The sequence below is a fragment of the Protomyctophum parallelum genome (assembly GCF_964188405.1).
Source record: "Protomyctophum parallelum genome assembly, chromosome: 14".
NCBI classification, from domain to species: domain Eukaryota; kingdom Metazoa; phylum Chordata; class Actinopteri; order Myctophiformes; family Myctophidae; genus Protomyctophum; species Protomyctophum parallelum.
Window position 1 is genome coordinate 33,867,972 of NC_139709.1, and position 130,207 is coordinate 33,998,178.

At 41.4% G+C, this 130,207-nt stretch overlaps 4 protein-coding genes and 3 pseudogenes across 8 annotated transcripts; 2 read left to right on the plus strand and 5 right to left on the minus strand.

The window, feature by feature from the left end:
- Positions 1-10,168: 10,168 nt before the first annotated feature.
- On the minus strand, positions 10,169-20,282 carry LOC310871267 (heat shock 70 kDa protein 12B-like; the record flags this gene model as incomplete). Its single annotated transcript, XM_083782755.1, has 4 exons — positions 10,169-10,258; positions 17,570-17,664; positions 17,854-18,034; positions 20,178-20,282. The coding sequence occupies 4 exons, from the start codon at positions 20,280-20,282 to the stop codon at positions 10,169-10,171; spliced, it is 471 nt and encodes a 156-aa protein (XP_083638881.1).
- A 30,487-nt stretch (positions 20,283-50,769) lies between these two features.
- Positions 50,770-54,959, minus strand: LOC310871268 (mitochondrial ubiquitin ligase activator of nfkb 1-A-like; annotated as a pseudogene). The gene is made up of 5 exons: positions 54,896-54,959; positions 54,058-54,108; positions 53,799-53,919; positions 52,721-52,950; positions 50,770-51,274 (listed from the first exon to the last, which is right to left on the minus strand). The product of its transcript is annotated as a mitochondrial ubiquitin ligase activator of nfkb 1-A-like (transcript).
- A 1,235-nt stretch (positions 54,960-56,194) lies between these two features.
- On the minus strand, positions 56,195-59,801 carry LOC310870321 (uncharacterized protein). Its single transcript, XM_083781498.1, has 4 exons — positions 59,682-59,801; positions 59,425-59,557; positions 57,472-57,718; positions 56,195-56,777 (listed from the first exon to the last, which is right to left on the minus strand). The coding sequence occupies exons 2-4, from the start codon at positions 59,454-59,456 to the stop codon at positions 56,262-56,264; spliced, it is 795 nt and encodes a 264-aa protein (XP_083637624.1). The 5' UTR covers positions 59,457-59,557; positions 59,682-59,801; the 3' UTR covers positions 56,195-56,261.
- On the plus strand, positions 59,594-63,267 carry LOC310871270 (semaphorin-4E-like; the record flags this gene model as incomplete). The annotated part of the gene is made up of 3 exons (XM_083782757.1): positions 59,594-59,602; positions 59,805-59,995; positions 61,275-63,267. The coding sequence occupies 3 exons, from the start codon at positions 59,594-59,596 to the stop codon at positions 63,265-63,267; spliced, it is 2,193 nt and encodes a 730-aa protein (XP_083638883.1).
- A 15,850-nt stretch (positions 63,268-79,117) lies between these two features.
- Positions 79,118-80,989, minus strand: LOC310871271 (putative oxidoreductase ZK1290.5; annotated as a pseudogene). The gene is made up of 5 exons (XR_014571083.1): positions 80,851-80,989; positions 80,645-80,746; positions 79,793-79,884; positions 79,343-79,525; positions 79,118-79,179 (listed from the first exon to the last, which is right to left on the minus strand). The product of XR_014571083.1 is annotated as a putative oxidoreductase ZK1290.5 (transcript).
- A 2,543-nt stretch (positions 80,990-83,532) lies between these two features.
- LOC310871451 (exostosin-like 2) lies at positions 83,533-88,107 on the plus strand (annotated as a pseudogene). Its single transcript, XR_014571084.1, has 4 exons — positions 83,533-83,675; positions 84,374-84,808; positions 84,872-85,075; positions 87,716-88,107. The product of XR_014571084.1 is annotated as an exostosin-like 2 (transcript).
- Positions 88,108-90,219: 2,112 nt separating this feature from the next.
- On the minus strand, positions 90,220-98,891 carry LOC310871437 (presenilin-associated rhomboid-like protein A, mitochondrial). Of its 2 annotated transcripts, XM_083782966.1 has the most exons (10): positions 98,790-98,891; positions 95,198-95,417; positions 94,910-95,014; positions 94,647-94,779; positions 94,042-94,137; positions 92,856-93,005; positions 92,362-92,432; positions 92,147-92,248; positions 91,683-91,780; positions 90,220-91,464 (listed from the first exon to the last, which is right to left on the minus strand). In XM_083782966.1, the coding sequence occupies exons 1-10, from the start codon at positions 98,873-98,875 to the stop codon at positions 91,314-91,316; spliced, it is 1,212 nt and encodes a 403-aa protein (XP_083639092.1). In that variant the 5' UTR covers positions 98,876-98,891; the 3' UTR covers positions 90,220-91,313. The 2 variants fall into 2 exon arrangements, with proteins under 2 accessions (XP_083639092.1, XP_083639093.1); XM_083782967.1 differs by lacking the exons at positions 90,220-91,464; positions 91,683-91,780 and adding an exon at positions 91,905-91,970.
- Between the last annotated feature and the right edge of the window lie 31,316 nt (positions 98,892-130,207).

The following is a 130,207-nucleotide window of genomic DNA, read 5'->3' on the forward strand; positions in this document are numbered from 1 at the left end:
TTCAGCTGTTGTGATCTAACGTACGGCCCCTGATATGCTTCTGTGTTCCTGGAAGTAGGTCAATACTGGTGGTGTCGCTTCAATTACGGACAGTAGGTCAATACTGGTGGTGAAATACGATCAATTACGAACAGTGCAGGCTGAAAAGCGTGGCAGTGCCAAGTTGGCACTGCCAACTAGGCCTTTAAGCAACTAGTCGACTATTCAACTAGTCGACTAGTAAATCCACTAGTCGACCTTGTTGGTACTAGTTGACTAGTTGATAAGAAAATATATATTTTATTTTTCCCCGTTTTTTTAGGCCTCAAGATCAGCTAGATTATAGTTATAGTCACCAATGTACACCGTTTTTAAATGTACAACTATTATGTAAAACTATATGTAAAAAAGAATATATATTTTTTACATAATAGGTAGGCCTAGTTAAACCACTAGTCGACTATAGTAAACCAGGCAACTAGTCAACTAGTAAAAATCACTAGAAGTGACAGCCCTAGCGCCAACCACTAGATGGTGCTGTTGGCTTGGAAAAAGTTAAGGTCTTTGAATGGCCTTCTTTGCATTTGCACTTTTTGGTCACTGACTAAGTTATGCTCCGTTGTACAATGTAATGTAATGTGGCACACTGAAAACATTAATACTCCAGCTTTGCGTCCGCCATGTGTCACAAGCCAGTAGAACAGCTATTTTAGGCAAGTGAAAAAGGTGTCAATGACTTTTTCCTTTTGTTTGTTTGTGCTGTTGTAACCCTCCACCACCAGGCTCCTGACAGGGCAGGGTACCGAGCAGGGTTGGAAGGTTCTGAAGCTGTGTTGCCTTCCAAAGGAGAGAGCATGAAGAGGGACTGACTCATGTCCGTTAGTAAGATTGCCGTTACACTTGTCTTGGAAAGTACACGCTCTTGTTTGATTTTTGTTGGTTTTGTGATGTTTATACTTACTGAACTCGGAAACTTGCAAGTTCCCATCGAGCCACTCTACCGGCCACTCTGTCCCTGAGCCACTGCTGCCCCGGCACCATTTTTGTCTACTCGGTCTGTGTCCCAGAGGGAGAAGGCCACTACATTTATTTGAAAGCTTTAGTTACTAGTTACTTTGTAGATATTGATTATTATTACACAACATACATTACCCACTTCAGCCCTACAGTAGATACATTTCCCCTGACTATTAGCTTATGTGCTACTTGTGTTTAAGCCTTGAACATCAGACTCTCGATCCTGCTCTTAAAGCAGTATTGAATGAATAGGACAGAAAGTGTATTTTATCCCCTTTTTTCTCTCATGTTCATGATATAAAAATAAAACACATTTCAGACATGAAAATACCTTGTAGATGTGTTTATTGTATAGCAGTCGACATTTCTAACACATTAAGAACATGGTTTATGTACAGTATGCACCTGAAATGATCAATGCTATTCACACTGGGAAAACTTAAATGCCTAATTTGACATATTAATATTATGAATACAGTTCAAGACCTGCAGTAGAATACTATGTTGCATTGTATTTTGTATAGCATGTATATTTTGTGAACATTCTACGTGTATGTACCATTATTAATCACATTATATTTAACCTTTTCATTCATATTGTGTCACATTTCCTGACTAAATTGACTACTGACAGCATTGCAAAGAAATACTGTACAGTGGAGCTGTGACTAGGTTGGTGAAACACCAAATACAGAAAGGGATATTGCTGTTGTTAGTTTGGACTCTCTCCTGTGACCAATCCGGTGCTGGTTAAACCACAGGTCAACCGCCACCACGATAGGTTCCAGGGTCACTGAATCACTAAGCCACTCCACCACGGCAAGGTCACAGCAAAAGGAGTGGATGGGCCCTTAAAAGGGCCGGGGGGGGGGGGGGTACAGGGTCTTGAGCTCTCACAGTGACATGAGGGAAAAGTAGTTTGCCACAGCAGACAACTGTTCCTCCATGATCTCCTCCTTCTCCTCCAGAATTGCCTGCCATTCATCCTCATTGATCCTCAACTGCTCCTCACTGCACTCTGACAGAGTCTCCTCCACCTTACTGAGAGAAAAGAAGTCCTCCACATGAGACTCCCATTCCTCCATCCTCTCCTCAAACTCTTCCACAATGGCCTGCCACTCATCCTCCTTGATCCTCCATCTCTCCTCCCTGCACTCCTCAGTCTCCGCCAGGTCTGAGTGGTCGACCACAGCATTGAAACTACCAGAGTAATAACTTTGTGTCACCGCCATCATAATGGATTGGATAGGTCTTCTCCTGCTAAGGTTCTGAGCTGCACTGTCTCCAAAAGAAAGAAGTGATGTATAACAGCGTGTGCAGCCAGGCTTTATTCTGTTGGTTGCCCGTTGCTCATTGGCTGATGCCTAGCAACGGTTTGTGCACAGAACGCTCTGACGTCACCCATATCAACAAACAGCTGCAGGTGGATCACGTGAGAGATATCAACACTAGGTTTGTGTATTTGTGTTGTCATGGCAACATCTCCACACGACCAAAGGACAGTGCCAGGTAAATAATCATGGTGACGTGTGTCAATATTCTTCTTTTGTCTTTTGTTTTCAAACGTTGCTGTTAGCTTGCAAGCTAACTGTTAGCTTGCAAGCTAACTCGGCTGTTTACATTTTGTTTATGAGGGCGTTAACGTCATCAAACAAATTGCTTTGTTTATTATGGTAATGACTCGAGGAATTTATATATATTTCAGACATTATGTCATAGCCTACTATAGTTATTGTGATTTGGGTAGGTGCCTTTCACGATGTGTTTTCCACAGTAGGCCTAATGGATGTTTAGCATTTCAGTCAGCAGAGACTTTGTTATAGTACTACTTATTGATGAGCTCATTTAGTTGCTTAGGGCTTGTGAGCGAAAAAGATTATTTTTCTCAAATCAGCTTGAATAGACCTGTGCCAACAAATAGGCTAACTAGCTGCTAAACATTCTTGTCCTATGATGTGCATTAGATAACGGTCATATAAAGTCATTTAAATGTGCTATTTTGTGTATATATAATCAACTCCATGGACAAACAACAGCCATCACACAATCACAAGTGCTTGTCATGCCTTGATGTATCATGGGTTAGATAGCCAAGAAAATAGACAAGATAAAAGCCAGTAATCTTTCAGAGTTCTCAAACATTTTGCCAGCTCCAGTCTGTGTCTTCCAGAATGTTTGTGGGAGTTACTGATTTTGACTTTGGGCCAGGTGTAACTGTCATACCACAATATTACGTGTATAATGTGCCGTAAATGAGAAAATAGTGTCCCCACTTTACCTGTATTCACATTAACCATGCATATTATGTACAAATGTATTTATTAATATTAACTAAGTTGATTTTCACAAACATGTACTGTATTGAAAAGTTTGGCGAGTCAATTCAAGAAAAGCTAAGGTGTGGCAAGGACTCCTGATAGCATCAACATCAATGGCCATTCAGACATAGGCTATAAAGGTACTTAAAAGTACAACAGTCATGCTGCTTCATCATGTAAACATATTCAACTACAATTCTCTACGACACATGCAACAATTTGATGGTGGCCAAACCATCTTGTAAATAACACACCAAACAATATGTGGAACTACATTTAACATATCAATATTAAATGTACCTAAAAGGCCTTGAGTTAAAAACACTAGAGGTGTAAATAAACTAAGCTTTTTTTATGCAGTCTCTGTTCTGAGATGAGAGATTCAGCACCATGGACAGTGTCATGGACAGAGCAGCATTGTGTTCACTGTGAGAACTTTATTTTTCAGTTCATGATCACAGCAAGGTCTGTTCCATGTTGAAAAGCTCATTCAAGTTGAACTTATTTAAACATTCTATGCAACAATATGAATAATTCAGACCACAGAATCTACTGATGACTTTAAAACACATCAACCTGGATCAAAGCACACGGCAACACAGGTCTACAGTTTTTCAAGTAGTCCTCTCAGGGTCTTACATTTTCAGAGCATTCCTTCCCAGAAGTGTGTGCATAGTTTAGAGATCAAAGTCAAAGTCGTACGATTTGTTACACACCTCAGTGAAATTTGTTCTCCGCATTTGACCCATCTCTTGGAGTGGTGAGCCGCAGCCAAGGAGCGGTGAGCTGCAGCCAAGCTGGGGAATCATTTGATTAGATTTAACCCCCCAATCCAACCCTTTGATGCTGAATGCCAAGCAGGGAGGCGTTGGGTCCCATTTCTACAGTCTTTGGTATGAGACAGCCGGGGATCGCACCCCGACCTCCCAGTTTCAGGCCAGGGCACACACTCTAGCCACAAGGCCACTATCTGGTCAAAGACAGAAATGGATTCATAAAAAGTCAAATCATGATTATCCGAAGACATTCAGTCTTTCCTGACTTCCATCTGGCTGGCACTGCCCTTAGTGTGTGCAGTGAGATCACTTATTTGGGCCATATTATCTCTGATGGTCTTTCAGATGACAAGGATGTCTATAGACAGCGACGCAAGCTGTATGCCCAAATTTAGCATGTGCTCGGTAGGCCTACCAGTGAAGATATCGCTCTTTAGATCCGTCTGTACGCTGCTGTATAGCCTACTGCACACCTTTGGTGCCGCTACAGAGAAAGCAGCATCAGACGACTCACAATGGCCTATAATGACTGTATGAGGCTGCTGCTGAAAGTGCCAAGAAGCTCCAGTGCTAGCCAGATGTTTGTTAGTGTCCGGGCACCTACTGTACCTGCTCTGCTGTGCTAGTATATACTGTACGTAACCTTATGTACAGGTTCATGTGTAGGGCATCTGAGTCAATAAATGACATCATCGCTGTAATAACGGACCCTATACACGCAGTTCGGTTAGGTTCTCATCTATATGTGCATTTTATTTATTTATTTTATTATCTTTATTATTATCTTTTTTGTGATATGGATCTCCCTGGGTCTGAAATAAAGATTAGATTGATTGATTGAACTCGGAAACTTGCAAGTTCCCATCCAGCCACTCTACCGGCCACTCTGTCCCTGAGCCACTGCTGCCCCGGCACCATTTGTGTCTACTCGGTCTGTGTCCCAGAGGGAGAATATTATTGTACTTTTACTCCACTACATTTATTTGAAAGCTTTAGTTACTAGTTACTTTGTAGATATTGATTATTACTACACAACATACATTACCCACTTCAGCCCTACAGTAGATACATTTCGGCCATTTGAAAATAGCCGATCTATAAGCTCACAATGCTTTGCGATGTTATTTTTAAAATATTTTTAGACATTTCTACATAATGAAAACGTTTGAAACGGGACAGGCATAATGACTACTTTCTACTTTAAGTACATTTTGATACCAAATACTTTTGAACTTTCACTCAAGTATAATTATGAACCTTTTTGTTTTTGACTTTTCAGCTTCACCCAGTTGAGTGCTACCCACAGAGGAGCGTGGAGGATGGAGCAGTGCCTTGCTCAGGGACACGTTGAACCATATGGGACCTTCGGCTTCCCAGGCGGGCTCTCGAACCATTCAGCTATGGCCGCCGAACGTGCTTCGAGGAATGACCAACAGACCCAGGTCAGTGAAGGGTCCTGGACATCACTATATGCTTCAAAGTGAGGCTCTACGAAGTACTCAACCCAGTACTTTAGTCAAAGTATAGATAGGCCTACTCCCGTTGAAACATTAAACTATATGAATGTTGCTCAGTCAAATTTGAAGTAGGTGCTTTTAAAAATGCTATTATTGTTTTTATTTTTTTCCCCATCAAACATAAGAATAGTCTATTGTTTGTCTTTAAATGTCTTGATGAATTAAATACACAACAACAAGCCCTGGGGGATTATTTGGTTTATCCTTTTAGCAATAAAGTATTCAATCAATCAAAACAAGTCACACCAGGGGCCACATATCAGGGCTCACAGAGCAGGAGTGATGTCTGTCATGTGACTTGTGTATTGATCTAAAGGTTAAATCACCAGTTCTAGCACTGCATGTTCTAAGACAATGGTAACGGTCTCATCAGCTTCTTATCCGTTAATCACACGTTTTACCATTAACTATGTGTAGTGTGAATTACTCAGGTGGCTTCAGACCTGTGCAACTCAGGAGGCCACGAAGGCCATGGCTGTCATTGCCCCTCAGTTTGACCTTGTGCCCATCCATCAAACAGAATGGCATGCCCTGAGGCCACAGTATCCATACTGCCCCAGCTGACTGCACCACTTTCTCCTCTATGTAGGCACCAGTGTCTCTTTCTTGTCAATATATATTTCTTGTCGATTCTTATACCCATCTTTAAACCAATCCAGCAACTGTGACTGGTGCAGGGCTGAGCATTGATCAGACTGTAAATACATAATTTTGTCGCTGTCGAGGATACCTCACAACTCCAATTTTAAGGTTTTAGATTTTTTTTCTCCATAAATCGATGATACTGAACACCCTTTACGTCTCTGTGTTGTTGTGAATATATTTAACCATTAGAAAGTATTAAAAAGCGGTTCTGAAAGAAGCTCGCAACTCCATTTGATCCTCAAACTGTCGGTAGAAACACTTAACTCCACTGCTCTGGAGTAGCAGTTTCTGTGTGTGTGTGTGTATCATGAGGACATATCCAATCCATGAGTTTGTGAATGTAACCAAAAATATGTGTGTGTGCGTGCGTAGTGTTCCTCTGTCCAGACGAAGCCCACGGGGTCCTGGTCAGAACCAGGAGGAATATCCGGGTCCGGGACTTGTTCGAGCGTCGGGCAGAAAATCTGGAGGCAGAGTGTCAGGAGGAGAGGTGCTCCAATGAGCAGGTCCAGGAGGTGAATGAATCTATGGTACAATGCTGTACAACTAATTAACACTACATAAATATGTAAATCTTGACCCCCAAAGATGCAGCATGTCAATATTTGTTTCCATTATAGGACGAGATGAGATGAGATGATATATACTTTATTAATCCCCAAAGGGAAATTGAAGTACAACTGAAGGACAGACCGATTTATTTTTTAATAATCATGTACGACAATGTTTATGAAGTATTATAAGTTGTTATGCATGATTATAAACGTTTAAAACGGGCGTTATGAAACCTTATGTAAGTGCATTGTAAATGTAATGCATTAGACTAGAGTCCCAATCTTCTATTATATAAAGTGTCACCAGACTAATGTTTAATCTGTGTCCTATTTCAGAATGTCAGGAGACGAGGATTTTCCTCCAGACATACAGTCGTAGGTAGGAACACACAACACAACACACCTTCAAACAGCATTAATATTATTGTACCATTATTGTTACCTTACTATTATGATGCAGGAAAATAACTAACTTCTGGGGGGATGTGCGTGGTGTGTGCGTGCGTGTGTGACCGTGACCACACACGCACGCACACACGCACATGCGCGCACGCGCGCACACACACACACACAACAATTATTTGAGATAATCACAATGATTTTGCATAATCGTCAATATTTCCATCCATCTTCAACCGCTTATCTGTAGTTTGGTCGTGGGGGCAACAGCTCCACCAGAGTGTTCCAGACTTCCCTCTCCAGAGCAACATTAGTGACTTCCTCCTGGGGGATCCCGAGACTTTCCAAGGCCAATGAGTCGATGTGTTTCCTCCAACTGCGCCTTGGTCTGCCCCGGGGTCTCCCCCCAGTGGGACGTGCCTCGAGGACCTCCCTAGGGAGACACCCGACAGGCATTCGAACCAGATTAATTTAGATTCATATCAAAGTTCCAATGTGCAATGCCAAAAACACAATTCAATCGTTAAATGCAATTATTTGTGCGACAATTATTCGTCAACCTAAATTAGTCATCGTGACAGCCCTATAACTACAAGTAAGCACAAGAGTCGTAACCTAAAAGGGGACTTCAACTTTGAACTCCAGCAACCTTCTATTCTGTCCCTATAGATTCATCATGCCTCTGACGATACTGGACCTCATGACACTGGCCCTGCTGTTCTTAGTGGCCCTGACCCTGCTGGACATAGTGACCCTAGTGACCCTGCTGGTGAAGGGTCTGTGTAATGTGCCAAAATGTGCTGACCTCATCACATTTGTGCTGACCTCATCACATTTGTGATGACGGCTATAGCCGTTTAAAGCCCAATGAGTGTTTGTTGTGCAAAACTAATGCTTGGAATGGATTCAGAATCATGTAATCCCCCTAGTTTGGCCATAGACCCCCTTGTTTGGCGATATAGCCACTTGCCCAAGGCTATGGCCATTTTTACCCAAGGAGTGTTTTTCGTGAAAAACTAATGCTTGGAATGGATTCAGAATCATGAAAACATACTAGTTTGACACGTCACATGCTACTTAAAAGCATAATGAAATGTAGAACATTTTGCCTGTTGTATGGTACCCCAACTTTCAGCAGCTGTCAAAAATTCCCCTAGGGTGGTTGAGTAGAAACCAATGTGGGATATGTTAGTAGATACCTTTACAAACACATTGGTGAAGAAAATTCTTGGTACGAAATGTATTCCCAGATTTTATTAATATCCCCTGACTATTAGCTTATGTGCTACTTGTGTTTAAGCCTTGAACATCAGACTCTCGACCCTGCTCTTAAAGCAGTATTGAATAAATAGGACAGAATGTGTATTTTATCCCCTTTTTTCTCTCAGGTAATTTTAACACATTTCAGACATGAAAATACCTTGTAGATGTGTTTATTGTATAGCAGTCGACATTTCTACCACATTAAGAACATGGTTTATGTACAGTATGCACCTGAAATGATCAATGCTATTTTCTAAGTCAGACTGGGAAAACTTAAATGCCTAATTTGACATATTAATATTATGAATCCAGTTCAAGACCTGCAGTAGAATACTATGTTGCATTGTATTTTGTATAGCATGTATATTTTGTGAACATTCTACGTACGTGTATGTACCATTATTAATCACATTATATTTCACCTTTTCATTCATATTGTGTCACATTTCCTGACTAAATTGACTACTGACAGCATTGCAAAGAAATACTGTACAGTGGAGCTGTGACTTGGTTGGTGAAACACCAAATACAGAAAGGGATATTGCTGTTGTTAGTTTGGACTCTCTCCTGTGACCAATCCGGTGCTGGTTAAACCACAGGTCAACCGCCACCACGATAGGTTCCAGGGTCACTGAATCACTAAGCCACTCCACCACGGCAAGGTCACAGCAAAAGGAGTGGAAGTGGCCCTTAAAAGGGCCGGGGCGGGGAGGGGGGGGTTACAGGGTCTTGAGCTCTCAGTTTAAATGGGCTAGCCAATGGTCTAGCATCTTCCTCCCTGTCTCAGCTGTCCAGTGGATGTTGTCTCTCCCGGTTTTGAAGTCCCGCTCTTGGAGTTTGGGGAGGTGGTTCTGGGCTGTAATGGTGGCGTTCAGGTCCCACATGATCCTCTTCTCACTCTGCTCCAGGCGCTCAGAGAAGGTGACCAGGGGGACAATGATTTTTGCTGCCGGGAAAGCTGTTTGGGCCGTTGCCACTGCCAATTCCATGGCCTTTTGTGCTGTGGTCATTGTACGCCGGGAACGCTCGTTGATCCCGAACGATAGAACAACTGTTTGGACCTGGGTGTTGGGTTTCACTTTCTTGAGTAGCTCCACAGCATGCTGGAACTTTGCTCCTGGATAACTTTCGATCTGCAAGTCGGTCTTTGTGAAAGGTGGGATGTTACTCAAGTTCGAGTCCCCAATGATGAGAGTCTTTTTCTTTGCGTCCAGGTTCCACTTCTCGTTCTTTTGGTTGGTGTTGGGGTGTCTGGTGGGCTTCCATGTACGAGGTGGGATCGGAGTCAGGCACAACCATGGGACTGTTGTTCGGCTCCCATCGCCTCCCTCACTCGGTGTGATCTGTGGGGTGGTCCGCTCTGGGTCCCCCTGGTGCCGTCTCCGTCGAGGGGCCCTTTGCGGTAGTGGCAGTAGTCCTGTGATGTTCTGCGTCAAAGCCGTGGGCCTCTGCGGTGAAGGGGTTTGCAGGTGAGGCCCGCCACAGTATCTCTGAACGGTTTTGGCCAGCCACTCATCCTCCTTGATCCTCCATCTCTCCTCCCTGCACTCCTCCGAGTGGTCGACCACAGCATTGAAACTACCAGAGTAATAACTTTGTGTCACCGCCATCATAATGGATAGGTCTTCTCCTGCTAAGTTTCTGAGCTGTACTGTCTCCAAAAGAAAGAAGTGATGTGTAACAGTGTGTACAGCCAGGCTTTATTCTGTTGGTCGCCCGTTGCCCATTGGCTGATGCCTAGCAACGGTTTGTGCACAGAACGCTCTGACGTCACCCATATCAACAAACAGCTGCAGGTGGACCACGAGAGATATCAACACTAGGTTTGTGTATTTGTGTTGTCATGGTAACATCTCCACACGACCAAAGGACAGTGCCAGGTAAATAATCATGGTGACGTGTGTAAATATTTTTCTTTTGCCTTATGTTTTTAAACGTTGCTGTTAGCTTGCAAGCTAACCGTTAGCTTCCAAGCTAACTCTGCTGTTTACATTTGGTTTATGAGTGCGTTAACGTCCAAATTGCTTTGTTTATTATGGTAATGAGGAATTTATATATATTTCAGACATTATGTCATAGCCTACTAGTTATTGTGATTTGGGTAAGTGCCTTTCACGATGTGGTTTCCACAGTAATGGATGTTTAGCATTTCAGTCAGCAGAGATTTGTTTATAGTAGGCTACTACTTATTGTATACTACTTAATAATGTTTTTCGCTCACAAGCCCTAAAGCAACAAAATATGCTCATATTTTGTTGCTTTAGGGCTTGTGAGCGAAAAACATTATTTTTCTCAAATCAGCTTGAATAGACCTGTGCCAAAAAATAGGCTAATTAGCTGCTAAACATTCTTGTCCTATGGTGTGCATTAGATAACGATCATATAAAGTAATTGAAATGTCAGTGCTAATTTGTATATAATATAATCAACTGCATGGACAAACAACAGCCATGTCCAGGTAATCACAAGTGCTTGTCATGCCTTGATGTATCATGGGTTAGATAGCCAAGGAAATAGACCAGTAAAAGCCAGTAATCTTTCAGAGTTCCCAAACATTTTGCCAGCTCCAGTCTGTGTCTTGCAGAATGTTTGTGGGAGTTACTGATTTTGACTTTGGGCCAGGTGTAACTGTAATACCACAATATTACATGTGCCGTAAATGAGAAAATATAAGTGTCTCCACTTTACCTGTATTCACATTCACCATGCATATTATGTACAAATAAATATATTTATTAATATTAACTACCAGCAAGTTGATTTTCACAAACATGTACTGTATTGACAAGTCAATTCAAGAAAAGCTAAGGTGTGGCAAGGACTCCTGATTGCGTCAACATCAATGGCCATTCAGACATAGGCTATAAAGGTACTTAAAAGTACAACAGTCATGCTGCTTCATCATGTAAACATATTCAACTACAATTCTCTTCGACACATATGCAACAATTTGATGGTGGCCAAACCATCTTGTAAATAACACAACAAACAATGTGTGGAACTGAAATTAACATCTCAATATTAAATGTACTTAAAAGCCATAAGTCATAAACACTAGAGGTGTAGATAAACTAAGCTTTCAAATGCAGTCTCTGTTCTGAGATGAGAGATTCAGCACCATGGACAGTGTTATGGACAGAGCAGAATTGTGTTCACTGTGAGGATTTCACAGAACTTTATTTTTCAGTTCATCATTACAGCAAGGTCTGTTACTCTGTTCCATGTTGAAAAGCTCATTCCAGTTGAACTTATTTAAACATTCTATGCAACAATATGAATAAGTCAGACCACAGAGTCTACTGATGACTTTAAAACACATCAAACTGGATCAAATAGCACACGGCAACACAGGTCTTATAGTTTTTCAGCTAGTCCTCTCAGGGTCTTACATTTTCAGAGCATTTCTTGCCAGAGGTGTGTGCATAGTTTAGAGATCAAAGTCAAAGTCGTACGATTTGTCACACACCTAAGTGAAATTTGTTCCCCGCATTTGACCCATCTCTTGGAGCGGTGAGCCGCAGCCAAGGAGCGGTGAGCTGCAGCCAAGCTGGGGAATCATTTAATTAGTTGATTTAACCCCCCTGACTTCCATTTTTGTCTACTCGGTCTGTGTCCCAGAGGGAGAATATTATTGTACTTTTACTCCACTACATTTATTTGAAAGCTTTAGTTACTAGTTACTTTGTAGATATTGATTATTACTACACAACATACATTACCCACTTCAGCCCTACAGTAGATACATTTCGGCCATTTGAAAATAGCCGATCTATAAGCTCACAATGCTTTGCGATGTTATTTTCAAAATATTTTTAGACATTTCTACATAATGAAAACGTGTGAAACGGGACAGGCATAATGACTACTTTCTACTTTAAGTACATTTTTATACCAAATACTTTTGAACTTTCACTCAAGTATAATTATGAACCTTTTTGTTTTTGACTTTTCAGCTTCACCCAGTTGAGTGCTACCCACAGAGGAGCGTGGAGGATGGAGCAGTGCCTTGCTCAGGGACACGTTGAACCATATGGGACCTTCGGCTTCCCAGGCAGGCTCTCGAACCATTCAGCTATGGCCGCCGAACGTGCTTCGAGGAATGACCAACAGACCCAGGTCAGTGAAGGGTCCTGGACATCACTATATGCTTCAAAGTGAGGCTCTACTAAGTTCTCAACCCAGTACTTTAGTCAAAGTATAGATAGGCCTACTCCCGTTGAAACATTAAACTATATGTATGTTGCTCAGTCAAATTTGAAGTAGGTGCTTTTAAAAATGCTATTATTGTTTTTATTTCTTTCCCCATCAAACATAAGAATAGTCTATTTTTTATTGTTTGTCTTTAAATGTCTTGATGAATTGAATACACAGGACCTTGATGGGAACAAGCCCTGGGGGATTATTTGGGTTATCCTTTTGGCAATAAAGTATTCAATCAATCAAAACAAGTCACACCAGAGGCCACATATCAGGGCTCACAGAGCAGGAGTGATGTCTGTCATGTGACTTGTGTATTGATCTAAGGTTAAATCACCAGTTCTAGCACTGCATGTTCTAAGACAATGGTAACGGTCTCATCAGCTTCTTATCCGAGTTAATCACACGTTTTACCATTAACTATATGTTGTGTGAATTACTCAGGTGGCTTCAGACCTGTGCAACTCAGAGCTGTAGTATGCAGGGCAGGAATTTCAAGGAGGCCACGAAGGCCATGGCTGTCGTTGCCCCTCAGTTTGACCTTGTGCCCATCCATCAAACAGAATGGCATGCCCTGAGGCCACAGTATCCATACTGCGCCAGCTGACTGCACCACTTTCTCCTCTATGTAGGTACCAGTGTCTCTTTCTTGTCAATATGTATTTCTTGTCAATTCTTATACCCATCTTTAAACCAATCAAGTAACTGTGATTGGTGCAGGGCTGAACATGGATCAGACTGTAAATACATATATTTTCCTTAACCCTTAAATTATTTAAATTATATCAATAGGCCTAGACTCAAATCTAGTTGTATTTTTGAATGGCCTTTCTGCCCTGGCATTTGGCCTTTGTGCCCTAAAAAGAAAAATAATTATGAAATTCCAAGCTCGGCTGTAATGTGTACAGTATATGACGCGTATTCTCCAATTCTCAGTTGGCCCAAATACGATCCAGGGGTCTGCCATGAATATAAAAAATCACACACACAAAAAAATACACACATATGGGGCACTATATATTATTGTTTAACACTTCAAATGGCCATAACACCGCTCAGGGCTGGTTTTGAAGGCTATCTGTCAAGCGGCCTGAAAAGAGACCAACTCTTTACATTGTAACAAGGCCCAGATTATGCAATATAGTAAAAAGAGGTGAATATATATTAACCGCTGTATAATGGGGAAATGGTGATTTTGGCCTCGAAAGTTTGTGGGAGGGACCTGGTTTACAAAAAAATGACAAAGATCCAAAATGCATGCTTCCGATCTATACCCCAAATTTTAATCATATTGGGGGGCCTCTGAACAACGAAGAACCGAAGGCCATTTCACTTTCACTGATAGAAGCACCACAAATGCTAGAAAAGGAACTGTTTGTTGCAGAAATTTGATTTGATAATTTGATACAAAGGGTAAACGTCATCAAGTCTTGATACTCCTTACGTTTGCTTATAACTGCCTTCAAAATTCTATCTGTGGGGCCGATGTCTTACAAAAATTAGACATAAACCATAAACATGTTGTCGTACTCAAATTGAACTTTATAGTTAAATTAAATTGATGCCAATATAAGTGCACCTCCAAAAGCACTTTCACTTCACATGTAATATAATAGGGGGCACCACAAACATGAAGAATTAGTCTATAGAAAGAGGGGTCAACCAATATTGCGGATTTTATTACACCACCTAGCTCTGGTCCATAGCCCTAATGCCCTTTGCTGCCATTGCATTAAGGCTCTGGTCCATAGCCCTAATGCCCTTTGCTGCCGTTGCATTAAGGCTCTGCCACTCTTTGCTTCTAGCCCTCGCATGAAATGCAGACCAGCCTCTCCTCTGTAGTGGAAATATTAAAAACTTTTTACCTACTCACCAATACAAAGGCGGCTTGTTTAATTAGAAAGCCTACTTTCCTTAGTGGACGCACTCTGAGCTCCCCACCACACGTATAACATGCACTTTTTGGCCGGAAAGGGATTGTTTTTCCACCGGAAGCGCCCTCTACCGATATTGCCAAGAGAAAAATCTCATATACAAGATTTTCCATACAATTCGGATCCAAGGAATTCATCAAAAATAATTATTATAAATATTCGAACACATCTTGACTATTTCTAAATCTACCTTTTTACTCTAATTGTCATTGGTGGTTTGAGGGCCATCTATAATCCTATAATTTCCACGAGGTGTCAGTGTTGCACAATACAGCAGGTTTCCCCAGGCGACTGAAGAAAAGGGTAAACATGCAGGTGGGTCACCAATTTAATCCAGATTCAGGGAAGAGAACACATTTATCAGCTTATACACTTTATAGTATTCCATTTCTGCTCCCCCCATCTCTTCCGATTTTTTTTTTTTATCCTGTATGATTTCTAACAACCAATAGATGACGAAAATGTTAGCCGTTAAAGGAGCATTCAGTGATTTGGGTGATTTGGAAAAGAAACCCGGTCCGCCCCGGTAACAATACACATGCACACGCTCTACAGTGGGGGGGACGTGCAACAGGCCAACAGCATGCACACCAAGGCCTGCCTCCACTCGATCATGATTGGAGGAACTTAAGGCCTCTCTCTATCCTGATTGGATGAAGAATGGGCCCTCTAGCCAAAAAATGAAACCTAAGCTTTTTTGACCCCCAGGGGTGAACTGGGGACAGGGAGGAACTCCTTATATGGTCAGCACACTATAGCAGGGAAGATTATCACAAAAAAGAAAAAGAAAAGTGATATTTGAAAACTTAGTGAAATCACTGAAGATACCTTTAAGTTAACTATTTTAGTTGTATCTCAGTTAGCATTTGAAATGTTACTGTACATAGCACCTAACTTGTATTTGTCACTTTTACGTCACAGGTCCGCTGTGTTGATTTGGAGTGGTTATGTAAGGGATAATGTATGGCTGAGTGGTCATTGTTCATAGATGAATCACCGCCTGAAGGTGATTTATTTATCTATCTGGCATTTATCTAGCTGGCAATGGTTCTTGAAAGTAAAGTAAAATATAATGTTGACCATTTTGGGGAACACAACGTATGTGTTGATATTGTGGTAAGAAAATAACATAATCACACTCCACTAGTTATCATTTTTATATGATTATTATGGATTTCTCCTCTTGCTAGAGTTGTACATTAACACTTATGAAAGATGGCAAAGTGCCATGCCAAAACAAAGTTTGTATTACAAATACGTATTGGCCCAAAGTATTGTACAAACAATTCACATTGTGGTTGTAATATTTGACTGATTGATTGCTTGATTGATTGAATACTTTATTAACAGTTTGCAAAAACAAAGCACAGGAAAGTACAGTTCAAGACAAAATCTGCTAAGAGGATCTATAAGTCAAGATATCCATGGCTTGTTTCCATTGAGGTCCTTCATATTCAATTCCTAGATGTTACATTACCATTTAGAGTTACATGATATTCACTCATAGAAACAGCGACTCATTTTCAAAGCCAACCACATGTGTTCATGTGTCAGTTACAGAAGACTACAAGTCAAATACAAAAAAGATAAAACAAAGGAAATCAAAATCAAGACAAAAGAAAATTCTACATCATTTTTTGGACGAAATTTAAATACATAATTTGGTCATTGATATATTGTAATAATAAATAATGAATAATAATACAATTTAACAAATTAACTTGATTTAGAACATTGTCTACAACATTTGTATTATTGCTCTTTAACATCAAATACAAAGTTACATCACATGATGTCAGAATTAAGTATTCATATACAACTCAACCTAATAAACCAAATCCAGCCCTAGTATAAAGTATCACACAAATAAAACATATTTACCGGTAAACCAAAACCACCATTTCCCCCGTATACCACATAGCTAATACTTGCCTAGTATATTAATCTCATAAATGAAGAAAGTATAAATAAGTTGGTATTAAATACTTTTTCTTTGCACTCTGCATTTATCCTGTCAGGTTTTATGCCAATTACATTGCAAGTCGCTCTGCTTAAGACTATCTGCAACAGTCTTACCCTTATCTTCTTATTTGCCCAAAAAGTCAAGTTTGACTGAGTTGGACTCCACATCAGTACCTGTGGCAGTAGCTGTTATTTCTGTGAAGCCAAATTTGATTTGAAGCTTGAATCTACGATCCAGCCCATGTTTAGTATTTGGCATCTCAACGTTAAATGAGTTAAGTTTTTCTATTCCCCAATCATCTACATATAGCGGATTTATCCTTTCTGTGCGGTAAAACGTGATACACACTGATGTCGTTTCTCTACGCGGTGGCATTAAGACGTGGTCTCTGGTTTCATCCCAACCCACATCTTCATTAATTGTCACCAGTGTTTTGAAAAGATCACGACAGCGGTCACCCCTCTCAGTTGTGTATTTCTTCTCAGGCTTATGCTTTGACGCATCAAACGGTCCTGAGAGATCAATGCCATAAGTAAAAGCACTTTTTCGTGATGTCACTACTGCAGGGTTTCTTCCAAACATGACAGCTCCCTTCAAAATTGCCTGCTGGGGCGACGCAGGGCACAGCACTTTGCACTTAAGGCATAACCCCCCACTAGCAGAAGGTAGTCAATGCTGAGATCCTTTTTAAAGATTTTTTCCAGACTTTTAGTGATGCCACTCAGGCTTTCATCAAAAAAAGATCTAATCTTTTCTTTTGAGAGTACGATCGACCCTTCGTCCCAGCTGACACCTTGCATATTCTTGAAGTTCTCTATTGGTTGCTCTTTCTGAGCCAACATTGCTAAGTTAAAAGGACAGGAGATCGTTGCAGCCTCATCCACACTCTTAAGGACAATGAAGTTATACATCAGCGTTTGAAGGTCACTGGGATGCCTTTTTTCAAAGTCATTCCAGAGATTTTCAGAGAATATTTCTTTCAGGCAACCTTTAAAGTTTTTGGTAACCTGCTCCCCTCCCATATTATTACCAGAGGCCTTGTCCAGCTCTTTCAGGACACCTCCAGCCAATACTTCATGCACCGTGATGTCAACGGTACCGCCTGTAACACAACAATGTTAGGCTTTAAAATATGAACGGATAAAAAGTGGACAACAGGAAGAATGTAGAGTGAAGTTGCATACATTTAAAGATAAGGATTTTTGCTGTATATTTTAACTGTAAATAAAACGAATGTACAGATGAGTATTACTTTGTCTTGCACACACTATAATTACACAGCACAACATACCTCCACAATCAGCAACAATGTATTTTGTTCCAGGTTTTTGTTGTAGGGTGTACTTAGCATTTGATGAGTTCCCATCAACAAAACCAGTTGAACACAGCTGTTTACACCAGATGGAGGCTGCTTCTGGCTCCAATGCGATTAACAATTTGTTGTCCATTTGGCTTTCTCCCACAATGCCAGCCTGAAAAGAAAGATAGAAAGAATTAATATGCCATATATGGAGTGTGTCTTGAGTGTACAGGGTTTGATGAGGTCAGATCAACATATGGAATGTCGGAACAGGTGAGCTCCATATATGGAGATCTAAGGGTGGCAGAGGTGGCAGTGGCTTGAGTATACAGGGTTTAATGAGGGCCCAGGTAGGGCCGGGCCTTAATTTCCAGGCCTGTTGAGAACTCTAGTTTTCACCGGCTGCCAGGCGTGGCTGCACAAATAACTTTGGGGCGGCCCGTCTAGAGTTTAAATGTATCAGACAAAAGAGAGACATCGAAAAGGAAGGATGGATGGGGAAGGATCAACATAATGGAATGACAGAACAGGTTCCACATATATCCATATACTAATATTGATGACATCACTGATCTCCATATATGGGCTTAATTGCGACATCAGGTCGCATATACTATGATATGATCCCTGATTTACTATGTCATAGTGATGTCACAAGACCTGGGCACAATATATGGGGCTTTCCCCATGTATGGATGGATTTTGAGTGACAAAAATGTATGTGTATTAAGTAGTTAATTTAAACTGTTTCCATTGGTTAAAAGGGGAGATCATGTGGAGGTTGCCAACATATTTTTGCAGCTGTGCTTCCTACCAACCAGAAACTTAAAGTTACTGAATCATCGTCATTAAGAAGCATCAATTTTGGACAACAGGGGATATGAGTTTGTAAAACTTAATAAATAATATTTGTAACCTGTGTCCAAAAGGATTAACTGTAGTATATTCCCACATCTGCAGTTATATGCATAAAAGTTACATTTAATGAACAAAGTAAACAAGTTTAATTTCATAACGTTTCTGGGGAGTTATGTATGTTTAGGTATGTTTTATGAATGAATCAGCTGATGATTTGGGTTTCGAGATGACCATAATGATTTTTCCAGATAATAGTTTTGATCATCATCTATGTAATAACAACATGGAACTAGACAAAGTGCCAATCGGCACAGGTCTCCACCAGGGCAGGTCAGGTTGTGGCCTCATGGTGGCGCTATAACAGGCTGTTGAGGAAGATTTGGGCCAGAGGTTCGTGTTGGAGGGATGCAGGTACAATGTTTTTCCATGTGTGCATACATAAGTTGTATACAGATCGATGCAGTTATAGCTAAAAACAGGAATTGGCCTGTTATAGCGCCACCGTGAGGCTGATTTTGAGGAAAGAATTGTGGCATGTCGTCCTCGGCCTAGTGAAAATGTGCGTGTATAATTTAACGGAAATTGCACACTGTGTTTGTGATTTGTGGCCTTTTTTTTAAATGGACGAATCGTGTGAGCTTTGGAAGCCAATCTTAGCCAATCAGGATGGAAGATGGGAAATGGTGCCGCTCCGTGTTGATCACATGACTATGGAGATAGTGTATACCGATTTGCGTGAAATTTGGATAAAATCTGAAGGAGTAATAATAGAAAATGTGTTTTACATATGTCGGCCTCCTGGTGGCGCTATAAAGAGCAGATGTGAAAAATTCCAGGCAAAGGTTTTTCCTTGGCCTCTAGGGAGTTGGCATACAAAGTTATCCACAGATCCATGCAGTTAGAGGTAAAAACACTTTTCGGCCAGTTATAGCGCCACCTTGAGTCTGAGTTGAAATTGTTCATGTGGCATTTCGTCCTCGGCCTAGTGGGAATGTGGGTGCACAATTTCACGGAAATCACGCGATGTGCTCATGATTTGCAGCATTTTGTTTGAAACTGAGCACTCCTGTGAATTTTGGAAGCCAATCTTAACCAATCAGGATGGAGTGTGAGAAATCTGAAAGACCGGTTTCGTTGAATGGCTCTAGAGAGACTGTGTACCAATTTGCGTGATGTTTGGACAAAATCTGTAGGTGTACTGTGCAAAAACTTGTTTTGCACAAAGCGGCCTCCTGGTGGCGCTATAACAGGCCGTTGTGGAAAGTTTGGGGCAGAGGTTCATCGTTGGCATCCAGGGAGTGTGTGTGCAAAATTTGGCATCGATCGGGTTAACGGTGGCCGAGATTAGCTGCTCACGGACGGACGGACGGACAGACGGACGGACACACGGACACACGGACGGACGGAGTGCAAAACATACTCTCCCCACATGCCTTCGGCCTGGTGGAGACAATTACCTCAGTTGCTGCTTTTCTCATGAACTGTTTTGCGGAAGCATCCCAAATAGCAGGAACAGTCAGAACCCAGGTGAAGTCAGAAGCAGTGAAGGTTTGCGTGTCCATTAATGTATCTCAGTGCATGGTCCTTCAGGTAGCGTATACTTTCTGTGAAGACTTTCAGGGCTCTCATTGTTTTGCCATTTACGGCTGTAATCATTAACTCCTCGCTGAGTTCCAGATCCTGTTATCAACAAATGCATGTTGTTGATAAATACATGTATACGTACACACACACACACACACACACACACACACACACACACACACACACACACACACACACACACACTGTATAATGTTTGGCGTCTTTGAGGTTGTCAGCCCTCTCCTTGTCCCCATTGTGGAAGCATCACCCATATTAGAAATCTGAGTAAAGCTAGCCCAAGACAACACGACTGAAATAAACACACCAAATACTGTCCCAGTTTTTATAGCATGAGCATCCTTCAGTATGTCCTAAGCCCCACCCTTTGGTATTGCAAAGTTGCAATTGTCCAACCTTTAGAACAAGTACTGTGTCTGTGGCACAGCGTTGCTCCAATCAATTGCAGCCCCTGATGTGACCCCTGGTGTGACTTTTTTTTTTTTAAGATATTTTTTGCGGCTTACGCCTTTTATTGGTTTTTTGAAGGGACAGACAGGAAACGGGAGAGAGATGAGGGAAGACATGCAGTAAAGGCCACTGCGACTGGATTACCAGTCGGGTGCCCAGACGGTTACGCCACCGCCTGGGCCTGGTGTGACTTTTTTTGATCAAGTAATTTAACAGATTGCAAAAAAGCACAATGGAATAGATTTATTCAAAATAATGCTAAAAGGATAACCCGAATAAGCCCTCAGGGCTAGTTTCCACTTGTTCATTAAGGTCCTGTGTATTTAATTCAGTGAGACATTTAAAGACAAACAATCCTATAGGTTCAAAATGTGTGATATGAAAAATAAATGTACCTTTAAATTCTTAAACACCTACTTCAAATTTGACTGAGCAACTTTCATTTGTAATTAAGTAATGCATCACCAGGAGTATACCTCTTCCCCTCACTGTTTGTTTTTTCCCAGTTCACCTCATTTTATGATGATTTCCTGTTTTTTGTTATCTATAAGTGTATATTTGTACGTCTGTAACTAACGAGCCAGCAATGGGCCCCTGTGCACCCACAGCCCCCCAAAAAGAGGACAGTGGGCATACTGTACCCGATTTGCGATTTATCTTTTAAGAGTAACTGGCACACGAATAAATGTGATTAATTGGCTTTGCAAATGAGTCGCTGTTTAGGTGAGTGAATTTCATGTAACACTAAATGTAATGTAATGTAAGGTAATGTAACATCTGACAGGTCGCATGCACGGCTGCACGCATCCGCCTGGGTGACAGCAGACTGCTGGGCGAGTGCTGGCGCTTTGGCATGGGGGGGGGTCAGATCAACATATGGAATAAATTATGTACTGGCCATATACTGTATGGAGCGTGTTTTAAGTACAGGGTTTTTATAAATGCTTAAGTATTTAAAAATACATTTATTTTTCATATCACACATTTCGAACATGAGATTGTTTGTCTTTAAATGTCTTGATGAATTTAATACACAGGACCTTACTGAACAAGTGGAAACTAGAGGGCTTATTCAGGACTAAATCTGTTCCATTGTACTTTTCTTTGGTCAATCTGTCAAATTATTCAATCAATCAAAAAAAGTCACACCAGGCCCCACAACAGGGGCTGCAATTGATTGGAGCAACGGTGTTCTAAAGGTTGGATCATGAGTTCTAGAACTGTACTAAGACAATGGTAACTGTCTCATCAGCTTCTCATCTGACTTAATCACTCATGTGACATGTGAATTCCTCTGATGACTTCAGAGTTGTACAGTATGTGTGTATGCCTATTTTTTAATGTTTTGCAATATGAAAATGATGCCACTAATACTACTGGTCTGTTACCACTGAAACACCTCAGCCTCGGGCTAAGCGGTCTCCTACTCTTTGTTGCCTTTACGTCTGTCTTAACATGGTAGTTTGCAGGTTTCACTTTGGTTCCTGCAGCATCATTACACTGGCCTCCAAGTTGGGGAATGACCTCTGCCCTCACCAGTGTTGTTTTTGGCAGCACATTTTGATTTTAGTTTTAGTCATAGTCTCTTGAATAGTTTTCATTTATTTTTTGTCACATTTTAGTCACCTGGAATGTTTTAGTGTTAGTCTAGTTTTAGTCGACTAAATATCAGAAGATTTTCTCGACTAAATCTACAGTTGATTTAGTCGAACAAAATGTATTTAGGCGAGCCTTGATGCCGTCGTAATGGCAGATTTTTTCACTTGCTGAAAATAGCACACAACGCGTCGCAGCGTGACACGTTGTTTTCAGCATGCAACTATTGTAAAATGACTTATACTGGATCTCTTGTCCACTATAGTCCCTTCCTAACATTTTAGTTTAGTTTTTATTTGATGACGAAATTGTCAGTATATTTATTCTTAGTTTTAGTCACCATAGTTTTAATTTAGTTTCCATTTAGTTTTCGTCAGTGGAAAAACGATGAACATTTTTTGTCTTAGTTTTAGTCGAAGAAAACAACACTGATCATTACTGGGAGAATGACCTCTGACCTCACTCTGGATGGATTATTACAGCTCCGTTCCGCTGCACTCAAAAATGCTTTACATACAAATACAAATTAAAACAGGGTAATAACAGAGGTAATGGGTTTAAATCTGGTCCGTAGTAAAAGTAAGACAATTAATTAAAATTTAAAATGATTAGTAGTAATAGTAGTTGTTGTTTACAACTACTTGTTTACTTTACACTACTGTCTATTTATGGCTTCTTCAGTGATAGATATTTTATAAACGAACTAATGTTAACCCAAGGCCACAAGAGGGCAGCATTGTTTCTTTTTCTCCTCATTCCTTGGTGGTGATCATAGACTGTAAAAAATATGGACAAAGCGTTCCCCGGGTCTAACATGGACGTAAAATGAAGCCTGTTATTCCTGCACTGTAAGTCGCCATCTTTCTAGATCCGTTTGGGCCCAGCTGGCCATTGGCTGCCCAGACAACGAGGCGGGACTTCCCCCCTTCTTCTCCGTTGGTTTTTATTTTGACTCGAGTGGGTGGGGACTCCCGATCATAGACTGTAACGGTAGCGGCTGCCACGCCCCTCAGAACATACGCGACTTTATGGTCATTTATTTTATAAATGGGACCATAATTTTCCAAAAAGAATATTATGACATTAGAAATGAGACTTTAAACTAGTGACTGGAAGCAGAAAGTATTCATGTTCATGACCATGTTTATTAAGGTAATACAGTCTAGGTGAAGTTAGGCCCAAATACATGGACTTCTATGGGGCTATGGCCACAACAGGCCATTATATGAACTTTCAGGAGTTTCAGGCTTCACAAAATATCTGTCTGACTGCCCCCCTGGTGGTGATCTGTGAATTATAAGAAACCAATATCAAATATGACATGTACAGTACAGTAGGCTACACCATTTTAGAGAATCCACCTTAAGTAATTTTTTATAGCCCATTTCATACCAGGAAACAAAACTAAATCTGCTTTACATTAAATACAAAGACTTCCACAAACATAGAATAGATGTTCTATATAGATGTTGGTATACCCTGCCTGATTGATTGATTGATTGATTGATTCATTCATTCATTCAATCATTCATTGATATTCCTATTCAGTTTGTAGAGTGGGTACAGTATGGTCAATACAAAAACTGTTACGAGGATAAACCAGAAAAAGCACTAAGACTTTTACATCAGGGTCCTCCATTTTCAATTCATCAGAACATTTAAAGACATACAAGTTATATACCAGTAAGACGCCCTGAGGCGTCCATGCATCTGCCTGCAGGGTGATGGCAGACTGCTGGGCGAGCCCTGGCAATTTGGGATGGGGGGTCAGATCAACATATGGAATGAATTCTGTACTGGCCATATATGAAGCTGTCTTGAGTCTACAGGGTTTGATGAGGTCAGATCAACATGGAATGTCTACAGCCTACAGGTCAGCTCCATATATGGAGATATAAGGGTGGCAGTGGGGGCAGTGTCTTGAGTGTACTGTACAGGGTTCCTGGTTTGATTTGCATGTCACGAGGCGTGACGGACGGATGGACGGTCGACAGGTTTTCATAGTAAACAATAGGGGTGGTCTCATGTAAAGTGTGTGTGTGTGTGTGTGTGTGTGTGTGTGTGTGTGTGTGTGTGTGTGTGTGTGTGTGTGTGTGTGTGTGTGTGTGTGTGTGTGTGTGTGTGTGTTTGTGTGTGCGTGCGTGCGTGCGTGCGTGCGTGCGTGCGTGTGTGCGTGTGTGTGTGTGTGTGTGTGTGTGTGTGTGTGTGTGTGTGTGATATAATCAAACTTGCATGTGTGTGTTTCTTTGTGTGTGTGTGTGTGTGTGTGTGCGTGTGTGTGTGTGTGTGTGTGTGTGTGTGTGTGTGTGTGTGTCCATGTGTGATAATCAAACTTGGAGATTCATTGTCAGCCAATAGGGTACTGACTGAACACAAATAACGACAGTTTCTGTGTGTGTGTGTGTGTGTGTGTGTGTGTGTGTGTGTGTGTGTGTGTGTGTGTGTGTGTGTGTGTGTGTGTGTGTGTGTGTGTGTGTGTGTGATATAATCAAACTTGCATGTGTGTGTTTGTTGTGTGTGTGTGTGTGTGTGTGTGTGTGTGTGTGTGTGTGTGTGTGTGTGTGTGTGTGTGTGTGTGTGTGTGTGTGTGTGTGTGTGTGTGTGTGTGTGTCCATGTGTGATAATCAAACTTGGAGATTCATTGTCAGTGGAGTTAAGATGTTTTTTCTGTCATTGATAAGAACTATCTTCAGTATCTTGACAGAGAAAACCACCTAACTCCACTTGAGCTGAATTCGGGTAAATTGGTGATAATATAATGACACAAGATAAATATATAAATATACAAAGTCACAATAACATAATAAATAACATAGATAACATAAATAAATACTGAAACCAGATATAATCATTAAGAAAGGTTTATGCATGTACTATGTGTACTATGTCAACTTCATTTCCATTTTACAGCCATTCAGCCATTCAAATAATTTGGGGGCCCCCCAAAATAATTTGGCGACCCCCCCAGAGGGGTCGCGACCCACGGGTTGAGAACCCCTGCTCTACATTATAGATTAACACATTTTAAGACCACATCATGTTCAGGTCAATGTTTTCACATTAGGGCACAGGTTAGAAATATAGGCTCAGTTTAAGGTCTGGGCTCATCAAAAGGATCGTATGAACATGTTTTTGTCAATATGTGCCACATTGCTTGTTTGTTTGTGAACATAGAAGGGTCTATATATGAGTAGATGTTGGTATCATTGCTGTAAGACACTCTTGATGAAGGTTTTATTTGAATAAAACTGATGCTGCTGAACAGTTGCGGGATTTGTGTTCATGAAATATTCTTTTCATCATGGCTTCATATCCAAAACAGAAATGATTAAGCAGAAGTTACTTTTGGAAATATCAATAGTGGATGTCTGCTGGGCGAAGTACAACAATGTGCAAACACAGCAGCAAGATTTGTGAGTTGCTGTGATAGGAGAAGGATATGAAATGGAACACAACCACCCTAAAGACTAATCATTGTGTATATTCCTGCAATATACCTGCATTGAGTGACCTTGGTACATAGAATTTGATCTATAGAAGATTCTGACCTTCAAATGTACATCATTTTTGTTTTGATTGTATTGCTGTATTGTTGTATTGTTCTTTCTGCTTTGGCAATGTAAACGTATGTTTTCTCATGCCAATAAACCCCTTTGAATTGAATTGGATGTCTGACCGTTTTTTTGTCTCCTCCTCTTTGTGTTTGCAGCGCAGCGATGCGATTGGTCGGCATGGCGGGGGAGCGGCTCCCCAGGGCAGCGGAGGATGAAAGGGAGCCCCCCTCCTCCTCCCACATGAACCACCACCAGTACAATCACATGAACCACCACCAGTACAACCACATGAAGAACAAGTTCTTCAATGAGCTCACACACCTGCCAAGTGAGTGCACATACACACACAAACACTCACACGGCACACTCACACACACAGTCACACACTCATGCCTTTATTACTTGTGAAGACATGATCATCAAGTACAGTGATTTTACATTGTTTTGCATTTTTGAGTGGTGCAACCACTCCTACAACCAGGAATGTCCGTGTGTATCAGTCAAGAGCACGAGTGGTGTGCGCATGCGTGAAATTGGAACACGGGGTAATGCTGCGTGCGTGCATTTATTAATACCAGTAGGGGGTGCCAGAAACAGAGAGGGGTAGTGCTGAGAAAGAGAGAGAGAGAGGGGAATTGCACCACTCGGTTCACACAGGTGTGATTTTTTGTCTATGTCTATAGCTATAGCCGAAAATATCAGATCTAAAAGTTTTCAATGCATTGTACTGCAACACTTAATTGTGAGCGTGTAGATCGGCTATTTACAGTGTGTGACCCCCACGCGTAAATATGCATAAATCAGGCATAATAACTAATATCTAATCCTATATGACCCCAACTTCAATCTTCTTGAATGTAAAACAACTATTTCTCTTGTGAGGAATTTCTATTCCATATAGTAATACTTGTACACAAACACGCATGCATGCACGCGCGCACACACTTACTTGCTTATTATGGCAGTCCATCGATGTCGATGATGACGTTGCTCCAAATAAAGTTCATGGGATGAATTATTGTTGTGTCTGTCGTCTGTGCATAGGTGGCTGCTCAGACCAATGCGTGATCCGCATATTTTGTCACAGGAGGGGCAGGGGAAGGCAGCAGCGGTGGTCGGTAGACCCCTAGCACGCTGGTGCCGCTGTTCACGCCGCTGTGCTCTCCTCTCTGTGAACTTCTCCTGAAGGTGAGCGATTCCCTGGTGGCAGGTAGAGCTCCAGGTGTGGCGATCAACAGCCAGGGACTCCAGCGCTGGTGGTCTGATGTCACACTTCTTCAGGAGGGTTTTGATGTGGTCCTTGTACCTCTTTTTTGGACCTCCGGCAGCCCTTTGACCGGCTTGAAGCTGGCCATACAGGATCTGTCGGGGTAGGCGATGGGCTGGCATACGGATCACATGCCCGACCCATCTGAGGTGTTTTTGGCCAAGGAGTGCTGTAATGCTGGGTGTGTTGGTCCGGTCATATATTTCAGTGTATGGCACCCTGTCGGCCCATGTCAGACCCAGGATCCTTTGGAGGCAGAATATGTTGAAAGCCTCTAGACAGTTTATGTGCCTCTGGTAGGGTGTCCAGGTTTCAGAGCTGTAGAGCAGTGTGGAGAGGCAGACTGCCTTGTACACATCCATATAGTAATACTTGTACACAAACACGCATGCATGCACGCACGCACACACACACACACACACACACACACACACACACGTCCATGTGCATTCGTGCAACATACTGACGGCACCCTTGTCATTAAATATCCATCTTCTACCAATACCATAATGTTGTAATTTCATTCTCTTATTTGTTTTATCATTACCATACCAACTTCCGTTGTCTCATTTCTTCATCTTGCCACCTGGCTTGTGCACTCATGAAGATCATAAAGGCAGAAGTAAGCTCTTCTCCCAAAACCTTCACTTAAACCCTATAGTATACTTTATTGTCGTACGATAGTGTCGCTTCACCATTTGAGCTTGTATAGATCTGTTGTTTTCTAGTACAATGCAATAGCATCGCACAACAACAAGTCAGTGATTTTCAACCCTTTTCATTATCCATTATTTTTTTGGCATTTGAGCCACGGGGCCACCATTTGATGAGATTCAGCCTCTCAGACCCAAGAATATTTTGTTGTTGTTGCATGTGATTTTGTCCACATTTCCATGCTGCATTGATGTGGCACCATAGGAGAGATAACAGGCAAAATAACACTTCTTCTATCTTCTCTACTTGTGTAGACTTAACTAAATTAACTAATACACATATTTAACAATAATGTAACTCTTGAGAGACCTTACGGGTCCATCACGGGTCTCGACTTAAAGATTTAATAAGGGGTTAATTTGGTTATACCAAGTCGCCATCATTTAGCTGGGGACCACTGGTTGAAAACCGCAGATTTAAGTGGTTAAAAATCTGGTTCTTTAACTTACCATATTGTTTGTGCGTCCCCCTCTTAGTGCCCATGTGGGCCATAGGGGCCATGGTGGTGGTGGTCCTAGCCCTGGTGGGCTGCATGGAATCTACAAGAAGTGCATCAAGAAACCAAGAAACCGCCCAGGCCGTAGCGTAACGGTCTGGGCACCGGACTGGTGATCCAGTCGCGGTGTGCCGCGGGTTCGACTCCCGAACCCGACACGGCCTTTACCGCATGTCATCCCCCCATCTCTCTCCCGTTTCCTGTCAGCCTACTATCTGTCCCTTAAAAAATCAATAAAAGGCGTAAGCCGCAAAAAAATATCTTAAAAAAAAAAAAAAAAAGAAACCAAGAAACCCAAGAAGGTCCGCGAGAGGAAGGGCGGCTGAGGGCGCCGGAAGAAGGACAAGGAGGGAGAAGGCGAGGGTGAAGGACAGGTGAACAAAAAGAGGGCCAAGCAGTGTTGATTTCGTCGGCTAAAACTACGGCGAAATAAATGTTCTTCGACTATACCTTTTTTCACAGAGGAAAACTATGTAAAAACGACATAAAAACTAAGCTATGATGACTAAACCTAAGACTGCTGACAATTTCGTCAAATAAAAACTAGACTAAAATGTCAGGGGGGGACTGGTGAAGAAGACATCCGGTAGAACTAAAAGACAAGTCATTTTGTGTTTGGTTGTGCTCGGGTATTGTCCCGATCAGATCTGCTATTTTCAGCATGCAACCAAGTCTAACATCAGGCGTTACAACACCACCAAGGCCTGCCAAAATCCATTTTAATCGACTAAGACAACTGTAGATTTAGTCTACTAAAATCTTCTGATATTTACTCGACTGAAACTAGACTGACACTAAAACATTTCAGATGACTTCAATCTGAACTGTCAAAATAAACACTAGGGCCAAGGAGAGTGAATTAGAACATGGGTCGGTTAGAGATGTCTCGCGTTATGTCATTTATTTGTATTTTAATTTTGTTTCGTTATATCAATCATCTGGAGTACACCCTGGATTATAACTTCACTGACAATCAGGCACGCACGCACGCACGCACGCACAGGCACACACACACACACCTCAAGTCACCAGGCTTTCCACCTCGGAGGAAAGCCTGGTCTGTGTTACAAAATTCCCATGTCACCCGGTCGGGAGCGGAGTCATCATGCAGGCCGGAACCCTCAATCTGGAACCTTTCCCTCAAAACCTCTCTCTCTCTCTCTCTCTCTCTCTCTCTTCACCTTTAAGGTCTGTTCAGCTCAGTGTTATTGCCAGATGCATGATAATTAGTGTATTTGTACGATCATTTTACCCTCTGTACGATGTATGATACAAATTACAAACATTGTAATGCCCAATTTTTGTGAATTTTCTAAATTCCCTCCCTACTGATTCGAGACCTGGTTTGGTTTTTCCGTAAATATGACCCTATAGTTCTGTACTTTAAGGCATTAAAAACACTGGTCGCATCTTTCAAGTCCAGTTTCTGGCTTTTATTTGTGGAAGTGTCCAATTGCCTGCTTCCACACATCTGATGCGTCTTTTGTCACATTCTTGTCTCAAACAAGGTCTTTTTTGGTTGTATATGGTAGTTTTCATTCAAATACGATCATTTTAAGCCTCCAGTATACAATCATTTAACATTTCCTATCTGGCAACACTGGTACAGTTGTATATAAGTTACCTATGACTCATTGACGCTTATAATGATACCATGATACCATTCGTCATTACATCTTTACGTTCCTTGCTGTCTGCTTGTCTTTACTTATTGGTCTCTCTCTCTCTCTCTCTCTCTTTCTCTCTCTCTCTCTCTCTCTCTCTCTCTCTCTCTCTCTCTCTCTCTCTCTCTCTCTCTCTCTCTCTCTCTCTCTCTCTCTCTCTGTCTCTCTGTCTCTGTCTCTCTCTGTCTCCAGATCCCTTTGTTAAGGTGGTGTTGCAGCACAACGGGAAGTGTGTTAAGAGGAAGAAGACAGCGGTCTCTGAATCCGTACTTCAACGAGAGCTTCAGCTTGGAGATCCCCTTCTCCCAGATACAGGTAAGCATGCCTGCCAGCCACGGTTCCATTCTATGACCCCTAAACCGTTCCTTCCAAACGTAATACCTCCGTAGTATGACCCTCGCACGATAGAGCATTCATTTACCCATTAAAACCGGGAAAGCATCTGTGCCAAAGATTGATATATGCAGGTCCATCTCAACTATTTAGAATATTTAGTAAAAGTTCATTTTCTAGTATTTAAAACATTTTTGTTTTAATGGCGTACAGCTCATGAAAATCAAAAAATCCTATCTCAATGAATTAGAATATTTTACGTGACCACAAAAAAAAAGTTTTTAAACGAGAAATGTCGACCATCTGAAAAGTATATTAATGTATGCAGTTAATACTTGGTCTGGGCTACTTTTGAACAAATCATTTCATCAATGGGGCGTGGCATGGAGGTAATCAGTCAGTGGCACTGTTGAGGTGTTATGGAAGCCCAGGTTTGCTATGATACACTGACACGACAACGCATATTCAGGGCGGAGTCACCACCCCCAGGGTAAGTTGTGATTTGCTCTCGTTCACTGCAATGCAATTTGCGGCATTTCCAAAACAATATTGCGCAGAGTAGCGATTATCAAACGTATTTGCAATGCCATACGTTGAAAGATCTGTTGCCCGTGGACAAGGCACGTTACCTCCGCAAGTTAGATATTATCGGCATAGATGTTTGTCCGTATGTGATTAAGGATTGGAAAAAGTTGCATTGGCAGCCATAGGAAATTCTGCCCAGGGTAAAAAAACGGATGTGACGTTTTTTGGGCGTTCCTGTCTTGCTCCGTGTCAGTGTATAACAGCCGTAAATTAATTTGTATTGTTCAGTCTCATGTCTCACACCTTCCTCTTGACAATACAACCTAGATTCTCTGTGGGGTTCAGTTCAGGCCAGTTGGCTGGTCAGTTAAGCACAGTAATACCATGGTCATTAAACCAGTTCCTAGTAGTTTTGGCTCTGTGGGCAGGTGCCAAGTGCTGCCTGAAAAGGAAGATCAGCATCGACATAAAGCTTGTCAATGTACGGAGACACACAGTGCTGTAAAATATCATAATAGACGGTTGTGTTAAGACTCTGGACTTGACAAAACACAGTGATGATTTTGGCCATGTTATCTGCTGGTGTTGATCCACTGACAGTGAAAACTTAACAATGGTTTCAACACAGCCATCTTTTCAACTGGCCTGACCTGGTTTCAACTGGCCTGACCTGAACCCCACAGAGAATCTAGCATTATGTTATACTTTAGCTATATACTGAAGAAGGTCAGTAGACCGAAAGCTTGCCAAAAATAAACTGATTGTGCGCAGATCTGAGTGTGCGGAGCTTCCCTTTATTTTCCCTCATATTCCTTTTGTGGCTCCAGCACCTCCCTAAAGTTTTTTTCAGCAGATGAGCGGTGGTCCTTTTTCTATTTTTGTCTGATACTTTAGCTATTGAAAAGCTTGTAGCGCTGCACTCTGCGCCGAGCTTGTAGGTCTGCTATTTTTGAAAAATCGTGAAAATGCCGCAAATCTTTCAATATATATTCTTTCAGTTTCTAACTCAAATCTTTGCTTCTGGGAGGTCCCTGGAACTACATATTTTCAGATGTGGGTCGGCAGCCAATTTTCACATAATTTTGGGGGTCCTTGACATGAAAATGTTTGAGAACGACATAGAAACATAGGGTTTTTCTGACAGACAAAACTGTCAGGATTTAGAAGGAATTTGTAGAATATTTTCTCAGGTCTAAATGGGTTAATACCCACTTCAGCCAGAGCAACACGTACTGCCACACTACGGGGGTATTGCCCTGTAGTGTGGCAGTGTTGCTCGGGGTTTTCAAAAGTATGTAGTGGAGTAAAAGTAAAATAAAAAATGGAAGTCACATGGTTTGATACAACAGCTTGTAGTCCAAAATGTTGTATCAAACCATGTGACTTCCATTGGAAATGCATTGGGGCGGCCATGACACTTACATCTTGCTTACATCTAGCATGTATCAATGTTGTATGCTAGATGGAAAGGTGTGAGTGAGGCCTTAAACAGATCAGTTCTTCCTGGCAAAGGACACTGTTGCGCGATTGCCGTATTTAAACACAAGCCTCTCTCTCTCTCTCTCTCTCTCTCTCTCTCTCTCTCCCCATGCAGAAGGTGCAGGTGCAGCTGATCACGACTATACGACAAGCTGGGCAGCAACGACGCCATCGGCAAGTGCTGGATGGGCCTCCGCCATTGGTCGGACATGCTGGCCAACCCGAGGCGTCCGGTGGTCCAGTGGCACGTGCTGCAGCAGCAGCAGGAGGAGGAGGTGAACGAGGCCCTGAAGGATCCTATCCGCTAAACTACACTGTTTCCCACAATGCACTGGGTCGGTCGGGACCCATTTGTGGGTTCGCCGCCCGGGACACATTTTTATTTTAATGGATCCCTTCATTTTTACTTGAGACATTGGCAGAGGGAGAGGGACAGAATGATGGTGTAGTCGTCTAATGATCGGACTCTCATCACAAATATTTCATTTTCTCTTACAGTTCATTGCTTTTCAGCTTTACCTAACTGAAGGCTAAAATACAAAAGACCACTTCAACAGTACTCAGAGATGGTGTACTGGTGTGATGATCAGGCTCTCAACACAGAGGTTCCATGTTCCATGACTGCTGACTAAACTAAACAGACTGTCAGTTTGACAATACTATTCTTGTACCATTTTCCGCCTGTCTAATAAAATGCTAGTACGGCGGGCTCTTCTATCATTCTACAGTTCAGTTCGGTCTAGAGCCCCGCCTACTGTATCCTGTAATTTACACGCAGGAATACAGAAGGCTATTTCCATATCCACTCTAGAGAGGATATGCAAACTGAAAGCAAATTGGAAATCCTTTTCGAATCTACGTTCATTTACATTCCGTGACCATCTTCTTAATCAACATGGCTAACCCAGCATTCTGACAAAACACACATGTCATACATGTGTTTAGTCGTTAAATAATTTGCCTGTTTTTCTGTTGATTTCTTGTCCGCACAAAAGCAAAGGCGTAGATAGCAGCTTCTATGGACCTGTGACAGATGACCTTGATGACACCGATGACCATGTGATTGGCTGGCTGAGCGAGCTCACAGCGCCACACACTGGCCGAGCAAGGTATCACATCCGGAGTGATATAAGACCATTGAGTTAGTTTCAATGTAAATCTACTACGGGAATTTGAGCTTACTTTGGCTGTTAACCGAGAGGATGGTGGTTCGAGACCACTCGGGGACGGGAACAGTAGCCTACTGCACTAGTGAAATGTTCAGGTTTCATGTCTGTCAGCTTACATCCAGACACACTGCCCACGCTTTGAACCTGTGACATTCTGCTCACCACTGGGATAGGACACTGTCTACATGATCACAATGTCATGGGTTCAAATCTTCCTGGATCTTTAACTTGTGAAATGGGATATTCTGCATTACTTGTTGTACTTTGTTGATGCCATACTTTCCTGTACTACATTGCCATGTTGATACTTTTATTTCATAAAACACATTGAATACTTCTGTCAGCTCATTTCTTAAGGCCTCCTGTTTTAGCTCATAGTGTGCTTCGCTATGAGCATGTAGATCTATTTTTGAGAATTGTGAAAATGTGTGCAAGTCCTGAATATATGAATGTAGCCTGGGTTCCAGCCTGATTCGCTGATCTGAAATGTCACTGTGCTCATTTTGAAATGTTGAGTTATTTAACTTAAACGCCCAATGCATTCTCTATGGCAATAGCACAAACTTTGGCATGTTACTAGTCCTACATACAAAATGATGAAAAACGAGGATATTTTTTTTCTCCAAAAATTCAAAAAACGATGGGCTGCCTATAACCCAACGTTTTTTTTATTTTTTTATTTTTTTCAAATCCTCAAAAATGATGAAAAACGGCGTGCTATAGTATGCCGTACGATATGGGCTATAGCCCATGGTCCAATATGATGAAAAACGAGGATAATTTTTTGTATCAAAATTTCAAAAAACGATGGGCTATTATAACCCATCGATTTTTTTAATTTTAATTTTTTTCAAATCCTCAAAAAAGATGAAAAACGGCGTGCTATAGTAGGCCTATGCCGTACGATATGGGCTATAGCCCATAGTCAAAAATTATGAAAAACGAGGATATAAAAAATAATCAGAAATTCAAAAAACAATGGGCTATAAACCATGGTTTTTTTCATTTTTTCCAATAGAGAATGCCGTACGGTATGGGCTATAGCCCATGGTCAAATATGATGAAAAACGAGGATAAAAAAAAAATCAAAAATTCAAAAAACGATGGGCTATAACCCATGTTTATTTATTTTTTAAAAAAAAAATTCAAATCCTCAAAAATGATGAAAAACGGCGTGCTATAGTATGCCGTACGGTATGGGCTATAGACCATGGTCAAAACTTATGAAAGACGAGGATGAAAAAAAAAAGAAAAACGATGGGCTATAACCCATGTTTTGTTTTTTCAAATCCTCAAAATCCTCAAAAATGATGAAAAACGGCGTGCTATAGTATGCCGTACAATATGGGCTATAGCCCATGGTCAAATATGATGAAAAACGAGGATAATTTTTTTTTCAAAAATTCAAAAAACGATGGGCTATAACCCATGTTTTTTTTTTTTCAAAACCTCAAAAATGATGAAAAATGGCGTGCTATAGTATGCCGTACGGTATGGGCTATAGCCCATGTTCAAAAATGATGAAAAACGAGGTTAATTTTTTTTTCAAATTTTCAAAAAACGATGGGCTATAACCCATGTTTGTTAGTTTTTTTCAAAACCTCAAAAATGATGAAAAACGGCGTGCTATAGTATGCCGTACGGTATGGGCTATAGACCATGGTCAAAAATGATGAAAGACGAAGATGAAAAAAATAAATAATAATAAAATACGATGGGCTATAACCCATGTTTTTTTCTTTTTTTTTTTTCTTTTTTTTCAAAACCTCAAAAATGATGAAAAACGGCATGCTATAGTATGCCGTACGGTATGGGCTATAGCCCATGGTCAAATATGATGAAAAACGAGGATAATTTTTTTTTTGTTATTAAAAAAATGATGGGCCATAACCCATGTTTTTTTGTTTTTTTTTCAAAACCTCAAAAATGGTGAAAAACGGCGTGCTATAGTATGCCGTACGGTATGGGCTATAGCCCATTGTCAAATATGATGAAAAACGAGGATAAAAAAGAATTCAAAAAACGATGGGCTATAACCCATGTTTTTTTGTTTTTTCTTCATTTTTTTCGAAACCTCAAAAATGATGAAAAATGGCGTGCTATAGTATGCCGTACGGTATGGGCTATAGCCCATGTTAAAAAATGATGAAAAACGAGGTTAATTTTTTTTTCAAATTTTCAAAAAACGATGGGCTATAACCCATGTTTTTTTTGTTTTTTGTTTTTTTTCAAAACCTCAAAAATGATGAAAAACGGCGTGCTATAGTATGCCGTACGGTATGGGCTATAGCCCATGGTCAAATATGATGAAAAACGAGGATAATGTTTTTTTCAAAAATTAAAAAAACGATGGGCTATAACCCATGTTTTTTTTTTTTTTTTTTTTTTTTCAAATCCTCAAAAATGATGAAAAACGGCGTGCTATAGTATGCCGTACGGTATGGGCTATAGCCAATGGTCCAAAATGATGAAAAACGAGGATTTTTTTTTTCAAATCCTCATAAATGATGAAAAACGGCGTGCTACAGTATAGTATGCCGTACGACATGGGCTATAGCCCATATCCTCGCGGTGTATAGCGGTGTATGAGAATGGGTGTTGCGGAGGATGAGATCTCATTCTCCGCAACACAATGCATTCTCTATGGCAATGCACAAACTTTGGCATGCTACTAGTCCTACATACTTACACCTAGCAACCCCATTCTAGCCTACTTAGGTTCATCTTACGGTGGACATGTTTGCCTGAAAAGGAATCTTTGAAATGTTTCATAGTTTTAGAAATATAGTGCTTTCAAATTTGAGACATTTAACATGGGGCTCAATGGCAGCTCTATAGGCACGTCAAAAGTCACTTTCACCTAGAAACTCCATTCACACTTTTTATTATTCAGCTTACTGTGGAGACACATGCTGGAACTTTTTTTATTTTTATGTTTTGTAGTTTATGAGTTTTTTTACTTAAACGCCCAATGCATTCTCTAAGGCAATAGCACAAACTTTGGAATGCTACTAGTCCTACATACTTACACCTAGCAACCCCATTCTAGCCTACTTAGGTTCATCTTACGGTGGACATGTTTGCCTGAAAAGGAATCTTTGAAATGTTTCATAGTTTTAGAAATATAGTGCTTTCAAATTTACAATGGGGCTCAATGGCAAAAATGATGAAAAACGGCATGCTATAGTATGCCGTACAATATGGTCCATAATGATGAAAAACGAGGATTAAAAAGAAAAAAAAAAAACGATGGGCTATAACCCATCGTTTTTCTATTTTTTTAATTTTTTTCAAATCCTCAAAAATGATGAAAAACGGCGTGCTATAGTATGCCGTACGGCAGGGTTCCCCAATAGGCGGCCCGCGGGCCATTTGCGGCCCACAGAGCGACCCCTTGTGGCCCATTAAAGAATTTCCAAAAAAAAAAAAAAAATGTTTTTCTTTTTTTTTTAAGGGTCCCAGATATAAATGGCATTAAATGGGGGTCAGTAGCCTCTGCATGTCAAACTGGGCATCCTTTTCAAATGGGGTCTTGCCCTGAAAATGAATTTTCAGGGCAAGACCTCGACCTCGCGCGTGCAGACTCGGCCCCCAGCCTGGTACGCTAGTCAAAATATGGCCCTTGAGGAAAATTAATTGGGGAACCCTGCCGTACGCGGTATGGGCTATAGCCCATGTTCAAAAATGATAAAAAACAAGTTTAATATTTTTTTCAAAATTTCAAAAAACGATGGGCTATAACCCATGTTTTTTTTTTTTTAATCCTCAAAAATGATGAAAAACGGCGTGCTATAGTATGCCGTACGACATGGGCTATAGCCCATATCCTCGCGGTGTATAGCGGTGTATGAGAATGGGTGTTGCGGAGGATGAGATCTCATTGTCCGCAACACAATGCATTCTCTATGGCAATGCACAAACTTTGGCATGCTACTAGTCCTACATACTTACACCTAGCAACCCCATTCTAGCCTACTTAGGTTCATCTTACGGTGGACATGTTTGCCTGAAAAGGAATCTTTGAAATGTTTCATAGTTTTAGAAATATAGTGCTTTCAAATTTGAGACATTTAACATGGGGCTCAATGGCAGCTCTATAGGCACGTCAAAAGTCACTTTCACCTAGAAACTCCATTCACACTTTTTATTATTCAGCTTACTGTGGAGACACATGCTGGAACTTTTTTTTATTTTTATGTTTTGTAGTTTATGAGTTATTTAACTTAAACGCCCAATGCATTCTCTATGGCAATAGCACAAACTTTGGCATGCTACTAGTCCTACATACTTACACCTAGCAACCCCATTCTAGCCTACTTAGGTTCATCTTACGGTGGACATGTTTGCCTGAAAAGGAATCTTTGAAATGTTTCATAGTTTTAGAAATATAGTGCTTTCAAATTTGAGACATTTAACATGGGGCTCAATGGCAGCTCTATAGGCACGTCAAAAGTCACTTTCACCTAGAAACTCCATTCACACTTTTTATTATTCAGCTTACTGTGGAGACACATGCTGGAACTTTTTTTTATTTTTTATGTTTTGTAGTTTATGAGTTATTTAACTTAAACGCCCAATGCATTCTCTATGGCAATAGCACAAACTTTGGCATGCTACTAGTCCTACATACTTACACCTAGCAACCCCATTCTAGCCTACTTAGGTTCATCTTACGGTGGACATGTTTGCCTGAAAAGGAATCTTTGAAATGTTTCATAGTTTTAGAAATATAGTGCTTTCAAATTTGAGACATTTAACATGGGGCTCAATGGCAGCTCTATAGGCACGTCAAAAGTCACTTTCACCTAGAAACTCCATTCACACTTTTTATTATTCAGCTTACTGTGGAGACACATGCTGGAACTTTTTTTTATTTTTATGTTTTGTAGTTTATGAGTTATTTAACTTAAACGCCCAATGCATTCTCTATGGCAATAGCACAAACTTTGGCATGCTACTAGTCCTACATACTTACACCTAGCAACCCCATTCTAGCCTACTTAGGTTCATCTTACGGTGGACATGTTTGCCTGAAAAGGAATCTTTGAAATGTTTCATAGTTTTAGAAATATAGTGCTTTCAAATTTGAGACATTTAACATGGGGCTCAATGGCAGCTCTATAGGCACGTCAAAAGTCACTTTCACCTAGAAACTCCATTCACACTTTTTATTATTCAGCTTACTGTGGAGACACATGCTGGAACTTTTTTTGATTTTTATGTTTTGTAGTTTATGAGTTATTTAACTTAAACGCCCAATGCATTCTCTATGGCAATAGCACAAACTTTGGCATGCTACTAGTCCTACATACTTACACCTAGCAACGCCATTCTAGCCTACTTAGGTTCATCTTACGGTGGACATGTTTGCCTGAAAAGGAATCTTTGAAATGTTTCATAGTTTTAGAAATATAGTGCTTTCAAATTTGAGACATTTAACATGGGGCTCAATGGCAGCTCTATAGGCACGTCAAAAGTCACTTTCACCTAGAAACTCCATTCACACTTTTTATTATTCAGCTTACTGTGGAGACACATGCTGGAACTTTTTTTTATTTTTATGTTTTGTAGTTTATGAGTTATTTAACTTAAACGCCCAATGCATTCTCTATGGCAATAGCACAAACTTTGGCATGCTACTAGTCCTACATACTTACACCTATCAACCCCATTCTAGCCTACTTAGGTTCATCTTACGGTGGACATGTTTGCCTGAAAAGGAATCTTTGAAATGTTTCATAGTTTTAGAAATATAGTGCTTTCAAATTTGAGACATTTAACATGGGGCTCAATGGCAGCTCTATAGGCACGTCAAAAGTCACTTTCACCTAGAAACTCCATTCACACTTTTTATTATTCAGCTTACTGTGGAGACACATGCTGGAACTTTTTTTTATTTTTATGTTTTGTAGTTTATGAGTTATTTAACTTAAACGCCCAATGCATTCTCTATGGCAATAGCACAAACTTTGGCATGCTACTAGTCCTACATACTTACACCTAGCAACCCCATTCTAGCCTACTTAGGTTCATCTTACGGTGGACATGTTTGCCTGAAAAGGAATCTTTGAAATGTTTCATAGTTTTAGAAATATAGTGCTTTCAAATTTGAGACATTTAACATGGGGCTCAATGGCAGCTCTATAGGCACGTCAAAAGTCACTTTCACCTAGAAACTCCATTCACACTTTTTATTATTCAGCTTACTGTGGAGACACATGCTGGAACTTTTTTTGATTTTTATGTTTTGTAGTTTATGAGTTATTTAACTTAAACGCCCAATGCATTCTCTATGGCAATAGCACAAACTTTGGCATGCTACTAGTCCTACATACTTACACCTAGCAACCCCATTCTAGCCTACTTAGGTTCATCTTACGGTGGACATGTTTGCCTGAAAAGGAATCTTTGAAATGTTTCATAGTTTTAGAAATATAGTGCTTTCAAATTTGAGACATTTAACATGGGGCTCAATGGCAGCTCTATAGGCACGTCAAAAGTCACTTTCACCTAGAAACTCCATTCACACTTTTTATTATTCAGCTTACTGTGGAGACACATGCTGGAACTTTTTTTGATTTTTATGTTTTGTAGTTTATGAGTTATTTAACTTAAACGCCCAATGCATTCTCTATGGCAATAGCACAAACTTTGGCATGCTACTAGTCCTACATACTTACACCTAGCAACCCCATTCTAGCCTACTTAGGTTCATCTTACGGTGGACATGTTTGCCTGAAAAGGAATCTTTGAAATGTTTCATAGTTTTAGAAATATAGTGCTTTCAAATTTGAGACATTTAACATGGGGCTCAATGGCAGCTCTATAGGCACGTCAAAAGTCACTTTCACCTAGAAACTCCATTCACACTTTTTATTATTCAGCTTACTGTGGAGACACATGCTGGAACTTTTTTTGATTTTTATGTTTTGTAGTTTATGAGTTATTTAACTTAAACGCCCAATGCATTCTCTATGGCAATAGCACAAACTTTGGCATGCTACTAGTCCTACATACTTACACCTAGCAACCCCATTCTAGCCTACTTAGGTTCATCTTACGGTGGACATGTTTGCCTGAAAAGGAATCTTTGAAATGTTTCATAGTTTTAGAAATATAGTGCTTTCAAATTTGAGACATTTAACATGGGGCTCAATGGCAGCTCTATAGGCACGTCAAAAGTCACTTTCACCTAGAAACTCCATTCACACTTTTTATTATTCAGCTTACTGTGGAGACACATGCTGGAACTTTTTTTGATTTTTATGTTTTGTAGTTTATGAGTTATTTAACTTAAACGCCCAATGCATTCTCTATGGCAATAGCACAAACTTTGGCATGCTACTAGTCCTACATACTTACACCTAGCAACCCCATTCTAGCCTACTTAGGTTCATCTTACGGTGGACATGTTTGCCTGAAAAGGAATCTTTGAAATGTTTCATAGTTTTAGAAATATAGTGCTTTCAAATTTGAGACATTTAACATGGGGCTCAATGGCAGCTCTATAGGCACGTCAAAAGTCACTTTCACCTAGAAACTCCATTCACACTTTTTATTATTCAGCTTACTGTGGAGACACATGCTGGAACTTTTTTTGATTTTTATGTTTTGTAGTTTATGAGTTATTTAACTTAAACGCCCAATGCATTCTCTATGGCAATAGCACAAACTTTGGCATGCTACTAGTCCTACATACTTACACCTAGCAACCCCATTCTAGCCTACTTAGGTTCATCTTACGGTGGACATGTTTGCCTGAAAAGGAATCTTTGAAATGTTTCATAGTTTTAGAAATATAGTGCTTTCAAATTTGAGACATTTAACATGGGGCTCAATGGCAGCTCTATAGGCACGTCAAAAGTCACTTTCACCTAGAAACTCCATTCACACTTTTTATTATTCAGCTTACTGTGGAGACACATGCTGGAACTTTTTTTGATTTTTATGTTTTGTAGTTTATGAGTTATTTAACTTAAACGCCCAATGCATTCTCTATGGCAATAGCACAAACTTTGGCATGCTACTAGTCCTACATACTTACACCTAGCAACCCCATTCTAGCCTACTTAGGTTCATCTTACGGTGGACATGTTTGCCTGAAAAGGAATCTTTGAAATGTTTCATAGTTTTAGAAATATAGTGCTTTCAAATTTGAGACATTTAACATGGGGCTCAATGGCAGCTCTATAGGCACGTCAAAAGTCACTTTCACCTAGAAACTCCATTCACACTTTTTATTATTCAGCTTACTGTGGAGACACATGCTGGAACTTTTTTTTATTTTTATGTTTTGTAGTTTATGAGTTATTTAACTTAAACGCCCAATGCATTCTCTATGGCAATAGCACAAACTTTGGCATGCTACTAGTCCTACATACTTACACCTAGCAACCCCATTCTAGCCTACTTAGGTTCATCTTACGGTGGACATGTTTGCCTGAAAAGGAATCTTTGAAATGTTTCATAGTTTTAGAAATATAGTGCTTTCAAATTTGAGACATTTAACATGGGGCTCAATGGCAGCTCTATAGGCACGTCAAAAGTCACTTTCACCTAGAAACTCCATTCACACTTTTTATTATTCAGCTTACTGTGGAGACACATGCTGGAACTTTTTTTGATTTTTATGTTTTGTAGTTTATGAGTTATTTAACTTAAACGCCCAATGCATTCTCTATGGCAATAGCACAAACTTTGGCATGCTACTAGTCCTACATACTTACACCTAGCAACCCCATTCTAGCCTACTTAGGTTCATCTTACGGTGGACATGTTTGCCTGAAAAGGAATCTTTGAAATGTTTCATAGTTTTAGAAATATAGTGCTTTCAAATTTGAGACATTTAACATGGGGCTCAATGGCAGCTCTATAGGCACGTCAAAAGTCACTTTCACCTAGAAACTCCATTCACACTTTTTATTATTCAGCTTACTGTGGAGACACATGCTGGAACTTTTTTTGATTTTTATGTTTTGTAGTTTATGAGTTATTTAACTTAAACGCCCAATGCATTCTCTATGGCAATAGCACAAACTTTGGCATGCTACTAGTCCTACATACTTACACCTAGCAACCCCATTCTAGCCTACTTAGGTTCATCTTACGGTGGACATGTTTGCCTGAAAAGGAATCTTTGAAATGTTTCATAGTTTTAGAAATATAGTGCTTTCAAATTTGAGACATTTAACATGGGGCTCAATGGCAGCTCTATAGGCACGTCAAAAGTCACTTTCACCTAGAAACTCCATTCACACTTTTTATTATTCAGCTTACTGTGGAGACACATGCTGGAACTTTTTTTGATTTTTATGTTTTGTAGTTTATGAGTTATTTAACTTAAACGCCCAATGCATTCTCTATGGCAATAGCACAAACTTTGGCATGCTACTAGTCCTACATACTTACACCTAGCAACCCCATTCTAGCCTACTTAGGTTCATCTTACGGTGGACATGTTTGCCTGAAAAGGAATCTTTGAAATGTTTCATAGTTTTAGAAATATAGTGCTTTCAAATTTGAGACATTTAACATGGGGCTCAATGGCAGCTCTATAGGCACGTCAAAAGTCACTTTCACCTAGAAACTCCATTCACACTTTTTATTATTCAGCTTACTGTGGAGACACATGCTGGAACTTTTTTTGATTTTTATGTTTTGTAGTTTATGAGTTATTTAACTTAAACGCCCAATGCATTCTCTATGGCAATAGCACAAACTTTGGCATGCTACTAGTCCTACATACTTACACCTAGCAACCCCATTCTAGCCTACTTAGGTTCATCTTACGGTGGACATGTTTGCCTGAAAAGGAATCTTTGAAATGTTTCATAGTTTTAGAAATATAGTGCTTTCAAATTTGAGACATTTAACATGGGGCTCAATGGCAGCTCTATAGGCACGTCAAAAGTCACTTTCACCTAGAAACTCCATTCACACTTTTTATTATTCAGCTTACTGTGGAGACACATGCTGGAACTTTTTTTGATTTTTATGTTTTGTAGTTTATGAGTTATTTAACTTAAACGCCCAATGCATTCTCTATGGCAATAGCACAAACTTTGGCATGCTACTAGTCCTACATACTTACACCTAGCAACCCCATTCTAGCCTACTTAGGTTCATCTTACGGTGGACATGTTTGCCTGAAAAGGAATCTTTGAAATGTTTCATAGTTTTAGAAATATAGTGCTTTCAAATTTGAGACATTTAACATGGGGCTCAATGGCAGCTCTATAGGCACGTCAAAAGTCACTTTCACCTAGAAACTCCATTCACACTTTTTATTATTCAGCTTACTGTGGAGACACATGCTGGAACTTTTTTTGATTTTTATGTTTTGTAGTTTATGAGTTATTTAACTTAAACGCCCAATGCATTCTCTATGGCAATAGCACAAACTTTGGCATGCTACTAGTCCTACATACTTACACCTAGCAACCCCATTCTAGCCTACTTAGGTTCATCTTACGGTGGACATGTTTGCCTGAAAAGGAATCTTTGAAATGTTTCATAGTTTTAGAAATATAGTGCTTTCAAATTTGAGACATTTAACATGGGGCTCAATGGCAGCTCTATAGGCACGTCAAAAGTCACTTTCACCTAGAAACTCCATTCACACTTTTTATTATTCAGCTTACTGTGGAGACACATGCTGGAACTTTTTTTGATTTTTATGTTTTGTAGTTTATGAGTTATTTAACTTAAACGCCCAATGCATTCTCTATGGCAATAGCACAAACTTTGGCATGCTACTAGTCCTACATACTTACACCTAGCAACCCCATTCTAGCCTACTTAGGTTCATCTTACGGTGGACATGTTTGCCTGAAAAGGAATCTTTGAAATGTTTCATAGTTTTAGAAATATAGTGCTTTCAAATTTGAGACATTTAACATGGGGCTCAATGGCAGCTCTATAGGCACGTCAAAAGTCACTTTCACCTAGAAACTCCATTCACACTTTTTATTATTCAGCTTACTGTGGAGACACATGCTGGAACTTTTTTTGATTTTTATGTTTTGTAGTTTATGAGTTATTTAACTTAAACGCCCAATGCATTCTCTATGGCAATAGCACAAACTTTGGCATGCTACTAGTCCTACATACTTACACCTAGCAACCCCATTCTAGCCTACTTAGGTTCATCTTACGGTGGACATGTTTGCCTGAAAAGGAATCTTTGAAATGTTTCATAGTTTTAGAAATATAGTGCTTTCAAATTTGAGACATTTAACATGGGGCTCAATGGCAGCTCTATAGGCACGTCAAAAGTCACTTTCACCTAGAAACTCCATTCACACTTTTTATTATTCAGCTTACTGTGGAGACACATGCTGGAACTTTTTTTGATTTTTATGTTTTGTAGTTTATGAGTTATTTAACTTAAACGCCCAATGCATTCTCTATGGCAATAGCACAAACTTTGGCATGCTACTAGTCCTACATACTTACACCTAGCAACCCCATTCTAGCCTACTTAGGTTCATCTTACGGTGGACATGTTTGCCTGAAAAGGAATCTTTGAAATGTTTCATAGTTTTAGAAATATAGTGCTTTCAAATTTGAGACATTTAACATGGGGCTCAATGGCAGCTCTATAGGCACGTCAAAAGTCACTTTCACCTAGAAACTCCATTCACACTTTTTATTATTCAGCTTACTGTGGAGACACATGCTGGAACTTTTTTTGATTTTTATGTTTTGTAGTTTATGAGTTATTTAACTTAAACGCCCAATGCATTCTCTATGGCAATAGCACAAACTTTGGCATGCTACTAGTCCTACATACTTACACCTAGCAACCCCATTCTAGCCTACTTAGGTTCATCTTACGGTGGACATGTTTGCCTGAAAAGGAATCTTTGAAATGTTTCATAGTTTTAGAAATATAGTGCTTTCAAATTTACAATGGGGCTCAATGGCAAAAATGATGAAAAACAGCGTGCTATAGTATGCCGTACAATATGGTCCATAATGATGAAAAACGAGGATTAAAAAATAAAAATAAAACGATGGGCTATAACCCATCGTTTTTCTATATAGGCCTATATATATTTTTTCAAATCCTCAAAAATGATGAAAAACGGCGTGCTATAGTATGCCGTACGGTATGGGCTATAGCCCATGTTCAAAAATGATGAAAAACGAGGTTAATTTTCTTTTCAAAATTTCAAAAAACGATGGGCTATAACCCATGTTTTTTTTATTTATTTTTTTAAACCTAAAAAATGTAGAAAAACGGCGTGCTATAGTATGCCGTACGGTATGGGCTATAGCCCGTGTTCAAAAATGATGAAAAACGAGGTTAATTCTTTTTTTCAAAAATTCAAAAAACGATGGGCTATAACCCATCGTTTTTTTCATTTTTTCATTTTTTTCAAATCCTCAAAAATGATGAAAAACGGCGTGCTATAGTATGCCGTACGGTATGGGCTATAGCCCATGTTCAAAAATGATGAAAAACAAGGTTAATTTTCTTTTTCAAAATGTAAAAAAACGATGGGCTATAACCCATGTTTTTTTTTGTTTGTTTTTTTTCAAAACCTAAAAAATGATGAAAAACGGCGTGCTATAGTATGCCGTACGGTATGGGCTATAGCCCATGTTCAAAAATGATGAAAAACGAGGTAATTTTTTTTTTTCAAAAATAAAAAAAACGATGGGCTATAACCCATGTTTTTTTTTTTTCAAAACCTCAAAAATGATGAAAAACGGCATGCTATAGTATGCCGTACGGTATGGGCTATAGCCCATGGTCAAATATGATGAAAAACGAGGATAATTTTTTTTTTTTTATTAAAAAAACGATGGGCTATAACCCATGTTTTTTTTTTTTTTTTTCAAAACCTCAAAAATGATGAAAAACGGCGTGCTATAGTATGCCGTACGGTATGGGCTATAGCCCATGGTCAAATATGATGAAAAACGAGGATATAATTTATTTTTTTTATTAAAAAAACGATGGGCTATAACCCATGTTTTTTTGTTTTTTTTTCAAAACCTCAAAAATGATGAAAAACGGCGTGCTGTAGTATGCCGTACGGTATGGGCTATAGCCATAAACTGTAAAATATATGGACAAAGCGTTCGCCGGGTCTAACATGGACGTAAAATGAAGCCTGTTATTCCTGCACTGTAAGTCGCCATCTTTCTAGATCCGTTTGGTACCATCTGGCCATTGGCTGGCTCCGTTTTGGACCAGCTGGCCATTGGCTGCCCAGACAACGAGGCGGGACTTCCCCCCTTCTTCTCCGTTGGTTTTTATTTTGACTCGAGTGGGAGGGGAATCCCGATCATAGACTGTAACGGTAGCCACGCCCCTCAGAACATACGCGATGGTTTTTTTTCTTTATGGTCATTTTTTTAATTAATGGGACCATAATTTTCCAAAAAGAATATTATGACATTAGAAATGAGACTTTAAACTAGTGACTGGAAGAAGAAAGTATTCATGACCATGTTTATTAAGGTAATACAGTCTAGGTGAAGTTGGGCCAAAATACATGGGCCTCTATGGAGCTATGGGGCTTTTTGGGTCCAGTCCAGCGCCACAACAGGCCATTATCTGAACTACCGATTTCAAATGAGGCTTCACGAAATATCTGGCTGACTGCCCCCCTGGCTATAGCCCATGTTCAAAAATGATGAAAAACAAGGTAATTTCTTTTTTCAAAAATTCAAAAAACGATGGGCTAAAAAAATGGAAAAGAAAATCATAAAAAATGATGAAAAACGGCGTGCTATAGTATGCCGTACGGTATGGGCTATAGCCCATGTTCAAAAATGATGAAAAACGAGGTTAATTCTTTTTTTCAAAATTTAAAAAAACGATGGGCTATAACCCATGTTTTTTTTTTTTTTTTTTTTCAAAACCTAAAAAATTATGAAAAACGGCGTGCTATAGTATGCCGTACGGTATGGGCTATAGCCCATGTTCAAAAATGATGAAAAACATTTTTTTTTTTTATTATTCAAAAAACGATGGGCTATAACCCATGTTTTTTTTGTTTTGTTTTTTCAAAACCTAAAAAATGATGAAAAACGGCATGCTATAGTATGCCGTACGGTATGGGCTATAGCCCATGTTCAAAAATGATGAAAAACGAGGTTAACTTTTTTTTCAAAAATTCAAAAAACGATGGGCTATAACCCATCGTTTTTTTCATTTTTTTCAAATCCTCAAAAATGATGAAAAACGGCGTGCTATAGTATGCCGTACGGTATGGGCTATAGCCCATGTTCAAAAATGATGAAAAACTAGGTTAACTCTTTTTTTCAAAAATTCAAAAACGATGGGCTATAACCCATCGTTTTTTTCATTTTTTCATTTTTTTCAAATCCTCAAAAATGATGAAAAACGGCGTGCTATAGTATGCCGTACGATATGGGCTATAGCATGCTATAGTATGCAGTATACAGCATGCTATAGTATGCCACCCAAGGCCATGGGCTGAACTTTAGTAGCGTGCCAAAGTTTGTGCTATTTGTATTGGGCGTTGGAAATGTTTTGTAGTTTTTGAGTTATTTAACAAAGTAAAAAGTTCCAGCATGTGTAACCACAGTAAGCTAAATTATTAAAAGTGTGAATAGAGTTTCTAGGTGAAAGTGATTTTTTGACATGATTTTTTTTTTTCAAAAATTCAAAAAACGATGGGCTATAACCCATCGTTTTTTTCTTTTTTTTCAAATCCTCAAAAATGATGAAAAACGGCGTGCTATAGTATGCCGTACGGTATGGGCTATAGCCCATGTTCAAAAATGATGAAAAACTAGGTTAACTCTTTTTTTCAAAAATTCAAAAACGATGGGCTATAACCCATCGTTTTTTTCATTTTTTCATTTTTTTCAAATCCTCAAAAATGATGAAAAACGGCGTGCTATAGTATGCCGTACGATATGGGCTATAGCCCATGGTCCAAAATGATGAAAAACGAGGATTTTTTGTTTTTCAAAAATTAAAAAAAACATCGTTTTTTTCAAATCCTCATAAATGATGAAAAACGGTGTGCTACAGTATAGTATGCCGTACGACATGGGCTATAGCCCATATCCTCGCGGTGTATAGCGGTGTATGAGAATGGGTGTTGCGGAGGATGAGATCTCATTCTCCGCAACACAATGCATTCTCTATGGCAATGCACAAACTTTGGCATGCTACTAGTCCTACATACTTACACCTAGCAACCCCATTCTAGCCTACTTAGGTTCATCTTACGGTGGACATGTTTGCCTGAAAAGGAATCTTTGAAATGTTTCATAGTTTTAGAAATATAGTGCTTTCAAATTTGAGACATTTAACATGGGGCTCAATGGCAGCTCGTCAAAAGTCACTTTCACCTAGAAACTCCATTCACACTTTTTATAATTCAGCTTACTGTGGGCACACATGCCGGAACCTTTTACTTTGAAATGTTTTGTTGTTGAGTTATTTTTGTCTTTTTTTTTCTCCAAATCCTCAAAGATTATCAAAAACAGCATGCTATAGTATGCCACCCAAGGCCATGGGCTGAACTTTAGTAGCGTGCCAAAGTTTGTGCTATTTGTATTGGGCGTTGGAAATGTTTTGTAGTTTTTGAGTTATTTAACAAAGTAAAAAGTTCCAGCATGTGTAACCACAGTAAGCTAAATTATTAAAAGTGTGAATAGAGTTTCTAGGTGAAAGTGATTTTTTGACATGATTTTTTTTTCAAGATTTTCAAGTGTACCCTGATCTAGAAAACATTGAGAATTATACTGTTGCATATTTTATTTTACAATCAGTCCAAAACGGTAATGCTGAGGCTAAATTAAGGCACAGAACAAACATGTGGGAAAATAACCAATCTATATTGTAAATTTACTGTACATTGTTAGGCTACTTTCTATATTTACACAGATGTTATTTTCTCCAATAACTTAAGTACATCATGTATGTACAGTTTTAATATAACAACTGCACTGAAACAAACAAAAACATCTACACAACATACTATAATTTCCACTTTCAAATGTTGTATTTATATAAAATTGTTTTTTAGAACAATTATTAAACCGCCTCTTATTCCAAACAGTATATTTGGAGGACACCAAAGAACATTACCTTTGTCTTTTCAACTTAAGTTAAGTGTTGATATTTAGTGGCCTGCCCAACGTGACAGGCTACAAGCTCATAGATCGGCTATTCTCGGTGCACAAGAACGAAAATACACCGCATGGATGCAACTGGGACGTATCCTCAGTGATGTATCCCAAGGTCATCAGGGTTTCGGGTCTCACGAACATCATACCCCTCACTCGGGTGACACAGCCGGGGTGATCAAGTCCCGACTTACGTTCCAGTAGCTACCCTCGATCAGACCCACTAGGGAAAGACCAGGGCCACACAATCCGTTGGAACCGGTGGATTCTTGAGCCGCAATGGTTCTGCAGGCTCCACCTGGGCAACGGTAGCACTGCAGGCTCCACTTGTGGCTCGAATGGCCCTCGTAAAGGCCTCCTCGACTGTGTGCAACCAAGTAAATCAGGGGTTACAGTGAGTGTCACTCGTCTGTCTACCCAAACCTAGTACCTACCAAGCATACTGATGCTATACCACAGAATCTGCATTAAGGTAGGGTACAGTATGTGATATTTATTTATATTCTGATAGTAATCATTGTTATACGTTATATAGTGTGTTTTTCAGTAACAGGAGTCTCCATGTTTCTACAGCCCTTTAGAAAACAGAAAATGCATTTTCAGGTGGGGTCCGGGGATACCAATTTTATCCAATCAGGAGGGAGAGAGAGCTCACACGGGATAAAGTATAAACAAGTGAAATTGGAAGTGATGATAAAATTTGGAACGCGATAAAAATGAAGCTGATTGAATGGGTATCCATTGGATTTATTGGATGAAATTTGGCCACGCACCTGGAAAATGTATTTTATGTTTTTTAAAGAGCGGGCTCTTTAATAAGGGGGCGGACCTCTGTTACTGAACAAATACTATAGCAACAATTACTATCAGAATATAGTGCCTTAACAAAACACTATTTGTTTCAAGTTTCAACCAAAACATTTGGTTGCCTACAAGAGTTCCAATAACTGTTACTGGATATACGTGAATGCATACTGAATGTCTTTGTCAAAGTGTCTTATGCCTGATTAGAGATGCACCACTCTCCTGATGCTCTCTGCCTACATATGGGACAGTTGGGCTGGCTGTGGCAGGCAGGGCCTCATGCCTGATAGAGAGGCACCACTCGCCTGATGCTCTCTGCCTACACATGGGACAGTTGGGCTGTGGCAAGGCCTGGTAGCAGCTGAAGCAGCAGCACACATGTCCACAGTCCAGCAGGACACAGCTGCGCGGCTGGCTGAGGCAGACCACGCAGGCGGTCTCCATGGTCACCTCCGCTGCGGCGCCGTCCTGTCCTGCTGCGAGGCACCCGTCCCCGCCGTCTCCAGTCCCTAGAACTCCCTCCTCAGTCGCTCGCGGTCCCACCTCCTCTTCAGGGTGCCGTAGTAGCACCGGCCCACCCACAGCGGCACAGACGCCCCGGCCAGGGCGAACGCGGAGGCCAGCACCTGCCACACCACCGCCTGGCTCTCCTGCTCCGCTCGCAGCGTCTCGAAGTCCGTCGTGGTCAGGAAGTAGTCCGAGCCGTTGGCCGGCGGACGCAGCTTCAGGACCCGGTCCGTGTCCAGGATCAGCTCGCCCACGCCTGTGAGCGCAGCGCCCACCTGCCCAAAAAGAAGAGGAGAGCTTTGGATCCATTCCTTTGGGTTTGTTTTGGGGTTTTCTCCCTAGCTTAGTCATTACCATTTCCCCATGTGTTCTGTGGTTCACTATCTACCGCTCAACTGCATAAAACACTATGACTATTCGCACAAGAGACAGTGTTTCTACTGTTTATATCTACTGCTATGGTTCAACTCTGAGAGCGTACTAATGGAACCAAATGCACCTGTAAGAGTCCATTTCCATTTGTGCACTCTTAAAGTTACAGAGCTGTAAGGGTCCAAATTGTAACATACATACTTATAGAAATAAAGGTAAAAGGTCGCACACACCAAGACTGCGTTTCAGTTTTTATTCTTGCCGGCTATCCAGCCTTCATCAGTGTGATGAAGGCTGGATAGCCCAAACGTCTGTCATTCCATCATGCAAGAATAAAAAATGAAACGCGGTCTTGGTGTGTGCGACCTTTTACCTTTATTTCTATAATATGATTTGAACGGGTAACACACCATAAGTCAGAGCACGGTGGTCACAAGAAAAGTTATCTATTAACAACATACATATTTGACATTGGTTGTATTATATTAGTTATATTTGTTAACATCTGAACTTCTTTCATTCTTTCACTATCTGCAACCCTTAACTACAAATGATGGGCGCATATAAAACAAATAATTTCACCCACTCTTCCCCCACCTAATGGTACATGGTAAACGGTGCTATGTATCCAAGGTGCTTTACATATATTGTGCATTACATTCACCCTTTCACACACCGATGGCAGAGGAAACCATGCAAGGCACCAACCAGCTCATCGGGAGCAATTAGGGGTTCAGCGTCTTGCTCAAGGACACTTCGACACTAACTCTGGGGGAGCCCAGGTTTGAACTGGGAACCTTGTGGTTGCCATCCGCTCCAATAATAAATCCCAACTGCAGAGGGTGTTAAAGGGACACTTCACCCTTTTTGCAAAATAATATATGTTAATGACGTTTAGAAGCTTTAGATCACTTTCCTGGGGGTATTTATGTGTGTAATATGTGGTTTTAGTTATTTTAGATTGTAGCAGTGAGCCTGTTGTCTCTGATGTCATGGACACTGGTCTCACTACCTTCCTGGACTACAATTCCCATAATTCTTTGGTGCACTGCTCCTCCTTGCGGATAGGGGGAGAGCTGTCTTACTGAGACAACATGTAGTCCAGGAAGGAAGTGAGCCCAGTGTCCATGACATCAGAGACAACAGGCTCACTGCTACAATCTAAAATATCTAAAACCACATATTACACACAAAAAGACCCCCAGGAAAGTGTTCTAAAGCTTCTAAACGTCATTAACATATATTTTTTTGCAAAAAGGGTGAAGTGTCCCTTTAATTAATTACAAAAACTATCGACCGCAAGCCAACATGGCGATGAGCCCTGCTCTAGGGGCACCTTCTAGTAGTACCTTGAGCATCTGTTCAGTCTCCAGCTGCCCTTTGGGCTTCTCCCCGCTCAGCACCGTGCCGATGATGTCGGAGAGGCCGAACGTGGCCTGGTGGAACTCCTCGTGGATGACCTCCATGTCCAGGCCCGAGGCATCCAGGGGTCAGCACCCTGACCACCGCCTCGTCCGCCCCCACCAAGCTGAAGGGCACAGAGTTCACCCTCTGGTGCAGCACCCGCTCACTGTCCATCCTGCAAGGCCAGCACAGAGTTAGTACCAGTGTTGATAACTTATGACGAACTAGAAAAACTGCCCCTCGGGGAACACCTCTCCACCAGGCAAGGTCAGGTTGTGGCCTCCTGGTGGCGCTATAATAGGCCAATGTGAAAAAGGTTCCAATTATTTTTCTCAGTTGGCGGGTCGAGCAGTGATTGGCCAAGTCATTGGCCCTCTCCTCCAGGCTTCTAGCTAGACGAATCCACGGAGGGGGACGCCCCGGGCGCAGCCTCGGTGCAACCAGCACCAGCCATTGCATCAGCCACACCGTCCAACAGGGCACCGCGGACATGGAGCAGTGCCCTGCCAGCCGGGTGCAGCCAACCAGTGCTGACCACAGCCCAGTAAATGCCGCGCCCAGGGCACACCCACGCGGACCCACCCATTGTCCTTTTTCTCATGCCAGAGCACTCAGGAGGCTCTCTCTGCATTGTGTGTATATAAAAAATAAAAAGTAGACTAAAATGTTAGGGAGGGACCATGCATTTTTTTGCCGGGTCAAAGAGGTGATTGGAAATGCAAGAAACAGGTGAACGCATAACACTATGTGTACATAATTATTTTAGAGCGAAGGAGAGTGTGTGTGTGTCCGTGCAAAACTGTTGCTACGCATTCATGTTCTTGTGCGTGTTGACCGAGCGTCACGAGGCGTTGCTCGCGACGTCAGTGTTCTCCGCTGTTTTCTAGCGGGAGGAGGGGAGCGGGGGCTCAGATCGGAGAACCAATAGGATCCACGGCCTGTTTTCGACTGGCTCCCGAGTCCCGCCCCTCTTGACCAGAAAGCACACAGGCTGGGCTAGGCTATAATGACGTGGTATCTCACCACATTCGAAGGAGGCTGTTCCACACCAGCTTGTGTTCCTTCAGCATGAGTTTCTGCACCACTCCAACGGTGCTTTCTTGGAACTGACTCCTCAGTGGCTTTCCCACAGGTTGCACTGCCCCTATACACATGAACATTCATTCATTCATACATACGCACAATGTGCAAAAGAGAGAGACACAAGTACACAATTAAGAACTAAGAGTCAGGTCATGTCCAGATCACTAGCACTGATACAAAACACTGGGTGAGAGATTACCTTCAATGACAACGTGCTGCAGGCATTTCCCTGGGGTGGCATTCAAAATGTCTGGGAGCCTTCCGTTTAATAGTGGAGCAACTCTGAAACCCCATCTCACACACATTTATATAAATAAAATATGACAATTTCATGGTCTGAGGTCAGGACCTTTTTCACATGGATGGATGTGAAGATGATGCAAAGTGCCTCAATGTCCAATATGAACTGTCACTTTGTAGTACTAACAGGTAGCCTGGCCAAGTGGTAGAATATGTTTGTTTTCCCACATGGGAGAGCCAGGTTCGAATCTCAGGTGTTACACTGGCACCATGTTTGATGCACCATGTAGTGTGGAATATATATTTGTCTCGAATACTGTAATTCACTGTTTCATTTTTTTATGTAGAAAGTTCATTGTATTTACACCAGTGGTTCTCAAACCATTTTCAAGGACCCCCATCTGAAAATGTTGTGTGCCAGGTACCCCACAGAAGAGATGATGAAATTGCTAAATAAAATGGTAAATATTCCAAACAATTTCACACATTTTGAAAAATAACAGATGTACAAGCCTGCATATCATGCTATTTTTAATAGCCAAAGTATAAATGGATACAATGATTGTGATGCTGTAGTAATAAAGTATATAGAAGATGTACAACGAGACTTAACAGTGCCGCAGTTTGAAACACAGGAAAGATACAGAAAAAGAGATGAAACTACTTGAGAAAAGTAGTGTGTGTGTGTGTGTGTGTGTGTGTGTGTGTGTGTGTGTGTGTGTGTGTGTGTGTGTGTGTGTCTGTCTGTGTGAGCATAAGTACACATACATTATGTAGGCATGCACAGAGGCACCAACGTGCCAAAGGTCCACCACTGCTGCCTTCCTCTGCCCCTCCTGTGACAAAGTCTGCAGATCGCATGTCGGTCTGCACAGCCACCTGGCTATGCACAGACGACAGACACAACAATAATCACAAATCCTATTTGGAGCAACGTCATCGTCGACATCGACGGACTGCCATAAGCAAGTAGGTGTGTGTGTGACGTGTACATGTATATAGGCAAGGCAATTTTATTTATAAAGCACCTTTCATTCACAAGGCAATTCAAAGTGCTTTACAGAATAAAAACAAATAGAGTGCAACACTTAAAAAAAGAACAAATATAAAGGAGCATATGAATTCGAACGAATATGTTTTTAAATTAGACTTAAAAACAGCTATTGTTGGGGATTTCCTAATGTAACCTGGAATATTATTCCAGGTTTGTGGTGCATAATAGTGAAATGCTGCTTCCCCATGTTTTGTTCCAACTATGGGGTGAACAATTAGTAGGCCAGCCCCAGATGACCTAAGGGTTCTAGATGGTTCGTAATATGAACAGACAAGTAAGTAATTTTTCAGTGGCTCAGGGGTACTAGAGTTGCCGGTTGGGAACCGAAATGGTAACATTTTGATCACAGGCTTTGACAGTCGAAGTGTCCTTGAGCAAGACTCTGAACCCCTAATTGCTCCCAATGAGCAGGTTGGTGCCTTGCATGTTTTCATCCGCCATCGGTGTATAAATGTGTGTGTGTGTGTGTGTGTGTGTGTGTGTGTGTGTGTGTGTGTGTGTGTGATTTACCTGGGGTCCCTGCTCAGTGTTCATGTTGTATCATAAAACATCATAAAAGCATAGCAGCTGCTAGATGAAAAGAAAAGAATCAGAACAGCAGACCAGTATCTATGACAAGCCTTTAAGCACACTTAAGTAATTGACTAAAATGTTTTCTCTAAAGAAATGAAAGTGACGACACAAAATAAAATATGTCACTGATCTAATTGTGTGTTTGGCATTGAACATTGGAACATATGAATCAAAAAGGAATGTCTGTTTGCCTTTTAGGCTTCCTAATAAAATAAATCCCAGCCAATATGACAACTTAAATATACAATGAAATTATTGACATTTAATCATTTTTGAGTGGCACTAGGCCCTCCTATAAACAGCTATAGTGTACATTCGGTCTGAACACAAACATTAAATGCCATTGACAATGAATAGAGAATTTACGTTATGTGTCTGAGCAAATCGGCTGAGTATGTATGTATGTCGGTGCTCGGTAGCCACCCTTGGCCAATAAGGGACCACCATTCTTCATGATGATGTACGATGATTAGAGCGCCCCTCACTTCACACGGGTGTGATTTTATGATCTACATATCAGCCTCTGTCTCAATCCATCACTGTTGTGCCCAGGTCTTAACCAGAGGTCCATATTGATAGTTGCTGAGTAAGCAGGCCACAGTCCACAAAGAGTTAATGCTTCCCATCAAGGCAACAGGGATATCAGACTGGAAGAGCTTGCACAGTTTAATTCTTCCAATTATTCTCTCAACATGGACTTGAAGGTGTGCAATCTCCTGGGTTTTATTAACATCTGCTGCTGGCATCTGGCTCTGTTTTGAAATGAAGGGTGGGCGATACAGTTGACCTGGGATACAGTCAACAAACCAAACCTTGTCTGCCATCACAGCCATATCCTCTGTCAGCAGGTCTTGGAGGCCTGACCGCTTAAACAGCTCTTTGTGACTGATGGAGCCAGCATACAGGTCTGAGATGAAGGTGACTGCTCCATGAGGTGCCATACCGATCAGGCCCTTCAGGGTGGAATGAGACTTGTAGGATGAGAACATCTCACTCTGAAGAGACAAACTGTCTGGCTGGTGGCATCTTAGCTCTGTGCAGTCGACAATCACCTACAAAATGAAGTAACATCAGATTATTTTATTTTCAAACATCAAAGTGATGCAGAGAAAACAGTTCTCAGGTTTTAACAATGTCTGGAGAGATACATTGATCTGCCGATGCTCACACAACATTAAGACTACACTGCCCTCTACTGACCACCCTATGCACGCTGTGGACCCCCTTTCCATCTAGACCAGAGGTGGGCAACTTTGGATGGAGAGGGCCACTATATTTCCACACTCACTCCAGAGGGCCACATTGCATACTGTCGTAGCAAAAATAGCCAATCTACAAGCTCAAAACATGTCGCACTGTGACGCGTTTTGAGCTTGTAGATCAGCTATTTTTGCTATATTTGAATTTAAATCCTGAATATTTTTTTGGCTATTTTTGAATTGGAATCCTGAAAAGTAACCTTTTTTATATAATTTAAAATGCATTTAGTTACCGTAGTTATGTTGACTTTATGAACAAAATACAAATGCATTGGACATAAAACAGACTAACATTTTAATACTACTCATTAAGCTACTAATCTATAGACTGAAGTAATTAAAGCGGGTCAAGTTTGCATGTTTGGAATTGTAACAGCTGAAATAAATAATATATGGGCCGCATTAAATGAATGTGGGGGCCGCATGTGGCCCCCGGGCCGCCAGTTGCCCATCCCTGATCTAGACTAATGCCAGTGATTGCGTTCACCTGTGTATCAGCGTATTTGCTCTGCCTGAACTCCCTCGGCAACACAGCCTGAACTTCCTCTCGGGACATCCAGAGTTTCAGAGAGCCCAGCAGAAAGTACAGGTAATATGTAAACGTCGTTATGATCCGGCTGACCGAAATGGTCAGGGTGGATCCCGAAACGATCCGCCAGGTCAACTTCTGTGGACCCCAACGCCAGGTACATGAGGAAGAGGAAGAATTCATCCAGTGGAAGAAGAGCATGTCTCTGAAAGAGAATGTGCAAAACACAGACAATTATGTATAGCAATGTTGTTACAGTTGTTACAGTTACAGTGGTAAAATGTGGAACGCCCTACCAACAGTCACATTTAGTGCCGGTAGTGCATCAAAATAGAAGCTCCGGGGTGCCAGAGTTGTCTGATCGCTTTTACTCTGAAAGCCATGAACCGGAAACACTTTCCTAAAAAAGTTGACTTTACAAAGTGACCTCACATCCCCGATCATCTTAATTAAATTTTTTACGCTCCAAAAAGCGTTCATATTTTGCGGAAGAGACGGATGAGGAGCAGAAATGAAGCGCCAGCATATCGATCCATTCATCACCACGGAGAGCGCCCTGGATTAGGAGATACGAGTCATTCTTTCCGCCGCGCTAACATGGGAGTCAATGACAAGCTAATAGTTGCACAGAGCGTTAGCGTACGGAAAGCGAAATGCCAAAAAAAAAAAATAGGAAAAATTCTGAATATTCTTATCTCGCCCCGTGTCACTAGGACGTCCACAGACGTCGTAGGCACAAATTTTTCGGAATCCTTATGACGGCCTCATGCGTCGTATGAACTGAAACGGTTAAGACATGTGAATCCCTTGACTCCTTCAAAACCGCTCTCAAAGGGCACCTACAGATGGCTGCAATTCGAAACTGGCCTCTGTAAAATCTGAATCCCCCCCACCGACCCCCCCCCCCCCCCTTTCCCCTCACTGTATATGTATCTTTTCCCTTTTTGCTTCCTATATGATGAATTCCTGTTCTGTTCTTTAACTACATAGAAGTGTCTATTTGTATGTCTCTAAATGTTTTGATGAATTGAACAATGTGGACCCTGTTGTAAACAAGTGTAATGCTTAATTGGGTCGTCCACTCACAGTTAACAGTCTTTGTATTGAGTTTGTGCTTGAAATGTACTGTAATTCTACAAACTGTTAATAAATATTTCAATCAATCAATCAAACAGAATAGGAAAAAAATTACATTAATTTGCCACATTGTATAATCCAGGGCAGTGGCATGATTTATGCATAGATTGCATACTATACATATTCCTGCCATTGCCCTTGACCAAGGTACTGCAGCTGATCCTGCAGCTGGTCCCCAGGCATTGCACTGGCTGTTCAATGCTCCCAAGTAGGTAAAAAGCAGGGGACACATTTCCCCAACACCCCAGTATACTTTAACTTCAATATGGTCTTGATTACACCATTACAGGTATGTGGTATAGCAGGGTTCGGCAACCTTTTTCCACATGAAGTGACATGTTTTTATTTTCTCGATAGTCAGTGTGCCATTCATATCTTAAGTTTTATTATGACAACACATCAATTAATATTTCCAACATATTTTGATTGTCGATATTATTTTCTTTCACATCAGGATGCAAGGATCAGTAGATTCAGTCAAATAAGTAAACCACCTATCTCTCAGACTCTCTCCCCAGTCAGAGTTCTGAGTTTGAATTAATGTAGAATTATGTGCAGAATGTAATTTGCATACATATGTGAGAGTACTACATTTAATTATTTTATTTTTAAAAGATCCTCTCTCCCTCTCACACACTTATGCCAGTGTGCCAGTGTCCCCCTCCCCTGTGCCAATGTTGGCCCCAGTGCTAGGTTGCCTACCCCTCTGGTATAGCGATTCTACAGTAACGGTCAGCACAGTACAAAATAATAAAACAGCCTGAGTAAACTTACTGAGTAAGTACATGGAATAAATATTTCCTCATCCCTCTGCTGGGCTCTCCGTGCCCGGGTGACTTGGATCATGTTGCCTGTGGATGGTTCAATCAGGTGCCAAAACGCCACCAGGTGCTCATAGGTAGCAAATCTTGGAGACAAATTAGGATTGTCATTGTTTAGAACCATGAGCAAGGTTACACTTTCATGCAATGACATTTACATAAATAAATAATGCATATGAAATTGGTATGCTTTATGCAAGTCATTCTCACCTTGTGAAGTTTCTAATCTGTGAGTCTGAGCCTTCAAATCGATGTAGCCCAAACCTACATTTCCACCTGCTTCTTCAGTCGAGTGATTTCATCCTTCATCTCATCCCTCTCACTCAATGCCAGGGCCAGGCCAACAGCGGCAGGTTCAGGGGCTGTGCAGTAGTCGTGGCCACAGCAAGGCACTTTCATCGCAGTTTCAGCATCACCATCCACGCCTCTGACAGTCTGGTCTGGGCAGTTAGTGGGTCTTTCTCTCCTCTGCCAAACACTAACGCGTTGACAGACTTCATATCCATTCCACTCGAACAACACAGGCAAGGCCCCCTTTCTAAGCCGATGTAGTCCACCTGGAGTCTTCTTTATCACGTCTTCTTTAATAAAGTGCCTACTACACACATATAGCACCGACGAGTGACGGTGAAGTTGTCCCTTCTTATATTAACCAGCCATTTGGGCCTCAGTTCAGCATCTTCTGGGAAACGGTGAAAACTCAAAGTTGTAAACTTTGCTGAAGAAGTGCAAAGAGGCACTGAACAATGCTCCGTCGAGCCCACCGCCCTCTGCATCAATTTCACCGTGCTTTTCTTCATGGCAAATTAAGTCACTACACTTCAAAGACACGGTCTGATCTAGCCATGGTTCATGACGCTCGTAGGGCTAGGTCTGATCAACACAACGACAAAACGTGAAAACGAACGATAAAAACGAACGGAAGTAAATTAAGAATATAAACACAGACTTGGACAAAAAAAAGAGTACAACAAAAACGAACAATTTCAAGTAGTTTTAAGTATCGGAATAAGCGTGGGTTTGTTACGACCGCAGCATTGCGCCACCTGTTTACATAATAGACGCGGAAGTAAAGGGGAAGTGACCGCATGTGAAGAGGATTGATTGATTGATTGATTGAAATATTTATTAACAGGTTGTAGAATTTACAGTACATTTTAAGCACAAACTCAATACAAAGACTGTTAACTGTGAGTGGACGACCCAATTAAGCATTACACTTGTTTACAACAGGGTCCACATTGTTCAATTCATCAAAACATTTAGAGACATAGCCTACAAATAGACACTTCTATGTAGCTAAAGAACAGAACAGGAATTCATCATATAGGAAGCAAAAAGGGAAAAGATACATACAGTGAGGGGAAATGGGGTTGGGGGGGGGGAATGCTCGACTCCGCGTCTCCGCCCCTTTCCAGACATTGAGCAACAGTGCTGCCTAGCAACGGTTTGCGCGAAAGCTCTGACGTCAGCCGAATCAACAAACGGGTTGCCAGGCGACATCTCCACTGTCTGTGTCCCTTAATGCCCATATATGGAGATCTATGATGACATTGCTAGGCAACGGTTTGTGTACTGTTGATGCCAGACCAGGTGTGCTGAGTCAGCGTGATGTCAGACAAACCTGCCTGTGTAAAAGGGGAATACATTTTATTATGAATCACTCTGAGAGATACAGCAAGTGAGATACTTATATACAAAGCCAACGTGAGAGACGTCATTTTACACTATGTCTCCCCGGTATGCCTTGAGCATTCTCTATGCCTTGTGCGTTCTTTGTGGATTTCTTCTCCCGTCCTGTAGCACATTCACCAGTCATGACAGCATTCCACGAAAGACTCTGGCCTACCACCACGGGCTGAAGACGTTCAGAGAGGATGGCGTTTGGAACTACACCACTATGCTCATGAGAGAGGATTTGGGTCTGCTGCTTCTTGGGGCCAGAGATGCCATCTACGCCCTGGATATCGACGACATCACTGACAAGAAGGCTGCAGAATATTGGCCAGTTACCGAAGATGAACGGAAGGTCTGTGCCGACAAGGGACGAGATCGTGAGGTGGAATGCCGTAACTACATTCGGACCCTGCACACACGGGATGACAACAGAATGTATGTGTGCGGGACAAATGCTTTCAATCCCAAATGCGATACCATGACATATTCTGATGGAACGTTGAGTCTGGAGAAAGAGCTGGAGGACGGTAAAGAGAAGTGTCCCTACAATCCTTTCCATACATCATCCTCCCTCATGGATGGAGACGTCCTGTATTCTGCTACATCAACCAACTTCTTGGGCACTGAACAAAGGTTCAGCAGGTTCAGCGGGCCTGCGTTGAAGACTGAGGTCAAGTACTCTTGGCTCAAGGATCCCAAATTCATCTACATGGACCAAAGTGACGGTGAAGGTGACGATGATAAGGTCTACTTGTTCTTCACAGAGGAGGCCGTGGAATATGACAGCAAACCTGTGATATCAAGAGTGGCTCGTGTCTGCAAGGGGGACATGGGAGGAGACAGGATACTGCAGAAGAAATGGACTACGTTCCTGAAGGCTCCTCTGGACTGCTCCGTAGAGGCTGGCAGCCTGCCCTCCCTCGTCCAGGATGTGTTCCTGCTTCGACACCACGACTGGAAGGAGAGCGTCTTCTATGCCGTCTTCACACCTCAGGCGAGATCGTCGCACACGTCTGCGGTGTGTGCATTCAGCGTGTCTGATGTTGAAAAGGTGTTCAACGAAGGACGTTTTAAGAAGCCCGTCACTGTGGAAACATCGTGGGAAAGGTGGGTGACGGTGCCGGAGGGTGAGGTGCCCAAACACAGACCAGGAACTTGCACCAAACAATCATTGGACCAGGGAGACCAATCCCAGATGTTCATCAGGGAAAGGCCCATCATGGATGAAACTGTTCGGCCACTCACAGGGGGCCCGCTGGTGGTGAAAGAGGGGCCCTTGATGACACGGATTGTAGTGGATACTGTGTTGGCACTAGACGGAGAGAGATACCCAGTTATGTTCATCGGCACTGAAAACGGCTACATTCAGAAGGCTGTGAACTACGCTGGGGAGATGTTCATTATTGAAGAGATTCAGCTGTATGAGGATCCTAATCCTGTCCAGACTCTACGCCTCTCTTCCAGCAGGGGCCAGCTGTACGCAGGGTCAGAGTTTGGTGCTGTCCAGATGCCACTCAGTGACTGCAGTCGCTATGAGTCCTGTGTGGACTGTGTCCTGGCCAGAGACCCTTACTGTGCTTGGGACACCTCCTCCGACCAGTGCCGCCAAGTCTCCAGCTTGTCTTCCTCCGACGCTGCCATTCAGAGTCTAAAGAAGGGGGACATTTCACAATGTCCTCGCCCAGAAGAGCCAGTCGTGGCAGCTGAAGACATCGCCCTGGTTACAGGGAACAATATTATTCTGCCTTGTCAGCCAGACTCCAACTTGGCGCAGGTCCACTGGCATTTGTCGGACCAACCACTGCAGTCCGACAGCAAATACGACATCTACAATGGACACCTCGTCATTCTACACGCCTCAGAATCAGATGCTGGCTTGTACACCTGTGACTCCATAGAGCAGGTCAACGAGAGAGTCTACAAGAGGACCATGGCAGTGTATCGACTACAGCCCCACACTGATGGTCGTGCTGCAGTGGGTCTTATAGTTGCCGTGGTTCTGCTGTCTTTGCTGGTTCTATGCCTCGTTGGCATGTTAATGTGGAACCGCTGCAGAGGATATATTGGGAAGCTCCTGAATCCCACTACTCCCACTACAATTTACAATGTAGGCATTTAGGCATAACCACTACTCCCTACACATGCAACATTTAATGACACTGCTGTGAAACTGAAGGGAATGAGACTAAGGATGCTTTCCTTTCCTCATGTTTGATTCATGACCTGTTGTGAGCCTTGCAGAACTGTTGTACGACGCAGCACAAATAAGGCATTATGTCAGGACCCATTTGTGATTGCTGACAGCATTGATTTAATTGTAATGTGTTTGTTTTTATTTGTCTTTTGAGTGCTGTACAGGAATCTTATGATAATGTGTAGATTATCCTGTTGTATATAGCTGGACTGAAAAAAGAAATAAGGATTTGTGTCTGAGCCCATGTTTTTTATGTAGCCTACTGTACATAGTAATTATTTTGTTTATTTTTATAATAAAAATGCTTGTTCCAGTGAGCTGAATTGTTGTGATCTGACTACTTTTACTTTTTAAGAAGCAGAATAGGGAAAATGGTTGGTGCCTTATGAATTTAGGCTAGTAAGAAATAAGAATTATTGTCTCACTACAATACACTACAATACAATACACTGGGAAAATATAAAATGCTGCATTTTATCACATTGCAGACGTTACGCCCTCCTGGCATAGTATTAGCTCTGTTATTTTTTGCCAAATTTAGAACTTCCGATATAGCCTATACTTCCGCATTAGGAGCTGGCAAATATAATAAATCTGGTTGCCTTCAGAATAAGGTAATAATGTTTTTTAAAACACATACTGTACATTTATTTCAAAATGCATTTATGATATATGTATTTTTAAATGGCTTATGGCTTGGAGTACTTATATGTGCCCTAAAAGGGTGTAATACCGATTTAAAATGGCTATTGATTCCCATTGAATTGGGCACTTGGCACATTTTCCTACCCTTGGCTTGCACTGCAGGGCGTCATTTAATAGTCTCTCGACTCGAGACAGACTCTGTTGACTTGCATCAACTAAAGCAAAAGCGGGCGCTGGTGATGGATGATGGATTCTCAGATTGCCTATAAGTCAATTATTATTACAGTGGCTTTATTATAGTGGTTTTCAATCAGTGGTCCTTGAGGGGGTGCCAGGTCAACTCAAGTCAAGTCAATTTTATTTATAGAGCACATTTATAAACAGCCAAGGCTGACCAAACTGCTGTACACCAAGAGAAAAATAAGTAATTATACACATTGCACAATATAAAATCTCAGTTCACAAAAATATCACATATTGCTCAACACATCAGGGTTATAAAAACATCAGAAAACCCAAAGAGTAATGGCAGAAAATACAATTAAGTAAGTGCATCAAATACGATAAAAGTGAGTGCATCAGGTAAGGCAGTAAAAAAGGGTCCAGCAAATTTCCAAAGAAGGATTAAAAGTCCTGGGAGAACAGGTGAGTTTTTAGTCTGCTTTTAAAGGTGTCTAGGGAGGGTGCAGATCTGATAATTAGCGGTAGGTTGTTCCACAGATTTGGAGCGGCGACCGAAAAGGCTCGGTCACCTTTTGATTTGAGCTTAAGGAGTCCCTAATCAGTTGACCTAAGTGGTCTAGGGTTATCCGGGGGAGGAAGCAGCTCACGAATGTAGGGTGGTGCCAGCCCATGTGGGCTTTATAAACAAATAGTAGGATTTTAAAGTGAATTCTAAATGTTACTGGGAGCCAGTGGAGGGAGGCCAGGACGGGAGTGATGTGCTCCCACCTTCGGGTTCCAGTCAGGAGTCTAGCTGCAGCGTTCTGGACAAGCTGCAGTCTAGAGAGGGAGGCACTTTAGATTCCGGCGTATAATGAATTGCAATAGTCTAAACTGGAGGAAAATTAGGGCATGAATTACTTTTTCCAGGTTGTGGGTGGGTGGAGAGGAAGCATTTTATTTTACTGACTTGCCGTAATTGGAAGAAGGCTCCTTTGACAACAGCATTTATTTGTTTATCAAATTTGAGGGCAGAGTCCAGGATTACGCCTACGTTTTTTACTTGAGGTTTATTTGTCAGCGGGGCGAGGGAGGTGGTGATATTATGTGTTGTGTGTGGGAAGCCAAAGAGTATGATTTTTTATTGTCGTTTAGCATTAAGGAAATTATCTGACATCCAGGATTTAATGTCAGTGAGGCAGTGTAACATGGGATCCAGTGAGTGAGTGAGTGAGGTGGTACCAAGCTAAGTGATGGAGAGTTTTGCATTTTGGCCTCCTAAACGGAACAAAACATTAACAGAGAGTTTGCTTTCAAGCTGTGTTTAAAAACAAAAGACACCGTTTTGGAGGTTCGTCATTGGCATCCAGGGAGTATGTGCACAGTTTTGACCGGGCAAACGGTGCCGGAGATTAGCTGTTGTATCAGAGCCTGTCATGTCGGCCACAGTTACTGATTTACATAATGAACAAAATACCCCATTCATTATGTAAATGATAGTAAACTCATCTGTTCAATACACAGCAACACCCCCTGTTGTTGTGTATTGAAGAGTAGTTAACCTTTCGACTTTTGTGTGAAGTTCAAGGCCTTCTGTCTTGAACCCATTCACATTGTACACACACACACATTCATTCATACACCGATGACGGAGAAAAGCATGCAAGGCACCAACCTGCTCATTGGGAGCAATTAGGGGTTCAGAGTCTTGCTCAAGGACACTTCGACACTTACTCTGGGGGAGCCCGGGATCGAACTGGGAACGTTCCGGTTCCCAACTGGCAACGCTAGTACCCCTGACACACACACACACACACACACACACACACACACACACACGTACACACGTACACACACACACACACACACACACACACACACACACACACACACACACACACACTATAACAATATGAATGTACATCTGATGCACAAGCTTGCATATCAGATGCCATCAGATGCCAATATGACATATGACCTCTTCCCCCATCATTCAACCTCTGTTATTTATTAGTCTGACATAAAAGTTAACGGTAGGCTATATACTACTCACATGCTTTATCCTCAGGATGGCGCAACATACAGCGATCCACTGAAGTGACATAGACTTGAAATAACTGGGCTGAATGAGAACAGCAGTTGATACTGTGTATAGTGTACACTGCTTACAATGAATCTAAAATGTACCTTTGCATACTTCATATTCATATTTTATAGAAACAATGTAGTTTGATATATATTCCTATAGTATTACTTCAACAGTGAACAGTGAAAGTTAATTTAATATTCTATTGCAATATTTTGGCTATGAAGAGAAAACACTTTTTATCTCCTCAAGTGGTCCCTGGACCACTGGTTGAAAACCACTGCTCTAGTGAGAACATAGATAGAATATGTTTGCAGCTGATGATGTGGACATGAAACGAAACATAAAATATGACCCCAAGTAGGCCTACAGGCTACACCGCTACATCAACTAAAAACACAATCCCCAATTCCCCATACCTTCTCTTTAAATAGAACAGTGTTGCCACCTATTGGACATGTGCAGTTACTGCAGCATGAAACCAGTCTTCAGTTCATATTTCTGGGTTTTTGGAGTTGAAACCTGACCTGCATTTTTGCAGCTTTATCTTCTGTAGGTGAAAGTAACTCACCGATGTTCTGTTGTAATCTTAGCCTATACATGTAACACTTCCAAGCAGAGTTGGACATAATTTAGGCCTACTAAAGAGCTGGAGAATACTCATTCCTTTGTCAATGTGAACTTCAAACACTATGTAGGGTCTGAATCATGCCCGGTATGATCTGTTGTTCTTGGATCTGGAAATCTTCTCCTTTACAACTTCAGCAATTCTCCAGTGAACCTTTTTTTAACCACCATAACCTTCACACTTGACATTTTTCTGGATCCCTGGATTTGGTTCTATTGTACATCTCTTTCAGGGTGACTCCAAACTGATGAACTACATTCTTACCGTGTCTCTGTGTTCTCTGCATTCTTCCACCAATAAACATGTTGAAAATATGGGGGACCAATATTGAACCAATGGAAAGTAGTAAAAAGTGCTTTGGGCTTACATTGACAATACGGTATATAAAGTCACACCAACTTTGATGAAGCAGTATTGCTTTGTTTTCAAAATGGTTCTTAATTTCCTGAAAAATGTATAATTAACATTTCTGATAAATGAACATTTTGGAGTTTCCTGACAGCAGAGATATAGTCCATATAGATGACACCATCAGTGGCTGGCGACATGAAGTCTCAGATGCACACTGGAGCCACACTGTTCCCATGTTGATCCACATTATTATTTTGGCACCCTAGTTTGAGGGGTGCTATTCCCTCCGACATCTGGCTTTCGTTATTACATCATGTGGAGTCTATGGACTTAACTTATAGGTTTGAGAAACAAGTTAACTACAGTATAGGGTTGAATAGAATTGACAATGTGACCAATGTGCCGCATGTGGAATGATCAAAATGATGAATGGGTAAAGAAGCCGTCTGGGAAACCGAAGGTCTCCAGTGCACCCCCTGGCTCTGGTCTATGGGCCCAAGTGTCTGTGAGCAATTACTGCTCCCCCACATTCTGTATCATGAAAGATGCCTCATGCTCCTATACAGTGGTGGAAAATGTACTCACATGTTTTACCAAGTAAAAGTACCAACCAGATTGTAGAAATACTGTTAAAGTAAGTACTCATTATGCAGAAGGTCCCATTTCACAGGTTTTCAAATGTCAGAGCTACAAGCTCACTTGGCAATTTGAAAATAGCCGAAGTGAGATTGAAGATCTGATCAGAGCTAATAATCAAAATATACAAAGTAGCTATAACTAAAGTTTTCAAACAAGATAATCATTTGTATCACTCCCTCAGCTCTTGTCCAAAAATGAAACCGTTGTTCTGCATACTGCTGGATTTATTGAAACCAACGTTGAACTGGTAACAAACACAAATAAAATACAGCACATAATTATAAATTAAAGAAAATACATAAACATTTGTCAAGTGACAGGTGTGCCCATCTACCCGACACCAGACGGCCATAAAGGGTTCTGCATTAGCCAAAACAACGGCACTGCCGGCCCAACTTTGACATGCATTGAATAAGCATAAGAGTAATAACTGAAATTAAATACAAAACAAATTACAGCAGTTACAATTTGCCTCTGAGATGTAGTGGCTGTGTAGTAGAAGTAAAATACTCAGTATGTCTGAAAGAATAATCTCAAAGTTCACAGGCCAATGTACAAAAATAGCATAACTCTGGTAAGTGCTGTTGGGGATACAGTAGACTCACGTAGCCAGACAACTATTCCACAATCTCCCAATGCAATAAATTTGACAGAACAAAAAAACAAAAAACAGAAACGGCTACTGTTGATTTAAACTATCAGAATATCTGACTTTCAACTGAAAACGGACATTTCAAAGGCAGTACAATGTCCAGTCAAGTGAAACTGCATAACTAACAAGTACTGTAGGTTAGGACAACCTGGTTACAGGGTTCCCCGTTAGAGAGATGCAGCCGGTTTACGACCCAAACTTGAGTCAGATGATTTGCCTCCTTGTGAATAATGCATTCATACAGGGACATCCAGAAAGAAACACTAAACACACAAACAGTATCAGCAGTCCGTTTCTGCTCTCAGCGGCTTCCTGGGTTGAGGACAGTTCAAGGATGTTCTTCAGACGTTCTTCTGAGATACCTTGACGGTCACCTGACAGACAAAACAGGATATGGAAAGGTCAGTAATAAGGCCTGAATTAAACATAACGATATGATACATTTTAGTAACCCTAAGATTCTATACAAGCAAAACTTTGTTACAATAGTAGTTGTGTCTATCAAGTACATGAATTCAAGACGACAAAGAGCCCTTGTAAACCCGTTGCTGAATAACTGGTTCTCAATAGCCATGATAGCAAAAATACAGGACTATTGTTTTTACATGAGGGGCCATTCTAATAAAGCCTAAAAAATATATAAAAATCAGACACCGAACTGTCAGATAGGACCGTAATTAATAGTATTCTGCCATTTTGACTACTATGAGCTAATTGTGTACGGTACTCCTTAACCCATTCTGAACTGAGATCAGATTCATGCGAGGTTTCCACTGGACACACACTGGTCTGATGAACCCATTCTGACCTGAGATCAGATTCTAAAAATGTCAGTCGTTCTTCGATTTTTCAAAAATAGCAGACCTACAAGCTCGTAGCGCGCCACTCGGTGGCGCGCTATGAGCTTGTAGATCTGCTATTTTTCAATAGCTAAAGCATAACATGATGCCAACACCAAAATGGGTGCCCGGTCAGAATGGGTTAAACATAAATATAAGGCAGTCATCACTTTACAATGTTGCAGACTACATGATTGCAGGCTGTTACCACTATAGTGGAGACAGTGAAATAACCTTATGCAACGTCTGAATGTTCTCCTTGCTTCAAGTACAATTTACATTTTCCAACAAGATAAGCAAACCAATATACAGTAAAATAATCCCGTCTACTTTAGTTTTTATTACTGCATTTTAACCCATTTAGACCCGAGGACGATTCTACAAAAAGCCTACCTTCTAAATCCTGACAGAAACGACTGACATAGAAACATGGGCTTTTCAAGGTCATCCAAAAATATATGTAATTGGCTGCCCACCCCCATCTGAAAATATGTTGTTCCAGGGACCCCCCAGAAGCAAAGATTTGAGTAAAGAATGTTCGCTCTGAAATAATCTATTCAAAGATTTGTGCCACATTTCACGATTAAACTTTTTTTAGCAGATCAGTGATGTAAATAAGTTTTCAATGTAATGGGTCCCGGGACCCAGGGGTGGTCTTTTAGATGCGTCCCAGGGACATTTTATGAGTCCAATACTTCAATGACATTAGAGTACAGTACTGCATCCCAGACCCCCGGAGGGTGCACAATTGCGTCCTGTCGCAATTTAGTGAGTCTAAATGCCCTGCAGTATGCAGGGCAGGCTACTTGCATCCCTGGATCTACAAGCTCGTCAACGCGCTACGAGCTTGCATACTTTGTCCTTACATAATTTTGTCCCACTGACAATTAGCAAAGATCTTCTATGGATGCCAGGTTGAAAGTTGTTAAGTTCATCCCGGTTGTTGTTCAATGCAGCCTACAGAAGTAATAGTAGTGTGTTTTACCAGATGGTTCCAGCACCAAGAGCTTTAGAGATGTAGTGAGTCGTCCATGTCTTTGGTGAAGACAGCTGCCAGGCCGTCTCTCCACATCCTCCACCAATGTCTTGAACTTCAGAATCTGCATCACTGGACCAAAGATCTGCAGACAGTAGAAGCCGTCAAATACACTCTAATTCTCTCAGACGTTTAAGAGCCAGTTGCACCACATTCAAACTTAACGTAGTCATAGCGTAACCCATTTAGACCCGAGGCCGTGTCTGTGTCGCCTTTAACCACTATTTTAAACTTTAGCTGTTGAAAAATAGCAGATCTACAAGCTCATAGCACAGCACCGCGCTACGAGCTTGTAGATCTGCTACTTTTGGAAAACGCACAGAGGTTGTGGTTCATATACTGGCTCAATACATTTCACCATTGTCATGCCTCAAATCATTCAGTGCATAATCAATACTAGTAGTTCGACCTGACATTTAATTTTAGTTTGATTCTCAACCTTTTAAATTTCCAGTTTGATGAGCATTCAGCCACGGACGCCCCATTTTATACGATTTTATTGATCAGTTCTCAATCTACACTGACATTTTTAATTGAACTAATTTAGTGTGGCCGTCTCTTTTCATTAAGCCAATAGCGCCCGATTCTACAAATCCCTTCTAAATCAGTAGTTCTCAAATTGATATGCATTTGGCCGCAGACCACAAATCAAGATTTTTCAAAAATGTTCACAAATAGCAGATATGAGCTTGTACATCTGCTGATATCCAATGCAATAATCTAAAATTACACTTTGACGGGTTTTAATGGTTTAACAGTGCACAGGAAGGATAGAGAAAAAGACATGAAACTACTTGAGAAAGGCAGTGTGTGGGTGGGGGTTATTTACCTGGGGTCCCTGCTCAGTGTGCCTGGTCTCCCACCACCACCACACCTCCTAGCATGCTCTACGGTGGTAACGGGTACCCTTGTGGTGATTTCTGTAACAGGTTTGTTCTATCTACGGATTGTCCTTAGTTGATCTCTTACCGTTTGAGCTGTCCGGCATGTAACTGCATGACCTCTCTGGGTAAGAAATACATAAGCTCCTCCGCCACGTCAAGGCGTCAATCCATGGAAGGAGACCAATTTAGTCATCGCCAATTCCCAATTGCCCCAAGTGTCCTTGAGTCCCTGTTGCTGGCAGCACCACCCCCACAGCTGGGGAGGTATAAACTACTGTGTGAATCCTCCCATACACACTTGCAAGTAGCTTCTGCAGTGCAGCAAAAGGGACGGTCACTTGATCCATGCCAGATTAAGTTCCCACCCGTAAACACGGCCAATTGTGTTTGATGGAGCGCCAGGCCAAGTTGGAGGCACCGCAATTAATGCTGCAGTGGTGGGCGAGTACTTTACCTCTTACCACACCCAGACGCCCCATAGACAGACGTTGCAAGACGCAACCTAGAGCCTGGCCGCGCAAGACGCCAAGGCCAGTGACCATCACAGGGTTGAAGGGCACCTCAAGCTAGCCCGCCAGACACGAGGCCAACTGACTGGTGACGATCAGCACGCAGGACTCCGTCAGTAGAAACCTGTGGACAAACTAGACATAGTTAGTGCAGAAAACAGACATTACTTTTTTTTGTTGATGCAATACTGGTCAGAGTACTGCTCCATTCTGCTGCTCTGTGGAGAGAGAGGGGGTTTTATTTATTAGTTTTCTTTGCGACTATTATTACTTGATGTTAAAAGTTAAACCCTATAGAGTAGAGAGACAGTGTCAAGTTTCTCTGTGAGGCCTAGCACATGTGGAGGAACAAGATCTATGCCTCCAAGATCCACTTCCTGCTGAAAGGCACCAAACCAACCTGTACCAGAGGTCCTTAAGAGCCGCTTGTCGTCTAGGAAAGGTCACTTACCTGGTCGATCCTCTCATGAAGTACTACTAAAAGCATTCCGTATTAATCCACACAATTCTATAAGTGTAAGGTATGAAATAAAAATGTCTCAACTTAGCTGCATGTCCAGAGATAGACGGCTCCTTGATCAACTTGATGCACCCCCGTAGGAAAGGAAAGACCCTGTGCATGCAGCTGCTACAATGACCAGCGCACCCCAGGTCTGTCTGAGTTACAGTCTTAGACCCGTCTTGCTTCGAGGAGGGCCTCTGTCGATGTGACCAATACCATCGACATCGGTCTCCCTCTTCACCCCCCCCTCTTCAGTCACTTCTGGCCCGTCACTAAAGACTATACGCCTCCTTACCGTTTCAGGGAAGCTACAGAACACGGACAGCTGCATCTGTCCATCTGACCTATAGACAGTCACTCTCCACTGCCTTTGGACTGGCCTTCCGCCCAGCTCCCATGTGGCGGAGACACCAGAGATGACTCTGCCCAGCTGCTGACCGTTCACCTCCACGAGGTCATAACGGCTGCCACAGCGGGCGTTCCAACACCTGAAGGGGGGCGTTAGGGTTTCAGGGTGGGACGGAGTGACCAGGGAACCAGAGAACTCCTGGAAGAGAACGTTGCTCTGCGTAGTCACCACGGCTTGTGGTGGCGTGGGAGGGCGGACTAGCACCCACGTCTTGGTACTGGGGACATAGCGCTTACAGAGACACCGGGCGACTTTACGGATAAAAGCTGGTCTCCACTGCTTTCTACGACGGTCATACCAAGGAAGCACCGGCCTCCACTCATTAGTATGCTGGTCAAAGTAGCATGCACAGGGTCTCTCCTCAACAACGGGTGTGACATCCTTCGGGGGTCTGAGCAGCTGCTTCTCAACTACTACTAGTGAGGAAACATCACTTACCTTGTTGAACTGGCGGTACAGTTCAGGGACGCACGCTGTGATGATGGCGAAGTCGTCAGCGGTCAGGGCACGGTTCACCAGGTTGTCCACGCGGACGTCTACCTCCCTTCTGGAAGGAGCCCTGAACTTACCTGCACGTCCAGAGACAGCCGGCTCGTTGATCAACCTGATGCGATACTGCTCCATTCTGTAGAGAGAGAGAGAGAGAGAGAGAGAGAGAGAGAGAGAGGTTCTGCTTTGTGCCTGTGGAGAGAGAGAGAGAACTGAGAGAGGTGTGCTGCTGTGCCTGTGGGGGGAGAGAGACAGAGGTCCTCTGTGCCTGTGGAGAGAGAGTACTGAGACAGAGAGAGTACTGAGAGAGCTGAGAGTTGTACAAGGCTGATACACCTGTGAAATTAATGTCAACTAAAAAAAACAGATCTAACAATGAGTATTATTTATGCTACAAGTTAGCTTAGGTCTGGTCTTTAAGACGCGGTGACTGATTTGAATGACTGCAGCTATGTCGTTATAGTTTGATTCAAAATGTAATGGCCGAGCCACAATTTGAGTTAACTTTTAAATGTAGCTAACTTAAGTTTGAAACACAGTACAACGGAAATAATTAAGACGGGAACCTGACGGTGCAAAAAACAATTGAAACTAGGCTACAACGGCTACCGACAGCCTAAATGCTTTCAAACGTTTATGAAAAAATACAGACGTTATCGACGCAACGACGATACAACCCAAATGCTTACAAATGTAACACACAAATACAGACGTTATCTACGACGATACAGACAGACAAAATTCTTACAAACGTATTTGAAAAAACACAACTTACATAAGTTATCTACGTACGCAGCGATACCGACAGGCGGCAACGGTAACAGACCGTTCCCGCTTCCCCGGCCCTTACCCCAAGCACAAAACTCACTGTTGAAGAGAAAACGCAACAATATTAGCACGATGCAAGATAAACACTGGTTCCTTTCGTGGTTGTCGATGTATCCTACTGTGTGATGGTGGTCGGCAAGTGATGTCTGGGGCTGTTGAGCAGGTGGTGGCACTGGTAACTGGTAATGGTGCTGTTAAGCAGGTTGGTAGATGCGACTGTCTCTGTTTAGGATTCAATGCACCTGAGGTTCAGACCGTGGGACTCGGCTTTTTATCTGCAGCCCGCCCCCAACGTGTGCTCGTTCCCGTCATTGATTGGTTGACTGTTGGGCAGTCGCTGCTCGTTGATTGGTCGGTTTAAATGTCAACTGACTTCTCACCAGTCGTCGGGGGGGATTTCCACCAGGGTGCGTTCGGAAATATCGCACGAGTGTGCTCCGGACCGGTGCGGTATTTCCGAACGCGCCCGAAGTAACAAATTGGTTTCTTGTGTTTATTTTTGGATTTTTGCTATAGTTATTATTTTTGTTTAAATTCAAGTGACACATATGTTACGTTTAGAGGAGAAAATATGAGTCGTTGATTGTTGAACCTGAACCACCACTGCATGCCACTGCAGATCAATGAAATTATTTATTTACATCAGCCTCGTAGCGTGGTGTTGTGTGCGTGTGTGTGTGTGTGTGTGTGTGTGTGTGTGTGTGTGTGTGTGTGTGTGTGTGTGTGTGTGCGTGTGCGTGTGCGTGTGCGTGTGTGTGTGCGTGTGACATGACACGGCAGTGTTACGGTGAAATTGGTGACCTGACGAAATATGTGATCACTGATCATCTTGTGGACTTCTTGTCTTTGAGTTTGACACATGGCCTAAATACCACTAGGTTAGACTGCTATAAGTGCTAATAAACAAACAGCAATGATTTACGTATGGAATGGACACTGACGTTATATGATGTGTTATATGACCTATTTCAGCAGGTCACCAATTTCACGGTAACATCGCCATGCTGGAATGACCGATTTTGGGTATTGTAATACAGCGTTTACATGACATCACGGTGTCAGATCACGTTCAAGACATTTAGCAACCGTTCTGTAACTTCTGTAGCTACTGTCATGTCGGCCACTGACTGTTACTGATTTACATAATGAACCGAATACCCCATTAGTTATGTAAATGTCGCCCACATGACAGCACTCTATTGATAGTAAACTCATCTGTTCAATACACAGTAACACCCCCTGTTAATTGTTGTGTATTGAATAGATTGAATAGAGTAGTTAACCTTTCGACTTTTGTGTCGAAGACTAAAGTTCAAAGCCTTCTGTCTTGAACTTGACCATAGGAAACCTGAGGTGGTTCAGGGGAGTCCCTGCAAAATGTGTTTAGCCAGTACTTTAACCACTTTAACCCTACTCACGTCTATTTGAAAATAATAGATCAATAAGTTAACAGGATGGGTAAAATGCAGAGGACGAATTTCACCTATGTACCTTAGCCCAGAGCCTTAGATATATAGTCTATGCAAATTGCGTTCACTTCATGGGGCCAGTCCAATGGTGGCTCTTCTCATAGACTTCTATTGAGAATGGGGACAACCAACTGGGACAAGTCCTGGACCGGAAGTAGGCAGATATGCATTGGGCATTTAGATTGTTTTGTAGTAATAGTACAACATAAACATTAAAGAGACTTTAATTGTTACTGTACAATACTTTAAAACAGTTGTCATGTTGCACACATATAATGCTTAAAATAGCTCTTATTTGCACCGCCCTCGTTGAAAACAATTGTAACAAACAACAGTTGTATTTCCAACTCCAGCTTGTCTCAGTTCAGGCTGCATGAACAGTGCTCGGTTTCTGCCCCCTCAATATCGTAACTCTTCTATTAGATGGCTCTGCTGTAGCCCTATATATAAATGGTAAATGGTGCATTTATATAGAGCCTATATCCAAGGCGCTTTACATAGATTACATTCACCCATTCACACACACATTCATACACCGATGGCGGATGAAAACATGCAAGGCACCAACCTGCTCATTGGGAGCAATTAGGGGTTCAGAGTCTTGCTCAAGGACACTTCGACTGTCGAAGCCCGGGATCGAAATGGTTCCCAGTTCGAACTGGGAACCATTTCAGTTCCCAACCGGCAACTCTAGTACCCCTTGAGCCACTGTCGCCCCTAAAATCCTTACATTGGCTACCAGTATCCCAGAGAATTGATTTTAAAATGTTGTTACTGTATGTCTGTTCATATTATGAACCATCTAGAACCCTCAGGTCATCTGGGGCTGGCCTACTAATTGTTCACCCCATAGTTGGAACAAAACATGGGGAAGCAAGCACTATTATGCACCACAAAACTGGAATAATATTCCAGGTTACATTAGGAAATCCCTGTTTTTAAGTCTAATTAAATTTTTGTTCGAATTCATATGCTCCTTTATCTTTGTTCATTTTTTAAGTGTTTGCACTCTGTATTTGTTTTTATTCTGTAAAGCACTTTGAATTGCCTTGTGAATGAAAGGTGCTTTATAAATAAAATTGCCTTGCCTTGCCTATATACATGTACACGTCACACACACACCTACTTGCTTATGGCAGTCCGTCGATGTCGACGATGACGTTGCTCCAAATAGGATTTGTGATTATTGTTGTGTCTGTCGTCTGTGCATAGCCAGGTGGCCGACGTGCGATCCGCAGACTTTGTCACAGGGGGGGCAGAGGAAGGCAGCAGTGGTGGACCTTTGGCACGTTGGTGCCTACATAATGTATGTGTACTTATGCTCACACAGACACACACACACACACTACACCCTTCAAACCATATAACAATATGAATGTACATCTGATATTCACAAGCTTGCATATCTATGCCATCAGATGCCAAGAATATGCCCGCTTCCCCCAATATTAATCTTCATCATACGACCTCTGTTATTTGTCCAAAGTCTGACATATTAATGGTACTACTCACATGCCTTATCCTCAGGATGGCGCTCCATACGGTGATCCACTGAAGTGACATGAACTTGAAATAACTGGGCTGAATGAGAACAGGAGTTGATACTGTACACTGCTTAGAATGAATAAAAAATGTACCTTCTCATACTTCATATTCATATTTTATAGATACAAAGTCACGAAGGAGCCGGGCCCGGACAGGAGTCAACCCACTGAGCCTAGTCCTTCCACGCGCCAGACCTCCCAGTCCCGGCAGAGTAGTTCGGGAGCAGCGGACTGTGTGGCCCTGTCTTTCTCTAATGGGACTGATGGTGGGTAGCTACTGGGACATATAAGGGTCATCTGAGTGAGGGGTGTTGCGAGACTCGAAACCCTGATGACCTTGGGATAGGCCTATATACATGAGGATACGTCCCAGGTGCATCCATGCAATGGTTTTTGTTCAGATATTATATTATATTCCTATAGTATTTCTTCAACAGTGTGCCTCCAACGGATATATAAGTATATGTAAACACAAGGGTACAATATAACAACAATATAATATTTCAAATCTTTGTATGCTCTTAAGGCACCTACACACCCTCCGCCAACCTAGGCCCCATATATGGGGGACATGGGGAGAGCAACTTCATGCCTCAGTGTCCAAGTTGCTCCTTTAAACCTGACAGGGGGGAGTTTCCCTGGTTGGACGTAGCGTGTGGAAGGAACACATTATTCCAACCAGTTCCTTTCCCCTCCATCAGACGCCCCGGCTGGCCAGGGGGAGGCAGTTTAGAGACCAGGATTACTGCACGTTTTTTGTGAGGGTACCTACCCTAGGGGACACGGGGAGAACATGCAAACTCCACACAGAAAGGTCCTTTCTGCCTTTATTGATAGAAGTACAGTAGGTAGACAGGAAACGGGGAGAAAGATGGGGGAGAAAGACAGCAAAGTTCGTCGGGATTGGGACTCAAACCCGCAACACACTCATGCTGGATTACCATCCTAGGTGCCTGGACCGCTAAGCCGGTGACTAAACTGAGTGACTCTCTTATGACAGTGAGGGAGTCTGTAGTGTAGGTTGTCACTTGACTTGGAGAGTTGGGGTATTGGTATTGTTACACCCATATCTGTCAACACCGCCTTGTCTTTCATGTGGCTGATAGCTGATCATTGTGCCTAACAAATAGGCTACTGGCAAATACTCTGTCTTTAAAATAATATTTCATTTTATTCAGTTTTGCTCTCAAAGATTTAAAGCACTTGTGGTATAAACTCACATTTTCTAACTAAGGCAGTTAAAACCAATTTTGGGCAGGAAACCCTTTTGGTGTGTTAAGCATTATGTTGTACTTTTGCTGTTGAAAAATAGCAGATCTACAAGCTCATAGTGCTCACAACATATTTTCAGATGGGGGTCAGCAGTCAATTACATAATAATCTTGGAGGCCCTTGACATGAAAATGTTTGAGAATGACTGACATAGAAACATGTTTTTTTCAGAAAACGGTCAGGATTTAGAAGGCATTTGTAGAATCGTCCTCAGGTCTTAAAGGCACTGACGATCTATGAGATTGTTACACAAATGTGTTGGATCACGTGTGTGTTTGCTCTTTCCAGAGTGGATCACTTGTCTTAGATGAATGAGTTTCATGTCGCAGTGGAGTCTCCTGATGCTGTCCATGTCCTCAGGAGAGAGCAATAAATCAAAGACCTGTTGAAACACCAAAACAACATAGCATAAAAGGTGGAACACTGGTCCAAAGTGTGAATCCATCTCATGACTATGACATTGATTCAATAATGTATACTGTAGTATGTCTATAGCAGAAATGCGTAGATATCTATTGTCCTTGGCTCCTGACATCATTTCCCATTGCTACTATGTTTTCTGAAGTATGAATTTCACATTAGAAGGACCTGCAGCCATCTCCTTACAATTGAGTTTTTAACTGCTGACTGGGACAGAGTCAGCAACCATATTAGTTGGTGGTTGAGATCGATCAAGTAAGTTATTCGGCGAGATGATGTAGGCAAAGTATGTTTAAATCGAGGTATAATGTGATAGTGCTGCACGATTCTTGCTCAAATGTTACCGACTTCCCTCATTTGAGGCTAAAGTGATGGTGGGGTCAACAAACAGCAAGTGCTTATGTTGAACTCACTTGACAATTCTCTTGTACTCACTCCTTCTTGGTAGATTTGGGTATTGTGACAACACCATTCTATAATGGAAAAATAGTTTAAACACGTTAATACATAATAATGCATGCATACTACATAGTTTAAGGCAATAATAATTGAAAGAGTGGTTAACCTTGGGGATAATGTGCTTTTATGGCCTGTACAGACCAGACTAGATTGTCAATATTACGACATGATTAATACCTGTATGCTCCAGCGTATGCAGATTTGAGCAGGGGTGCGTTGGTACTTTCGTGCAAGCTGTAGAACAGTGGGATGGTTAAGGGCCTGTCCCTTGGCCAGGGGGCAGTACCCTTCAAACACTATGCCCTCCTGACGACAGTACTACGCCAGATGATTGGGCTGCTGGAACGGATGAAACTCTACCTGATTGGGTGAGGGTGGGTGTTGTACCCCAGAGGTTAAATGTTGAATGCAGCTCTTTAGAAACAACTGTTCATTCATCTCAGAATGGACCCCTAGAGGAAATCCAATATCTAATATTCTTAGTCAATTGTTTCATGTGTTGCACTTTCAAATAGGACCATAGTATACCAGTGTTTTTGCATGTCCTAAGACACATTTGGATCCATTAGCAGCAGCACACCCTTATAGATTTTGGTCTAAGGTTGGTTAGCTAGCTGGAATACTCACTTGGTTTACATGTGGTACTACACTACAGTCATCCTTTAACTGTTGCAGGTGGTGGACCAGGAAGTTGCTTACACCAATAGCCCGACACACCCCTACAGAAGCAAAATACACAGGCCATTTTAGAGAGGCTTTATTCATTTGTAAATTGACACAGGAGTAGTGCATAGCAAAGAGATGCATTCCAAAGCCAAAGGAAATACTTAGAAACTTCCTTTTTTGACTAGGGTCCCCCAGGTGTCTATCCTTGGCCCCTTCTTGTTTCCCCCTCTACACCAAACCTCTTCGCCGAAAATAGCTGACCTACAAGCTCACATAGTTAGAGAAAATTAGCAAAATGTGTGGCAAATCTGCAAAGAAAATGCTTACATTATTAAGTAGCATGTGACGTGTCAAACTAGGGGGTTATCATGATGCTGAATCCATTCCAAGCATTAGTTTAGCACGAAAACACTCCATGGGCTAAATTCGGCCATAGCCACTTGCCCAAATGTGCCCAAATGTGCTGACCTCATCACATTTGTGATGACTGCTATGGCCATTTTTAGGTAAAGAAGTGTTTTTTGTGCAAAACTAATGCTTGCAATGGATACGGATCGATGTAATGTGAAAGCATTGAATACAGTTGAATGAAGTGTTGTGTACTTGGGTGCAGAAGAATCAAGGCCAATGAGAATCATGGCCATGCGGGACCAGGCAATCGTATTCGGGAACAGTTTGAATCAAACGGACTCAGTGTGAATCTGCCCTTAAAGGCAGGCCTTAGACCTTTTGTGAACCATGCATTCTGACCTCTTATTAGTGTAAAATGTCAATAAGCGTTGCAATTATTTAATGAATCCCAATGTTTCTCACCCTCTTCATAGAGCTCCTCCAGGGCTCTCCACGTCTCAGCTCTCACCTCCCTGTTAGAGCGACCAGTCTGTCTGGCATCTGGCCAGTGCATCAGGTACAAATCTGAGTGGTAAGGAGTTCATACAATTACAAAGGGGCATTTTGAGAGTAAGAAGATAATGTGGTTTACCAGGTTTACCAGAGTTTACTGGTGAGCCACAGCTCACTTCGTGGAATCCCACTTTCTCTGATAGCTTCACCTAGCTGTGTCTCGCAGCCATAACGCTTTGTTGTGTCAATGTGCCGTACAGCGTACACCACACTCGCGGATTGCATACACAACAGCATCGTGGGCGTATCCACCATGATGGGATGTTCCTTTGAAGAGATCAAGGACAAACATTTCACAAAAATCTGAAATCATCAGTGGTGGAAAAAGTACTCAATTGTAAAAAACAAAAAAACAAAAAGTACAAAAGTATTGGGCATCAAAATGTACTTAAAATGCCAAAAGTAGAAAGTACTCAATATGCAGAATGTCCCAATTCAAGTTTTCAAATGTATAAAACCCTAGTAATAATAGCAGATGTACAAGCTCAAATGCATCGCCATGCGACGCATTGTGAGCTTGTAAATCGGCTATTTTCAAATGTCCGAAATGTATTGGGCTGAACTTAAGTGTTCAATGTATGTTTTGTAATAATAATCAAAGTAACTAGTAACTAAAGTTATCAAGTAAATGTAGTGGAGTTGGAGTAAAAGTACAATATTTGCCTTTGAGGTGTGGTCTTAAATATAGTCCTAGGCCTAAATTAGACCTAGAATGCCTGTGATCATTTAATTATACTTCGTATAAATTTACGAAGTATAATTAAATGATCACAGGCATTCTAGGTCTAGGCCTAAATGTACTTTCCACCACTGGAAATCATACATTGCATATAACATAATGAGCCTTATCGTTCATTGAGTTTAAAGCTAATTCCCCTTACAGTTATGTTTAGTTAATGAGTTATTATTATTATTATTTTTTGCCTGTTTGAGTAAGTACTAGTAATTAAGTAAGTGGATGAGGAATAGACCATTTTTGCACCCAGCAACACCACTTGTAATTTCACTGAAGAATATAGAATAGAAGTGCTGGCTAAAGTTTTCAAGTAAGGCAGGAAGATACAAGGACAAAGCAAAGCAAGTGCAAAGTCGTAGTCCAAAAACTTGATCACACACACATGCGCATGAATGCCATGCATGATGCACCAAAACAAAAGAAGGAAAAAATTGGAAAAAGACAATGAACATCAGATCAATCATGTGCAATGAATTCATGTTGTATGTTTCACAAACTGCTGCAGTTTGTTAATAAACTGACAGGGATATGCAGAAGATGCAGCAGCTGTATATTGCATAGGTCAAACGCACCTAATCCAAGCTGGGGAATGTGCAGTCCGTTAGAAAGTGGAACATTGGGACAGTTCAGAGAAGAACACATGATGGAAAAAGCCCAGACTCACTGACGTGAAAGAAGGTAAAAAATCCGACAAGAATAGAAATTGTGTGAAGAAATACATTAAAAACAAAGTCAAAGAGAAAGGTCTGCCGACCTGATCGCCAGATCACTGCAGCCCTGTGTTTTGATCTGGGTAACTTGTAAAATGCAGTTTCCGCTTCCTATCAACTACATTCGGGATCAATTCACTTAGCAGGTTTCAGATCCGGGCATCCGGCTGAGTAATCTCAGCAAGGCAGATGGCTTCTTGGTTAGAGTGGGTGACAATATTATCACACGAAAAGATCAAATTACCTACCTAGGTTCCATCCTGGAGGCCAATCTTTCCGGTGATAAGATGGCCACCAACGTAATCAAAAAAGTCAATCAAAGAACAAGATTCCTTTACAGGATCTCCTCACTGGTCAGCAAAAACACCTTGAAGACCTTAACAGGAGCCCTCGTACAAGGTTTCTTTGACTATGCATCCACCTCTTGGTACCACAGCACCTCAAAGGCCCTTAAAACAAGGCTCCAGACCTCCCAAAACAAACTGGTCAGGCTCCTAATTGGCCTCACCCCCCGAACCCACCTCACCCCTGCCCACTTTGACAGGCTGGGATGGCTTAGGGTCGACGACAGAGTACAGCATCTTGCAATGGGTCTGGTCCACAAGATTCGATACACCACCAAGATACCCATGTACCTGTCTAAATACTTCCTTAATGTAAGCGAAGTCCACACCCACAACACCAGAGGGAGTGCAACAAACCATGTACAACCCAGATTCGGCACAAACAAGGGACTAAATTCTTTTCGCTCCTATGCCACCAAAATGTGGAACGCCCTACCAACAGTCATTAAGACATGTGAATCCCTTGACTCCTTCAAAACCGCTCTCAAAGGGCACCTACGGATGGCTGCAATTCGAAACTGGCCTCTGTAAAAACTGAATCCCCCCACCCCATTTCCCTCACTGTATATATATCTTTTCCCTTTTTGCTTCCTATATGAGATGAATTCCTGTTCTGTTCTTTAGCTACATAGAAGTGTCTATTTGTATGTCTCTAAATGTTTTGATGAATTGAACAATGTGGACCCTGTTGTAAACAAGTGTAATGCTTAATTGGGTCGTCCACTCACAGTTGACAGTCTTTTGTATTGAGTTTGTGCTTAAAATGTACTGTAAATTCTACAAACTGTTAATAAATATTTCAATCAATCAATCAAAGCATAATGGAAATGACACCTGTGCGTTTGTGTTCAAATGACCGGATACAGTCAGTGGGCTAAAACCGGATCTGAGCACTGAGACGCAAATAGAAACACTGTACTGTACTAGCAGGTTGCTATGGTAATGTAATGTATCTGTAGCTAGCCCGCTCTGAGCTAGCCTAGCAAACATGGCAGATTGGCAGCTACTTGAGGCTGACTGCAAACTCCTGTTTGTTTGTTGACAGCTGGTCGTGGAACTCTTTTCTTCAAAGTTCTTTGATGTGTCAACACATGGTGGCGGGGCGTGAAAATTAAGAGGTCTTGCTCTACCAGCTGTGAGCATAAAATGAGGTAACGTTGTTCCATTTTCTCCATGTTTTAAGAAGTTATATCTCGTTGTTTGTCAATGGTTAATTACTTCATGTAGGCTATGACTGTATACTTCATGCATAGCACACTTGGTCAACTAGAATGGCTTTTAAATATGCTTTATAAACACATTTTATTTAATTTTTATTTCTTACAAAGAAAAATATGTAATTGTTTTAATGCTACTTTTTAAAGAAGAGTTGAGAGAGAAGTGACCACTGAAGTAGCTTAAGGATTGTTGTGAGCTCATAGATAGCTTAAAAGTTGTTAAACGTGACACGATTGAAAAGTAAGTGTGCAAGTAGCTATTGATATTGATATATATTTGGCTGCTGACCCCCCCCCCCCCCCCCCCCCCATCTGAAAAGAGTTTGTGCCAGGGACCCCCAGAAGATATACAAAAAAAAAGAAAAATCAAATCAAATTAATTTCAAGATTTTGTATTTTTTCCAAAATAGCAGATAAACAAAGTGATTAAAATGATTGTGATGCTACATTAAATACTTTTGCGTTGAACCCCCTGGAATCGCCACCCAAGGACACCCATGGGGGTCCCCGTACCCCACTTTGAGAACCAAAGGTGATGATGGTCAACAGGTGATGGAGTTCAATGAACCGTGAGAGAATGAAAAAGTAGCATAACGTAACTTAAATGTTGCATCCGTCTCTTCTTGCTACAGGGTCCTTCGCAGCTTTATGGGTCTCTGGCGGCCGTATCTAGTTTGGCCAATACTGCTCCTCCTGCTCCTGGTCTGTGCGGCCTTGACCGCTCTATTGCCACCCGCTGAAGACATGGAAGTTCTGCACAGAGCATCGCCTGGCAAGTCCAACTTCGCACAAAGGAGGACAAAAGAGGAGGAGGAAGGAGAGGGATTCACTATCGTCATCCAAACGTATAATCGCACGGATATTCTGCTCAGACTTCTGAACCATTACCAGGGAGTACCCCGCCTTCGAAGGATAATCATAGTTTGGAATAACGTTGGGGAACAAACCCCCCAGAAGCTTTGGGACTCGCTGGGGCCCCATCCTGTCCCAGTGGTCTTCAAGGAGCAGAGCGTCAATCACATGCGCAACAGACTGCAGCCTTTCACTGAAATTGATACAGATGGTCAGTATTTTATATCAACTGATTGTGTGTTGTCTGATTGACATGATGCAACATTTGTCATACATAGACGGACAGACTGGTACGTGTACGTGTGTGTGTGTGTGTGTGTGTGTGTAAAACTGCTACAATATGTAATGCCTTATTTTGTCCCACAGCAATTTCCGGATCAAATTGTTGGTTTTGTCCCTCGAAAACATGTCTGCATGGCGCGTGGAGTGTATAGCTATGGTAGCTTTGAGCTGCAGGATCCAGAAATAGGTGGAGGGGACAGGTATGTCATCCTTCAACTACTTTTCAACCTATTGTGGGCAATGTCATTTTAGGCCAAAAATAGCAGCAGTCTTTTTTCTTTTTATTTCTTTTTTTTTTTTAAGATATTTTTTGCGGCTTACGCCTTTTATTGATTTTTGAAGGGACAGACAGTAGGCTGACAGGAAACGGGAGAGAGATGGGGGGATGACATGCAGTAAAGGCCGTGTCGGGTCCGGGAGTCGAACCCGCGGCACACTGCGACTGGATTACCAGTCCGGTGCCCAGACCGTTACGCTACGGCCTGGGCCTTCTTTTTCTTTCTTGAGACACTTTCTATTTTGTTTATGTCACCAGGGAGTAAACACATTATATTTTTAAACTGATCTGCCAGGGGCCTGTTTCACGAAACTTTTTAAATCCTGATCTTTACAGCCTGGTTTATTCCGTTCCACTAAAGCCAAGCGAGGCTCAGAATTGGTGGATTTGGCGAGCCGGGATCAGCAAGCCTGGCTTAATAGACAGTCTGGCTTTTTGTCTCTAGACCCATTCTGTAGAACACAGATTTACTGATCCTTCTTCTTCATGGGGTATTAAGGCAGTTTGCATCCTTAATAGTTGCATTACAGCCCCCTTCTGTATATCTCATTATCTTTACTAATCTATTCAAGACTTACTGATACAAGGACTTAAGCTTCTAAAATAAATACTGCGGCTGTAATTAAAGAGAGAACATACTCTCAATAGTGGATAGACTGAATGATTAACTACCCCAAAAATATAGTTTACATTTTACCACTACTATTAACTTAAAACAGAATTCTTAATATTGTAAGCATAATGATATTGTCGCATTGTGATATTTGGCCATAACTCCCTCCTCTGAGGGAGCTACCTTTGTGGAAGGGGGTTGTTGTCCAGACAGGGGCCAGCAAAGTTTGTGCTATTGCCATTGAGAATGCATTGGGCGTTTAAGTTAAATAACTCAGAAACTACAAAACATTCCAAAGTAAAAAGTTCCAGCATGTGTCTCCACAGTAAGCTGAATTTTACAAAGTGTGAATGGAGTTTCTAGGTGAAAGTGATTTTTTGAAGTGCCACTATCTGCCTATAAATGTCACTATATTTCTAAAACTATGAAACATTTCAAAGATTCCTTTTCAGGCACACATGTCCACCATAGGATGAACCTAAATAGGTTTGAATGGGGTTTCTAGGTGTAAGTATGTAGGACTAGTAGTGGGTGAAACGTTACAATGGTAATATGTTGTAAAACAATGAGTAATGGTAATATTTAGTGGTTTTCACTTTTACAAAAAATAATAATAATATAATATAATAATTCTTCTTAACCGTGCACTGCACTTGCACGACAGCAAACCTATTCATGGGGAACATTCACCAAAAGCAGCTGATCTACAAGCTCACAAGCTGTCATGATGTTGTGCAGCCTATATATTTTGGTTATTTGATTTTATATAGTGCTTAAATTAGTCCTTTAATGCAGACCGATACAAATAAGGCAACATAAACCCATAATAATTGAATAAATCTGGAAAACATCATTGGTTTGTGATCAGTTTGACTGCTTAATGAACAGTAAAGACATCAGGATTAGGTTAAACCTGGCTGTTAGGGCCAATTCATACTCCTATTTTAGAGCCGAATAAAAGTCGGTTCGGCGCTTAGAGCCTACAATTTGACGTCATTTGAGGTTCGGGGGGGCGGGTACCGTCCTAAAGTTGGCTCTTCTGTGCTGCTGAAAATTTCTGACGAGCCGAAATCATTTCGGCACTACAGCGCCGAAACAGCGGTAAAATAGGAGTATGAATCGGCCCTTAGCCTGGTCCGGAGCAGGCCAAGTCCAAAGCATTAGTTTCCATGGTAACTAATGTAGCATCACTTTCATGAAACCGAATCAAGCCTCAACATATCCAGGTTAACTGGTTAAATTAATCTGGCAAGATCAACCAGCTTTCATGAAACCGGTTAATCACTGTTCCAGGATATATTAAGCCAGGATATGTGTTAAAGCCCGGCTTAATCTCTAATCCAAGTTTCGTGGAACGGGCCCCAGGTTAACCTGAACAAATTTGGGAAAACTGTAGACAGTCAGTTTCAGTGTCGTTCTTTCTTCCTCTTCCTTGTTCATCTGATTTATTAACAATTATGCAAGGTTAAATCACCATTTACTTTTCTTTCTTTGTTTTAAAGAGTTGCAATTACTGTATGCACATTCACATTTTCACACAATATCAATAAACCCATCTCTTCTCATACATATTCATCACAAATCACAATGCATCTTATTTTCCTTCATATTCCACATTCCCATGCCATGTCTGTTTACATTGCTCAGCATCAATGAATCTCAGAAAGTGCATTTGCCACCTGGTGGCGGAATGTGGAATAGTTCCATTCCTACAACAGACTCCCTGCTCATTCTCAAGACACAATAAGACTATTCAAAATACAAGAACACATTTATAATGAAACAAAAATGTGACTACACATTTGGGTACGTCACATTTACTCTTCTATTACTTTGATTACGGAATTGACCACTATATATTTTAATCCGATTTTTGCCGTATTTACACACTAGCATGTATTTGTTTTGGTTGTCGGAGGTCCACAGTTTAACCTATACTTTCCACTGCAGGTACTCCATGGTGCTGATTGGTGCGGCTTTCTTCCACCGCCACTACCTGCAACTGTTCCAGGACCAGCCTCAAGCAGTACATAAGCTGATTGATGACACGGAGAATTGCGACGACATTGCCATGAACTTTGCCGTGGCAATGCATTTGGGGAAACAGTCGAGGTTGTCGAGCATCGGCAGACCCTCGGGGGTCTTCGTCAAGCCCTACGCAACCTGGAGAAAGACGCCAGCAGCGGGTACTTCGGTGGCGTCGCCCCGAACACCTCCTTCAGAGGTCCTACTGTCTGAACAGGCTGGCACAGATCTACGGCTCCATGCCACTCTGCTTCTCCAACCTGATGCTCTGCCAGTTTGGCTTCCCCAGCTATGGCAACGACAAGGGCAAGGGCTGAGGAGCAGGAGTGGATGGATACAGTGGGATTCAATTCACTGACTGCCTGCCATAGATGGAATGAAGTCAATTGCAAGTAGAGTTCAGGTGGGTCTATGGCGATGTGTGACTTACTATTTGAAAGGGCTGGGGATTTAGATTCATACATAACCTGATGCAGTGGTTTAGTGGTCTCTACATGATGACCTATGGCCCTCGTTAAATGTATTTTTATTTCTTTTCATGTATTTGACCATCAAAGTATTAATTTTAGTCACACTTGGCTTGATAACTTCAGCTAAAGAAAAGACAAATGAGTCGTTAACTTATAAACCAAAATATTTCAACAGGCAACCTCGCTGCAGATACATTTTTGAATGAGTAAAGCATACGTCATTATTAGCATATTCTCTTCACATTTCTTAATCTGTCCCATTCATAATGTAACGGAGCCCTTCCGGCCGTGGAGGACCTTCTTACTTTTGAATACCAACACAGATGGTGCTTTTCCTTTTTTTCCCTCATAAATAACGCTTTAGCCTGATGAGGCAAACATGTTATTTTTGTATTATTGCCAAAGCTGCCTTTACTTTAGTGTTTACAACTGGTGTACCTTGTTATGCACTTACTTTAAAAGCCAGCAGATGTCAGTCTCATCTTAGTAGCATTGCTGTACAGACATGAATGGTGCTGTCTAGAATTTTATAGAAATATGTCTGTTTTAGAAGGCGGCACAGGGTCACTTCTCACTTTAAACTATGTTGATAGACAAATCATATTTAGCCTTAAAATCTGATTCTGTGCCATAGTGATACAATGTCTTATCAGTATCTACAATTCCAACACAATCTATTATATTATCTGTCACGATTTGTTTATCTAGTGGGACTTTTCCCCCGTCCAGTTTCAATAGATCTGTAATGACAACTATTGTTTTTTTGCTGTGTAAAACTGTGAATGTGCAGAGATCAAATATTGCTGAACAATAAATTCTGTTGATCTTCAATCTAGATCTAGACTCTCAAGTCAGTCTCTAAACGCTTTGCTCTCTTCTGTTCTTTACTCAGTTTCTGACCTGAGATCAGATTCTAAAAATGTCTTCTACATCCTGACAGTTTTCTGAAAAAAGTCAGTCGTTCTTTGATTTTTCAAAAATAGCAGACCTACAAGCTCGTAGCGCGCCACTCAGTGGCGCGCTATGAGCTTGTAGATCTATTTTTCAATGGCTAAAGCATAACATAATGCTAACACCAAAGGGGGTTCCCGCCCAGAATGGGTTCTGATCTGTTGATGGAAAACCCATAAACACTTAAGCCCTCCTATATAATTTGTTGTATGACAGAGTGTAGAACAGATTGAAAACGCCCTGCTAGGTTCCCGCATTCATGAATAAATTGACCCGCCCCGGCAAAAAAACACGTCATGAGTTGGGTCCCTGCATCACTAGAGCACAATTCAAATAGCACAATTCAAAATAGTCATTGCATGCGAGAACCTTTATCCTGATAGCTAAAATGTTTGATTGTTGACCATGATAAACTAACATATAGACACACACCATTCTCAATAATAAGGGCATAATTAATGCAGGATTCCCAATAGTATAAAAATAGTTATTCTATTGTATTACTGTAATTGCAATGTTTGTGTTTCAAGGAAACTCCAATGTCCTGTGAATGACATTTTCTTTCTACTTGATTGGAAGGCTTGATGCAGCCCTTTTCTCTACACAGTAACTACAGTATATCACAGCTATCAAGCATTTTTGAGCTATCCTTAAATCTTAAAAGGATAACTTTGTTTTTTACAACACCGTACCTTTTTCAAACCAGCCTCACTGTAGAAAATCTACGCTTTGGACTATAACTCTTGAACTGTAGGTCTTACAATCAACATCTTTTTGTCAGTGGATTCTATGGCATTTCCTCCTTGGGTTGTGTTTGTGTGCAATGTTTCACGGCAATCGGAAGCTGCGTTCATGATCTGAGGCATTTTGTACTCCTGCAAACTCAATACCGTCCCATCTGGCAGTCAGGTTAATAACTCCCTAAACCAAGCAGGAATGACTTATGTCCAACTCAGTCCATTGGGTGCGTGAGGCTATACAGACAGTACTTGGCAAGAGATGAGAAAGTGGTTTAATAATAATGTTTGTTTTATTGTAATATTGTTCCAGCACAAGTTTTGACAAAAAGGAAATTGAGTTATTACAGTAAGTCAAAGAACAATGAGGTATGTTTTTACTGTACATCTCTTTCACACAAACTATGACAAACTTTTTTCGGATGGGTCTGGAAGGTGGTGTGGTGGTATTTTTAAATAGCTTTAGATTTAAATGTGCTTTAGATTGCCATTGTAATCATTGCTATGGACTAGACTCTAGTCACTATTCAGTATTCAGTCAAGGATCTCCATTTCTCTAGTAAAGACATGTTCAGGTCATGATGCCAATTTCATCCAATCAGGAGAGAACTCATACAGGATAAAGGAGGAGATAAATGGTTTATCGTCATTGAATTAATTAGTGACCCACCTAAAAATATATTTTGTGTTGAACCATTTAGACCTGAGGTCGATTCTAAAAACGCCTTCTAAATCCTGACCTAAGTTTTCTATTCTTCAAATATTTATATAAAAAAGAAAAAAAGGCAATGCATGTTGCTATATGCTGTACAAAGCAACAACCACCCCAAAAGGGGTTCTCTGATTGAAAGGTATAGTATTAGTTACATATAGGGGTTCCCGGTCTAAATGAGAGAGCTGGAGAGATGAGGAAGACCCAGACCAAACACTATAGCAATGATTCCTATCACAATAGAGCTTTTTTTTTGTTAAAAAAAAAGTTTTTGTTCAGTATAGTTTAAAAAACCTAAATCTAAACGTCACAAAAGATCATACTGTACACATTACAGTAGAATTGATCAATCCATTCCAAGCCACATCACTGATATACAGTATGCATAAAGTTGTTCAGCTGCACACACACACATGTTCAAACTAATTTAGAACTTTTCTGGACAGTCTTTGAACACATTTCTTGATGCTTGCTTAATGAGCAATTCTATTCAGCAATGTGAATAGGAAATGTGTGAGATGAAACCTGCCGTATTTACTCAAAAGTTCGGTTGAACATTTAATTGTAATAGGGGGGTTGTCTCCAAATGGAAGATCTCCCTGTACCACGACACCAGATCACTCCTCAAGGGCCAATTTCAGTCGCCACGACTCTTATTTTGGTCCAGGCCCTGCACCACTATTGACACCAGGTCCACTTCCTGGCCTGCCTCCACCAGCACCTGGAGACCGCATGGTATGCCAAAGCTTTACCAGAGGTTCCCTGTTTCTCCACATAAGCTTGTGACCATATGTTACATACCACCTGTAGGACAGAGGGACAGGATAAGTAGTATATAAATTATACGGCTCTTGCTAAAGGTTGCATTGTGCACGTCGTCTGTTGATGCATGTTCATCGTTATTAGTGATCATTCATAGGTAATGGTAATCACCTGTTCTGTGAAAATCATAATCACTAAATGTGGAAGCATAGCCATTTTTAATAATCTTAGTTTAAATAAGAAACACACTAGTTACTCACACTCCGAAAAGGGCCCCACCGAGATGAGCAGCATGGTCAAAGATCCGCCATCCCATAATTAGTCCTGCTGCATCTATGGCAATAAGAGCTTTCAAAGCCTAAGCAAGATGGACATCAGGTACTGTGAGTGACTACAGTGGGTATGGTACGGTACGGTACGGTACGGTACGGCACGGCACAACTCAAATACAACTCTTCCATGCATTCCTAGATGCATACTTACACATTCACTCACACATTGGGAACTAACCCGGTTCTTTCATGCACAGACACGGTACATTTTGTTGCCTGCAGTAAAACAGAAAACATGTATTCTTAACACACTGATATAGCGTATTACTTTAGATTAGCAGGTACGCATTTTCCGTCCGTGGAACACAATCACATGAACGCAAACAGCAATGTATGCATGCATACATACATGTATGTATGTACAGTATGTATAAAGTGTGTATATCACCTACATTTCCTGCTGAGAAAGTGATCATGGGAATGAAAAGAATCCCTAGTTTAGCTTCTGGCACCTTTGTACAGACCGCTGCCAGGACTGTCATGACAGCGCCGGACTGCAGATGACACAATAAGAGACATGAAGAAGATTGCATTTCATTTTTCTCAGTTTTTAAACAAGAGCTGAATTATTTTTATTTTATGTTATGTTGGTAAGCAGCATCCTTACCGCTCCCAACGAGGGATGCACCCGTCCGGTGGCTGTTTTACACATGTAGCTGACCATGTTGGAGATGACACCTGGAAATACAGTCTCAGGGTGAGAGTTGGCAACCGTCATGCAAATGATCAAAGAAGTGATCCACCACTCCATACCTGTTCATTTTGCTTCCGGTCTCTTTTTGTCAAAGTGAAAAATATAGTAATTTTGGAAGGTTCTCTCTTGCAAAAAGTGCAATGCATTATACCCCCTTGTCTGAGTCTGCACAAATCCATGTCGCTTACAAGGAGAGTTAAACTGATAGGAAATGCGGTCTCAAAACACCTGGCTCCCTATGGGGTATCTCCCATTTAACCCCACCTCCAAATCGTTTATTGTTCTTTCATATAGTAAAACCTAATTTGATGTAATGTTGCCATGTTGCTTGTGACAGATTTTTGCACTTTCAATTAGCGATATCATCATGCATGAATGCGGCTTAATCCGTCATCATTTCTGCATACCGGCGGATGCGTATACGGCAAGGAACTGCTCCCTGCCCAAGAGGGAGACGATGCTGGAGGAGAATGTCCAGAGGACCCACATGTTGGTCGCCATATGGATGATAGAGTAATGGCTAAAGGTGGACAGGGCCATGGGCAGGCATCGTGTTTCTGGTGAGAGAAGAAGCGAAAAACACACCATTAAAATCATTAAATGGTGTACTAATCAATCATCATGGCTTGGGCTCTCATTTAAACCATTGGGTTCCATCGTGTTCAGAGTAAAGATCCAGTGTGCCTCTTTCTGTAAGAGCAGTTTTACCATGTTACCACCTCTAGGTGGCAGGTCAACCTTCTCTATTCCAATACATTTGAGTGTGGCTGCTGACCCATGTCCCCTTTCTTTGTAATGATGGGCAATAGCATAGTCCATATTCCCATTTCGGATTGCAGCTTTATGTTCAGCTATTCTTATTTTCAGATTGCGTTTAGTTTGACCAACATATACCATCCCGCACGGGCATTTTAACATATATACAACATGAGTTGTGTTACAATGAATGATGCCCTTTATTTTATGTTCCTGACAAGTCTGTGGATGATAAAAGACCTTGGTGGTACTCGTGTTTGAACAGTGGGTACATCTTCCACAAGGGTGGTTGCCACATAGTTCAGTGTTTAGCCAATTAGCCCCAGTGGCCTTGGGTGATTTGTACATACTAGTGACAACAAAATCCTTTATATTTTTGCCTCTCTTAAAACAAAACCTGGGTGGTACTGTTGAAATGTTTTTTAAGTTGGGATCGCATCTCAATATGTTCCAATGTTTGTGGATAATGTTTTTAATTGCATGAGATGAGGTACTAAATTCCGAAACAAATGACTTTATTGTCTGTATTATCTTTGTTGACAGGTTGCAGGAGGGTTTCTCTTTGTACATTTTTATTTTCTGCCGTATGTATGGTCGATGTCTTGTAACCCCTCTCTCTGAACCTGTTATGCATTTCATTTGCCTTTATTTTGAAGTCAGCAGGATCCTGCCCTGAATTACAAGACATCGACCATACATACGGCAGAAAATAAAAACATGTGTCTCACACACATATATATATATATATATATATATATATATATATATATATATATATATATATATATATACTGTATATAATAATATTCCAGGGAGTGGTAGGAAGTGCATACTCACTGGAGGCTGGGTTGGAAGTGAAGTACTTCATCATGGTTCTCTGCATGGAGGGGATCCGCCAGCAGCACAAGACTACAGCATTTATTGCTATAATACCTGGAATGAAAAGGCACCGACGATCAGCATCTTAAACCGTTTAGACCTGGCGCTGATGCTACAAATGTCTTCTAAAATCACGATAGTTTTCTGAAAAAGCTACAGTATGTTTCAGTGTCAGTGGTTCTCAAACTATTACATGTCAAGGAGCCCCAAAATTATATGTAATTGGCCGCCGACCCCCATCTGAAAATATGTTGTTCCAGGCCCAGAAGTAAAGATTTGAGTTAAAAACGTTCGCTCTGAAAGAATATATATTCAAAGATTTGCACCACATTTTCAAGATTATTCAAAAATAGCTGATCTAGAAGCTTGTAGCGCGGCACTAGATTGTAGATCTGCTATTTTTCAATAGCTAAAGTATAATATAAGGCTTAAAACACTTAACCCAAAATGGGTTAAGTTGACAACAGTCAAAAAGTGTATATCTATGTGAGACAGTATAGGAAAGGGTGAATGAGAGAAGGAGCGAGTACCGTGTGCGTCCGTACATGTGGACGATGGCTTACCACTGACAGTTCTCTGTCCCTCGCTGAGGCTGCTCCAGAGGTCATCCGCCGTTGTCATGAACAAGATGAGCCGCTTCTGGAGATCTGACAGCTGGTTCCACCAGTCATGCCAGTACGTCATATCCTGAGGACCCTGGGTGTAACATTGTGGTGGTTCGTTAAAACATTAACTATAAGATTAATTAGCATATTAAGTAACTAATGCCTGCACAACACATAACACGTTATTTTTGCCAATCGGAAACATACTTGCGTACACTTACTTGCAAGGTTTTTTCCGACTCAACCTCTTCCCTCGCCGTCTGAACTCTTGATTTCAGTGATTCATACTGCAAAATGGCCGCCATACCAAACGAGCAGCCTGTAAACTAACATGGAGTCAGACAAAAAGACAACGGCAAGAAACCCAAACCACTGCCCCATCCATCCCATCTACAAAACGTGAAGTAAGCTACCCAATGTTATTTCTTGCTTTGGTTTGAACACGAACAGTTCCAAGATCCATGCACTTTTTACAACACAGGATGAATGAAAAGAGTGTGGAGACATACCCCTACGGTGAACATCAAGGGTTTGAACAGGTTGTTTCGTGGGACCCTGCGAGGGGGAGGTGGGGGCGCTGGCGATGGAGACGGCCCCACTTTATGTTGAACACCATCAGCGGCTTCAGAGGACAAAGTATCCGTTTCTTTGGCGACATTGCCTTTCTTTGTTTCTGGCCTCTTGGCCTCTCGTCGGAAAGCACATCTCTGCTGAGGGTATGGGCTGAGTCTGTACAAACCAGAAGAACTATAATGAGTTTTGTTTGTCCACACGGTAGGCCAGACCAGCCACAGGTGGAATGAACTGCCTTTCAACAAGGCATGACACTCAGACTGTTTACATTACAACACTGACTGACACCATAGTAGCACATAGACAAGTAAGACGCGCAAACGCGTGAAGCGAACGCAGCTCGTGTGTGTGTGGTTGTGTGTGTGTGTGTGTGTGTGCTACAGCTGCGCCCTGTGTGTGTGTGTGTGTGTGTGTGTGTGTGTGTGTGTGCTACAGCTGCGCCCTCTGGTGGCGGGCGGGTGGTGTAACAGCGTGACACACACACACACACACACACACACAGACATTCAGCCCTTGCTGTCATAGTAAGTGGCTCACTGCGTTCGCAACTAGACCAGGGGTGGGCAACTGGCGGCCCGGGGGCCACATGCGGCCCCTCCTTCACTTAATGCAGTCCGCATGCAGGTTAATATCAGAATACTGATATAGTATTGATTTCAGCTGTTACAATTCCAAACCCGCTTTAATTACTTCATGACTAGTGTGGGAGCTATATTCAGTAATTTGCTAGTTCAGTATTTGTTATATATTTAATGCATTTCTTATTTTTAGTTTAATTTGCTTTGCTTAATCGGTTTGTTTACAGCCATTATATTTGTTGCAACTAAAGCTTTTGTTTTGAAGGTGATGGGCAGTTCACAGCTGAGTCTATTTAATTAAGAGAGCACACAGAGAGTCTGAAGAGCACTGGGAAGGTCCACGTTTTTTTACCAGCAGCTAGGGAGAGCACTTCGACATCTTGTATCCCATACTATTTCTGTCTGGATGAGCAAATAAAAACACCATCAAAATTGGCTGCCCTGACTGGACATTGGTCTTATTCCTGCAACTGCGTAAGATTCGCTGCCCGGTGCTTTTAGTGGCTTTTAAAGTTTTATTGTTCATGGTGTTGATTAGCCACTACAACTAGTATTAAATGACTAGTATTAACATTTTATTGTCTTTTTGTGTCCAATATAGTTATGTTAACAGTTCATAAAGTTAACATAACTAAATGCATTTGAAAATTCATTAAAAAGTTTACTTTTCAGGATTCCAATAAAAAAATGGCAAAACATTATTCAGGTTTTCAATTCAAACATAGCAAAAAAATAGATCTACAAGCTTTTTAGCTTGTAGATCGGCTATTTAAACCTCAGTAACATGCACTGTGGCCCCTCTGGAGTGAGTGTGGAAATATATTGGCCCTCGCCATTGGAGTCGTCAAAGTTGCCAAGCCCTGGACTAGACCTAGAATGTCTGTGATCATATTGTCCTCTAGTTTCATATCCATGTGAACGTTCTGGCACAAAACATGTATTTAGTCAATTATCTCCCCTTTTTCACGAGCTGCAGTGCACACGGATGACTTTCTCTCCGGGGCGAGGGGCCCGGAATGATCGATGGACTACCACAAAAATGTCATCATAAATTGACCAGGGATGGAAGCACAAATGTCTGGGGCACACAATTGGCAGGTGGTGTGATTAATTACCCAGCAGCACCTATCGCAAGGCACCTGCCAATTGTGTGCCCCAAACATTAAGTGCTTCGCTGGTCAATAATGGTGATGACGTTTGTGATGATCAGAGGAAGTTTTGATTAATTCAGTTCAGCTGTCATTCCGGGGCCCCTTCCCCGGAGAGAAAGCCGTCCGGGTGCAGCTCGTGAAAAAGTGGAGATATTTGACTAAATACACGTTTTGTGCCAGAACTTTCACATGGATGTGGAACTAGAGGACATAATACCTCACTCCACGTCTTTGAAATGATTTAATGGGCGAGTGCAAACGGAGCATTTATCACATGTATGCCGCCGTTGCAACCGCAAGTCATGACACTGATCTATGGCTCCTGTATGTGGAATACTGTACCAACTGTATGATTGTAACAGAGACATTCTAGGGCTACACATAGACCAACACAATTGCATGGCACCCATCATCAATTCAGTACATAATGCCTGTATTATAATACTACTGATTTGTAGGATTAGGATGATAGATATGTTAGGCAAGTATAACATTAGAGGCAGCAGGATAAAATGTTTAGTGGTTAATTTAGTCGGTTTCGTTTATTTTTTGTCATATCCATTTGAAAATGTATATTAATAATAGGCCAATATGTCCATTTTCCCACTAATTTACACGGACCTGCATGTACAGGGCAGGGGATGACATTCATTCACAACAGCACTAAACACATTCATTAACATCCTGCATTTAGCGCACATGTCCAGTATCAGCATCACACACACACACACACACACACACACACACACACACACACACACACACACACACACACACACACACACACGAGATAAAAAATAGGGTGCATTTTGCATCCCAAAATGCAGTTTATAGTTAAGGGACACAATAAAACAACAACCTCTGCATTACTGCACTACTGTACTCGGCATGTACAGTAATGTCGTTGAAGTGGGACTCATGAAATGTCCCTGGGACTCATCTAAAAGACCATCCCTGTATCCCGGGACTCATTACATTGAAAACCTATTTACATCACTGCGCGCACACACACACACACACACACACACACACACACACACACACACACACACACACACACCATTGATTTGTTGCAATCAATAAATCACCTGTGCCAGAAATGGATCCGCTACTATGCCTGGGTGAGTAGTACCAGACCAGTCCCAGTATAATACCAGTAGTACCAGTACCAGTAGTATAATAATAATACCAGTAGTACCAGTAGTTAGTATAGTACCAGTATACCACTAGTATAATACCAGTAGTACTAGTACCAGTCTACCAGTAGTTAGTAATAGTACCATGAGTACCAACCAATATACCACATTACCACTAGTATAATACAAGTAGACAGTACAGTACCAGTACACGAAACGCAACAAACTCTCCATGACATTGCATTGCGTGTTCTGTGGCTGGCTGTAGCTCTCAGGTCCATAGCCTTAATGCAGGGCAGAATCATGGAAGCAGTAAGGCTATGGACCAGAGCTAGGCTGGCTGATGCAATGTAATAAACAGCTAGGCATAGTCATTCATTCTAGGGAGGATAACTATAATAGCTAGTATAGCTATAATGTAGTACACCTTCACATTAAAAATAAAAAATAAATCAATGCATATATATTTTGGACAGTGCTCCATTATTATCAACATGGCAACTTCCAGTAGTTGTTTACAATGACGGTTAGATAACAGACTAAACAGAGTTAACAATATTACAATGTATTATGACTTTAGAACCGCGGATTTAGCTACATTAGACATTAGACACTACCGGAACCCCAGCACGGTACATGCTTTCCGTGTGTCTCTGGTCTCACCTGGTACCTCCTCGGCACCCTGTGCTTAATGTGGATCTGATGAACTCTGTTTTGGTCCATTTCATAAAACATCCCATCCACGCCATATTCCAGTGACCCCGGCTGAAGTAGCTCCGCCCCCGTGCTGTTCACTACTACCGGGGAGATGTCTTTAGATCCCATAGATCGTAGGAACGATCGCGTTGTGATTGGGTAGTTTGGTGTTGTTGTCAGCAGAGCCCCGGTTGTCAGGCAACCATTGCTACGCGTCAAAAGGGAAGCAATTAACAGACTCGAATTAAATTATAGCCTTTTGAGTTTGAGCTGAGGCGATCTTATCTTGGACAGGACTTGTCTTGGACATTATCTTGGAGGACAGACATAGATAGAATAGGACCGTAGAGTACCTATGAGTATAGAATAACCTAGTGTAGATATGGCTTTCTAGTTATATCTAAACCCATCATGAATGGAAGTTCTCCCGCTGTTCTTTTATTTTGTACTGGTCGGTGTTCGTTGTCAATGTAGCCTCCGCACTAGACCGTAACAAGACAGACTGCTGCTGTGACATTGCTGTCCCCTAGTGGCGCTGCTGGCGCAGTGAAATCACAAAGATGTAACATGAAACTTTATACCCATTCACTGCAGTTTATAATACTATTATTAATCATGTATCTCTGTTCTGTTATGAATAATTGTTATGAATCACATATTCTATCTGTCAATGAGAGAGAGAGAAGGTGAGATGGGGGTGGTAAACTGTGAATAATTGTTATGAATCCCATTAGGCTTATCTTTGTTTTTGTCAATGAGACGGAGAGAGAAGGGGGAGTGGTGCAGAGCGGGGTGGTGGTGGTGGGGTGGTGGGAGGGGGATGTTACGCATCAGCAGCAGCAAGGCTATATTGATAGATTTTGGTTTTGGCATCTGGGCGGGTTTCACAGTCTTCTCACAAGCTTGCCAAGCTAGAAATAGGTGAATACGGGTAGGAATTCTTACAGCACAGCTATAGGTAGCTGCACTGCAGTGTCTGCAGAAGGGGATGTACTGTACATGTTTACCACTATGGAGACCATAATAGGAAATATCCCACAGAGACTGCTGCCTGCAATACAATTAATTAGTTTGGTTTTATTGCACAAATAAGTCTAGAAGGGTATATAAGTAATAATAACCATTATACAGTAGCAGAGGCCACTTTTATGCATCAATATCTGAGTATATTATGATCCCCACTCATACAAGGGACACAGAAAATTACTAAGCGTTGCAGCAAAAGTGAAACAAATAGGGCAGAGACGGAGCATAACAAGAGAGGGGGGGGAAAGGACCAACAATGTGCCTTTGCCACCGTGTGAAACTGTGAACCCCAAGGACACACTGCGAAGCTAGATGATACCCTACGGCTGTAGGTCTGGGCTGGGGCAGGAGGAAGACAGGACAGACTGAGAGATGCAGGAGAGAAAGAGGGGGGGCACATGCAGCGAGGAGGGGAAGGGAAGGGGAGGGGGGGAATGACAGAGAGAGGTGCATGGTTGGGACGGAAACAGGTGGCGACACTGGGAAGAAAATCAGAGGGAGATGAAGAGGAGAGGTCCAGGAAGCTGCCACAGGAGTGGGGTTATTAAGCGGAGCAGTTGGTTTTGTTTGTTTAAATGCCATTTAGAGTTACCGGGACCTATAGGGATATTTCACTTTCATTGTACGTGTTTGGGGTTGTTTTAATGTCTAGTCAGGCTTTTGTGAGCACCCCACTTTTTTAAGTTGCTTGTTCAATATTTAGATATTTGATATTTATTTTATCAGACACGAACCCTTCCTATACAAACCCATTGTGACTTCACACTCTTCACACTCATTCATCGAAATCACCCATCCTTGGTTCTGTGGTGACTGATATTGATCAAGGACGGGTGTTTTCAATTAATCTATCTGGTTTGTATTCATGATAACATGAATAAGTACTGAATCAAGCAACTTAAAATCTCTCCGGGGTGGTCATCACACAAGCCTGCATGAGTAGACGTGAAAATGACCCGAAACGTGTTTGAAAGTGAAATATCCCTTTGAAACAACAGCTTTGCCACAGCAGTAAACACAATGCAATCACACACACACACACACACACACACACACACACACACACACACACACACACACACACCAATCTCTCTTTTTCAGGTGGTAAAGTCTGTAGAGGACTTTAGGTTCCTTTCTGATCGATAGGAGTGGATTTTTCCCAGCAGAGGTGTCCCCTTTCAGGTCCTCTCATCGATCTGCTGTGAACAGACGCCAGCTTAAAGGATTTGCTTCTGTCGGCATCGGGGCAGCGGGGGTTCTGACATGTGACAGGAAGTACAATGGGTGTACCTGAAATTGAAACAACACCTTGTCACAAATTTAGGACATTCTACCAATGTGTGCACTGTGTGCATGCATATACACACACAGTCAGGACTGATAAAGAGAGTCTTCTGTTCTGCCCCTGAAACATTGTTGTGATCCAGGGACGTGCACACATAGACATCAAAGGGGCCCCTTTTTACCCGTCTGTAAAACAACTGCCCTCTCCAGACCACGAATGCAGCATTTACTAATGGTGAAAGAAATGCAAAATGCCACTCCTTTCCATGCCATTCCCGGAAGGCAGCCTTCAGGAGAATTGCTTTTTTTCCCGAAGTCTCCGGAACTTGGAACGCAGAATTTTGCGTTGAGCAAATTTGTTTCGAAATCCAAGTCGTTATACACCGCATCTCCAGTAGACAAAGAGTGCAGGGTTGCGACCCGATCTACAAGCGAGCTGATCTACAAGCTCTCAACGCATCGCAGCGCGACGCGTTGTGAGCTTGTAGAGCTGCTATTTTCGCCATTTTTGTCCAAAAGTGCCCTCTTTTCGGGATTTCAGCCCCCGACTCGGTAACGCTCTCTGCACGTGCCTGTTGTGATCCATGTATCGTTGACACCCTGTTGAGTGATTGAGTGATTTGGCCTTGAGGCTTCTAGTATTTCAGCCTAGAGGCTAGAAACATCTTATACCAGCAGCATGTCTTTTTATACCATCACATGAAACTCTAGCTGTTATCATTGCGTCCCAACAGAATGCTGACTGGGAGCTTTCTAAGACATTGATTAATGGGCCAGTTAGATAATACCTCACTGTGACTCGCCTATACTTTTTTTTTCATACATGTTTGAATATACATTTTTAAACACTGTTGTGTGTGTGTGATAATAATGCCACATCGGCGAAACGATGCGTGTATGCTGAACACAGGACTAACACAGGATTGAGTAGCACGTTAACACAAAATATATAATGCTGATATGATTCGCTCATTCGTGGCTATAGGCTTTTTAGCTAACCCACATGACTTAGATAAAAGCACAAATGTCTGTGTATAAACTTATTTTCCATCAGATTTTGATTATATTTAACCACTTGAACTCTATAGCCCCCCTATTTTGGAGGGAACATTCTGCGAAGATATCAGCCCTATATTGTAATGCGTTTGCAACGTGTTGTGAGCTTGTAGATCAGCATTTTGTGGTGTAGAACCTTGGTGTACTAGAAGGGTGGGGGGGGGGGGGTCAGTACAGAGCTGACCCCTAGGCTGTCACGTTTATCAAGAATAGCAGGTTTAAGTGCTTAAAACATGTGCTTAAAACATGTCCGGCAGGTTACAAAATGTTAGATCCTCAGACAGAGAAGGTCCTTCTGTCTGTATCAAATTATAAACTGTATACAACAGCTTCAGCAACATATTGCATATTTCTTTCACATGCAAGCTTCACATTTGTATAAACTTTCAACAAACATTGAAACATTACTGAGAAATGTAGTCAATGTTTGACAAACATAGGTAGTGCAACGTTGACAAAAGCTAAATTCACTGTGTTGGATTAACTATCTGTATGTAGTAATAATAATAATAATAATACAAATAATACTTGCCATTTTTATAGCGCTTTTCTAAATATCAAAGTCGCTTTACAAAACACAACTTTATTAGGAAAATGACGTTAAACGCAAAAAATATATACTAAGCAAAAGAAAGTAAAAGGGGGGTTTGAATTAAATGCGAGCCTGTAAAGGTGGGTTTTGAGTGTGGTTTTAAACATGGCAAGGAGTGACCTGGGAGGGGTTGAACTGAGTTCCATATATAGGGACATGGCGGCAACTGAAAAAGCCCCGCCACCCCCAGGTTCATTTCAGGTCGGTGGTGTTCTTGGAGGAGGTCAGAGAGGTTGCACGGAGCTTGTTGAGGGCCTTGTAGGTGGCGGTGATCAGTATCTTGAAATCTATATTCTTTGTTTAACTGGGGCCAAGTCATCTGACCCTGCAAAGTTGATGTTAATATTGCATTCAAATGAATAGAACCGGCTTCCTGAAAACTCAAACCAACCCGTATGCTATGGAAAATGGTTGGTGGTAGCAAGTATATCGTCAGTCTTAGTCAATGGACTAATTATGCCAGACCACCCATGGTTCTTCAAGGGCAAATTGGAGGCTTAAAGGAATCTGAAGGACAAACACCACCTCAGCAATGTTCAGTTTATGCCACTGCAGTCAGAAAAGTGCCTGCGTTGTCACAAGGTCGCCCCAGAGAGAGACATAAAATAGTTGTTTTCCCCCAGGCTATCAGAGTCCTGAACAATGGCCAAACAGCCAGGTCAAATGTTTTATTTTTATTTATTTATTTTGGGTCAATTACCCTGCACATATTGTACCTTGCACAAATTGCACTGTACCCTATACTGTATATTTTGTAGTTGCTCATTTATTCTGTCATCATATTCTGTACTCTCTCTTTACTGCTGCCAAAGGTTTGACTTTTTACTAGTTTTCTTTTTTTATAAAACTTATACCCTATTTATATCTTCTTGACCAACATTTCACTCCACATACTTGTGTGAGTGAGTGAGAAATAAAACCTCATTGAACCAAAAACTCATTGCCTGAGCGGTGGAAGACAACCTGTATCGTTCCAGTGCCCAAAGGAGTGCATCCTATAGCAGTGTTGTTTTCGTCGACTAAAACTATGACTAAAAATGTTCGTCGACTACCTTTTTCCACTGATGAAAACTGAAAACTAAGCTATGATGACTAAAACTAAGTGGACAAGAGATCCAGTATAAGTCATTTTACACTTGGTTTGAATGCTGAAAATAGCTCATCTACAAGGTCACAACGAGTCGCATCACGACGCGTTGTGAGCTTGTAGATCGGCTATTTTCAAACTAAATTGCAATAAATCGGAAATCGGAAATCATCGGTCCTAACTCCCTCACCAATTCCACCCAAGGTTTTTCACTGAACATTGATGGATCTACTGTTACACCCTCCACCCGCATCCGCAACCTTGGCATCATTTTTGACCCCACCCTTTCATTCCTCCCCTATGTTAACCAAGTCACCAAAACCGCCTTCTTTCACCTCAAGAACATTGCCCGTCTCCGACCCTCTGTCATTTTCCGCAGCCGAAACACTCATCCACGCCTTCATCACATCCAGCCTTGATTACTGCAACAGTATCCTCTACGGCACCACCTCCAAAGTCCTCAATAAACTGCAATATGTCCAGAATTCAGCTGCCCGCCTGCTCACCAGTACCCGTTCCAGAGACCATATTACACCTGTCCTCCGTGACCTTCACTGGCTACCGGTTAAACAAACACTCCTGACCACCTACAAAGCACTAAATAAAGTTGTTTTTAATATGTTGTTACCTCTGTAAAGCCCCCCCCCCCCCATGTAAAGCGTCTTTGGGTACTCAGAAAAGCGCTATATAAGTTTGAGATATTATTATTATTATTTTCAGCAAGTGTAAAATCAGCCATTACGACGGCATCAAAAACACATTTTAGTGGAGTAAATCAACTGTAGATTTAGTCGACTAAAATCTTATGATATTTCGTCGACTAAAACTAGACTAACACTAAAACATTCCAGGTGACTAAAAAGTGACAAAAACTTAAGTTAACTTAAGTTTCATTCCAAAGACTATGACTACTAGACTAAAATAGAAATGTGCTGCCAAAAACAACACTGCGTTCTAGTACTCTCTACAGACCAGTGGTACTGACCTCCCACGTCATGAAAACCTTCGAGAGACTATAGTTCTGCAGCACCGTCCTACGGCCTCTCGTGAGCGACTCCCTGGACCCTCTACAGTTCGCCTACCGAGCCAAAGTTGGGGTGGCCTCTACACTCAATTGGAGAAGAAGGGGAGTATGGTGAGGATCATGTTCTTCGACTTCTCCAGTGTGTTTAACACCATCCGGCCCCCCTGCTTGCTGAGAATAGAGTTCTCAACGGGCCTGAAGATTAAGGCCCAGCCCTAACTGATCGGCCCTAAAACATCGGGTCGGGCCGGGTCGGGTTTGGGCACGATTTGAGAACTTAAAGTTAAGTAAACTTAAGTAAAAGTGACATGCCAGTCAGCACCATCTTCATGATAGATAAATACACAAGACAGAACATAACTATTATTTCTGTTATTATGAACAAATTCAATATATATATCTTTTCTTTTTCATGGAGCCAGAGGTCCGGCTCGGCCCGGCCCTACTGATTAGCATACATTTTAGGCCAGGTCAGGTTCGAGCAGAGATTGAGAACTCTAGAAGCTTGCATCCATGCATGTGGACCACAACATGGTGGCCTGGATTACAAACTATACCTCACCCTGAGGCCACAATACGTCCGTCTACAAGGCTGCCAGTCCAACGTGGTAATGGGAGTACCCCAGGGAACCGGTGTGTCACCCTTCCTGTTCCCGAACATGCCATTCTCCGGAAGTTCTCAGATGACTCCTCCATTGCATCACTGAGGTCAATGACGAGGAGTGCAGAGGTTGGAGAACTTCATCAGTTGGGCTGAACAAAACCACCTATACCGTTGAACATTCGGAAGACCAAAGATTGATGCCAGATTGGTGATTGATGCCAGCGAGCCAGATGAAGAAAGGGGATGAGCCCAGTACCCATCACCATCCAGGGAGAAGAAGTAGAGAGAAGTTCCTTGGTGTCCACCTGAATAAAGATCTGGACTGGAGAGACAACACAGAGGCCGTCTACAAAAAGGGACAGAGCAGACTGTATACCTCCTGGGGAGGCTGTGTTTTAAGCAGTATTTTATACTTTAGCTATTGAAATATTGCAGATCTACAAGCTCATAGCGCGGCACCGAGTGCCGCACTACGAGCTTGTAGATCTGCTATTTTTGAAAGATCGTGAAAATGTGCTGCAAATCTTTGAATATATATTATTTCAGAGCGAACGTTTTTAACTCAAATCTTTGCTTCTGGGCGGTCCCTGGAACAACATATTTTCAGATCAAGGTCGGCGGCCAATTATGTTTGGGGGTCCTTCACATGAAAATGTTTGAGAACCACTGACATAGAAACATTTTAGAAGGATTTAGAAGACATTTTGTAGAATCGTCCTCAGGTCTAAATGGGTTAATGTGTGTAGCAGCTGGCTATACTGGTAATGTTTTACCATGTCTGTTGTATAGCCAGCATTCTGTTTTATGCAGTGGGATGCTGGTATGTGGGCATCAAGGCCTGGGAGTTCAACAAGCTCAATAAGCTCATAAAGAAGGCCAGCTCTGTTGTTGGCCTCAGATTGGAGAGGCTGCAGTCAGTCGCGGAGAGGAGGATATAAGGGACAAACTTAACTCCATGCTGGCTAACTCCTATTACTCCATTTTATGGCATGCTGCAACAAGGGACCTTTAAGCCAAAGTCTCACCTTACCCCAGAGAATGCGAAGCGGTACAGACTCTTGTTTCATGCCAACTGCCATCAGACTCTATAATGCAAATGCATATAAGAACTGTCTCACCCAATGCATATACTGTCCTATATTTTGGCCCTGGTCTTGTGTTTATGCATGTCCATCTGTGTTTGTTGTTTTTCTGTTCGGCCAGTTTTATTTATGCATCACATTATGCTGCTGCAATGCCTCAATGTCCCTTTGGGGATTAATAAAGTATCTCTCATCTCATCGCTCATCGAAGATTTGAATGAATGGGGTCATTTTCATTCCTTTTTGTTTTATCCAGAATCTAAATCACATCCAGGTTAATATAATGGAAACTCTGTTCTATCTGGACTTAAGCCAATTTGAGAGTGACATGACTGAATAATATTCAGTCATGTCACTATCAAATTGGCTTAAGTCCAGATGGAGTGGACACGCCCACCAGTTCATTAAGATTATAATAGGCACTGCATGAGTGCACTGTGCAATGCAAACTAATAGGCGAGTGTGCTCCAGTGCGGTATTTCCGAACACGCCCTAAGTATGGGTGGTGATCCACCTGAACTGAAGCTGCACCCACAGCTGTTGTTGTTTGATAAAGGGGGAGGGGTTAGGGGAGGGGATGATATTGTGCTGTTCCATTGGCATGTTTGACTGTCAAGGTTTCAGCCTCCAGGAAGAAACCCTAAATACAAAGGGAAGACATGCATCATTGCACATAACAACCACACCAAGGGGTCTAATGAAGTACTGTCACGTCATAAACACAAAAAACTGGAAAAAATACAGAAATCACAGCACTCCATCTTTTAACAGTTACATATATATAAAGTAATGCATGTCTTTAGTGGCTGATTACCTTTTTGAAAAGCTATTTAATTATATCTGTCTGGAATTTTGGCCATTATCAATCAAGCAATTGAATAATAAAATAATAGAATGCATCAAACTGTCAATATAAAACTAAACAATGACCTTTTGTTCCTTGTGCATATGGTCACAAAAAGGAGTCATGAAAGCAAATAGCGGTTTAATGCACGTCTGATAGGCACTTAATATATCCCCGGCTTGTACAGTTGCACGTCAACCCAACAGGGTTACTGGATTTCAGCACCACTGCCAAAGGACAGCTCCTGCCAGCTAGCGCTGTGATAAAACCATGCACTGCGCTGTATTATTTCTGGTGTTAAAAGACACCGTGAGAGGATCCTCTTAACACTGACACGCACACACACACACACACACACACACACACACACACACACACACACACACACACACACACACACACACACACACACACACACACACACCCTCTCTCTCTCTCTCTCTCTCTCTCTCTCTCTCTCTCTCTCCTCCAATCCCCCTCCCTCTCCCTATCATTCACACGCACTCATTTATACCTGGGAGCCTTATACTGAACTCGTGCAAACGCCAGATACATCAAGTCTGTTAACAGGCCGGCTCCACAACGTTTAAAGACTAAAGAGACCCCAGAGGGTCTCATCACTTCTCAGCGACTAAGCTACTTTAAACTCTGCTATATATCTTTAGCCTCTGTTTTATTCTCTCTCAGTTCGGTTGTCCCGTCTGAAGAAGCGAGCGCTGCAGCCAGCCCTGCACGAGTTGTCCCTCCAGATATATACAACTTTTTTCCCCTTTTTTTTTTTTTTTTTACATCGACCTGCAGTCACAATAAGGGGACATGACTGATAAAAACACCGGTAAGAAACTTTCACCATGCATGCCTGCATGCATGAATGTGTGTATTTATGTAAGAGCAAGTTCTATGTTGCAGCGTTTGTGTGCAGGGTGAATATCGCGGACTTTTGTCACAATGTTTTGTGTCCATTGCAGCAAGGCACCGCATGCAGCAAAAAATACGGTGCCTTCTCGAGTGTGGTAGGCTATAGTTCCGCCAGGGGTATAGCCTATTAGGGCTGATTGTAGTGTTAGGTATAGGCTATTAATTAAACCTACAGTGTCTCAGTCTGTGGCACATGTCTCAGCTGTTTATGTCCATGCAACACCGAGCCTGCTCACCTTAGGCTCGTTGGCATCCTACAGTATATATAACCCACATCAACCCTGTCATCGCCGGCATAAAATGACGCTTCTCTCTCACGTCTCACCACAAATATACAAAATAATAATTAGACTGTAAAATGTAGGTATATTGACCCTCCACCTGATGAAACTCCTAATAGGCATATGATACCACGGGATAAGGATATTTTTCTTTGTTTTACATGCTTTCAAGTTTCAATACGGCCCCCAATTAAAAATGTATCGGATTTTGCTTGGCAAACATTTGCATTCCTTCACTGCTGTGACGTGCGTGCTGCAGGAAAAGTGCTTGCTCTCCACTTTTTCGGCGCGAGATGAATATCTTGTTTCCCCCTGCCTGGTTGCGGTGTAGGCTATATAGCTTAAATTAAACCATGCACGCATGCTTTTGACAAAGCCTCAACTCTGTTCATTAATGGGCTACGAATTACGATTTACGATTGTGTCGTGGAATCCGCAGGAAAAACAATAGGCCCTACGACATAATCACTCACTACAAAAAAAAGATAAAGATCAGACCTCGTTCAAATTTATAGCTAACCAGTTACAATAGGCTAGCTATAGCAATCGACCCATTGACAAAAACAGTAGCCTACTATAGGCTGCAGCCCATCCTATCATAATGTACACATATAGGCTTAAATGACTAAATAAATCGAACCTTGCAGTGAGAGTGAGCCTGCTTCCTGTGAGATATACAATATATTATTGTGGCTAATATGCTTCAAATACCTTTTGGGGTATGCAGTGGTATACATCTAAAATCATTGAGGAACACAGAGCCGTTGGTTAATTGCATAAATACATAAAAATCCACACAAACCTTTTTTGTGGCAAGGCTGAAAAGCTTTGGCTCCAACTGAATTGTCCTGTCTACAGCATTGATTTATTGAAGCTTTAGGGTCCAGCAGGTACCAATCCCAGATCAGATTATGCTAATTATATGGCCACTTAAACAGTGTGAAATTATGTAGGTGGAATGGAATGAATGCTATTGCAATTGCAATCAAATAATGTGTTAACTATGATGTTAAATCTCGCTTTTAATTCGTGTAAGTTCAATGCCCATTGAGTGTTCACATATAGCCTACCCACATATTCTTTCTATCCAGGAGATATGAAGCTGTGCGGTATACAGACAATAATAACATTGTCTGTTTTAAATGTGTACACATGAATACCAGACATTGAAAGAATAGTTATCGTCACAGTTGCACTGTCTCCTTCTCCATTAATTTGACTGTGACTCATCATCAATCAGACCTATACCCTTTCCTGCGTGTGGGGAATGTATCATGCACCCAGCACTGGAAAATAAATCCTCACTAAAATTAAAAAAAGTAATTACAATTTTGACATTATTGCTTATAGCAGCTTTAATTCACTCGCACAAATTGAGGCTGGACAATATATATTCAATATTATTTCTATATTGTGATATGAAGATCAGAGTTCTAAGTTTGGAGAGAAAAAAATCACACACACATTTGAAGCGAGGGGCGCTCTTATCATCATACAGCATCATATATCATCCCATTCTGGCCAATCAAAAAATATTAATTATAAATATCATATAACCACCATGCTGTCGGGGGGGAAACCTCATAACTCCAAAATGTTCAGTTTTCAGGAAATGAAGAAAAACTTATATTTTTTAAAACAAAGCAATACAGCGTCATCAAAGTTGGTGTTGTAACTTTATATATTGTCAAAGTGACAATGACAATTACAAACCGCATAACCTGAATCAAGTTTTACAAACACGCATAGGGTTTTCTTTTTAGGCAGGCTTCTTTTGTTTAGTGGGAAAGTGGGAAATGTGGTATATAGTCTTTTTTATTGGCCTATTGTCTATATACATACATTCATGAATCCACTTGCTGAACGGCTGTTGGGCAATCTTTTTTATAGGGGTTTATTGTGACCCTACTATTAACATCCTATGGCAGGCAAAAATGTCAAAATTTCCTTTTGCTTTAAATAGCATGTGACATGTCAAACTAGGGGGTTTTCATGATTCTGAATCCATTCCATTCGTTTTGCACAAAATACACTCCTTGGGCTAAAAGCAGCCACAGCCACTTGCCCAAATGTGCCCAAAAGTTGCTGACCTCATCACATTTGTCATGATATGGTCGTTTTTAGCCCAAGGAGTGTATTTTGTGCAAAACTAATGCTTGGAATGGATTCAGAATCATGAAGACCCCCTAGTTTGACATGTCACGTCATGACATTTTTGACATTTTTGCCTGCAATAGGATGTTAATGGTAGGGTCAAAAAGGATTGCCCAATACTTTCAGCCGGTCAGCAAGTGGATTCATGAATGTATGTAGACAATATTTTAGGCCAATAAAAAAGACTATATACCACATTTCCCACCCGTCCACCTCGGCTGCCGGACTAATAGTGATGATTTGATTGACTGAGCAAAGAGGATAAAAGTGAAGGCAGAACATTGACATTACTGATGATTTAATTTATTTAACCTGACTCCGCCAGATTGCGGCAGTAGTGAGTTTGCTGCCACCAGCTGGCGGAGTCAGGTTAGATGTAATTGGCTGAGCACGGAATGTGACGTATGATATTTATTTTTAAGAAAAGGTGCACACGCACACACACACACACACACACACACACACACACACACACACACACACACACACACACACACACACACACACACACACACACACACACACACTCAGGCTCACAGTTGTGAGCTTGCTATTTGTCATGACAAAGTCGTATGTGGTAAGTGGTTAACAGTCTCATGTATCGCATGCATCTCTCCCTGCAACATTTTGGAATAAATTCATTGACATAATATGGGGTGCAATAGTTCACTTATACTTACTTACAGTACGAACTAACTTACTAACTTACTAACTTACTTACTTACTTACTAACTTACTAACTAACTAACTAACTAACTAACTTACTTACTTACTTACTTACTTACTTAGCCCTTTCCTCCTCTAGTGTGCTTAGGCCTTTGATAAAACCTCCATTTCACTCGTTTTTTTGCAGTTCCTTCAAGATCTCCTCAATTAGCCCTTCACTAAATCCCACCCCAAAAAGCGGTTGCTATGCAGGTCAAGCTTTCTTCGCTGCTAACGTGCCTATATTGGACAAAAATGGGTTGGGGAGGGACTTAGTGAAGGGCTAATTGAGCCCACTCTCTGACATTTCTGCCTTGACACGTCTTCTCCAGCTGTTCCTGGGGCGACCACTTTTCCTTGGGGGGGGGGGGGGGTTCCATTTCAGAGCTTGTCAGGTGATGTTTGGAGCAGGCTTTCCGAGGCTGTGGCCAATCCCAACTCCACTTTCTCTGTCGGATTTGTAAGTCAATGGGATCCTAGGCTTGTTCTTTTTCCACATAGCTCCAACGTGGCTTTGTCTCTCCACCATATGTGTGTGGGATTCTCCTGAGGCGCAGGTGTTGATAAATGTTTGCAGCCTGTGAGTTTTCTTGTCCTCCAAAGTCTCCGCCTTGTTGATTGTGCTTCTTATGTCAGCATCTGTCCCTCCGGTGCGTGGTGTCCACAACACTGCCTACTAGGTAAGTAAAAGCGTCTACCTCCTCTTCTAGGGCAGTGCTGTTCATAAGGATAGGGTTCATGATGGTTTTGACATGGATCTTGATGACCTGTGTCTTTGCTGTGTTGGTGGGAGCGAGACCAAGATTGTATTGCACTTTGGTGAGAGTCGTGTCAGTCTTCTCTTGCAATTTGTGTTTGTGTATACAGTATGTGAAAGGAGAACTATATGTCCTCGACTGAATTCCATTTCTCCCCCCCCCCCCCCCCCCCCCCTCAGTTTTTTCCCTCATGACCGGGTCAGTTGCCTGGAGGAGCAATATTGAAGAAAGTAGGCAACCCTGCTTGATGCCCCGACGCCCGTCTTGACATGGAAGCTCTCACAAAGCTTGCCTGAATGCATGACTTTGCATGAGGTTCTGTCGTACGAGTTGGTGCAATGGTTACAGTTGCTAAAACCTACACGGTAAAATCCTCTTTAGTGTCAATCTAAGTCTGAGGGTGTATACAAGCCTAGAAACTAACAGACTATAGCCTGACTGACTTCACTTACTGATTTATTAATCACTTGACCACTTAAACCACAAAAGATGGTATGTGTTGTGAGCTTGTTGATAGGCTATTTTAAAAAATAATAGTCTTATAGTGAAATATATTTTTCTTTGCTTATACTGACTTGCCCAAAAGTGGAACGCAAGGGTTAAAGTGGTTAAAGCAACGTTTCGATCGACTGACATTCGACAAATATTCATAGCATTGAACTTGAAATATTAGTGGTCTCATAAAGCGTATGTTGTTGTTTTTAAATGCACTTACTGTATCCAAGAGACATATCCCTTTTCTGTGTTGATATGTTCAGTTTGCATAGTCGTCGTTTTGTGGCGACTATGAGTTTTGGCAGCTTTATTGGACTCAAACATTTATTTTGTAAAAGCTATTATTATTGTTTGGTTAGTATGATTATGTTGCATTGCAGAATATGAGAATGCAATTTGACAATTTCGCACTGCTTTGAGGCCTAAGGATGTTCATTATACTACCTTCTCTTGCATCCTCCTTGCATCTTGTTCTCCTTCTTTAGAATCACGTACGGTTCGATGCATGACTGTCAAATGCAGGGAAGTGTAACTGTAAACATGAGAATGCAAATGCAGGTTGCCTGTTATGTTATCGAGGTACAGTGTCATGTGTTTACTTCCCTGATGTTGTTTGAGTTTATATAACCATGCATTCAAATGTGCAGGTCATTTTGGACGTTGGACAGTTGATATTTTAATCTAACGTTCAGCTTCCATATTAAGCATCCAGGGCGATATGCCTATGGGGTTTGCCGTTACAGTTGCCTTTACTGTCGGTGTCCACTTACAAGGTGAACTGTTTAACCTCGCCTCTGTTGACACATCAAAAGGCGAAATGGGGCCAGTAGTCTGCCCGTAGTGTCATCACAGACACACAGTCTGTTTGCTCAATTACAGACAGGGCACATCTTCTTTTCTTTTTTTTTGGACAGGACACAAGAGGACAGGTGTGAACAGTGCATAGTGAGGTGATTTTTATTTATTAATTAGAACCGGAGTCTCCTTTATGTGCCAAATCCATGCGCAAGCATGCGCAAGGTAATGGGGCATAGCTGTATAGTGACATGGCGCAGAGACGCGGACGAATCCAGCATGGATATATACAGTCCGGACAAACATATTAGATTAAAATTGAGTGCAACAATGTCCATGAACACGTACAGTCTGTAACTATGAAGAAGAAATGCGGTACCACCATCATAAGCAGCTAATGGCAGGTCCGGTGCATCGCATTAGTGGGACAGCGCAGCGGACAAAGGAGTTAGGAGTACAAAACACTGGAGCATCTTGGACCATTAAATGCCGCTTTATAGTTACAAGGTGCCAAGCATTCCGGTTGATTAACGTTTCATTAATCAGTGCATCTTCATCAGAGTCAGCAGAGGAGGATCCACTTGGCATGGAAACGTTTGGTCGTCAACCTGTATAGTTTGCACCTTGTAAATATAGGATACTGTGAATAAAAAAACACATGTAATCGCCCGAGGTGCTCTGGTGCTTTACTTCATCTGAGTCGGGTCTCTGAAGAAGACACATTTGGCATTGAAATGTTGGTCAACCTATATACAGTACAGGCTATATGCCTACTTACAGTAGCACCTTGTAAATAAAAAGGCATTTAATCACCCTGACGATGCTCCAGTGCTTCACTGACTTCTCTTGTCTACAGTATATGTAGTATGTTCGTATGTACCTATATGTGTAAGACATATGACTAGGTGGTATATGTTGCAGAGTCACAGACACTTCCAGAACAGGCACAGTCTGAGCCAACACACCACACTAACAAGGGCCTATATAGGATGATTGAATTGCTTCATATGTGGTCTATAGTATGTGGTGTAGCCTGCGTAACTGTTAAATAAAAATAATAATATCATAATCGTGTGAATGGGCGGCTTTGTTTGCTTTCGTATGCATGCATGCTTAAAGCAAACATAAAACGTCCATAGACTTGACGGCAGGGGGGCATGCTGATGTTTGTGGGGGCATGTTGAAAAAGGGAAAGGAACAAAACACTATGCATCAAACTGCAGTACAGTGTGGATGTGTGCTGCAAAGTTTCTGCTAATACACTGTATATTTAACGTGCAAATACTTAGTTCAGATATTGTGTGTGTATACTACTGTAGGCCTATGTATGTTGTGACTTGTAACGGTGGGTGGATGGCAAAACGAGGCGCGATATAGCCTACCCCTCATCGTGTGTGTGCTTATATTAGGCACAGCACTTGGTGTGGTACAGCTGTTTTCCTGACTTATTTGTGCTGTAGTAAGTCAGGAGTGCAGCCGTGTGTTGAATTGGTTCTAGGACAAGGTGTCTGCTGCTGGGAATGTGTGTGAGGCCATTGTCACTAAACCAAAACAGAAAAAAAGTTATATTTAGGTGCCAGCAAAACCTTTTTATTATGCAGGTACCGTTAAGGATTATTTGACAGGACATATTTATTATTATGAATACCGCTTAAGGGTGGAAAGTGTAATTGAATTATCGAATCATCGAATTATTTGACAAATGGTTGAATGGTAAATGATGTTTAGTGATCGTGTAATGTCTTAATGTATACACAGCTTTACTCAAATGTGAATGTGTGTCATTGTTACAATGAAAAGTTGTGTTTTTGACAGCTGGGAAATATGTTAAGCAGTTTGCATTATTGTTTGTTTGTTTGATGAGCATTACCATAATTGAATACATCATTACCTGCCCCACAAAAAAACGAATAATTGAAAAAAAAGGTAATGGACACATTTCTCGTTTCTAGAAGTATATAGTCACAGCATTTGTGCCACTGCTTTAGCCTAAAACAAATGTCATTCCTCCACTTTACTTCTGTTCAAAAGTATCTTCAATTCATGCTCTGGACGAGAAATGACAGAGTTACCGTGTGGGGGTCCCCAGGGGGTCCCTGGGGGGGTCCCCGGAACATCCAGACCCCCAGGAACACGCCCAGGGGGCCGGCCCAGTTTCCGGCGAACCGCCCCATGTCCGAAATGGTTGAGAAATGACAGAGTTACCGTGTGGGGGTCCACAGGGGGTCCCTGTACTGTACTGTACTGTACTGTACCACCCCAAATCATCATGATATATATATACAGTTAATATGTGTGTGTGTGTGTGTGTGTGTGTGTGTGTGTGTGTGTGTGTGTGTGTGTGTGTGTGTGTGTGTGTGTGTGTGTGTGTGTGTGTGTGTGTGTGTGTGTGTGTGTGTGTGTGTGTGTGTTAGGCGGTGCAACAGTGACACTTGGTTGTGAAAACCAACCAAAAGCAATTTTCGTGCTCGGACAGACAGACCCAGGGACCCAGGGACACACATAGCTGTCTATAGGAGTGGTTGCACCACCACTCAAAAATCATTACAAATAAAATGTAACCATAAATTGTTACAGTACAAAACCCCATACATATCTCTATAGGCTTAATCCATTACATATGCATACAATTGCACACCGAACGTGCACATTTATGTGCATAACATTTTCTTATGTGCCTAACATTTTTCACAGTTAGGTTGGGGTCGGGGATCAATGACAGTATTGGAGTAGCCTATACATCCAATACCAAATAAGGCAGGTTCTGGGCCAAAGGCAAACAAGCTGTCGAAAGAAAGAAAACTGCTCACACACTGTCTGCAGGGCTCCAGAACTGATTTATCACATTTTGGACTGAGGTCGATTCACAAAAGGCTTCCAACAGTTTTCTGAAAAGCCTATGTTTCTATATCGGTGGTGCTCAACCTTTTTCATGTCAAGGACCCCCAGTATTTGGCCACGGACCCCCATCTCAAAATATGTTGTTCCTGGACCCCCCCCCCCCCCCCCCACCCCCAGAAGCAAAGATTTGAGTTCTGACGCTATACATTCAAAGATTTGCGACACATTTTAAAGATCTTTCAAAAATAGCAGATCTACAAGCTCGTAGCACGGCACCGAGTGCCGTGCTACGAGCTTGTAGATCTGATATTTTTCAATAGCTAAGGTATAACATAAAACACCAAAGCACCAAAAGGGGTTCCCGTCCTGAATGGGTAAAATTCACCAAGTGAGTGCCGTGTTGAGCTCACGCGCTCTTCTTCCTGATGAAGACTGATCCGTCCTGTCTGTTTGTGTTTGGCAAGACGGCAAGATTATTTATTTTAAACTTGGTGGGAATGATGCAGCAGCTGCACTGTATTAGAGATGATCAACTTTTAAGTTGAAAGAAATCAGAGACAAAGGTCAAGGTCACAATAGGCTTTCACTGGCCACCCAAGATGCATTACTTTGCTTTTTTATTTATTTATTGCGAGGTATATTTGCACAGGAGCATGCTTATGTTCCCTCAACCGTATATGTCTAAGCAACAACTCAATTATTAATTCCTGCTACTATTGACTATAGACAGATATAAGCTGAAATTGAAAATAATCAAAGCTATATGTACAAAGCAATAGAGTTCAAATGGCAATAAACATTGTACACTATACAATCTGAAATATAAAGGTGCCTTTTAGTAATACAGCGTGTACAACTGTACACTATAGAGTATAGTACTGTATACTATACAGTAGGGGTAAACAATCAATATTTATTCATTCCAACTTAACCCATTCTGGACGGGAACCACTTTTGGTGTTTTAAGCATTATGTTGTACTTTAACTGTTGAAAAATTGCACGCTCGTAGCGCAGCACCGAGTGCCGTGCTACGAGTTTGTAGATCTGCTATTTTTTTTTAAATCGTGAAAATGTGGTGCACATTGAATCCATATTCTTTCAGAGCGAACGTTTTTAACTCAAATATTTACTTCTGGGGGGGGGGGGGGGGGGGTGTTCCTCAAATAACCTATTTTCAGATGGGGGTCGGTGGTCAATTACATGTCATTTTTGGGGTCCTTGACATGAAATATTGAGCACCACTGATATAGAAACATGAGGTATTTCATACTGTCGATTTCGAAAACTGTCAGGATTTAGACGATTTTTATTTTATTTAAAAATGTCGACGTCATGGCCTAAATGGGTTAAGGAGCGTGACTGGTGATTGGCTGTTAGTTCATGTGTTGGTATACATATAGAGCAGGAGGGGGGGGGGGGTGCGAGCATGCAGCCATGTGGTTCTCCAGACTGCGGGTCGAGACCTGCTTACTCAGCCACACGTGCTGTTTCCTGCCTGTTAGCTAATCCCTGCAGGTGAAGTCAGGCATGTACTGTATATGTATGCTCAGCTCGCTGAGCTTGTCTTGGAGCACAGTTGACAAGCTTGACATAATTTGGGCCAAATCCAGAGCATTATACTATCACCTTTTTGGTTAATGTTCTAGTCTATGTATACAGTATATAATGTGTAACTTATGAGAAGTGGTTTGTTTTGCTCATTTATTAATCCACCTAGAGAAGCCATCTGTGCTGTAAACCTGTAAGTGACACACAAAATAAGTTTAATATTTTTGCCAACTGTGCCAATGTCAATCTCTGCCAAAGTAGAGCTTTTAAATAGATATATACCCTGTTTCACGGTTATGCTTTTCAGTGAGTCTGCGGGAGTCAAATCATGTGGAGTGAGACTGAAAGTTCAATTACTTTATGCTATATAGATAGTTTAATAATGATATTTAAAAAAACTATTAACGCAATTCAAAGGGAAGAAAGCATTGTGCCTTATTATTTAAATATAATATCCTTTATCTATGGAAGACATATATACAGTAGCCTAAAGATGATAAAAAGTTAAGACACAAAATAAGTTGTTATATAGGATTTCCATTTTAACTGTACAGACTCCGATGTTGTTCATTGGTTTTGTTTTGCCAAGATTATTTGGCTATTGGCCTGTAGAGATTAAAGTTAACGTTATTTGGCCTTCTGCATATTGGCTGAGCACACACAGGTTAGCTGGCTTACCTGTGTGACTGAGAGCCTGCCATCCTGCAACCTCCAGGAGAAAAACTGATTTTTTTTTAAAATCCAAAATGAGTTAATAGCACTGCAGGCATCCTCTTCACATACTAGAGCTTGTCTGAAATAAATATCAGAGCTGAAATCGACATTTAAATATGAAATAAATGCTTGAACATGTAGCTGTAGCCTGTAGGTGTGATGTTAGAGTCCACAGAAGTGAACCTTTCAAGCCTGTTTTCTCAACTCGCTGTTTTCTGCAAGACTTTACTCTATAAGCCATATCTCCAAAAACTGGTGGGTCAAACTGAACAACCAATATCTCTATTTGAAGTTTCATATGACATGAAAAAAAGCGAAAATTCAAAATGTTCCAATGGCAAAGGCTCCTCAGTCAAGTTTAGTTATACCCCAGTGATCTTATAGCAGGGCTGCAAACTATATCAACTGAATATATTAGTCCCGATTAACCAACGTCTTTTTGTAGTTATCGTGCAACGATGTCAGGCAACAAATAATATATATTTTTTTCTTTCTTTAAATTATTTCCTCCCAAAAATGTATACTCTAATAAATCAATGATAGTTTGATTATTGCACGACGCACTCCTATACTCTCTGGTATGAGCTTGTTTATTCCATAGGGAGGTCTGTATATGTCATTTCCATCCTCCCCATCCCTCCTATACAGTATCTATCCCTTCCACTTCTCTGTTTCTGTCTCTCTTTCATGCCTGTCCTTGTCCCCCCCCCCCCCCTCTCTCTCTCTCCCTCTCTCACTCTGCCGTTCTCTTCCTATTTCTCTGTGGTATATAGAGGTGATAGGCTCTCTGCAGTGGGACAACGGCATAGAGAACTTGTGGTATAAAACAGCAGCATCACTGTATCTCTCACTTTGGGTCCGATGCCAGCTCCCCCTCCCCGCCCTGTTCCCCTTCTGCCTCTTTCCCTCCCTGACCTTTTCTTATTTGCATGAACGCTATTGTTGGAGTCTTCTTTTTTTTGCCCACCCAAAGCAACTATATATAGTGTGATACAATTATGACACAACTTAATTGTCAGTTTTACAATAAATGTTGCATTCTTTGGCAGTTCCTTTAGCACTTTCCGTAGACAACACACATCAAATATGTATAATTATGTATATGTATATGTATATGTATATGTATATGTATATGTATATGTATATGTATATGTATATGTATATGTATATGTATATGTATATGTATATGTATATGTATATATATGTGTATGTGTGTGTATGTGTATGTGTGTGTGTATGTGTACATATACATGCACTCACGCACGCACGCACGCACACACACACACACACACACACACACACACACACACACACACACACACACACACACACACACACACACACACACACACACACACACTGTATGTTATCGGCACACAGTTATTTGGGTGAAGTACAGTAAGGAATTCGTCAGAAAAAACATCCTTCTTTGTACACAGTGTTATACAGTATAGGCCTATACATTGTAAGGGCATATATTCCGGCCTATAACCAGTTGATGGAATACAATTTATTGTGCCTTGTTGTGGCTCAAGGTTGTGCAGGGACACAAACATAACTTTTATAAATGAAAGTAATTTCTGTAAAGTCACTGCTGCGTGGCTGTGCAGTGTGTCCTGGTTCTATAAGCACATGTAAGCAGAGAGGAGGAACAATTTTCTCTCTGCGCTTGTCCACCCTCGAACATAATTACATTCATGGTGGTATAACCCATTGACCATTATTTTGCTCAAAACTCAGGCTCACTCCAGCTAGTGTCATGTTTTATGTTATGGCTCCCCCTAGTGTACAAAGCTGTGAATCATTTTTTGGAGCTGTATACACTCCAGGTGATATGTGTCACTCACTCTGTCCACTGACTGTTAACCTTATACGAAAATATAAGTTCTAATCTGTGTTCGCCTTGGTTACTGAATTGCGTTTGAACAAACGAGTCCGTGCTTTGGAGTGCTATGCTTTAACTGACAAGAAGTGAGAGATAAGGCTTGAAGTTGTCATAATATTGACCCTTAATTAAAGATACTTTTTTGTCCCAGTTTGGGGTGCTATATATGTTTAACACTGACGCAAAGAACTTTTGCTACAGTTTTTCCAGAAAATTAAAGTTCAAGGGTGGCCTTTTTTCATGTAATTTCCTTTACTTCATTTTCTGTTCTGTTCTGTTCTGTTCTGTTCTGTTCTGTTCTGTTCTGTTCTGTTCTGTTCTGTTCTGTTCTGTTCTGTTCTGTTCTGTTCTGTTCTGTTCTGTTCTGTTCTGTTCTGTTCTGTTCTGTTCTGTTCTGTTCTGTTCTGTTCTGTTCTGTTCTCTCCTCTCCTCTCCTATCCTCTTCTCTTCTCTCCTCTTCTCTTCTCTCTCCTGTGAGATAACCTCTGTGTTTGGGCTCGCGATGAACGCGAATCTGACACATATTGAACGGTGAGATGATATAGCGGTCGTTAAAACCCTGACTTGGCACGTTAGTTTTTGCGCCAAATTAACTTTACTTCATCACTTAATGTTTATACTATATAGCCTAATGCAGCCTATGCGTTGTCTTTAAAACTGTGCCGTGAGTGACGTACTATATAGCTTATGCGTTGTGTCCACTGACTGCTCCCCAGTGGACCATTCAAAACATTGGAAAAAAAACTGTGCAGCAATAAGCGACCCGATCACCTGCAGCTGCCCGTTGCCTTGGATTGTGCAGCTCTGCATTACCTCACCCATGGCCAGTATACTGCCACTTTACCCCTGCAGTTTAACTTTGGCGTTCAACGCTCGCACCAGCACCCCCCTCTCCCTCGCTCCTACCCCCTCTCGTTTCCAGTTCTCTCGCTGGCTCTCCACCCCCCCCCCCCCCCCACACACCCCTTTTTCCTGCTATTACGTCCGCTGCTGGTAAAGACGCGTATATAGACAGGGGGGGGGGTGTACAATTAAGAACACATTCTAATTCTAACGTCCTTGCGTTGCCTTGTCGTGGTGGCAGAGAAGTGCATGCGCTGTAAACGCGAATGACCGAGGAGGGAGAGAGAGAGAGAGAGAGAGCGAGAGAGCGAGAGAGAGAGAGAGAGAGAGAGAGAGAGAGAGAGAGAGAGAGAGAGAGAGAGAGAGAGAGAGCAACACTCAAGATGCCTCGTTTTAGCGTAATTTGTCCTGCAGACTGTGCCCTTCCGGCGGTTTGAGGGCTGGTTGGTGTGTGAACCTGGGCTGGCTTGGCTGCTCTAGTCGAGGTGGTGGCGACGCTATGCTACCCGCTGACCCCGCTGTGTTGTGATAGCGTTATGTCCGATTGCTTGGATTGAGAGGAAAGGCTCCCACCAACCCAAATCAATGAGGATTCTGAGGCCATTCCTTCAGAAAGGAGCGCATATGCTGCAGTGTTTCTGTGGACAACGATCGAAGACGACCACTATCGTTAACGGTGAGAAGCACACACACACACACATATAGCAGCAACTATGGCTCATATATATATATATATATATTTATATATATTTATATATATATATAAATATATATATAGCTACCCTTTGCTTGCGTGCTTTCTCTCTTGAGCAGTGGGGAAAATAGGGGGGGAGATATAGAGCGTTTTCATTGGCCACCCGCGAGTGTGTGAGTAACATCTTTCGAGTCTGCAGTAGAAAATAAGAGAGCCTCTCCTTTTGCTGTGCATCTGTCCCGAGTTTTGTCTCTGCTCGCTGCCGCCGCGGAGAGAGAGAGAGAGCTCGGCGCAGTGACGGCAACGGCAGTGCGCCGGGAACTCGTCATCCAAACTCTACAGAGATGAGAGAGAGAGAGAGGGGGGGGGGGGGGGGGGGGAACGACCCCCAATTACTTTATCACATACTCGGGGATATATTTGCAGACAGTCATGACGATATACCGTATTATGATAATGCCTCTATATGGAAGGTTTAAAGGACCACCGCGGACGCTATATAGGGATCAAGTCATCAAACGTGCAGGGCCTGAAACGTCAGCAGTATAAAAAGGGCCCCAAAACAAACAAGGCATATGTGTTTTCAGCACCATGGATAGCACCATAGCAATAACACTGTCTTGAGGTATACACAAGTTTTCAGCCCAGAGGACGAGGCATATGTTTCAGCACCGTGGATAGCGCCAGCGCCATATAGCAATAACCGATAATACTCTGAGGTATATATTATATACACAAGTTTCAGCCCCCTATATATGTTTCAGCACCACGGATAGCGCCATAACAATAATATTCTGAGGTACACAAGTTTCAGTGCAGATAGTAGGCTATTCATGGCCTTATACCTGTATCCTTCAGTCCACGCAAATCTCAACGTGCATGGCTTCGCATCAGAAGCAATTATTTTCGCACTTGTTTTAGGGGACAACATTGCAAACGTTTGTCTTTCTTTTTTTTTTTTACAATAAATCCAGCGTTTCCATGCGTGACAAAGAATAGATTGAAGAGAGGAAGTCAGCTATACACAACAGTATAGTAGCCTATACATTTGGCACCAAGCCCAAGACACCTGTCTTTGCAGTTGTGCTTCAGGCTACACTGCAATGCTGCTGACAGTTACAAAGAATTGCCCAGGGTCTCTGGACTGGGATATGCTTTATTCTCTATCTATAGGTTCTGTTATTGTTGTTGTTTTCCAATCTTCTGTCGCCACAATTTAATCATTGCCAATTCCACCCCATGTGTCTAGTCCCACCTATAGTCACTGCCAACCCATATACTGGCAGTATAGTGGGGGAAATGTACTGTAATTGTTTTACTTAAGTAAAAGTATCGACACTGCATTGTAGAACTGCTCCGTTACAAGTGAAACAAAAAAAGAGAGTCTGGAATTCAAAATGTACTTGAGTAAAAGTATACAAAAGTATTGGCATCAAAATTTACTTAAAGTACTCAAAGAAAAAGCACTTATTGTGCAGAATGTCTCGTTTCAAGTTTTCAAATACTCAAATTGTTTTCAAAATAGCCGATTTTCAAAGCACCAAATTTTATTTTGGGTTGAAGTGGTTAATGTAGGTTTTGTACAAAATGTATACAAATCTACAAAGTAACTAGTAACTAAAGTTTTCAAATAATTGTAGTGGAGTACAATATTTGCCTCTGAGATGTAGTGGAGTAGAAGTAAACGTACTGGAAATTACTCCAGTAAAGTATAAAAAATACCTCAAAACTGTACTTAAGTACAGTACTTAAGTAAATGTACTTAGTTCCACCACTGCTGTTTGATCTGGGGAGGAAGTAATCTCCAGCTGTGTTGATTCCGTCGACTAAAACTACAGTATAAACAATGTTTGTCGACTACCTTTTTTCACTGACGAAAACTAAATGGAAACTAAATGAAAACTAAGCTATGATGACTAAAACTAAGACTAAATATTATTGACAATTTAACCAACAAACTAGAAAAAGTGCCCTTCTGGGCACAGGTCTCCACCAGGAGGATAGATAGGACTGTGTGAGATGTTTGGCAAAATGTTTAGGAGAAAACATAAACATGTTTTTTTGTTTGTTTTGTTTTTTGAATTTTCTTCATTTTGTTGAGAAAATGCAGAGCCAGATCACTCATAGCATCTCTGAGGATAGAATTCTGGATGAGCAGGACAGGTGCAGCATTTTGAACGAAACGGGCCACTCCTGAAAACTTTGGAAGGCAATGTTAGCCAATCAGTGTAGAATCTAATAAATCCAACGATCCCAATGATCACATGACTACAGAGATCATGTGTACCGATTTTGTACCGATTCGCGTGAGATAAGGATGAAGTCTGTGTGACTAACATAAGCAATGTGTTTTGCAGAAATCGGCCTCATGGTGGCGCTATAACCGGCAGATGTGGAGGGATGCAGGGACAATGTTTTTCCATGGCCTCTAGGGAGTGCGCATACATAAGTTGTATACAGATCGATGCAGTTATAGCTAAAAACAGAAATTGGCCTGTTTTAGTGCCACCATGAGGCTGATTTGGAATAAAATGAGTCGTATGTCGCCCTCGGCCTAGCCGACCTCCAGCTGCGCTTCTTTTTCACGTGACAAAGAGGCATTTCATTGGGAGGTTGTAAACGGCATGGCATGCCAGAGGAACATGCTATCCCTCTCAGTTCCGGTAGTCTCAGTACAAATGGCTCTCAAATTCAGGGCAGAGACAATTAGAATCTCCATTAAGCACAGCTGATTCCTATGGGGGGTGGTTTGTACCAAAAGCAGCATGCACCCTGCGGATCTCTCTCTCTCTCTCTAGGACCCAAAATATAGGCTAGAACGCGATCCGTCATCATGCACGTTCCTGTGATTTCACACATTTCTGTGAGGTGAACTTTCTGCATGACCTCAATCAGGTGTTAAGATTATGAGTCATCTCATGTCTCAGCACAGTGGCTCAAAGTTAACAATGATTGCATGTGATGTGCCGTATATATATATGTTTGCTATCAAAGTCGACTTGAATGCAGTTAAGGCTGATGGAACCATGCTTAGACCAGTGGTTTTCAACATTTTTCTTCATATCATATCATTTAGCTAGGGACCACCTGGAACCGCCTCAAGGACCACTGGTGGTCCCCGGATGGCTGGTTGAAAACCACTAGGCTTAGATGAATACATATGATATCTATATTGTTTTAGGCTCCTCTTTGTGACGTCATCAGATGAGTACTAAAACAATATCAGAACATCATACGTATATGGCTCTTTTACACTCTCACTGATTGCTACTTCCGAAACGTTTACTGTGTGTTGCAAGCTTAGACGGAACTTTCTTTGTGGTTCAAATTCACTTTGATCGTCCGGCTTTGGGTGTCTCCGTTATGAGCCTTTAGGGAGACAAAGGTATGGTAATTGTTGTGGCTTAACAATTATTGTGGCTCACTTGTGACTGTCAGGGGATACTGTTACATTGTGTCGTTTAGTACTCATACTGATACGTGTGTTGGCAATGAATAATTGAATAGCCTAAAAGTACAATAGGAAATCCTCTTTAATATATATTTAAAAGACGATAGCGATGATTTGGCAGTGTTGATTTCGTCGACTAAAACTAAGATGAAAAATGTTCGTTGACTATACCTTTTTCCACTGACGAAAACTAAATGGAAACTAAATAAAAACTAAGCAATGGAGACTAAATGTAACCCCCTCCGTGGGTAGATACGTCACAAGGCGTTCTTTTTGTTGTACAGACATTTATTTGGCTGCTAAATGCCGTGAGAACTCATTGGCCGCATCCACTTTGGGGGGAATAAACGGGGGAAATCTTCTCAGTATCAGTGTATTGATTTTAACTGATATCATGGGCTGGAAAACAGCAGATCTACATGTGGCAGCAGCAATGCATTTTAGCTGTTGCACGCTGAAGCTCTCTCTCAGAATGAACTGTCTCTGCCCTGCTCTGCTAATTACCAGTGATCGAAACCACCCTTGCTCAATCAGCAGATCAGGCTTCAACTGCTCAGAGGTTAAAGTGACTTTAGTCAATCAATCAACATAAATCTCACCTCAATATACATTGAAATAAAGTAGAAACACATAGAAACATGAAATTGACATTAAACAAAAAACATTATGAACTTCTTAACTTATGTAGTTATTTATAAATTAACTTTTAATTCTGAAGGCAGCTTTTAATCTTAATGACAGCTACACTAAAACTAAGACTAAATATACGGACAATTTCGTCAACAAATGTTAGGAAGGGACTAGTGGACAAGAGATCCAGTATAAGTCATTTTACAGTTGGTTGCATTCAGCATTTCAGTAAGTGAAAGAAACTGTCATTACGACGGCATCAAGGCCCACCAATTTTGTTCTAAAAAACTAAATGAAAACTATTCAAGAGACTATGACTAAAACTCAAATCAAAAAACAACACTGCATTCCAGGGAACAAAACAAAACTATAGACGAACTCTTCACTTTTCAAATAAACACCTGCACACTTAACACTGCAGATATATACCGTGGCTGGGGGGAAAAACCTCCGATTTCCTGCAGGACATAGTGTCACTTCCCCCAAACCATATGCTGCCTCAGGGAGTTGCAATGTGAAGCCGGAACAGCAGAGAGCGTTTTGAGAGTTCTCATTCGGGGCACTGTGCCAAAACCACCTCCCAGGGACTTTCTAGTGAAGGGCGTTTTTTTAGAAAGGGCCTTAAACGTTTGCACCTGGCCAGCGTATATATATATATATATATATATATATATATATATATATATATATATATATGTCTGAAGTTTGCACCTGCCTTTGTTTGTTTTTCCATAGTAAACGTGGGGAATACACAGCAGTTGGGGGTGGCTATACTAGAGAGTGGATGTGTGTGTGTGTGTGTGTGTGTGTGTGTGTGTGTGTGTGTGTGTGTGTGTGTGTGTGTGTGTGTGTGTGTGTGTGTGTGTGTGTGTGTGTGTGTGTGTGTGTGTGTGTGTGTGCGTGTGTGCGTGCGTGTGTGTGTGCGTGTGTGTGTGTGTGTGTGTGTGAGTGTGTGTGTGTGTGTGTGTGTTTCTATGTGCAGGGCGTTGCTGAAAATGAGCACCTGTGCTCAGCTACTTCCCTGGGAAAATAAAGAATAAAAAAAAACATAACTCCAAAATGTTCATTTTTCAGGAAATTAAAAATTAAAAAATTTCAGGAAATAAAGAAAACCATATATTTTTTAAAACAAAGCATTACAGCCTCATCAAAGTTGGTGTTGTTGTGAGAAAAAATCTAAAACCTCAGAAATTGAGTTATAAGTATAACGGTGGCATCAAGATATCATGAAATACGTCGCCAATCGTCCTCCAAACTTCACTTGCTTCTATACGTTGTGTTATATATACCTATAATTCCGGGTATACATCATTTCTGATGTTGCAATACATATATATTTTATTATAGTATTAGTATTTTATATTGGGGCAAATTAATGTATTTTTCAGTCAAATCAAAACCAAAGTTTTTCCATCCCATAGAGGTCAAGTCAAGTTCTTCAGATAACTCTTTATTCTTATTTATAAGTTGTTTTGTCTGAGGTTAAGTACCTCTACACCGTGGTTCCCAAACTGTGGTGCGTGCACCCCTTGTGGTGCGCGAGAACCTTCTAGGCCCTCTAGGGGGTGCGTGACATGAAAAGGCTAATGGTGGTGCTATGGTTTTATTTTAAATATATTAACATATTATGTCAATATATGGCAAGTATATGCAGAATATAGCCTATATGCTGCATATATAACCCATATTCAGGTTCATATAAGTGCATATATGTGGATAAATAGGAAATGTATGTCCCTATATAGCTTATGCAATTTATATTTCCATGAGGGGGGATGCGTCAGCTATAGCCTATAGGTCAGGAGGTAACAGGGGGTGCATGGCCAAAAAGGTTTGGGAACCACTGGTACTATCTTCATTTTAGAAATTCTGTACCATTAAGACTTAATTTCTTTATTTTTTATTTTTTTATATTTTTTTGGGGGGAGACAGGGAGAGTGATGGGGGGGAAACATGCAGCAAAGGTTGCAGTGGTGGAAAAAGTACTCAATTGTTTTACTTAAGTAAAAGTACCAATACTTACAACTACAGCTACAACTACTTTGTTACAAGTAAGTACGGAATTGAAAATGTAAGTAAAAGTACTCATTGTGCAGAATGTGCCATTTCACAAGTTCAAAATGTGTACAAAATCTATAGAAAATAGCAGATCTACAAGCTCACAATGCGTCGCGTTGGGACGCATTGTGAGCTTGTAGATCGGCTATTTTCAAATGGCCGAAATGTATAGGGTTTAAGTGGTTAATGTATGTTTTTAAATCAAAATTAAAATCCTCCAAGTAACTAGTAACTAAAGTTTTCAAATAATTGTAGTGGAGTAAAAGTAAAGAATTTGGCTCTGAGATGTAGTGGAGTAGAAGTAAAAGTATTGGAAATTGGAAATACTCAAGTAAAGTACAAATACCTCAAAATTGTACTTAAGTACAGCACTTAAGTAAAAGTACTTACCGGTAGTTACTTTCCACCACTGAAAGGTTGTTATCGGGACTCAAACCCGCGAACACGCTGTCAGGCTATATACTAGTACATTTAATACATTTGAGTCATACTGCATTCCTAATACGTAAGGGGTCTGTATTTTTGGGGGGGGGGGGTCATTTATTTTGTATAATTATTTTGTAAAATGAGAAGAATAAAATACAATATTCTTTTAAAATATAATGTATGAAAAGATATGGCCCCCTCGTGTATTTGGAGGGCGGTATATGACTCTATCATGGTTAAAATGCAGTTTAAAGTTACAATGGGTTTGTATAGGTGCCTATCTGTAATTACTGAATCAAGCAATGTCAAAACGTAAAAGTGTGGTGCTCAGACTGCTCACAAAAGCCTGAGTAGATATTAAAATGACCCCAAACATGTTTGAAAGTGAAATATCCCTTTTAAGAGCTCCGTTAATTATATGAGTTAAATGCACACTCAGGAATTTTTTTTCTTTCCGTTGCTTTGTATTTCAGCATACATGTGATCATTTGATCAATGTTGACTTATAGTCACAGCATTATCTGGAAAAGTTAGAGCACACCTGATGAACTTTGGGCCTATAGCCTCGCCTTCTTCGAAGATTGTATGCAGTTCTCAGTCACCAGAAACAGAATCTTGTTTTATTTGTTGTGTAGTGTGAATCTGCCAGCATTATTACTAAATGTTTGCGTTTGGTCACATCAAGTGCAGTATACAGTACAGAGTACAGTAGGCCAGTGGTTCCCTAAAGTGGGGTCTGGGGACCCCCAGGGGTCCTTGATGGAGTTCCAGGGGGTCCCCTGCAGCTAAATGATAGTTTGTAACCAAATGGACCCTTATAGGTCTGTAACTTTGAGAGTGTACAAATGGAACCAAATGGACCCGTTAGGGTACACATTCAGAGTTAAATTCACTTTGATTTTACAATATACATTGGGTTTCCAGAGATAGAAATGGGGGGTCCGTAGACTAATTAAAGTTAAACTGGGAGTCTCTTATGGGGGGTCCCTGGCATGTGTTTTCAAATGGGGGTCCGTGGGCTGTTTAGTCTCAATTTGGGGGTCCTTGACATGAAAAGGTTTGGGAACCACTCCAGTGCAGTAGCCTGCACACTGTAAGAATGTATACCATACATTTGGAAATACAAATTGAGAGTGTGAAATGCAACACAGATGTGTGATTTGAAGTTGAACGATGGTAGGATTTGATTTACTTGGACGTCATGTTAAAAGAAAAGTACATGCTTTTCACTGAAGTGGATAGAAACGCTATAGAGCCCATGCAAAGACGTATTTCCATTGACAAACACAACAACAAAGAACAGACCTAAATTATAAAAGTATAAGAGCTGATTCACAGCAAATACAAATACATTTAAACAAACAACTTTAATTTGCTGTAAGTGTAAGTCGTCATGACATTTGCTTGGCTTCAAGACATTAAGACAATAATTAATATTTAACTGCTGACATTTATGCTGATATAATGTGCTTTAAGCAAACATGGTGCAATCGGTATACAGATGTTTCATGTCAAATATATTTGTACAGTGGTGGAAAAAGTGCTCACATTTTTTTGAGTGTAAAAGTATAAATACTGCAAAGTAGAAG

Coding starts and splice junctions, on each gene's coding strand:
- LOC310870321 (XM_083781498.1), bottom strand. CDS start 59,456: ATGAGGAAATATTTATTCCATGTACTTACTCA. Junction 57,719..59,424: donor TTATTCCATGTACTTACTCA/GTAAGTTTACTC, acceptor ATTCTCTTTCAG/AGACATGCTCTTCTTCCACT. Junction 56,778..57,471: donor GCAAATACGCTGATACACAG/GTGAACGCAATC, acceptor TTCATTTTGTAG/GTGATTGTCGACTGCACAGA.
- LOC310871437 (XM_083782966.1), bottom strand. CDS start 98,875: ATGGCGTGGATGGGATGTTTTATGAAATGGACCAAAACAGAGTTCATC. Junction 94,138..94,646: donor GGGACAGAGAACTGTCAGTG/GTAAGCCATCGT, acceptor TTTTCATTCCAG/GTATTATAGCAATAAATGCT. Junction 92,433..92,855: donor TGCCGTATACGCATCCGCCG/GTATGCAGAAAT, acceptor CTGTATTTCCAG/GTGTCATCTCCAACATGGTC.